The 144,179-nt window shown below is 35.5% G+C and overlaps 4 protein-coding genes and 9 non-coding genes across 17 annotated transcripts; 4 read left to right on the top strand and 9 right to left on the bottom strand.

Annotated features, from left to right (window-relative positions):
* Nucleotides 1-588: 588 nt before the first annotated feature.
* Nucleotides 589-661, bottom strand: Trnaw-cca (transfer RNA tryptophan (anticodon CCA)). The gene has a single exon. It is a non-coding gene; the product is annotated as a tRNA-Trp (tRNA).
* Nucleotides 662-2,236: 1,575 nt separating this feature from the next.
* Nucleotides 2,237-2,309, bottom strand: Trnaw-cca (transfer RNA tryptophan (anticodon CCA)). Its single transcript has one exon. It is a non-coding gene; the product is annotated as a tRNA-Trp (tRNA).
* Nucleotides 2,310-3,884: 1,575 nt separating this feature from the next.
* On the bottom strand, nt 3,885-3,957 carry Trnaw-cca (transfer RNA tryptophan (anticodon CCA)). Its single transcript has one exon. It is a non-coding gene; the product is annotated as a tRNA-Trp (tRNA).
* Nucleotides 3,958-7,176: 3,219 nt separating this feature from the next.
* Trnaw-cca (transfer RNA tryptophan (anticodon CCA)) lies at nt 7,177-7,249 on the bottom strand. Its single transcript has one exon. It is a non-coding gene; the product is annotated as a tRNA-Trp (tRNA).
* Nucleotides 7,250-10,464: 3,215 nt separating this feature from the next.
* On the bottom strand, nt 10,465-10,537 carry Trnaw-cca (transfer RNA tryptophan (anticodon CCA)). The gene has a single exon. It is a non-coding gene; the product is annotated as a tRNA-Trp (tRNA).
* Nucleotides 10,538-12,109: 1,572 nt separating this feature from the next.
* Nucleotides 12,110-12,182, bottom strand: Trnaw-cca (transfer RNA tryptophan (anticodon CCA)). Its single transcript has one exon. It is a non-coding gene; the product is annotated as a tRNA-Trp (tRNA).
* Nucleotides 12,183-13,748: 1,566 nt separating this feature from the next.
* Nucleotides 13,749-13,821, bottom strand: Trnaw-cca (transfer RNA tryptophan (anticodon CCA)). Its single transcript has one exon. It is a non-coding gene; the product is annotated as a tRNA-Trp (tRNA).
* Nucleotides 13,822-15,384: 1,563 nt separating this feature from the next.
* Trnaw-cca (transfer RNA tryptophan (anticodon CCA)) lies at nt 15,385-15,457 on the bottom strand. The gene has a single exon. It is a non-coding gene; the product is annotated as a tRNA-Trp (tRNA).
* A 1,573-nt stretch (nt 15,458-17,030) lies between these two features.
* On the bottom strand, nt 17,031-17,103 carry Trnaw-cca (transfer RNA tryptophan (anticodon CCA)). Its single transcript has one exon. It is a non-coding gene; the product is annotated as a tRNA-Trp (tRNA).
* Nucleotides 17,104-26,502: 9,399 nt separating this feature from the next.
* On the top strand, nt 26,503-31,611 carry LOC137410009 (protein PRRC2B-like). The gene is made up of 7 exons (XM_068095638.1): nt 26,503-26,544; nt 27,432-27,596; nt 27,686-27,799; nt 27,882-27,988; nt 28,430-28,721; nt 29,727-29,860; nt 31,426-31,611. The coding sequence occupies exons 2-7, from the start codon at nt 27,485-27,487 to the stop codon at nt 31,609-31,611; spliced, it is 945 nt and encodes a 314-aa protein (XP_067951739.1). The 5' UTR covers nt 26,503-26,544; nt 27,432-27,484.
* Nucleotides 31,612-35,806: 4,195 nt separating this feature from the next.
* LOC137410008 (uncharacterized protein DDB_G0284459-like) lies at nt 35,807-44,000 on the top strand. The gene is made up of 8 exons (XM_068095637.1): nt 35,807-35,959; nt 37,834-37,929; nt 39,084-39,246; nt 40,169-40,258; nt 41,442-41,675; nt 42,826-42,982; nt 43,576-43,722; nt 43,973-44,000. The coding sequence occupies exons 1-8, from the start codon at nt 35,807-35,809 to the stop codon at nt 43,998-44,000; spliced, it is 1,068 nt and encodes a 355-aa protein (XP_067951738.1).
* A 3,644-nt stretch (nt 44,001-47,644) lies between these two features.
* On the top strand, nt 47,645-79,735 carry LOC137410007 (pneumococcal serine-rich repeat protein-like). The gene is made up of 28 exons (XM_068095636.1): nt 47,645-47,863; nt 50,034-50,192; nt 51,411-51,732; nt 52,254-52,425; nt 52,893-53,134; nt 54,153-54,297; nt 55,565-55,806; nt 57,390-57,529; nt 57,619-57,760; nt 58,164-58,315; nt 58,760-58,883; nt 60,357-60,503; nt 60,840-61,009; nt 63,816-63,990; nt 65,307-65,519; nt 66,378-66,652; nt 66,783-66,911; nt 67,645-67,860; nt 68,824-68,997; nt 70,821-71,024; nt 72,500-72,614; nt 72,855-72,999; nt 74,010-74,367; nt 75,385-75,645; nt 76,020-76,231; nt 76,378-76,517; nt 78,341-78,483; nt 78,705-79,735. Exons 1-28 carry the CDS (start codon nt 47,645-47,647, stop codon nt 78,804-78,806), a joined length of 5,238 nt encoding a protein of 1,745 aa, XP_067951737.1. The 3' UTR covers nt 78,807-79,735.
* A 2,488-nt stretch (nt 79,736-82,223) lies between these two features.
* LOC137409997 (endophilin-B1-like) lies at nt 82,224-114,553 on the top strand. 5 transcript variants are annotated; one of them, XM_068095626.1, is made up of 12 exons: nt 82,224-82,489; nt 82,586-82,727; nt 83,731-83,874; nt 89,379-89,420; nt 92,434-92,567; nt 97,738-97,830; nt 99,718-99,744; nt 102,723-102,737; nt 105,415-105,487; nt 107,491-107,608; nt 110,589-110,772; nt 114,257-114,553. In XM_068095626.1, exons 1-12 carry the CDS (start codon nt 82,433-82,435, stop codon nt 114,359-114,361), a joined length of 1,134 nt encoding a protein of 377 aa, XP_067951727.1. In that variant the 5' UTR covers nt 82,224-82,432; the 3' UTR covers nt 114,362-114,553. The 5 variants fall into 5 exon arrangements, with proteins under 5 accessions (XP_067951727.1, XP_067951725.1, XP_067951726.1 ...); XM_068095624.1 differs by lacking the exon at nt 110,589-110,772 and adding an exon at nt 111,322-111,526 and having other exon boundaries at nt 114,257-114,526; XM_068095625.1 differs by lacking the exons at nt 102,723-102,737; nt 110,589-110,772 and adding an exon at nt 111,322-111,526 and having other exon boundaries at nt 114,257-114,524.
* The last annotated feature ends 29,626 nt before the right edge of the window (nt 114,554-144,179 follow it).

Raw genomic sequence — 144,179 nt, 5'->3', positions numbered from 1 at the left:
GTGTATGACATTTTATCTCGTAACTTTGGTCTGTATAAATACTCTGGGTTTTTCCAATAATCTAATCAGAGCGCAAGTTGAGTTCGTTTTAATCTGCAGTTCCTCTAGATATTCTGTGTTTTGAACAAAGTACAAGCTTTTTATGTGACCGCATTGACTTGTAATTTTTACATTTATATTATATCCAAAAACATTGTCTTTAAAATAAGTACCCATTACATAACTTTATTTGCTAGATTTTCAAAGATATAATTTTATTGAAATGGTTCTCTAATAATTAAAAATAAAACGGCGTAGAGTGTACTTATAAATAGTGCCCTATTCATCTTACTTCAACTGAAGACTTTATTATTGATGGACATCTCGTTAAAAAATGACGTTCAAAAACATGTATACCATTTTTATGTATCGATTTTTACTGTTAAAAATATTTGACAACGAGTCGGGCGTCTCTGAATTCACCAATCTTACACTCTCAGGTAAATAGCTGTATCTATTGCAAACCCAGCTTTGCTTTACTTTTGTTTGTATTCTCATTTACGAAATAAGTCAAAATTAGTTCATTTCAGTTGGATGTCAAAAAAATAATGACCCTGACGTGACTTGAACACGCAACCTTCTGATCTGGAGTCAGACGCGCTACCAATTGCACCACAGAATCAAGATACAGGTGTATTAGCCAGATGACGGAACGAAATATATTCCACTTTTAGTCATAAAAATAAAAACACAAAACAATGGACTACATTTGGGTTAAGATAACGATAAAAATATAACACTTGACTTAACAGATGCTTTTAATATAGCTAATAGTTGTGTCAAAATAGATAAATGACTACAATAAGTCTGAACTCTTACACAAAATGTGAATAGAGCTACACGTTTGTAGAGAGTGTTGAGTGAAGTTTTGGGAACATTACTTTTCAAGTATAATAAACTAAAATATTAATGATTATTCATAGCTTTATTTTTTCACATATGATTGCCATAGATGGACTTCATTTTGTTTATGGTTCAACTTGTTCTAAACAGCACTGCCTGGTGTAAATAAAGTTGATATCTAATTGTCTATCTATCTCTACAAAATATAAACCTATCAATGATGTTCGTTAGCATCTCTTAACACTCTCAAATATCCTTGAAGTATTTTGTGTATGTATGTGTATATGGATATGTATGTGTATCCCTGAAATATATATGTATATTCTTGATGTATGTATGGGTATGTATGTATATCCTTGATGTATGTATATGTATGCATTTCTTTGATGTATTTATAGGTATATATATATCTTTGATGTATATGTATGTATATCCTTAATATCTTTGTGTAAGTGTATGCATATTGTTGATGAATCTATACACATGTATATGTAGCTTTAGTTTATAGTTGTAAATGTATGTATATGCGTGATGTATTTTTGTATAAGTATATAATGTATATCCTTGATGTATTTATGTATATGTACATCGGTATATTATTGATGATGAACAGATCTTGGATGTTTTGAATCTTCAAGAGTTCACATTAGTGAAGACTTCAGTAAAGACTATAGCTACAATTCATACATAATCTAACACTCTTAAATTTCCTAAAATTAAATGTTGGATCTCTGTTTGATTCAACCAAGTGGCTTTAGGGCTCTGTGTATGACATTTTATCTCGTAACTTTGGTCTGTATAAATATTCTGGGTTTTTTCCAATAATCTAATCAGAGCGCAAGTTGAGTTCGTTTTAATCTGCAGTTCCTCTAAATATTCTGTGTTTTGAACAAAGTACAAGCCTTTTTATGTGACCACATTGACTTGTAATTTTTACAGTTATATTATCTCGAAAAACATTGTCTTTAAAATAAGTACCCATTACATAACTTTATTTGCTAGATTTTCAAAGATATAATTTTATTGAATACGTTCTCTCATAATTAAAAATAAAACGGCGTAGAGTGTACTTATAAATAGTGTCCTATTTATCTCACTTCAACTGAAGACTTTATTATTGATGGACATCTCGTTAAAAAATGACGTTCAAAAACATGTATACCATTTTTATGTATCGATTTTTACTGTTAAAAATATTTGACAACGAGTCGGGCGTCTCTGAATTCACCAATCTTACACTCTCAGGTAAATAGCTGTATCTATTGCAAACCCAGCTTTGCTTTACTTTTGTTTGTATTCTCATTTACGAAATAAGTCAAAATTAGTTCATTTCAGTTGGATGTCAAAAAAATAATGACCCTGACGTGACTTGAACACGCAACCTTCTGATCTGGAGTCAGACGCGCTACCAATTGCACCACAGAATCAAGATACAGGTGTATTAGCCAGATGACGGAACGAAATATATTCCACTTTTAGTCATAAAAATAAAAACACAAAACAATGGACTACATTTGGGTTAAGATAACGATAAAAATATAACACTTGACTTAACAGATGCTTTTAATATAGCTAATAGTTGTGTCAAAATAGATAAATGACTACAATAAGTCTGAACTCTTACACAAAATGTGAATAGAGCTACACGTTTGTAGAGAGTGTTGAGTGAAGTTTTGGGAACATTACTTTTCAAGTATAATAAACTAAAATATTAATGATTATTCATAGCTTTATTTTTTCACATATGATTGCCATAGATGGACTTCATTTTGTTTATGGTTCAACTTGTTCTAAACAGCACTGCCTGGTGTAAATAAAGTTGATATCTAATTGTCTATCTATCTCTACAAAATATAAACCTATCAATGATGTTCGTTAGCATCTCTTAACACTCTCAAATATCCTTGAAGTATTTTGTGTATGTATGTGTATATGGATATGTATGTGTATCCCTGAAATATATATGTATATTCTTGATGTATGTATGGGTATGTATGTATATCCTTGATGTATGTATATGTATGCATTTCTTTGATGTATTTATAGGTATATATATATCTTTGATGTATATGTATGTATATCCTTAATATCTTTGTGTAAGTGTATGCATATTGTTGATGAATCTATACACATGTATATGTAGCTTTAGTTTATAGTTGTAAATGTATGTATATGCGTGATGTATTTTTGTATAAGTATATAATGTATATCCTTGATGTATTTATGTATATGTACATCGGTATATTATTGATGATGAACAGATCTTGGATGTTTTGAATCTTCAAGAGTTCACATTAGTGAAGACTTCAGTAAAGACTATAGCTACAATTCATACATAATCTAACACTCTTAAATTTCCTAAAATTAAATGTTGGATCTCTGTTTGATTCAACCAAGTGGCTTTAGGGCTCTGTGTATGACATTTTATCTCGTAACTTTGGTCTGTATAAATATTCTGGGTTTTTTCCAATAATCTAATCAGAGCGCAAGTTGAGTTCGTTTTAATCTGCAGTTCCTCTAAATATTCTGTGTTTTGAACAAAGTACAAGCCTTTTTATGTGACCACATTGACTTGTAATTTTTACAGTTATATTATCTCGAAAAACATTGTCTTTAAAATAAGTACCCATTACATAACTTTATTTGCTAGATTTTCAAAGATATAATTTTATTGAATACGTTCTCTCATAATTAAAAATAAAACGGCGTAGAGTGTACTTATAAATAGTGTCCTATTTATCTCACTTCAACTGAAGACTTTAATATTGATGGACATCTCGTTTAAAAATGACGTTCATAAACATGTATACCATTTTTATGTATCGATTTTTACTGTTAAAAATATTTGACAACGAGTCGGGCGTCTCTGAATTCACCAATCTTACACTCTCGGGTAAATAGCTGTATCTATTGCAAACCCAGCTTTGCTTTACTTTTGTTTGTATTCTCATTTACGAAATAAGTCAAAATTAGTTCATTTGAGTTGGTTGTCAAAAAAATAATGACCCTGACGTGACTTGAACACGCAACCTTCTGATCTGGAGTCAGACGCGCTACCAATTGCGCCACAGAATCAAGATACAGGTGAATTAGCCAGATGATGGAACGAAATATATTCCACTTTTTGTAATAAAAATAAAAACACAAAACAATGGACTACATTAGGGTTAAGATAAAGATAGAAATATAACACTTGACTTAAGAGATGCTTTTAATATAGCTGATAGTTGTGTCAAAATAGATAAATGACTACAATAAGTCTGAACTCTTACACAAAATGTGAATAGAGCTACACGTTTGTAGAGAGTGTTGAGTGAAGTTTTGGGAACATTACTTTTCAAGTATAATAAACTAAAATATTAATGATTATTCATAGCTTTATTTTCTCACATATGATTGCCATAGATGGACTTCATTTTGTTTATGGTTCAATTTGTTCTAAACAGCACTGCCTGGTGTAAATAAAGTTGATATCTAATTGTCTATCTATCTATACAAAATATAAACCTATCAATGATGTTCGTTAGCATCTCTTAACACTCTCAAATATCCTTGAAGTACCTATGTGTATGTATGTGTATATGGATATGTATGTGTATCCCTGAAATGTATATGTATATTCTTGATGTATGTATGGGTATGTATGTATATCCTTGATGTATGTATATGTATGCATATCCTTGAGGTATTTATAGGTATGTATGTCTTTGATGTATATGTATGTAAATCCTTAATATCTTTGTGTAAGTGTATGCATATTGTTGATGAATCTATACACATGTATATGTAGCTTTAGTTTATAGTTGTAAATGTATGTATATGCGTGATGTATTTTTGTATAAGTATATAATGTATAGTCTTGATGTATTTATGTATATGTACATCGGTATATTATTGATGATAATGAACAGATCTGGGATGTTTTGAATCTTCAAGAGTTCACATTAGTGAAGACTTCAGTAAAGACTATAGCTACAATTCAAACATAATCTGAAACTCTTAAACTTCCTAAAATTAAATGTTGGATCTCTGTTTAATTCAAGCAAGTGGCTTTAAGGCTCTGTACATGACACTTGATCTCATAACTTTTGTCTGTAAAAATATTTTGGTTTTTCCAAATAATCTATTCAGCGCACAAGTCAATTTCGTTTAAATTTGCAGTTCCTCTAGATATTCTGTTTTTTGAACAAAGTACAAGCTTTTTATGTGACCACATTGAATTGTATTTCTTGCATTTATATCATCTCTAAAGACATTGTCTTTAAAATAAGTACCCATTACATAACTTTATTTGCTAGATTTTCAAAGATATAATTTTATTGAAATGGTTCTCTAATAATTAAAAATAAAACGGCGGAGAGTGTACTTATAAATAGTGCCCTATTCATCTTACTTCAACTGAAGACTTTATTATTGATGGACATCTCGTTTAAAAATGACGTTCATAAGCATGTATACCAGTTTTATGTATCGATTTTTACTGTTAAAAGTATTTGAAAACGAGTCGGATGTCTCTGAATTCACCGATCTTACACTCTCAGGTAAATAGCTGTATCTATTGCAAACCCAGCTTTGCTTTACCTTTGTTTGTATTCTTATTTACGAAATAAGTTAAAATTAGTTCATTTTAGTTGGATGTCAAAAAACTAATGACCCTGACGTGACTTGAACACGCAACCTTCTGATCTGGAGTCAGGCGCTACCAATTGCGCCACAGAATCAAGATACAGGTGAATTAGCCAGATGACGGAACGAAATATATTCCACTTCTAGTCATAAAAATAAAAACACAAAACAATGGACTACATTTAGGTTATGATAAAGATAGAAATATAACACTTGACTTAAGAGATGTTTTTAATATAGCTGATAGTTGTGTCAAAATAGATAAAAAACTACAATAGGTCTGAACTCTTACACTAAATGTGAATAGAGCTACACGTTTGTAGAGAGTGTTGAGTGAAGTTTTGTGAACATTACTTTTCAGGTATAATAAACTAAAATATTAATGATTATTCATAGCTTTATTTTCTCACATATGATTGCCATAGATGGACTTCATTTTGTTTATGGTTCAATTTGTTCTAAACAGCACTGCCTGGTGTAAATAAAGTTGATATCTAATTGTCTATCTATCTATACAAAATATAAACCTGTCGATGATGTTGGTTGGCATCTCTTAACACTCTCAAATATCCTTGAAGTACCTATGTGTATGTATGTGTATATGGATATGTATGTGTATCCCTGAAATATATATGTATATCCTTGATGTATGTATGGGTATGTATGTATATCCTTGATGTATGTATACGTATGCATTTCTTTGATGTATTTATAGGTATATATATCTTTGATGTATATGTATGTATATCCTTAATATCTTTGTGTAAGTGTATGCATATTGTTGATGAATCTATACACATGTATATGTAGCTTTAGTTTATAGTTGTAAATGTATGTATATGCGTGATGTATTTTTTATAAGTATATAATGTATATCCTTGATGTATTTATGTATATGTACATCGGTATATTATTGATGATGAACAGATCTTGGATGTTTTGAATCTTCAAGAGTTCACATTAGTGAAGACTTCAGTAAAGACTATAGCTACAATTCATACATAATCTAACACTCTTAAATTTCCTAAAATTAAATGTTGGATCTCTGTTTGATTCAACCAAGTGGCTTTAGGGCTCTGTGTATGACATTTTATCTCGTAACTTTGGTCTGTATAAATATTCTGGGTTTTTTCCAATAATCTAATCAGAGCGCAAGTTGAGTTCGTTTTAATCTGCAGTTCCTCTAAATATTCTGTGTTTTGAACAAAGTACAAGCCTTTTTATGTGACCACATTGACTTGTAATTTTTACAGTTATATTATCTCGAAAAACATTGTCTTTAAAATAAGTACCCATTACATAACTTTATTTGCTAGATTTTCAAAGATATAATTTTATTGAATACGTTCTCTCATAATTAAAAATAAAACGGCGTAGAGTGTACTTATAAATAGTGTCCTATTTATCTCACTTCAACTGAAGACTTTAATATTGATGGACATCTCGTTTAAAAATGACGTTCATAAACATGTATACCATTTTTATGTATCGATTTTTACTGTTAAAAATATTTGACAACGAGTCGGGCGTCTCTGAATTCACCAATCTTACACTCTCGGGTAAATAGCTGTATCTATTGCAAACCCAGCTTTGCTTTACTTTTGTTTGTATTCTCATTTACGAAATAAGTCAAAATTAGTTCATTTGAGTTGGATGTCAAAAAAATAATGACCCCGACGTGACTTGAACACGCAACCTTCTGATCTGGAGTCAGACGCGCTACCAATTGCACCACAGAATCAAGATACAGGTGTATTAGCCAGATGACGGAACCAAATATATTCCACTTTTAGTCATAAAAATAAAAACACAAAACAATGGACTACATTTGGGTTAAGATAACGATAAAAATATAACACTTGACTTAAGAGATGCTTTTAATATAGCTGATAGTTGTGTCAAAATAGATAAATGACTACAATAAGTCTGAACTCTTACACAAAATGTGAATAGAGCTACACGTTTGTAGAGAGTGTTGAGTGAAGTTTTGGGAACATTACTTTTCAAGTATAATAAACTAAAATATTAATGATTATTCATAGCTTTATTTTTTCACATATGATTGCCATAGATGGACTTCATTTTGTTTATGGTTCAACTTGTTCTAAACAGCACTGCCTGGTGTAAATAAAGTTGATATCTAATTGTCTATCTATCTATACAAAATATAAACCTATCAATGATGTTCGTTAGCATCTCTTAACACTCTCAAATATCCTTGAAGTACCTATGTGTATGTATGTGTATATGGATATGTATGTGTATCCCTGAAATATATATGTATATTCTTGATGTATGTATGGGTATGTATGTATATCCTTGATGTATGTATACGTATGCATTTCTTTGATGTATTTATAGGTATATATATCTTTGATGTATATGTATGTATATCCTTAATATCTTTGTGTAAGTGTATGCATATTGTTGATGAATCTATACACATGTATATGTAGCTTTAGTTTATAGTTGTAAATGTATGTATATGCGTGATGTATTTTTGTATAAGTATATAATGTATATCCTTGATGTATTTATGTATATGTACATCGGTATATTATTGATGATGAACAGATCTTGGATGTTTTGAATCTTCAAGAGTTCACATTAGTGAAGACTTCAGTAAAGACTATAGCTACAATTCATACATAATCTAACACTCTTAAACTTCCTAAAATTAAATGTTGGATCTCTGTTTAATTCAAGCAAGTGGCTTTAAGGCTCTGTGTATGACACTTTATCTCGTAATTTTGGTCTGTATTAATACTCTGGTTTTTCCAATAATCTAATCAGAGCGCAAGTTGAGTTCGTTTTAATCTGCAGTTCCTCTAGATATTCTCTGTTTTAAACAAAGTACAAGCCTTTTTATGTGACCACATTGACTTGTAATTTTTACATTTATATTATATCCAATGACATTGTCTTTAAAATAAGTACCCATTACATAACTTTATTTGCTAGTTTTTCAAATATATCTTTTTATTGAAGTTGTTCTCTCATATTTATAAAGAAAACGGCGTAGAGTGTACTTATAAATAGTGTCCTATTTATCTTACTTCAACTGAAGACTTTAATATTGATGGACAATTCATTTAAAAATGACGTTCATAAACATGTATACCAGTTTTATGTATCGATTTTTACTGTTAAAAGTATTTGAAAACGAGTCGGATGTCTCTGAATTCACCGATCTTACACTCTCAGGTAAATAGCTGTATCTATTGCAAACCCAGCTTTGCTTTACCTTTGTTTGTATTCTTATTTACGAAATAAGTTAAAATTAGTTCCTTTTAGTTGGATGTCAAAAAACTAATGACCCTGACGTGACTTGAACACGCAACCTTCTGATCTGGAGTCAGGCGCTACCAATTGCGCCACAGAATCAAGATACAGGTGAATTAGCCAGATGACGGAACGAAATATATTCCACTTCTAGTCATAAAAATAAAAACACAAAACAATGGACTACATTTAGGTTATGATAAAGATAGAAATATAACACTTGACTTAAGAGATGCTTTTAATATAGCTGATAGTTGTGTCAAAATAGATAAAAAACTACAATAGGTCTGAACTCTTACACTAAATGTGAATAGAGCTACACGTTTGTAGAGAGTGTTGAGTGAAGTTTTGTGAACATTACTTTTCAGGTATAATAAACTAAAATATTAATGATTATTCATAGCTTTATTTTCTCACATATGATTGCCATAGATGGACTTCATTTTGTTTATGGTTCAATTTGTTCTAAACAGCACTGCCTGGTGTAAATAAAGTTGATATCTAATTGTCTATCTATCTATACAAAATATAAACCTGTCGATGATGTTCGTTGGCATCTCTTAACACTCTCAAATATCCTTGAAGTACCTATGTGTATGTATGTGTATATGGATATGTATGTGTATCCCTGAAGTATATATGTATATCCTTGATGTATGTATGGGTATGTATGTATATCTTTGATGTATGTATACGTATGCATTTCTTTGATGTATTTATAGGTATATATATCTTTGATGTATATGTATGTATATCCTTAATATCTTTGTGTAAGTGTATGCATATTGTTGATGAATCTATACACATGTATATGTAGCTTTAGTTTATAGTTGTAAATGTATGTATATGCGTGATGTATTTTTTATAAGTATATAATGTATATCCTTGATGTATTTATGTATATGTACATCGGTATATTATTGATGATGAACAGATCTTGGATGTTTTGAATCTTCAAGAGTTCACATTAGTGAAGACTTCAGTAAAGACTATAGCTACAATTCATACATAATCTAACACTCTTAAATTTCCTAAAATTAAATGTTGGATCTCTGTTTGATTCAACCAAGTGGCTTTAGGGCTCTGTGTATGACATTTTATCTCGTAACTTTGGTCTGTATAAATACTCTGGGTTTTTCCAATAATCTAATCAGAGCGCAAGTTGAGTTCGTTTTAATCTGCAGTTCCTCTAAATATTCTGTGTTTTGAACAAAGTACAAGCCTTTTTATGTGACCACATTGACTTGTAATGTTTACATTTATATTATATCCAAAGACATTGTCTTTAAAATAAGTACCCATTACATAACTTTATTTGCTAGATTTTCAAAGATATAATTTTATTGAATATGTTCTCTCATAATTAAAAATAAAACGGCGTAGAGTGTACTTACAAATAGTGTCCTATTTATCTCACTTCAACTGAAGACTTTAATATTGATGGACATCTCGTTTAAAAATGACGTTCATAAACATGTATACCATTTTTATGTATCGATTTTTACTGTTAAAAATATTTGACAACGAGTCGGGCGTCTCTGAATTCACCAATCTTACACTCTCGGGTAAATAGCTGTATCTATTGCAAACCCAGCTTTGCTTTACTTTTGTTTGTATTCTCATTTACGAAATAAGTCAAAATTAGTTCATTTGAGTTGGATGTCAAAAAAATAATGACCCCGACGTGACTTGAACACGCAACCTTCTGATCTGGAGTCAGACGCGCTACCAATTGCACCACAGAATCAAGATACAGGTGTATTAGCCAGATGACGGAACCAAATATATTCCACTTTTAGTCATAAAAATAAAAACACAAAACAATGGACTACATTTATTTTATGATAAAGATAGAAATATAACACTTGACTTAAGAGATGCTTTTAATATAGCTGATAGTTGTGTCAAAATAGATAAATGACTACAATAAGTCTGAACTCTTACACAAAATGTGAATAGAGCTACACGTTTGTAAAGAGTGTTGATTGAAGTTTTGGGAACATTACTTTTCAAGTATAATAAACTAAAATATTAATGATTATTCATAGCTTTATTTTTTCACATATGATTGCCATAGATGGACTTCATTTTGTTTATGGTTCAACTTGTTCTAAACAGCACTGCCTGGTGTAAATAAAGTTGATATCTAATTGTCTATCTATCTATACAAAATATAAACTTATCAATGATGTTCGTTAGCATCTCTTAACACTCTCAAATATCCTTGAAGTACCTATGTGTATGTATGTGTATATGGATATGTATGTGTATCCCTGAAGTATATATGTATATCCTTGATGTATGTATGGGTATGTATGTATATCTTTGATGTATGTATACGTATGCATTTCTTTGATGTATTTATAGGTATATATATCTTTGATGTATATGTATGTATATCCTTAATATCTTTGTGTAAGTGTATGCATATTGTTGATGAATCTATACACATGTATATGTAGCTTTAGTTTATAGTTGTAAATGTATGTATATGCGTGATGTATTTTTTATAAGTATATAATGTATATCCTTGATGTATTTATGTATATGTACATCGGTATATTATTGATGATGAACAGATCTTGGATGTTTTGAATCTTCAAGAGTTCACATTAGTGAAGACTTCAGTAAAGACTATAGCTACAATTCATACATAATCTAACACTCTTAAATTTCCTAAAATTAAATTTTGGATCTCTGTTTGATTCAACCAAGTGGCTTTAGGGCTCTGTGTATGACATTTTATCTCGTAACTTTTGTCTGTATAAATACTCTGGGTTTTTCCAATAATCTAATCAGAGCACAAGTTGAGTTCGTTTTAATCTGCAGTTCCTCTAAATATTCTGTGTTTTGAACAAAGTACAAGCCTTTTTATGTGACCACATTGACTTGTAATGTTTACATTTATATTATATCCAAAGACATTGTCTTTAAAATAAGTACCCATTACATAACTTTATTTGCTAGATTTTCAAAGATATAATTTTATTGAATACGTTCTCTCATAATTAAAAATAAAACGGCGTAGAGTGTACTTATAAATAGTGTCCTATTTATCTCACTTCAACTGAAGACTTTAATATTGATGGACATCTCGTTTAAAAATGACGTTCATAAACATGTATACCATTTTTATGTATCGATTTTTACTGTTAAAAATATTTGACAACGAGTCGGGCGTCTCTGAATTCACCAATCTTACACTCTCGGGTAAATAGCTGTATCTATTGCAAACCCAGCTTTGCTTTACTTTTGTTTGTATTCTCATTTACGAAATAAGTCAAAATTAGTTCATTTGAGTTGGATGTCAAAAAAATAATGACCCTGACGTGACTTGAACACGCAACCTTCTGATCTGGAGTCAGACGCGCTACCAATTGCACCACAGAATCAAGATACAGGTGTATTAGCCAGATGACGGAACGAAATATATTCCACTTTTAGTCATAAAAACCCAAAACTATGGACTACATTTGGGTTAAGATAAAGATAGAAATATAACACTTGACTTAAGAGATGCTTTTAATATAGCTGATAGTTGTGTCAAAATAGATAAATGACTACAATAGGTCTGAACTCTTACACAAAATGTGAATAGAGCTACACGTTTGTAGAGAGTGTTGAGTGAAGTTTTGTGAACATTACTTTTCAGGTATAATAAACTAAAATATTAATGATTACTCATAGCGTTATTTTCTCACATATGATTGCCATAGATGGACTTCATTTTGTTTATGGTTCAATTTGTTCTAAACAGCACTGCCTGATGTAAATAAAATTGATATCTAATTGTCTATCTATCTATACAAAATATAAACCTATCAATGATGTTCGTTAGCATCTCTTAACACTCTCAAATATCCTTGAAGTACCTTGTGTATGTATGTGTATATGGATATGTAGGTGTATCCCTGAAGTATATATGTATATTCTTGATGTATGTATGGGTATGTATGTATATCCTTGATGTATGTATATGTATGCATATCCTTAATGTATTTATAGGTATGTATATCTTTGATGTATATGTATGTATGTCCTTAATGTCTTTGCGTAAGTGTATGCATATTGTTGATGAATCTATACACATGTATATGTAGCTTTAGTTTATAGTTGTAAATGTATGTATATGCGTGATGTATTTTTGTATAAGTATATAATGTATATCCTTGATGTATTTATGTATATGTACATCGGTATATTCTTGATGATGAACAGATCTGGGATGTTTTGAATCTTCAAGAGTTCACATTAGTGAAGACTTCAGTAAAGACTATAGCTACAATTCAAACATAATCTGACACTCTTAAACCTCCTAAAATTAAATGTTGGATCTCTGTTTAATTCAAGCAAGTGGCTTTAAGGCTCTGTGTATGACATTTTATCTCGTAATTCTTGTCTGTATAAATACTCTGGTTTTTTCCAATAATCTAATCAGAGCGCAAGTTGAGTTCGTTTTAATCTGCAGTTCCTCTAAATATTCTGTGTTTTGAACAAAGTACAAGCCTTTTTATGTGACCACATTGACTTGTAATTTTTACATTTATATCATCTCTAAAGACATTGTCTTTAAAATAAGTACCCATTACATAACTTTATTTGCTAGATTTTCAAAGATATAATTTTATTGAATACGTTCTCTAATAATTAAAAATAAAACGGCGTAGAGTGTACTTATAAATAGTGTCCTATTTATCTCACTTCAACTGAAGACTTTAATATTGATGGACATCTCGTTTAAAAATGACGTTCATAAACATGTATACCATTTTTATGTATCGATTTTTACTGTTAAAAATATTTGACAACGAGTCGGATGTCTCTGAATTGACCAATCCTACACCCTCAGGTAAATAGCTGTATCTATTGCAAACCCAGCTTTGCTTTACTTTTGTTTGTATTCTCATTTACGAATTAAGTCAAAATTAGTTCATTTCAGTTGGATGTCAAAAAAATAATGACCCTGACGTGACTTGAACACGCAACCTTCTGATCTGGAGTCAGACGCGCTACCAATTGCACCACAGAATCAAGATACAGGTGTATTAGCCAGATGACGGAACGAAATATATTCCACTTTTAGTCATAAAAACACAAAACAATGGACTACATTTGGGTTAAGATAAAGATAGAAATATAACACTTGACTTAAGAGATGCTTTTAATATAGCTGATAGTTGTGTCAAAATAGATAAATGACTACAATAGGTCTGGACTCTTACACAAAATGTGAATAGAGCTACACGTTTGTAGAGAGTGTTGAGTGAAGTTTTGTGAACATTACTTTTCAGGTATAATAAACTAAAATATTAATGATTATTCATAGCTTTATTTTCTCACATATGATTGCCATAGATGGACTTCATTTTGTTTATGGTTTAACTTGTTCTAAACAACACTGCCTGGTGTAAATAAAGTTGATATCTAATTGTCTATCTATCTATACAAAATATAAACCTATCAATGATGTTCGTTAGCATCTCTTAACACTCTCAAATATCCTTGAAGTACCTTGTGTATGTATGTGTATATGGATATGTAGGTGTATCCCTGAAGTATATATGTATATCCTTGATGTATGTATGGGTATGTATGTATATCCTTGATGTATGTATAGCTATGCATATCCTTGATGTATTTATAGGTATGTATATCTTTGATGTATATGTATGTATGTCCTTAATGTCTTTGCGTAAGTGTATGCATATTCTTGATGAATCTATACACATGTATATGTAGCTTTAGTTTATAGTTGTAAATGTATGTATATGCGTGATGTATTTTTTATAAGTATATAATTTATATCCTTGATGTATTTATGTATATGTACATCGGTATATTATTGATGATGAACAGATCTTGGATGTTTTGAATCTTCAAGAGTTCACATTAGTGAAGACTTCAGTAAAGACTATAGCTACAATTCAAACATAATCTGACACACTTAAACTTCCTAAAATTAAATGTTGGATCTCTGTTTAATTCAAGCAAGTGGCTTTAAGGCTCTGTGTATGACATTTTATCTCGTAACTTTGGTCTGTATAAATACTCTGGGTTTTTCCAATAATCTAATCAGAGCGCAAGTTGAGTTCGTTTTAATCTGCAGTTCCTCTAGATATTCTGTGTTTTGAACAAAGTACAAGCTTTTTATGTGACCGCATTGACTTGTAATTTTTACATTTATATTATATCCAAAAAAATTGTCTTTAAAATAAGTACCCATTACATAACTTTATTTGCTAGATTTTCTAAGATATAATTTTATTGAATACGTTCTCTAATAATTAAAATAAAACGGCATAGAGTGTACTTATAAATAGTGCCCTATTCATCTTACTTCAACTGAAGACTTTATTATTGATGGACATCTCGTTAAAAAATGACGTTCAAAAACATGTATACCATTTTTATGTATCGATTTTCACTGTTAAAAATATTTGACAACCAGTCGGGCGTCTCTGAATTCACCAATCTTACACTCTCAGGTAAATAGCTGTATCTATTGCAAACCCAGCTTTGCTTTACTTTTGTTTGTATTCTCATTTACGAAATAAGTCAAAATTAGTTCATTTGAGTTGGATGTCAAAAAATTAATGACCCTGACGTGACTTGAACACGCAACCTTCTGATCTGGAGTCAGACGCGCTACCAATTGCGCCACAGAATCAAGATACAGGTGAATTAGCCAGATGATGGAACGAAATATATTCCACTTTTTGTAATAAAAATAAAAACACAAAACAATGGACTACATTAGGGTTATGATAAAGATAGAAATATAACACTTGACTTAAGAGATGCTTTTAATATAGCTGATAGTAGTGTCAAAATAGATAAATGACTACAATAGGTCTGTACTCATACACAAAATGTGAATAGAGCTACACGTTTGTAGAGAGTGTTGAGTGAAGTTTTGTGAACATAAGTTTTCAGATATAATAAACTAAAATATTAATGATTATTCATCGCTTTATTTTCACATATGCTTGCCATAGATGGACTTCATTTTGTTTATGGCTCAATTTGTTCTAAACAGCACTGCCTCGTGTAAATAAAGTTGATATTTAATTGTCTATCCATCTATACAAAATATAAACCTATCAATGATGTTCGTTAGCATCTCTTAACACTCTCAAATATCCTTGAAGTACCTATGTGTATGTATGTGTATATGGATATGTATGTGTATCCCTGAAGTATATATGTATATCCTTGATGTATGTATGGGTATGTATGTATATCCTTGATGTATGTATATATATGCATATCCTTGATGTATTTATAGGTTTGTATATCTTTTATGTATATGTATGTAAATCCTTAATGTCTTTGTGTAAATGTATGCATATTGTTGATGAATCTATACACATGTATATGTAGCTTTAGTTTATAGTTGTAAATGTATGTATATGCGTGATGTATTTTTGTATAAGTATATAATGTATAGTCTTGATGTATTTATGTATATGTACATCGGTATATTATTGATGATAATGAACAGATCTGGGATGTTTTGAATCTTCAAGAGTTCACATTAGTGAAGACTTCAGTAAAGACTGTAGCTACAATTCAAACATAATCTGAAACTCTTAAACTTCCTAAAATTAAATGTTGGATCTCTGTTTAATTCAAGCAAGTGGCTTTAAGGCTCTGTATATGACACTTGATCTCATAACTTTTGTCTGTAAAAATATTTTGGTTTTTCCAAATTATCTATTCAGCGCACAAGTCGAGTTTGTTTAAATTTGCAGTTCCTCTAGATATTCTGTTTTTTGAACAAAGTACAAGCTTTTTATGTGACCACATTGAATTGTATTTCTTGCATTTATATCATCTCTAAAGACATTGTCTTTAAAATAAGTACCCATTACATAACTTTATTTGCTGGATTTTCAAAGATATAATTTTATTGAATACGTTCTCTCATAATTAAAAATAAAACGGCGTAGAGTGTACTTACAAATAGTGTCCTATTTATCTCACTTCAACTGAAGACTTTAATATTGATGGACATCTCGTTTAAAAATGACGTTCATAAGCATGTATATCATTTTCATATATTGATTTTTACTGTTAAAAATATTTGACAACGAGTCGGATGTCTCTGAATTCACCAATTTTACACTCTCAGGTAAATAGCTGTATCTATTGCAAACCCAGCTTTGTTTTACTTTTGTTTGTATTCTCATTTACGAAATAAGTCAAAATTAGTTCATTTTAGTTGGATGTCAAAAAAGTAATGACCCTGTCGTGACTTGAACACGCAACCTTCTGATCTGGAGTCAGACGCGCTACCAATTGCGCCACAGAATCAAGATACAGGTGAATTAGCCAGATGACGGAACGAAATATATTCCACTTTTAGTCATAAAAATAAAAACACAAAACATCGGACTACATTTAGGTTATGATAAAGATAGAAATATAACACTTGACTTAAGAGATGCTTTTAATATAGCTGATAGCTGTGTCAAAATAGATAAATGACTACAATAAGTCTGAACTCTTACACAAAATGTGAATAGAGCTACACGTTTGTAGAGAGTGTTGAGTGAAGTTTTGGGAACATTACTTTTCAAGTATAATAAACTAAAATATTAATGATTATTCATACCTTTATTTTTTCACATATGATTGCCATAGATGGACTTCATTTTGTTTATGGTTCAACTTGTTCTAAACAGCACTGCCTGGTGTAAATAAAGTTGATATCTAATTCTCTATCTATCTATACAAAATATAAACTTATCAATGATGTTCGTTAGCATCTCTTAACACTCTCAAATATCCTTGAAGTACCTATGTGTATGTATGTGTATATGGATATGTATGTGTATCCCGGAAGTATATATGTATATCCTTGATGTATGTATGGGTATGTATGTATATCCTTGATGTATGTATACGTATGCATTTCTTTGATGTATTTATAGGTATATATATCTTTGATGTATATGTATGTATATCCTTAATATCTTTGTGTAAGTGTATGCATATTGTTGATGAATCTATACACATGTATATGTAGCTTTAGTTTATAGTTGTAAATGTATGTATATGCGTGATGTATTTTTTATGAGTATATAATGTATATCCTTGATGTATTTATGTATATGTACATCGGTATATTATTGATGATGAACAGATCTTGGATGTTTTGAATCTTCAAGAGTTCACAATAGTGAAGACTTCAGTAAAGACTATAGCTACAATTCATACATAATCTAACACTCTTAAATTTCCTAAAATTAAATGTTGGATCTCTGTTTGATTCAACCAAGTGGCTTTAGGGCTCTGTGTATGACATTTTATCTCGTAACTTTGGTCTGTATAAATACTCTGGGTTTTTCCAATAATCTAATCAGAGCACAAGTTGAGTTCGTTTTAATCTGCAGTTCCTCTAGATATTCTCTGTTTTGAACAAAGTACAAGCCTTTTTATGTGACCACATTGACTTGTAATTTTTACATTTATATTATATCCAAAGACATTGTCTTTAAAATAAGTACCCATTACATAACTTTATTTGCTAGATTTTCAAAGATATTATTTTATTGAAAGTTTTCTCTCATATTTTAAAAATAAAACAACATAGAGTGTACTTATAAATAGAGTCCTATTTATCTTACTTCATCTGAAGACTTTAATATTGATGGACATCTCGTTTAAAAATGACGTTCATAAGCATGTATATCATTTTCATATATCGATTTTTACTGTTAAAAATATGTTACAACATGTCGGGTGTCTCTGAATTCACCAATCCTACACCCTCAGGTAAATAGCTGTATCTATTGCAAACCCAGCTTTGCTTTACTTTTGTTTGTATTCTCATTTACGAAATAAATCAAAATTAGTTCATTTTAGTTAGATGTCAAAAAAATAATGACCCGGGCATGAACACACAACCTTCTGATCTGGAGTCAGACGTGCTACCAATTGCGCCACAGAATCAAGATACAGGTGAATTAGCCAGATGACGGAACGAATTATATTCCATTTTCAGTCATAAAAATAAAAACACAAAACAATGAACTACATTTGGGTTAAGATAAAGATAGAAATATAACACTTGACTTAAGAGATGCTTTTAATATAGCTGATAGTTGTGTCTAAATAGGTAAATGACTACAATAGGTCTGAACTCTTACACAAAAGGTGAATAGAGCTACATGTTTGTAGATAGCATTGACTGAAGTTTTGTGAACATAACTTTTCAGATATAATAAACTAAAATATTAATGATTATTCATCGCATTATTTTCTCACATATGATTGCCATAGATGGACTTCATTTTGTTTATGGTTTAATTTGTTCTAAACAGCACTGCCTGGTGTAAATAAAGTTGATATCTAATTGTCTATCTATACAAAATATAAACCTATCAATGATGTTCGTTAGCATCTCTTAACACTCTCAAATATCGTTGAAGTACCTATGTGTTTGCATGTGTATATGGATACGTATGTGTATCCCTGAAGTATATATGTATATCCTTGATGTATGTATGGGTATATATGTATATCCTTTATGTATGTATATGTATGCATTTCCTTGATGTATTTATAGGTATGTATATCTTTGATGTATATGTATGTGAATCCTCGATGTCTTTGTGTCAATGTATGCATATTGTTGATGAATCTATACACATGTATATGTAGCTTTAATTTTTCGTTGTAAATGTATGTATATGCTTGATGTATTTTTGTATAAGTATATAATGTATACCCTTGATGTATTTATGTATATGTACATCGGTATAATCTTGATGATGATGAACTGATCTGGGATGTTTTGCATCTTCAAGAGTTCGCATTAGTGAAGACTTCAGTAAAGACTATAGCTACAATTCAAACATCATCTGACACTCTTAAACTTCCTAAAATTAAATGTTGGATCTCTGTTTAATTCAAGCAAGTGGCTTTAAGGCTCTGTGTATGACATTTTATCTCGTAACTTTGGTCTGTATAAATACTTTGGTTTTTCCCAATATTCTCATCAGAGCACAAGTTGAGTTCGTTTTAATCTGCAGTTCCTTTAGATATTTTGTGTTTTGAACAAAGTACAAGCTTTTTATGTGACCACTTTGACTTGTATTTCTTACATTTATTTTATCTCCCAAGACATTGTTTTTAAAATAAGTACACATTACATAGCTTTATTTGCTAGTTTTTCAAAGATATCTTGTTATTGAAATTGTCCTCTCATTTTTTAAAAATAAAAAAGCATAGAGTTTAAATATAAATAGAGTCCTATTTATCTTTCTTCAACTGAAGACTTTAATACTGATGGATTTCTCATTTACAAATGCCGTCCATAAACATGTACATCACTTTTCTGTATTGATTTTTTCCTGTTTAAATTCTTTGACAATAACAAGTCGGGAGTCTCTGAAAAGTTAATTAGCCAGATGACGGAGCGAATTGTATTCCATTTTTAATCATAGTAATAAAAACACAAAAGAACAGACTAAAATTGGGTTAAGATAAAGATAAAAATATAACACTTGACTTAAGAAACGCTCTTAATGCAGCAGATAGTTGTGTACAAATAGGTAAATGACAACAATAGGTCTGAACTCTTACACAAAATGTGAATAGAGCTACACATTTGTAGAGAGTGTTGAGTGAAGTTTTGTGAGCATAATTTCCTACACGTTTGTAGGAAGTGTAAGTGAAGTTATTTCAATATAATTTTTATAGGTCCAGTAAACTAAACAATTTTTCATTTTCAAATTTTAAGCGATCTTTGACCTTAGAGTTGTGTAAAGAAGACAACTCCCAATGAGTATTCATCGCTTTTTGTTCTCACATATCATTTCCGTAGATGGATTTATTTTTCTTATGGCATAATTTGCTCTGACCAGCGCTCCTTGGTGTAATTAAAGTTAATATATATCTGTCCATAGTAGACGCTCCTATATTGTAAATAATCCATTTCAAGAACGTTTACATTTTAGGGAATTTACATTATGAGTAAAATCCGCGTAAACTGCCTAATCCGTTCCAAGATTTTTTCAAGTTTCCCTTTTTGGCCATGCAAATAGAAAAAACTTAACATTACATTTTAATTGGCGAGCTGTACCATAATTGCTGAATTATTAATTAACACTGACAACTCTTTCCTTTTCATGATCAATCTCACTGGTTTTTTAGACCATGGCTGCAGCAAATGTACAAGTTGATTTTTGTCGTTCCTTTACAACGAATTGCTTATCTTTTTAAACAGAAACTTTATTTTGCAAATTAAAGCTGATCACAAATATTTTGTACGTCTAAGCAAGACGACAAAATAAAGCAAGGCGACAAACTCTTTTTACTATCGGTATGTGTAAAAAGCAGTTCTACCTGTTCATCGTCTATCACTATCCAGTCATCATGGTTAGTATAAAAATAACTTTCAACGGAATTCTAACTCGTGATATTTAGATTAGTAGACCAACACTGTAACACCTGCATCAATCGAATGCCTCTGTATTTATGAACGATTGCGCAGCGATCCTGTTCGCCTTTTAGTTGACACCTTTAACTATCTATTACGACGAACTAGAATGTTGCAAAAATTATGTATAATAGTTATATAACGCTAAACACACGGCGTTTTTTCTTCCGCAAGTGCAGCTAATTAGAGTCACATTCAAATCAATTTTGAAAACTTCCCTGACTTAACACTTTACGTTATTTGGAAGTTTTCACGCTGTAGGAAACAAAAACTTCACATAAAAAACTTTTTATGTTATCTAGAATTTACGTTATAGAAGTTATAATTTATAAGAGCGTCTACTGTATCTATCTATACCAACTATGAACTTTCTGATGGTTATTTTTATCAGCATCAATTGGGATAAGTATTTGAAGACTCTGTAGATGATACATTCGTTCCTGTTTCTGATCAACTCTTGCTCTAACATGATAAAATAACAATTTGCCAGTTTATGGACATAACAGTTTTATGGACACAAATAATACTCGATATTAACCACTAGCTGTCAATAATTTCAGCTAGCTGTCAGCAGATTTAGAATGTATTCATGACTAGTCAATCTTCAGTAGACCAATAAAATTTAATTGAATACTGTATAGAAAATTATTATGCAGATCATGTGACTGGGTGAATATAACCGCTACAGTTTGTTAATAGTGCCAGTTAAGAACTTGTAGCAGTATTCAATGGCAAGTTGGTATCTTTTCAGCAGTAAAAACTTAAGAATGTGTGAGTATAACAACAGAAAACTGTGACGCAGGGCAAATTGCAACTATGGCACACCTACCTCCATTTTGCCGCGATCCTTCAACACCATGCCATTACATTTTCACAGCGCAATAGCTACAACCTCATGGAAATACAGCAGTCGCTACTGACAAACGACTGTCACTGTCACTCGCTGTTACACAGATGTCCCTGTCTGCCAAGTCTACAGCGCCGGTTTTTTATCAGCAAAAGAGAAAGGCACATAATCAACTTCGTAGCAAAATTTATAAATTCATGGCTATCTTTCACCAGTTTTCACTCAATCACTGATTTCAGAAACACTTGACAACAAGTCAGGTGTCAGCTTTCTCAACTTTTGTTCAAAAATTCTTGTTTACCAAGATGGCCAAAAATAGCTCTTTACTATTTGATTTCAAAAAGAATAATGACCCTTACATGACTTGAACACGCAACCTTCTGATCTGGGGTCGGACGCGCTACCAATTGGCCACAGAGCCACATGGTGAGACATCAGCCGGTGGAGACAGCGAGCTGTATTACTCATGTTTAATTATTTAATTTACTAAATGTGTCGCAGAGTCAACATGCAGGCAAATTAGACAGTTAGAGGGAGAGTTAAATATTTCAACGATAGGCAACAATAATAAAAAACACAAAATAACATGCAACCTGTACAAACTGGTTACTCTTAGACAAAAGATAATAGAACATTCTCCCTATAATGACAATGACATAACCAACATGACTCAATTTTAATCTGTATCAGTATGCACCTGGTATTTTACCATAGTTCCTCAGCTACTCAGTAAGCTAAAGATGGGACTATGTAACTTGACTTTATAGATCACCAGAAAGCATCCATTATTTGAAGTTGTTCTCTCATACTTGAAAAAAATAGAAGTGTGTGATACAAAAGAAATGTTAGGGACTTGACTTCAAGTAAAGACTTTATGTCATGCCTTAGATGGGTAGCAATTTATCAACAGATTCTACCTACATGTATCATGACACTGCTAGGTTTTATTATATGCTTCTCTTTTGAATGTGGTTCTTTACCAGATTTGTCAGCCACCCTCCTTCATTGTGTAGACTCATTACATGTGCATGTGTGCATCTAGTATTATATTGTTTATATTCTCTTCAACTCTTTTCTGAAAGATGAATAAGACGTTCAATTTTGTTCTCTCCATCTAATAACGACTAACATTAAACCTGGTGAAACTCGGGATTTTTTCACTAAATTGTAAAGAATGTCACAACTTATAATCTTATGTTATAAACTTTGAACATTACTTTCTGTCAATGCTTATAACCTTGGTTTCATGGTCTATAACTATATCTTCGTGGTCTAAATTTCCTGATTTGCAAGAAAGTTGAAATTAATTATAAAAAAGGCTGCTGGTGTGAATCGAAACAACATCCAATCTCAAACTGTTCTCTGCAGCCGAGTATGCCTCAAGTTGTTGAAGTTTTTTTGCCACTGAATTCAGACATAACCAGATCAAAGAGCCCTTGCTCCTTAAAACTCATACAGCCTTTGCAACCTCTGCAACCTCTGTAACCCAGTTTTCAAGGAATTGCTTACTACCACTTATAAATTAAGATAACTTTTTTTCCATACTAAGTCAATTTTCAAAACTTCAAATACATAATATAATATATATATTATAATATATATTATATGTATATTATATATAATAAATAATATATTGTATTGTTTATTATATAATGTATAATATATAATAAATAATATATTATATATTTATTATATATATAATATATCATATATTATATACATAGTATATAATATAAAATATTATATATCATAGGTTATTGAGATGTCATTATACATTATATATATAATATATAATGACATCCCAATTAGAATCAGACACTTTCACTGCACATATATGGGAACGCCATTTGACTCCAGTATATAGAGAATACCCTCTTGTTGCCATTAGTAGTTGTCATATGAAAGAGTGTTGATTAGTATCACGCAATGGCAATAGTAATATTCTAATAGAATAATTTTGTTGCAAGTCGTATATAACTTTTTTACTTTAACAGTAAAGAAGTTATATAAGGTCCTTGCATCATGTTACATAAGAACTTCCATATACGAGAAAGTGTCAAATCAGTGCAAGTATTCAAATTCAATTTGATTACCAGGCGACCCATAGTTAGCCTTAAATGTTTCGTTTTCTGTTTGTCCCTGCTCCTTGAGAAAGATCATGAATCTTTTAACCCAACCTCTTAAACTCCAGTTTTGGCCAGACGAACAGACAGATAGACACTGAGCTTATTATAATAAAGATATTTGTTTTACTTTATTATAGGCCTAGGCAATAATTTTCTTTTTTATTTGTAGCACTGACCTTGAGCTTGTAGCGGAGAGAAAAATTAAAAAAGAACTAAATTAAATCTTATGAAAGTTACATGACCTTAACCCAAGCTTGCAGAACCAATAAATTTCAGTACAATGGTGTTGTAATTCTGTTTCAAGTTTTGTTGGTTATGGTGCAATCTAAGTTGGCGACATGTTTATGCTTTATAGCTTGAAGTGTATGTACGGTATATGTTTAACATGAGGATGAAATTTTCTTAAACCAAACCACTGTTTTTCCTACTCATGTTTATTTTACAAGTTAAAAAACTGTGTGGTTTAAATATAACTCATAATGGTTAGCATACAATAAATTTTTTCTTTCAACGGCGAGATAGAGCATCCATCATATATTCTTTTCTTTTTCTATCAGTCAAAGCGACTAAAACTGTATATGGTTATGTTTGATATCTAATCAGCTTGACCACAAGTAGTCGTCTGCCATGAGTTTGTATTGATCTGCTTCTATTTTACATTCTTCATCGTTTCATCTTTATATCAGAGTCTAGGACTTCCTTAATTTTGCTAACCATCAATAGTAGTTGCGAGTATAATAGTTGACCGGTCTTGTTCTATTCTGTGTACATAGTTTGTCAATCTCAGGCTTTTGTATAATAATTTCAGCCATTAGATTCAGTGATTTCCAATTGTTCACATCTTTTCCTAGCATTCTTTTCTTAGGGTACTGGAAAGGAAGCAACCCAATGGGAACGTTGTTAACCGACGCAATGTTCGAGCTGGTATTAGAGATTGTTACATTTGTCATTTATTCTATAGAGCTGCATTCAAATGTTTAAGCAATTCCTAGCTTTTGCTAGACCTGATTCACCCTCTTGACAGGAAGGAAATGGTAGCGCTTTTACTGATGCTGTTTTTGGTTCTGTAAGGGTGTCCGGCTAACCCTCTATTGGTGTATATTGGTGTAGGTGTCCGAGTGTCGATATACCAAGCTTGATATCACGAGTTTTAGTTTCGTCGAAAGCAATCTTATCCTTCATCCTAACCTCGAACCCTGATGACGGACGGTCAGACAGACACCCGCTCCTAATATGTGTAGTAAAGCCATATTTTTGTTGTACTTTTAGGTACATGAAATAGGCTAACATCTATTAATAAGAACTATGGCAGACAATCTTTTAAATATAACGCTATCAAGATTATGAAAGAAGAGGTATTAGATCCTGTGAATGAGCTGTCATTTGATATTGATTAACTGGCCATACTGTGACTACTGACCATTCTATATTTTATTTACTAACACTGGTATACTAACAACATTGAATTAAAATTATTAAAAACCATCGGTTGTCACTTTACAACCATAGCTGACATAAGAATAGTAGAGTATTGTGTCACCCGCGTTAAAATTTTTTTAAAAATGACCATACTAATAATTACTAACTTGGAATCTAAATACTCAATCAACTCAGCTTGCATATATATATATATATACACTATATATATATACTCAGTTCAATCAACGATCTTATTATCCTCTTATAGAAATCATATTATTGTAGCCACTATCAATTTTATTCTCAATTATCATATTATACCACATTATATTAGCTTTAATTTTTAATTATGAGGTCAACAGAACACTATTTTCTCATGAAAACCTCAATAAATAATATTCACAAACAAACCCTCCCCCTTTGTATGGAAATCATATCTATCATATGTTGTATAAAACCAACTAATGGACTGTCGACAATGTATATCGATCGGTATTGTATGCATATATCTTTTACATGTATTATATGCAACAAAGGTCGGTTTCCTCAGTCCTAGATTCTTAACCAACTAAGACACGAGCTTTTAGATGGGAGTTGTTTACCCGATAGTCAGATAACCTTTTCCGCGTAAACATTGTCGGCATTCCTATACATAGCCGGTTATCCTCATCATTAGGCTGTGCGCCTGCTAATTGGTTATTGTTAAATCGCCGTTCGATAATTGCAATGAGAAAAATTAGGGCTTCGGAAAGCGCTAAGAATTGTGGGTATCACAGAGAAGCTTGGAAGCGGCGGAGTAAAGTTTTTAGTTGGAGACCAATACATATCTGGTCCAATCTTTTCACTCACGGTCGAATATTTGTTCTCTTAGAGGGAATATTTTACAGGCTTCTATCTAGCCCACTGAACGGTCCTTCGTAAGTTACAAGCCAATATCTTAACACATACGCTTTTAGTTTTATAATTCATTCCTTGGGCTTCGCTACAATTATTTGGTTTACGCTATATTAGTCGCTATTATGTTGCTAAAAGCCAAGTTGTAGTTGCTTTTGCTTATTAGCAATTTCTTTTACAAAGCTAACAATGGTTTAAGACGACTGATTTTTTCATAATTATCGCTTCGTAATACCCTCCAGTCTAGACGTATACCGATTTATATCTTTGCATTTAGGAAATTGTTAATAACAAAGAGTTATTTTTGCTACATATGATCGAACATCCATACGTTTAAAACTCAAGTCCGTTTAAATTGGAAGGACCTGACTATTATTGCATACTGGGTGAAGTAGGCCGAACTATTATTCATCTATCCTTTCGGTTTCCTTTTGTAGTTTTATGATTCTGTTTTGTTCGCGTGTGCGGTTTTGGTGTAGTATTTATTTCCGAGTTTTGTTAGTCGCAGATAGTCGCTTTTTAGTGTAGATATAAATATATGCAATATATTTAATAGAATTTGCATTTCTTATGTCATCCATCTGTTCTCGTAGTTCACATTTAGTAAATTCTTTCACTGCCATAGTATTTCAGAAAAGATAACCGAATGGGCTGCTATTTAGGTCAGTCACTTTAAAAAAGTCCAGCATAAGTAATGTTAAATAGACAGGGTATTCTGTGCTTAGGATGTCTAGTTATCTGAGATGTTTGTAAACTTCCTATTTAAACTATTAGGTTTAATTGTTGTGCAAAGATGTGCATACCTAGTTTGTAAATATTACTTCTATCACTCAGGTTTACTTATATAATGCTACTTTTTACTAATTTACTAAATTGGATAAGTTAATAATTTTACTAACCAATGCTTCAGTGACACCGTTCCGAGGGTACTAACAACAGCTAACTTATGAAGTCGTTGGCATCATGTCCTCCTCTGGTTTGAGTGGTCAGAACAGAAGTGACAAGAAGAAGTTCCAATCGATAAATATAAATAGTGTTTACAAGGGAAAAGGTGCAGAAGCTCAAAAATCATCAGGTTAGTCAGTTTGGTCTTTTTTGTTTGCCGTGGTGAAAAACTGTGAAGTGAATTGCAGCTTTTGAACTTGGTAACTTGGAATATTTTAGTTCAAAGGCAACATGGTCTCCAATCTCTCGGTAAAGTTGCAGCTGTCAGGCGTATGCCACCACCTATTCACCTTCCTAGCTTAAAATCTGAAAACAGTGGTAACGACCCAACAGGTAGGTGGTCTTATACTGATGATTACCTAGTTTGGTGTGTGTTTGGAATAGCACATCACTGTCTTCTGCGTTCGTGTTACAGTTAGCTTAGTACCAAGTGGACCGGCTAGTACAGGATGGGGCACAGGGAAAACATCGACAGGGAGCGACAGTCAGCAGCAGTCTGGGCAGCCGTCGCGACAGCAGCAGGTATTTCTGTTTGTTCAATCACATCTATACTTATCTGGGGAGTGTTCAAGTTTTTGCATTGAGTTTGGCTTTTTTGTTATCTTATTATTAAATATTGTTTACTAACTTCTTGAAGTTCAATTGTATTCGTATGTATACATGTTGAACTTGCTCAAGTGCTGTTTATTATTTTTCCAGTCACAAATAGCTCAATTGCAAAAAGTAACATTATTTGTTTACACATTACCTTTTATAAGCTGTTGAAAATTGTGACAGTAGAAATGTATGAGGTACCAGTTAAAATTTATTTAGACTTTGTCTTTTCCTTGTCAAGTGTACAAGTCAAATAGTTATATTTTCTTATAGGCAATATTTTCAAAAAGATTCAAAGTAATGTTTTCATTTGTTTCCTTGTGGCGGAAATCTAAATTATGACACATTCAGTGATTCAATATGTTGTAGAACTCGATGCTCGCCTCAGGGACAGCGAAGAGTGGTGCGACGAGGTCGGACACGGGTCCTGTGACGAGTGGTGGGAGCGGAGTGGGGACCGTCTCCCAGACTCAGCCGAAGACCTGGAGCAGCGTGACAGGAAGGGGTACGACTTCATTCGATCAGGAGAGACCGCCACCTCCTGTCAAGGGCAAGGAGAGCGTCCGATTTGCAAGGGAGTTTCCTTCCCTGGAGGGTGGGACAGCGAGTGGTGCTGGTGGCAAGCCTGGGACAGGCACATCCTTAGACCTCCGGCCTCAGAGTGGGTGTAACACATTATTAGTCCAAAAACTATAACCCCATGTATTTAATAAGCTACAAAGTTCAGATCATGATACTTAGCATATGCCACATTGTCATTCCTTCCATTATTATGTTGCATAATAATTGAAGCAGGCACTCTTTTGGAGCAGGCACTAGTTGCCACAGAGTCCGTATGAAAATTCCTTTTCGAGAACATTTGGTTAGTGTTGGAGTAATTGTACCATCAGTGGGTCGTCTCATGTGTTCAGTAAAGGTCAGTTTTCTCAATTTCTGCCTGCCACTTTGGTGGGAATCTTAGTCAAGAGTCTGAATTTCTAGTTTTAGCGATAAACGATACAAATAATATCACAGCGTTACGAAGTAACCAGACTTCATGCTTTCTCCTTGATATTGTTCACACACACTTTCATTAATAATGTCTCGTGCCTTGTAACATTTTCCTAATTATGGCACAGTCAGAGGTCTGGCAGTTGACACTATGCCAAAGTAGTCATTATAACAATGTTATACATGGTCGCTGGTGCTCCTCAAACTGGCATTTTCATTTATTAATATTCACTTATGTTTCTGGGAGCACATCATGTCTTTGTATCGTCTCTTGCATTTTTTCATGTCCCACATGCAGTATTTTAGTAACAAGCAAATGGCCTTGCAATAGGATGCGATGCCAATCTTGTTTAATCTGTGATGGACTATTGTTTGTTTATTGAAATTGCATCGTTCTTTGCTAATGTGAGATGATAAAGGTAGTAAGTTGGTAAGTTTTGTATGGGTTGGTAAAGCTAGTAAGTTTTTGCACACATAGCTAAAGTGGATTATGGATTCAGGTAATAATCTGGCCATATTTAGCTATATAAAGAGTTTTTTGTTGTTCATGATGTTAGTCCTGGAGTTAAGATGTAGCGCACTACTAATAGTCGAAATATCTTTGTTACACCGATTTCTTTGATTCAATTAAATCTGAAAGTTTTAACTTGCGATAATAAAAGTTTACATAACACAGATGTGGGGAGCTGGAGGGATGGGGGTGGAAAAAATATAACGTCCGACCCCCAAACTGGCAACGACGAGAATCGGACAGGCGGTGTGGTGGCTGACCAGAGACCTCATGACAGCGATGACGAAGACATGGACAGCGTAAGTACTGTTTAGTTTGTTCTGAAATGTATCTGTTAGATTCTTACATCTGGTATAGATGGATGGTTTTTAAGGCTTTTTGTTGAATGGATTGCGGTTAAAAATATCACATGGAATTATGCAGATAATGTGCCAAAATAACTCAAAATCAATAGTAACCTTGCAGAAAAAAATGTTGTTTTTAAATGGACCAACAAATATCATTACTTGGCTGAATTTTTCTGAGTGTCGGTCACATTTTTGGTTGGACGCTAAAGTCGTCTAATGAGGCAGCTTAGTGAACAGCCTATTTTTTGCTCTCTATAAACATGTTAAACTACGAGGCTGTAGAATAAGACTCTATTGACTGTAAATATGAGTTATACGATGATTGCGTAGAGACGACTTGACAGCTGTTGCACAAATTGGAACAAAGTTGAGTTGCAAAATTGTTTTTTATAATTTTTGTATTTTATATAATGAAATCATTTCGCATGTTGAGGCAAATATTTCTTGAAATTTGACTCCATATGTAGAGGAGAAGGTAAGTCATCTTGCGTAAATGGACCAATTTTCAAAGATTCAATTGCACTTTAAGTGGCAAATTAATTACCCATTAAAAGAATTCACTAGAACTGCGTGAAATTAATTGATATGTTGTCTACAAACAAGTCACAATAGCTTGCAGTACTGTGAGTGATATTTGCTTGAACCTAGCCTGAACTTTGAGGCCAGGCCTCAAAATTGCCCTGTCGCAATAGCATTTGTCTCTCATGGAGTAGAACATTGAAGATGAACAAAACTTTAGTGGATTTTATCAGAAAGTATCAGCATTTTTCTAAAACGCACGATTTTATCACAAGCTAGCATTGTTATCGCTCATTTTTCTCTGCGTTCACCCTAATAAACATCCTGTAACAAACTACAAGCAATGTTAAATAGCTTATCTCCCTTTCAGCAAAGATATTATTTTGTAGGCTGAATTTAGAGAATAATGGGTTTTAAGACACCTATAATTCTAGATCAGACTAAACATCCCAACTTCCGTCCCTAAAAAGCTAGATTGTGGCACATATTTATGGGCGGGGCTTGTTGTGTCGATCGTGTCGTTTGCGACACTCATATTGAATCGCTATAAAAAACTTTAAAAACAAAAATAACTTTAGAAGTTAGTGGACCGATCTTTATTTTGAGTACAAAATCAGGATCAGCGTGTCTGATTTACTATGAACAAATAATAAAGGCTGTTTGTGGCAGTTATTGTTTGAATGCAATAGCCGATATGAGTTATCTGAGTTATGTACTAGTGACATTATTTCGCACATATTTTTCTTGTAAGCCATTCAACCGCGATCAAGTTTTGTCAATTTTAATCTTGAAACATCGTGGCAGTCAGATCACATCAAACATGAAAGACAATCGCAATTAAAAAAAACCAATACTTTCTGATAAAATTTACTAAAATATTATGTGTTCATCTATAAAAGTAGCATCAATATTATTCATATGTTGCGGTATCACTCCTGTACCGGCTTCCCTTAATTAATCCAATCCTCTTGACACCAGATTTTGGCTGTTTGTTACAGTACAGGAGCTCGAGTTATAACGGCAGAATGTACAACCAAAAGACTCAGAACAGTGCCTCAACAGAGGACAGGTTGTTCAAGCGTCCTACAATAGTAAAAGATAAAGATATAGAAGACCTTGGGCACAAAGCTGCCAGTCAAGCTGTCAATGAAGAGTCCAGTGAGTTTATCTTTGATCTGCTTTAGCGGTCAGGCAGTTTCTCTTCATCTTGGAAGTTGTAATTACATGGTGACTGAAGTTTCGCTTTCTGACTCTGGAGACGATCATATCACTGCATTGTTAATTGGAGGTCTCACGCCACAAGTCTAATAATACACATCTTCCTCTTGCTCTATTGTTAGGATTGGTCACAGACCAGTACGGTACCAGGTACGGTAGGTACGGACTTTAACGTGCTATCACGTTTCAAAACAATAACCAAATTGCTTGAGTACGTCTGAGAAAAAAATTGATTCCGATCTACGGCGGTTTCGGGATGGCGGCTGTTAATTAACTGTTTGTTTTTGAGCTTTTAAGACCTTGTAATCACATTTCCACATATTTTGCACCTACAATGTAGCAGAGTAAGACATGGTGAATCTTTTGATACCAAATAACTGTAATGTGAATTTTGTTGCAAGTCAACCTTGAAAGTATAAAAGAAAAAGTAAGATATATTGATGAATGATGACAAAATAGCCTAGCCTAGTTTTTACCATCTTGAAATTTGTCAAATGGCAAATTTGTTCATGACGAGTTTTCTGGAACAAATTATCGTTAGACGTTATTTCTTTGTACATTTGTATTACTATATCGGTACTCTGTTGTACCATTCTATTGCATCTCTGATTTTAAAGAGGTAGACGCACGGCCCCCAACCTAAACCGTCGCTGCCATAGCAACTGAAGTAAACAAAGCAGTAGAGCTTGTGCTTAATGATTTCAATCACTCTCAAATTAGTTTAGCCAGCTGCGACCGAAGCTTGTGTTTGATAGGACAATATATTATTAACATTTGCTGTAGGCATTTTATTTCATCACATAATAGCAAATTCATTGCAATCCAGAATGTCACAATATATTCACATTACCATTAGACAGATCTTAGCTAGAATGCCATTAATTTTTTTGGTTCAGTTCAGGCCCACACAGCAGCATTTGGCAAATATAACTTCAGCTAATAAATACTCACTTCTGAGAGAGCGGTTGGTGTTTGGTCACCACATTATTTGCTCCTGTTTTTCTTGAATGCTATTGTGTTTTAAGATGTCTTCAGTTTAAAACATATTTGGCTTTTTTTGAGGTAGCTGAATTATTTCTCAGAGTATCGACAAGCAAAACCACTGTTATTCGTTCTCACAGACGCCTTGTTCAGAACCCAGATTGTTCAGTTCTCATGTGGCCAAATTCTTTTTACTTTGTTACTGTTGGTGGTTTGTTATGTGGTTGCTTTCAATTTTCTTACCAGTCAAAAAATAGAAAATGTTTTTTTTAAATAGTGTAAGCAATCAACTCTCATTTAGTACCCTGTGTATCAATAGATCTCTTGGTTTAAATGGTAGGATATTGCGGGGAAAAGCAATATCCCTGAAATTGCCCTTTCAGGAATATGTGACTCATTTGATAAGCCCACTATCCATAACATGTGGACACAATTCCAATAGAGCACTTTTAGTGCGCGCTGTACTTGTTTGGTATAAAGCAAGCATTTAATTAGTGTAGCCTACAAACATTAAACTATTTCTACAACTATCTAGTCATGGCTTTCAATACTGCTTCGTTGTTGCTTTCTTCTACCCAATCAATGCCAAACCCGTGGTAATTTTCCTATAATCGTGAAGGCTTCACCGGTACCTTGTCAGACGTTTTCTCCAGAAGCAGCTTGATTAACAATAGATTACTTGTTTTGTAATGCCTCAGTTAGTATGGAAACATGGTTCACAATTAGCATTTTAGCACATGAGATTTGGTATTGTTGTTCAGGTTGGGCAAATGCCCCTGATGATATTGACTACTCAGTCAAACTCGTCTTTTCTGACGACGAGGACCAGGCGTCAGGTCCACCAAGCAAATCATCTGGTACAGAGAGAAAGCCACCTTCTCCTAATACACACCCCTCAGACAGACCGAGACAGGACAGTTCTCCAGACAAATCTAATCAATCAACAGAGCATAGATCTGGCACAGGCTATAGACCAGGAGGTGATCGTGGACGCTCAGTAAGTACACCATCTTCTTTTATTTCTCACTTATACTAGATTTTCAAAACACTTTTTATACATGGAGATTACCTATTTATCTATCAGTTGCGCTTATCATTGTTTTTGCCACGTGTTGTAAGTGTTTTGATTTGATATCATCTGTACAAAGTACACCACTCTTGATCATGAATGACCAGGAGAGGATGTTTTTCAATTATTTTTATTACGGAGACGGATTAGCTGTCAGTTACCAATTTTCATAACACCTTCCATACTTTCCTATACCTTTGTCCAATATCTTCCATACTTTGAGATTACCCATTCTTCTAAAAACATTTAGCTTGTATATTTTTCAGTTGCATTTATCATTGTTTTTAGCGTAGCCCAGTTTTTAGCTACCAATTCGTCATATTTTAATTGTTTTGAATCAAGGCTAAAGTCTAAACATTCTTGATATCATTTGTGCAACGTACATCGCTCTTGGTCTTGAGTGACACAAGATTATTTTTTGTTTCATTTCTATTAGCTAGAAGGCATTCCAATAAAACCTCTATTTGAGTCATGGTGCTGTATTTTTAAAACCCTTATAGTGGCATTGTATTAGAGGTGACGTTCAAATAAAATATTTTTGGCTAGCTGGTCAGAATTTTGGAAAAAGCAATTTAACCCTTTTACTGGCAAAGCGATGCTAATGGCTCCCATATTTTGCACTCTGCTTCCGGCGGAGTGACATTAATGCCGTCAGTCTCGGTATGTTTGCTAAACCATTTTTCATTTACATCGAAGGATAAGACTGAGTTAAACGAAGAACTGCTATTAACCATATGCAGTGATTAAATATTTATTAATTTCTGCTGTATTTTTTAACCTTTCTCTTATAGTGACGTTTTATTAGAGGTGGCATTCAAATAGAGGGTTAACGCTAACTTGTCAGTCGCATGGTTTTCAATGTACAGACTGAAATTTTTTTTTACTCAGCTATTATAATAGGTGAATGCTTTTAAAACCGCCTCGTTTAACCTGTTACAATTTCAATGTGTACTCCAATGTTGTTGCAACCAATCGAAAAACACCAAACACCACCTAGTCTAATTACAGATCCAAGATTTCCTCTTCGTAATGCTCTGCATAATTTTGACTGTTACACTTGCAGAATATGTACCAACTTCCAATTCATTGTTAGAGCTGATACTGACCTAGTGATCGTTCAGATTAGGTCCAGAAACTCCAATAAATATGTGAAAGTTTGCTAGCAAGCCTTATCTTTCATCTCTTACATACATTACATTTGAATGGATAATCTTACAAGATGTGCAATGCAAATAAGTTGTTTAAAAAGTATTGGTGTATATACATGTACTGTATATATATACTGTATATATATACTGTATATATATACTGTATATTTATACTATCCGTACAGGCGAACGAAAGTTGTGCTTATATGATGGGCACTGCAATGTATTGAGTAACACAACCATAGGCAATGTCTTTGAGCAGTCATATACTCTGCTGATTCAAGGAAGGTTCAGTTACTAGTATTTGGTGTCTTTTTATAGCGAGAGGCATGGGCACCCCATCCTCATTCATATTCTGGTTATCCACCTCAAGATCGCATGATGCCAAGAAATCCTTATGACATGTGGCAGCGGGGTCAACCCACTGGAGGCAAGCCAGCACCCCCTAACATGCCCCCAGGAGGTGAGCACTTGGTTCAGAATTATCTTTAAAATAACTTTGCTCATCGATCATTCGACAGAAGATTCAGGCGGTAGTCGTTGGTTTTTTTTGTCAAAAGATTTTTTCCAACTGGAAAGCATTGCAGGCGATATCTCCTTAATCATGTTAAGTATGTCCTATATGTCACTTTGCGGAGAAAATATTTTGCTAGTAAATTGATGGACAATTTCATTGTTGCACTACATAGCTTCTCTGATCCTCAGAAGCTGTCAAATGTACAATGTCATAGTTCATTGGGTGGAAGCAGTTTTGAATGGTTGGAATATTACTGCGCAAAGGTGATGTGTGCTTTACTGTCGATGTCTTTTATTTAAGAGCCAGTCGGCGATCATTCTTGATATTCGGAAAGTTAACATTAAAAATGCACGTTCGGATGTTCTTCACACGGCAAACTGTTGTCCTCCTCAGTAGTAGCTAAAGTTGAACTCATGATTTGTCTGTTAGGGCCATATGGCTACAGAATGCCCTATCCCGGTCCAGGAGGGATGGGTCGTCCTCCACCTGCCCTTCACAGTCCGACGGATGAGGATGAACAGTGGAGCAGGAAACAGAAGAACACGAATAAAGAGGTGAATGCTGCATTGGAGAGAGCCATGAGCAAGAGAGGCGAGGAGGTGAGTTACATTTGATATTATTAAGACCTTGTAATTGTAAGCCATTTATTAGGTGTGGCTCTTTATACAGTCAAACATGGATAACTCAAACTTCAGTTCAAGTTATCAGAGCACTGTCACAAGTCCATGTATTTATATATTTATTAGTAGATATATGTACATATATAAACTATAATATAAATCAAAAGCATAAATGGCTTTTTTCAAATTAAATGCATCTAATGTAAAGTTTAAAAAATGTTTATTAAAAAGTATAGAGATTTTTCTATCACTTGAGATTGGTTTGTTGTTTGAGGTGATGTTATTGCCGGGACGTTTTTTATATTAAAATCGGCAAAACTTAATCGCTGTTGAAATGCTCACAAGAAAATACTTTTTTCTCTGAGCGTTTTAACCAAAATCAATTTGCCAATCTTTTTTTTAAGTTAATGCGAAGGTTACCTCACTTTTCCTTGCTTCCGAAGGGCCATCGCTAAGCAGATGTTTGGTAAAAATCAAATTTCACCAAACCTTTAGAAAAGTCATTGACAAAAATATCTTGCCTTTGATGGTAATAACGAAGCCTATGAACTACGAAAAGTTAAGGTTTACCTCTATGGCTTGGAATAAAGTGATTTTCTAAAGCGATAACAACTGTTTCGGTAGCCGTTGGGCAAAAAAACTGTTCGAGTTAACAGGGTTGAGGTCGCGTTATCTAAAGCAATTTATCATTACGTGGGAGCGGACCAAAAAAACCATTCGAGTTAACCATGTGCTCGAGCTCTCCGAGGGCGAGTTATCCATGTTTGACTGTATTTTGTACTGTTATTACGGTTTAGTATGATTATGTATTGATTCACGGATGATTATATTTGCCTTCGGGATGTCCTGTTCTCATCTATAAATGTTATGTTGTTTATTGCTAGGAAGCTAGGATAACCCATTTTTTCTGTTATCTGTTCATTCTGGCGTTTTAGTGAATACTTGCAAAACTGTTTTTAATATTGGATACGACATAATCTTCTGTAACTACAATGTATAATCTTGAAGCTTTCTTGTTAGAAATTGATTAACAGTTTACCACATGAGTCTAAAATAGCCAATGATAACCTCTATAGTACTATTTGAAGTTTGTGCAATCATAGAATCGCATGTACCAGTGTATCATATTTTTGTTTATTAAATAATGGATACATCCGTTTCAAATTGTATTACTTACCTGCATCCAGATTCATGCTTTATTACATACCTGCATCCAGATCCATGCTGTATTACATACCTGCATCCAGATCCATGCTGTATTACATACCTGCATCTAGATCCATGCTGTATTACATACCTGCATCCAGATCCATGCTGTATTACATACCTGCATCCAGGTCCATGCTGTATTACATACCTGCATCCAGATCCATGCTGTATTACATACCTGCATCTAGATCCATGCTGTATTACATACCTGCATCTAGATCCATGCTGTATTACATACCTGCATCCAGGTCCATGCTGTATTACATACCTGCATCCAGATCCATGCTGTATTACATACATGCATCCAGATCCATGCTGTATTACATACCTGCATCCAGATCCATGCTGTATTACATACCTGCATCCAGATCCATGCTGTATTACATACCTGCATCCAGATCCATGCTGTATTACATACCTGCATCCAGATCCATGCTGTATTACATACCTGCTTCCAGATCCATGCTGTATTACATACCTGCTTCCAGATCCATGCTGTATTACATACCTGCATCTAGATCGATGCTGTATTAGCAGGCTTTGGGGTTAGTTGAAGCTCACTCAGGAGAGAGAGAGTTGGCAAGTTTTCCCTTGCAAGCGTTCGCTAGGTTTCAAATTTAGAACACTTTTTCTTCAAATTATAGTCGGAGGAGCAGAGACGAAGCAGAAGCGCCAGTGAGAGCAGCTCTAGCGACCAGGTGTCAAGGTCACATGGCAGCAACAAGGATAAGAGGTCGCAGGTAAGTTTCGCTGACATCTGTACCATTGTATTACCGATCTGAGGACACCCGCCCTCCTTCTACAGCTTGATGCGAATCATTGGGGTTTCATATAAGCCTAATGAGTGTCAATCTGGATTTATATATTAGTCAACATCTTAAATGTATCTTTGTAGTTTTTCGTGATGTTTCATTAAGACGTGATAGCATATGAGTTTTTGTTTATGCCGATTCCTAAAATGGTTGAACTTATTGCAGTTGGCAACAGATCTAGCATAATTAGCAATACCGACAAACCATTACTTACAAGTACCTTATGTAAAAAGCTAATAATTTCAGGCAAATAATTGCTTCTGCACTTTTCCATTAGATACTCTCTCAATGCCACTTTCAATTAGGATTTTGGAAGCTGCTTGAAGCATAAAATTTTTTAAGGAAATATAATAGGATGGAGAGAAAATTAAAAGCAAAACGTAAAAAAATCTTTTCGCTGAATTGGTTACTTTACTAGTGAAAGTTGGATAAGTCGAGTCGCATATCTCCTTTACCATGTGTAGAGAGCAGAAGTGAAGTAACAATAACATCTATTTATAGTGGTCACGTGTTTAAGGTGTTTTTATGATCTTTGACGGACTTTAATATGTTGAAACTTTGTACCGTACTTTTTTGACTCTGAGCCGCTGCTTTTTATGATGTTTTGAGTCATGCAGCTTAGACAAGGGTGCGGATATTCTGTGGTTTTTCTTTCACCGCTAGGGTGCATTAACTGGAATCTCCGATTAGTTCGCCTCTAGCAGTGAAAGAAAACACGAAACAATGCCTTAACGGTACTGTTCCGTTAGGCACTGGGTTAAAAAGCGTCGGTTAATACGGAACAGTGTCTAATGGCACTGTTACGTATTAAACAGCAAAGTTGCTGCTGTGTTAAAAATCACCGTTCTGAGTTCTGCGGCCTACACAAAGGTGCGGCCTATGTATTTTTTTATTATCGTTTTTGAAAATAAAGCAGATGCGGCTTATATAAGGGTGCGGTTAATAGTCCGAAAAGTACGTTATGTTAGAGTAAACATATGCATAGGTTTGACTCTATAGGGCAACTATAATGTAAGAGATTTTTAGCCTTAGCTTTTTATGTTCATATATACATCTGTGTATTTGTGCTTGCTATCTTAAAGCAGGTGCCTCCACGGTTCCAACAACAGAGGAGCAGGGAGAGGTCTCCAGAAAGAGGAGGAAGAGATGATGGGGGAGCATACTACCCCGCACATCCACAGCACAAGCAAGGACAACAACCTCCATGGGGAATGGGCTGGGCAAATCCTCCGTGGATGGGAGGCAGTAAGAATTTACCTGCTCATATCATATTTAGTGCCAACTGTTGTGTTCACATTTAGAGAAGGCAATTTCAAGTGGCTCTACACTTTGCATGGGCTTGATGTATTTGCTGTCAGAGTTATCTTTAGTTGCGTCATCAAAAGGCAGCGTTATTACTCGTTTAAACATGAACTCACCCAAAGTTGTAGATTTTATCAGAAAGCATCAATATTTTTCTATCATTTGCAGCTGTTTTTGCTGCTTGAGATTTTTTGACTACAAGGGTGTCTCAAGATGAAAATCGATAAAACGTGATCACAGTTAAACCACTCAGATCAAGCAAAAGTGTGATTATGGCTTCAATAGTTGCAAAGAGACCGACAGCCGATATAGTCAATATCAACTATGTATAGCAACGATCGTAGCTAGTGAGGGCATTTCACAACGCCTTTTTTCTGAGCGTTTCAACTGCGATCAAGTTTTGTTTATTTGAAACTTGATACATCCTGGCATTCAGATCACATAAATCATCGCAAACAAATGATAAAAAAATGCCGATACTTTCTGATGAAATTTATTAAAGTATTGTGTATATTCATCTTTAAACGTTTTGGATAATAAATCTGGCAAAATATGATACGGAGAGGGACAGTTTGCAATGAGACAATGTTGGCATATGTGTTACTTGTCTTAATTTCTGTTCGCTGTTATTAGCAGTTATACCACCATGAAGGGAAAGTTCACAAAGATAATGCCTGTATATTGTTGCATCTCACCGCAAGTTGTTATGGACATTGGCACTCGTTGATATGTTTAATTTTTATGGTAACTCAGTGAGAGCGAGTATTATAGTTGGGAACTGTCTAAGCCCTAAAGCATCCATCTCAGTGTATGCCCTATAAACCCTTTTATAATTGTCCTCAGCTGGCTCTTGCATGTGTTGCAGTGCCCATGCCTCCTCGGCCTAGGAACAACAGTAGGAGCTCAGATGATGATAGAAGGACTCCCGATCAACCTAACTATAAACAACTCTATGGTTGGTTCACTTTAAAACCTATCTTAGCCCATTAACTTCAGTGCCTTCACCAAAATGTCACACTGTTGAATCTCAGCGTACAAAGATAATTGTTCCATGGTTAGCTTTGTCTGTCCTAACTGTTGCGTGCAGGTTAGGCTGAAGGCCTAGCGTTGCATCAGTAATAAAAAGATTTAGCGCAGAAAACGTATTTTTAATCAACATGCAACATTTACCCTTTTATCTTTTAAATGAAGGTGTTTTGTTTATTTATGTGTACTGTGTTTATTTCTGTGTAATTCATACTGTACCAGCTACAGTGCCTACTACAGATCTATATTGATTGCAATAGTCTTGAAGGGCATACGAATTTAAGCATTTTTCTTCTTGTATGGGCACATTTTTCATCTGGTATGGCTTCACGCATAACGCTAGCTGCAGTGTTGAGCATGAAGCCATGGAAGATTAACATGTGTAATAAGTATATGCCCAATTTATTCCATAGTGTAGCTAGTTGGACAGCGTTGTCTTAATAAATCCCTGTCGGCAGAACTGTAATTTGTTAGGTCAAATCCAGGGTGCAGTGAATTTTTCATTCTAGCAACTTTATCTCTGTAACATGAAAAAAAACTATATATTCTGGATTTCATTTAGTTTTTTGCATAGCTCAAAAATTTTTGATTAACATTTGAAGTAATTTTACAAAACAATGACATCAATGCTTTACATAAACCTTTGTCAATATCTAAAAGAGCAAAGTTATAATTGTTGGTTCTTCTCTAGATACATGGGAATAGACGCTTAGGCTTGATGGTGTGGAAGTGGTGATAAAATTTTACTGAACAACTCTTGCTAAGTTTTACATACCGCTTGCTATTGTTAACACCTCTATTCACTTAGATCTACAAAACAATAATATTTTCAGAAATTTCGCATTTCTCATTTTGAACATCACTTTAGGTTGTAATCAAATATTTGATTAAATCTTACAATGATTTGTGAGAACCTTTTGTGTGTTGGTCATGAGTCGATGGTTGACAGCATTTCTAGTTCTGTAATCTCTCAAATCTGTGGAGCCAATTCTTGCAGTCTGGTTTTTAGCCATGTTACTGCTGAGTTGAACTGTTACTATTTTGACAAAGTTAATGGCTTTTGTACACCTTGATTGAACTGTTCAGTCAGCCGACTTGCTTGTTGCTTGCAGAGATGCAGATGACTCACTGGATGCATATGATGTCAGAGTATGCCAAGGCTAATCCAGATGTACCACTGCCTCCTGTTCCTCCATTCGTTCCCATGCCACCTCGAGGTGGTCCCGGAATGATGCCTCCACCTCCGGAGTCCAACCGTATGATTGAGCGGAAGCCTTCATCGGACAGCCATTCAGATCGAGACAGTCAGCCTCCGACCAAAAATACTGACCACGAGCCTATCACGCGTAAGCTAGCTGTCTTTTCATTTTTAATTTTTCATATCATTCAGATGCTGCCTCTTGAAGGGTACACTTTTATGAGGTCCCTTGAGTATTAAACTGTTGAAAAATGTCCAACCACGCTTCCACACTTGATTACATTTGGTTTAAGATAAACATTGATGGCGATTTGCCATGGCTATTGGAAAAGGTTTGTCCCTTTGTCCTGCAGTGGCATATAATGATACGTTACTCAAACTTTTCCAAGGTTACCGTAAAACCTTTATATGAACAACTTGGTGCTCTTCAGTTTCATTTATAACATCGTTACTCATTGTGAATCAGTCAATAGCCATAAATTATGCTCTTGAATGAATATGTAAGCTGAATTTTGACCATTTGTTTTCATCTTTGGTATAAGATAACAATCTGTACAGATATGATCACACCACATACATTTTTATTTCTTATTTCACAATGCGTACAAGACGACTTTGGTAACAACAAATTTATCTGTATGAATTATATAACCAAGAAGTCATCTCACGAAGTCTGGTGATATGTAATCTAATCATTTTTGTCACATTGGTTCAAGAAACTGCACCTAGTCCGATTTGAGTAAATCCTACACATTATTTGATAAGGATATTCTGAATATTGACAAGATTTTGAATCTAGTGGTATATAATCTATGTTTGTTTACTAGTTACAAAGTCAAGAACAACAAATTAAAAATAATTTTGAGAAATTTGGTCAGTGAACAAAGGGGGTCGAGGTTATTATGCACATCATAGTAAGTCAACTAAGAATCATTTATATCTTAAGTTGTCGAGTTGAAAGTACCTCGATGGGAGTAGGCTAAGCACTTGACCTGTAAAGCCTTCTTTAAGTTTTTAAAGCCAGTCAAGTCATTTTGAGTTCCTCGAACTTTTCCTACTTGCATATTTTTTTATGTTTAATAGAAGTTTTTATACCAGAGCTACTCCAAATTGACAAATGGTGGGCCTCAAGCGTGGGTTTCAAGGAAGTTGCAAATATTGAAAATAAAAAAATAATTTTCTATATAGATGAAACAGCAGGTTTTTTGGTTCTTCTGAATGGCTCTCATGACTATTTTTTATTATTATTTGAATTCCTATAGCTGCTGACATGTAGTTGGTAATATCTTTCATCTTAGATGTAAAGTCAGTAGACAAACTCCCTTCTGACAGTAAAGTGCAAGCCGATCCTTTTGAAGACCCTCCAGTCAGTAAGCCATCATCTGCTGACGATACGCAAAAGCTATCTTCCTCAACGAGCAGAGATGAATCCAAGTCAACACACCGCTCGTACAGGTGGGCCTTCAGTTATCATGTTTACTTAAATGTGGTTTTTGTTATAATATTACATGCAGAGTGAATTTTCATTAGAGTTTCTATTCTATTATTAGATTATATTCTATCTCATTAGGTGGAGTTTCTATTATTAATCTCATTTGAAAGGTCATACTTGTACTGTACAAAGCTGTTTGTGAACACACATGAAGCAGTTATTCATCTATCAGAGAGTAAAATCGTAAGTTTGCTGTTGCTTTGGACAGTGACGTGTGGTGTATCTATTGAAACAGTAGCTGGTATTAACACCAATGCATTGTTTATGCTTTTTAATTGTATGCCCAACTACTGAATGTATGTTTGTATCCTTATGGGTTTTTCGTACGGTTGAAATCCTGTCGTGGATGTTTCATCTTTCCCTTTTCTGAAAGGCTTTATGCGATTTTTTGTTGTTGCCTCTGCGAGTTTTGTGAAAAGATTTTGCACCATTCGGGCACACCTGGCTGGTATCTAGAGATGTCTACCGTTATTGTTGTTCCTAATGAATTCCGCACATCCTAAAAACTTGGCTTTCTGTAAACTGTCGCGCCAACTCTGTATTTTCTATGTGCCAGGGGAGAGAGACGAGAGGAGAGAGACAGGAGAGATGATAGAGAGAGGAAGGATGACCGAAGGCATTTGAAGACCGATGGGAAGTTCTCGAGGCACGATGGTCAAAAGCCCCCTAGACGCACTAAGTCTAGAGAAGAATCAGATAGCAAGTTAGTATTTCTAGTATATTTTAGTATTTCTAGTATATTTTTCTTACTATTGTAACCGAGTTAAGGTGCTTCTTTTGTGCTTATACTTTGATGAATAATTGGTGCAACGTGGAGATGCGTGTGTCAGTCTCTTTCATATCCAGCGATATGTATATTTAGCATTGCTTTATTACATAGGATGAATAATGGATATATTTAAACAGCTCTGTTTGTTACCAGGATTCTATTTGTATTGACATATCGCCTGTAGGGATGAGCTTCAGTGGGAGTTTAAGTAATTTAAATCAAAATTCGAACCTCGTAGTGGTGGTAGTTGGTAAAGTTTCAATTCACAACTGTCCTGGTTCCCAAAATGTTGCTTATTTGCTTAAAAGGAGTTGCAAGCAGCTCGGCCACGTGTCATAATTTCTTACTCTAGAAAATAAGTATATATTACTCTATAAGTAATAATTTCATTTTAAACTGAAATGCTTTTTGAATTATGACATACTAGAATCATAGAACAAAGAAAGGCAACAGTTCATCTATACAATCAAATAAAAAGTTTGTCATATAGCTTTTAAAGTACCTTTCTCTGTTAATAAAATGTGTATTAGATATGGCGTTAGGTTGAAGGGGTTGGCAATTGAAGGTTGACTTGCAACAAAGTTCACATTAGTGCTGCATGATAAACCGATATCATTCGATGTGATGATATATTTCAGTGGATGATTTTACATTTTGTCAGTTTTCAAATCTATGAATATCGAAACCGATATTTTATTAAAATATCCGACGGGATTTAATTTGCAAAACTGGAGTTGTCTACTTCACTTATTGAAAGAGGGGACAATTCCTGTTTTTAACCAATATTGACCAATATCCTTTCATATCGTTTATGTTAAAGCCTAACACTATATATCGATAGAAGACAACTTCAATGTTCGATATTTTTCGATGTTCGATATTTTTCGATATTCGATATATTTAGAGACCAAATAATCGAATGTACATGCAAAGATATCGTGCAGCACTAGTTCACATTACAGTTATTTGGTATCAAAAGATTCACCATGTTTTACTCTGCTGTGTTGTATGTGCAAAATATTTGGAAATGTGATTACTAGCTCTTAAAAGCTCAAAAGCGAACAATTAATCGCCGCCATCACGAAACTGCCGTAGATTGTACTCAATTTATTTCTCTGACGTAGTCGAACGATTTGGTTATTGTTTTGGCACATAATGTTAACACGTGAATTGAAAGGACAATAAAAGGCTCTATATAAAACTTCTCCGAGCACTAGTTTATGACAAACACTTCAGGTTTTACAGAAGAGCCCTTACCAATTATGGATGCTCGTTACTTTACAGTTTTGTCTCGGTTTGGACTAATGGTCTAATCGTAATCTGATCATGTGACCCATACTTCTTGCCAAATGGCGCGAACAATTTCTGCATCGTTTTCCGTTTATCACATGAGACCAACAGGCTCGTCATGTTTATCAGAGGATGATATGCACTCCTTCGAGCTAATGTTAAAAATTAAACGAATTTTCACAGTAGGTTTTAAGATTTCAGTGCTCAAACTGACAGCATTACAATGATGATCAAATAGACGCGTAACGACGATAGGCATGGTTTTATTGAATGCGTGAAGTATATTTGTGAAAATATTTCGACGAATGAGGTTGCATGAAAGTGTAAACAGAAGCTATCTTGTTCAATAAAGCTATGGCCCATTTGAGTCGTTTTGGAAAGGGATTCTAATCTATGCCAGTTTCGTGATGGCGGCGATTAACTGTTCATTTTTGAACTTTTAAAAGCTTGTAATCACATTCCCACATATTTTGCACATACAACACAACAGAGTGAGACATAGTGAATCTTTTGATACCAAATAACTGTAATGTGAATTTCGTTGCAAGTCAATCTTTAAACGAAGGGTTTTCCACAACACATTATTTCTCTTTTACTAAGGTTAAAAATAAGCATGTTAGTGTATCTTAACTCATGTAAGTGTTCTTATTAACAATGCATTTGTGTCAGATCATAAATAGGAAAAAAATTCATTGAATTTTTAATGGTAGGAAAATCCTTTGAGGTAGTCAATTTGATTAGTTGTGCCCATAGAGTTATCTCCCCCTAGAGTGATAACCGTGCCTTCAACAACACCAGAGTTTCCGGCACCAACAAGGAGTGTTTAGGCCACGCCCCTTTTTTGTGCTAGTCAATCGTAGTGATTGACTTGCTTGCTTGAGGGACTTGAATTGCTTTAAATAATAAGCATATATTATAGTAATAAACTATAATCATCATTTCTTTAATATGAGCAATAATTACTATATTAACTGTGGAAATCCATGATCCTTGTTTAACCATTCTCATGGCTGATGTTATTAATCTAGTCATTCACTACGATTGACTAGCACAAAAAAGGGGCGTTGCCTAAACGCTCCTTGTTGGCACCGGAAACGCTCGTGTTGTTATCACTTTAGGGGGAGATAACTCTATGGTTGCGCCCATTAAAATTATTAACCCTGTAGAACCCAGCCATAGAACAGATGATAGGAAAAATACCTCCAACAGTTTCCTGTGCAAGAAGAACATCTAGAACACAATTCAATTGGATCTTTTTTTTAAATATATTTTTAGGGAAGTTTCAACATGTTGCACATGCGCAACATTGGGTGGCAGATGACATCAGACATGTAACATTGCACACAAAACAATTTTTTCCAACAGACATTCACAATTTTAAAGATAGTTTATTATTTATACAATGAGACTTACACCATTAGCACACAAAAAATTAGTAAGTAGTATCCAAGACCAGCATTAGAAGATAATGGGCTATATTTTGCGTGCAAAATCTCGATAAAGTCATCACTATATGTGATACTCTGTGAAACAGTTACGGCCCTCCGTGAAGCAAAGCCGAACATCGCATTTCACACAAATTGTTGTTGTGAAAACTGACAAATGTCTTCGCCTTTGGTTGCCTCGGCTACTACTACTACTGGCCATAGTTGTTTTGTATAACATGAATAAAAAAAATTGAACACAACAATAGGCTCCACAATCATTGTATCAGCTCAAGCTACAAGTAGCATGAGTAGCCTATGAGAAATACTATGATAAACCACACCACCACAGATACAGTAGTAGAAAATGATAGGTATATTATTATAATTATAGTATCCTGTTGGTTGGTAGGCCTGGTATAGTTGGTAGGGCCATAGTAAGGTGGGCCTGCATTGTAGTTTGTACATAGCAATAAGGCCACCAGTATTACTGCTGAAGATCATAATTAGCCGCAGTTTATACTAGGCCAATTAGTAATGACAATAACTAACAATTACATAACCAAACTAATTATTCAAAAAAAACACAATAACCAATGAAAAGTATTAACAGTGCCCAGTGTAGCATATATGCTACACACCTCAATTGATGCCTGAAAAGTCATCATGTTTGGATATTACCCACTTCCCAACACATCAAAATGAATCAGAAATATATTATTTTCATAAAAAAAGTAAATGTATAAGCAAACTTACCTTCTTTTATGTAGAAATAAGAATAGGGAAATAACCAAGATACTAGTTGAACATTCTTGGGGCAGTCATTACAGGAAATGGAAGTCACATGACCAAACTAGTCACATGATAGCAAATCTGCCATTTCATGTAGCATATATGCAACATTGGGTATTGGTCATGACTTTCAAAACTATGTCTTTTTCTAAATTATAGGAATTATGACCAGTCAAAGTACATGTAGCATATACGCTGTAGTTTTACAGGGTTAACATGGTTATTTGAAAATATTCTACATAGTCTAGTTACCAATTGTGTTCACAAAGCCTAGTTGCTTGTTGAACACAATCGGTACCATATTACTTGTTTTAAACTTTATTGAAGTCATATTGTCTGTTAGGGAGGGAATGGGAGGTGGAGAGGCACGGAAGAGACGATCAGACATGACAGCTCCTCCTCCTGTCGTAAAGGAGAGTCTGAGAGGAGATAACGATCGGCAAAGGCAGATGGTGACCCTACGGAGGAACAGTAAGAAGGATGAGAGCAAGGGCAAAGCACCTGAAAGCACATCCACCTCTACGTCTGTTGTCACAGCCCATCCCACAGATAAATCTCAAGATAAAAAGGTTAGTGGCTACTTCCTTCTTCGCCTATTGTCTGAAGGCCAATCTCGGCATGTAAGGCAGGTGTCTTTTCACACAGAAGCTTAAGTATCATTGTTTTTGCACTTGATAAGTACCCCTTTTGTTTGCTTGGTATTTCTTCTATTTTGTGATTTGCAAATAGTTTCATCCTATACTCTCAAAGAACAGAAATAAATGTAACGAGATAATCTAGCAGCATCAAACCATCGTATCACATTGGCCTAAAGACCAACATTTACAACGAATCATTCAAGATTGCCTTGAATAGTTTGTTGTAAATTTTTTAGGTCATCCTTCCACCCATCAACTATGCGACTCGCTTAATTTTCCTGCTTGTCATGCGTCCTAAAATTTGTGAGTGATGAAATAGCATTGAGAAAGACTCGATAATGGTATTACTGAGTCAGTATAAAAAGCGAAGGCTACGATTTAACCTGTCACTTTTACAACAAATCTATGCTTCACCCATTTCAATTTGCTCACCCCCTTTTGTTTGCTTGGTATTTCTTCTATTTTGTGATTTGCAAATAGTTTCATCCTATACTCTCAAAGAACAGAAATAAATGTAACGAGATAATCTAGCAGCATCAAACCATCGTATCACATTGGCCTAAAGACCAACATTTACAACGAATCATTCAAGATTGCCTTGAATAGTTTGTTGTAAATTTTTTAGGTCATCCTTCCACCCATCAACTATGCGACTCGCTTAATTTTCCTGCTTGTCATGCGTCCTAAAATTTGTGAGTGATGAAATAGCATTGAGAAAGACTCGATAATGGTATTACTGAGTCAGTATAAAAAGCGAAGGCTACGATTTAACCTGTCACTTTTACAACAAATCTATGCTTCACCCATTTCAATTCTTAAAAATTCATGTTTTACAAAATGCGCTTTTTCGGGTTGTCAACATTTAATTACGGGATGGTATAGCGAGGTAGCTAAGTATTGTGTATAAAGTAGACGCTCCTGCAACGTAAATTCCAGATAACGTAAAGAATTTATGTGAAGTTTTTGCTTCGTAATATAAAAAATTCCATGTAATGGAAAGTGTCAAGTCGAGGGAGTTTTCAAATTTGATTTGAATGGAATCTCGTCGCACTTGCAAAAGAAAAACGGCGTGTGTATACCGTTAAGCCTAATATATATACAACTTCCGTCACATTCTAGTTTTGTCGTGATAGATCTTCAGAATGTCAACAAAACAGAGAATAGGGTAGTTGCACCATTGTTCATAAATACTTGAAGGCGATTAGTGCAGGTGTTACAGCATCGGTCTACTAATCTGAATGTTAGGAGATGAAGTATTTTTTATCTTGACCTTGACCTCTGGATACAGATAGACGAACTAGTAGTATCGTTTTTTTACTATAGAAAAAAAATTGTTTTGTGGACATCAAATAATTGTTATTAGTTTTACTTAGCAAAATAGACTTTGTTATCTAGAAACCATAAGCAAATCTTTGTAAATGAGTTGAAGATATGCACTCCCCATCAACTTGTTGTAAAATTACCACAATCATGGTCTATAAAACCAGTGAAGTTGATCATCAAAAGGAGAAAAGTTGTTGATGCAAACAAAGAATACTGCAATTATGGTACAACTAACAAATTACTTATTACAAAGTACTTATTAATTACTTAATAAAATTAGTTTTTCCTTTTTGCATGACGAAAGGGTGAGTTTGAAAAAGATCTTGGAATTAATTAGGCAATTTGCATGCGTTTTACTGTTCATATAACGTAAACGTTCCTGGAACGGATTATTTACGTTGTAGGAGTGTCTACTGTAGTGTTATTATTTTATCCGCTACCTCTCCATTTTTACAAATAATTTACGTTTGTGTGTTAAAATTAGTTATAAACCGCTACTTGAATGACCTTGAACTTGAACGACACTAAAATAATTTAACGATTCTTGTTGAAACCCAAGTTATGAAAACATTCAAGCCTAATTTTATGAAGAATCCAAAGTTCCAGCATTGATCGTTTAGAGAAATTTCATTGAAAATGAGTCCAACATTGCTACATGTAGACTAACCATCTCTTTTGTATACGCATATTTTGGTTATGTAGCATGACTAATTGTGTGTGATTGTCCAGCCTCTGTTGGCTGTGTCTTAGTGCATGCTGCTGTCTGTATGCGTTGTAGTCCGTTAAACCCGAGTCTCAGGCCCCGCCAACTGAGTCTAACAAGACTTCTCTACCTCCACCCAAGCAATCTGCTTGGGGCCCTACACCCGTCCCTCAGGCTATCTCTATAGGTGTAGAAGAAGCCAAGAGTAAATCTGTCTCATCACAAAAGTCAGAGGTGAGGGTTGTCCTGCTACATTCTGTTTTTATCCACTGCCAGTTCCTTTCTCCAGTGAGGTTTTCTCTTGCGCATATAAGATCACTTTTATCGTGTGCTTCCTGTTGGTCCCACTCCACCTCTCTTTTCACACATATCTCTAGTCATCCATTACACTTTGCATTCCGTTCACTCGCTCATGTTTCAATTTTACTTCGTCAGTGTCCTAATATATAAAGAAGGTTTATTACGGCCATCTTCTTTCTATCTTTCTATAGACTTCTGTTTCTTCACCAGACTTTGAAAATTGCTTATAATCTATTCTTTATTAGATATAAGCAATAGCATCTTGAGTATTTTCCATCACTATTATTTTTACAATTGGTAATAACGGGTTTTAGTGTTATTTCCATTATATTAAAGGCCCAAAGTATGTGCAGTGTTATGTGTATTATTGAGCACATTGAATGTTCTGCATCAAATGTAGTTATACTCTAAAAATGTGTTACATATTCAAAAATGAGAAATTATCAACTCTTTCTTGCAATTCATAAAAATGTTTGATGGAAAAGTTCTCTGCCAAAAGGCTCAATGTACCTTAGAGCGTTGAAAGTGCGTGGTTTTATTATGTTTGGTTTTTAGATTGCGAAATGTTTCGGTTCGCAATGAGAGCCACAACTAAATGCTAGTTGAAAAATATAGTGTAAAATATTTAAAATGAGCCTGTTGCCTCCCTTTTTTATTGAACATTCTTAGTGCATAGAGCAGTTGATCCAGAATATCAAATGTGGTGATATTATATCACACATCACCGACACTGTCCTTAACAAAGCTTAGGATTTGTGGGTAGTCTTGATAATGTCTGTCATACAGTCGTAGTGAGCACGAAATTAGTGTTGAAAATGGTAGTGCATTACTAATGATGCTGCAGTTACCTTCTGCAGCTTTTGATGTATGATGAACAAAGTACACATTTTTGTATAAGAATCTCAGGTTTTATCTTTGAAAATCATTCATAGGAAATGAGATTGCCATCATTTTCCAACTGCTCTGCAGCATATGGTGACAAAAGATTTCTGTAGCATGCTAGACTATGTGAGAGTGGTTAATTTTTCATTTATGCATGTTAGTGAAACCGTTTATTTTAATTAGCATATCCTTTTTAGTTTTTGCTATGAATTATCCGTTATGTGTGTTTGTTGTTTAATGATCACGCATGAATAGGGATATAATTTGTAGCAAAAGGAGAATCTACCCCCAGCTCTTGATGAGACAGTCAAAGATGAGAGAACAAAGGATGAGAGGGCTAAGGACAGTCCCGATGTTGACAAGCCACCGGTGAAACGCTACAAGGAGGAGCAGAGCAGGTCTTCCCATAGTCGGAATGGGAGAGGTACTTTCACTCAATACCCAATGGATCGAGGTGGTAGGAGAGGAGGTCCTCGTTCTAGGGAGTTTGTGAGAGGTGGGGGCTCCATCGGTCGTGGCTCGAGTGCAAGAGGAGGATACAGCGTAGGAAGAGGTGCAAGGTCTCTCTCTGGTCGAACCTCCCGAGGCAGAAGTGAGTAAACCTTTCCAAATCTCTCATCGATTACATTGCACCCTCGCCATATGATTTTAGTCCGTTTCGGGGTTGGCATTGTATAGCAAAAATGTCATGAAGGGGTATGGAAACCCATAGTAATTATATAATCCAAATATCCCCTGATGAAAGTCATCAAAATTTACATATAGGTACTGAACATATTAAAAATTAATGAGAAAATTATATGTTAACCTTACTAACTACAGTAACTTTAGATTATAAAAGTTTTGATATTAGTGTGTATAAGATTATAAAAATGTGGATATTAGTGTACATTAGATTATAAAAATGTGGATATTAGTGTACATTAGATTATTAAGGTGTGGATATTAGTGTACATTGGAATATAAAGGTGTGGATGCAATATGTTGATGTCGGGTATTCGCCTGATTTTTGTGTCTCAATTGTTATATCTGCAAGACCACATGGAAGGTTGTTTTTTGCTGTTGGCGTCACTGCTGAACTGTCTCTAATGTTGGCGTTCGTCTTCCTATCAGCAGGTGGCTATGAGGGCAGAAACATGAGCCGTGACTTTAGGGAAGGCTATTCGGCTGAAGATTGGGAGAATGAGAGGCAGTTACCTGTACCTAGAAGGGAAATGAAGAGTAAAACCGCGGCTACTCCTGTACCTGTTGAGGGAGGGAAATCTTCTAATGAACCTGAACAAAGGTGAGGTCATGAGGTTATTTACAGGCGTCGCTGTCTGAGTGTCTAAAAAAATACGGTAAATCAATTTCTCATTTTGTGATATAATCTAAGCTATCCAAAAGCTTGTTCCCTTTCGGGAATTAACATCTACTTTTCTAATTTTGATCTTTACTAAAATAGTAGCCGTATCCGTAGCTGTGTAAAGTCATGCTAATAGTGTTAGGACAAATGATTGCCTCGAATGAGGATCGAACTCAAATATTCTTCCCAGCTAAGCATGCTACCTTCTCAATCACCTTACTACATTCCAGAATAATTGTGCACATAATTGTTACCCGATTATCTCTCAAGGCCCATGAGACTTCCTTGGTAATAGCAATCAATTGAGAGGTGAGATTGGTATGTAGGCTGCCTAACCTGCAGTAAACCATATCAACTTGTTCAAAGTGCTTTAGGGTGTATTGTCACACCGTTGTATTCCGCTGCAGCGGTAACCAAGTTGCCACTAAAGCAGCCGATGCAAAGGTACAAGATGGCAAGAAGCCAGATATGATAAAAGTGGAAATAACTCCATTGGTTAGCGAGGCGCCGCCTCCCAAAGAGAACATCTGGGACAAGCGGAAGCAGGAGTTCACCATGAGAGAAACGCCCTCACCTCCAACAAATGTGCAAGGAACTGAAGCTGAGGTGTCCGCAGTTAAAGATGCAGAGTCTACAACTAAAGATACCGGTGCGTTGTTTTGTTTGCTCGTTTGTGAGTGGTGGTGATGTTATGTTGTATTGGTTTGGTGTTGGTTATTTCACAGCTATTGTTTTGTGTCTCCCTGACCTTTTAGTTCACGAGTTTATGTAAACCCAATGAGTATGGTTTTTGTGTATGTTGTTGCTCTTTTTAGTTGCTAGATAATTGGCTAGACGGGATTTATTTCATTCAGTGGTTTGCTATATCTGTTACGATTCTGAAGTACATAAAATACTTGTGTTGGTACATAGCCAAACACGCTCAACTACCTAGTCATACATGCATACCGACTCTAAATTTCTATGTGTAGATGAAATATGTATATCTTGTGGTGAAAATGTACTAATGAGCTTTAGAATGTCATGAAAATCTAAACTCATAAACTGCTGCAACGAATACAGTAGATGCTTCTGCAACGTATATAACCTGTTCTAAGAATGGTTATATGAACAGTAAACTACATGTACGTATAATAATAGCCAAATCTGTTCCAAGATCTTCCCAAATTCACCCTTTCGATCCTTTAAAAAGGAAAAACTAAACTCAGCTTTCTAATTTAAAGATTCCACAGTAACTAAAGTATTATTGGTTTGTATCGACAAGATTTATTTTTTTCTTATCTACGCTTATTTAAAATCCATAATTATGGTGATTTGAATGTCAATTTTAATCGATTTTTCACTTGTTTCAGTAAATCAACATCTAATGCTGCAAAGAAAATATTATTTTTGTCTAAAACAAAAATATCTTGCTGTAATGAGCGCGATGTCCGTTAGTCCGAATACATAGTACGTAATTTACGCCCAACAATTTTCAGGTTATGGGAGTGTCTAATGTATTGGTTCTTCTGTGTCTTTATTTTAATATTTGCTAATATTAATAATTGAATAATTTTGCAACCTTCTGCTGTACAGACTACTGAAAGGTTACATTTCCTAATTATCTGTGATTTGCCAAGATAGCAGTCATGTCTGTTTAGTTATCACATGGTTTGCTGATTTTTTAGAACCAGGTGATGGCAAAATGCATGGTAGAAGAGAAGAGCAGTCTTCTAGGCGAGGCAGGGGTCGAACGCGTCCCACTAGAGATACCTATGTGGCACCAGGTGCTAGGGCGCGAACAGGTCCTCACCACAATAGGCAATCTTCCCGGTAAGTAGACCATAATCGATGAATTATTTGAGCCTATTTAAAATCTTTCTGTTCTGTTAGCAGGAATAAGAGGTGTCCACTTGTCATAACTGATGAGATCATTCAGTTTTTCACGAGTGTCTGGCCAGTCCTCTTTGTCTGTGACAATAGAAAATGCTGTAAACCTGTGTTTGTTGTGAATTTGTCTGCTGTTGTGAATTTATGGTGGCTCGGCATTATACATATGATAATTTTTAAAAATGTTTAAGTTTGCCATGTGGATCTCATGAAAAATTAAAATTCAGTATTGATTAAAGGTTGACTTGCAACAAAATTCACATAACTTGTCTTACAACATTCACATTCACTGTCTTACTCTGTTGTGTTGTAGGTGCCAAATATGTGGAAATGTGATTACAAGCTCTTAAAAGCTCAACGAAAAGCCGCCGTAGATTGGAATCTGTTTATTTCTCTGACGAAGTGATTACATTTGGTTATTGTCTTGTCACGTGATGTTCTCACGTGAATTAAAAGGCCAATAAAAAGCTCAATATAAAACTTATCGTAGCACTAGTTTATGACAGACACTTCGGGTTTTACCGAAGACCCCGTATCAAATCTAGATGCTCGCTACTTGACAGTTTTGTTTCGGCTTAATCTAATGGTCAAGTCGTAATCTGCTCATGTGACCCAATACTTCGCAAATAATTTCTGCAACACTTTTAGATTATCACAGGTGACCAACAGGCTTGTCATGATTATCAGACAATGATATGTACTCCTTCGAGCTAAGGTTAAAAAATTAAATGAATTTTTACGGTAAGTTATAAGATATCAGTGCTAAAAGTGACAGCATTATAATGATGATAAAACAGACGCGTAAGAACAATAGACATGGTTTTATTGAATGCGTGAAATATATTTGTGAAAATATTTCGACGAATGAGGTTGCGTGAAAGTGTAAACAGAAACCATCTTGTAACAACTACGTCCCATTTGAGCCGGTTTGAAAAGAGAATCCAAACTGCGGCGGTCTAGTGTGGCTGCAATTAACTGTTCGTTTTTTAGCTTTTAAGAGCTTGTAATCAGATTCCCACATATTTTACACCTACAACACAGCGGAGTAAGACACAGGAAATTCTTTGATACCAAATAACTGTAATGTGAATTTTGTTTCTTAACTTTGAAGGGTCCTCTTAATCAACCGTATGATTAGCATCCAAATCTGTTCAGATAAAAACGTGTAAAAAAGATTTCAAGTTTGTGTTAATGGTTTTACAACTTTTAGAAATGACTACTACCAGTGTGATGACAGCTATGACGATGGCAGTCAAAGGTACAATAGTCGTGGAAGGGGGAGAAGCAGGGGTGGATTTGGTAGTAGCTCGAGGGGTCGACACGGTGACTCCAGAAATGGCCGCAGAGGAAGCAGGGAGGATGCTGACAATGGCCCGACTATCGATCAGTGGAATGGTCCTCCAGATGAGACCGCTAGAGATTTCTCTGCCCCTCCAACTAGTCGAGGTAGAGGTATGTGAGGCTTACTAAAATTCACATTGTACTGAAATGTACATTCTGTTTCTCACCTCTATGAGAAAAGCCGAAACCACTACATAGCAAATACAGACGGTTCCCTACTTACGAACATTCGAGTTACGAACAACGGTACATACGAACAGGTCTGGGCGTAGGCACTACTCACAAGCACCACCCAGCATCCACCTTTCTCTGCCCAGTTCGTTGCAGTGCATAGGTGCGTGAACGTATCTCCAGTGCGCAAAGAACTTTTTTATTTTTACTGTACGTATTGTAAAGGGATTTGCCGGCCTTTACTTGGCACAATCTAGACTAATAAATAAAGAGAAGAGAGTGCGTGTAGTTTTATTCAGCTTTTAATTAGCGAAGGAATTTTCACTAGCCGAGGAGCGTGCGGCTATCTGCTCTGTTCAACTGAATGAGCGCACTCCTTTACATACAATAATATCAACGGTTTTGGCAAACGGTAAGAACACCGGCTAATAAGGTGAATAAATAGGACCGCTAGCGCGTTGGTATGACAACAATATAAGTGACGCTAAGTGATAGTGTTATGACGGTATATCAGATATAACAATAGCATAACGAGTGAAACAACGATATAATAAACGGACAACACATACAAAAAATAAGTATTAATCATAGTTTCTTTGGCGTTGAAATGAAGTATACAAAATATTTGTATACAAACATCTGCTCCAACATATGTTTTCCGCAAATATCATTACAGATTAACTTTGCAAGTTGAGGTTTTACCATATTTTGGACATACTGATCTGGAATTTCTCTTATACGAGATCACGTCGATTAATAGCAAAATCTTGGGTTGGAAGTACTGTAGATAGTTTTGTTGAGTAATGGGGATAGTCATTTGCATGGGGATAGGATTTGCATGTCACACGCTTGTATTTCTATATAATTAGTATCATTAACTGAATAGTTTTCATAAATTTTTTCTGTAAGTAGACTATAAATAGATAATACTTCCAAAGTGAATGTTAGCATGGACAAAACAATAACACCACATAACATGGTTAAGTTTGAAGATTCAAATGTCATATATTAACTGTAGTGAAGACAGTTGCAATATTTTTTAAACGTTTTCAGCTGGCATGATTATCTAACTTTTCATCTTGATTGTCTACACTTGGTGAAATTGATGAGGTGAATAACTGTTAGTTTATCCATTGATCAACCGTTGTTGGCATGACACTTGCAACTGTCCGAAACTGACAAAGGGAGTTTTTCAGTCATTTCTTTTGCATTTATTCCTGTAAACTAGCAGGTTTTATGCCCAAACTAATTATTCATTTGGGGAAAAGGTCGTCTGATAGGAACGATGATAAAATCAACTCCGATTTCCATATGATGTGATTTGATCTAAATTAACCAAATTACATCTCGCAACAATATTCAGCTTTTCATTTAGTGCTAAAGTAATTGCATTCGTTAAATTTGTTGAGCTGTAGTAGGGAAACAGTAGGATTTTCTTTTGACGCTTTTTGATACACTATACTATAGAACAGTACTATTTTGGTGTCATAACAACTAGTAAACTCTTGACAATTTACTTTCAGGTAGAGGCAGGGGTGGACGATATTCAACGCGGGGTGGTTCCACTCGTGGAGGTCGAGGCAGGCCTCATGTTATATTGCCAAGCGCTGCCAGTCCGAGCAAACGTCGACAGGACAGTACCAACACTGACAACGACCCACAGGTTAGTCTCCTTTCCCAGTCATTGCTACAGTCTGATTTAGTTTTGGTAGGCAAAGTGCAGGTAGATGAGAGTGGTTGTTGTTGTTGCAGGAAGAGTGGGAGACTGCCTCGGAGAGTAGTGACCATTTGAAGGACTCTGTTGGTCTCTCCCAGTCGAATAGCTCTAAGCCTAACAAGGTCTCTGAGAGACGGGAGGACACAGTATCAACAGGGCCGTATTCGCGATCAAATGGTACATATCCTGTGCTGTTGTGTCATTTTGAAAACTTATGTTGCGCTTTTACAGTTATACTTGTTAAATGGATTTAGATTTTTCAAAGCAGTTGAAACGTTAAAGGAAAGACTTTCCTAAGAAATTGATAGTTTAACGCACTTTGAGTTACAATGCTGTCAAAGCTTGTTCATACCCCGATAGAATGATGAGCTGTCATTATTGTCAGCTCCTAGCCAGATGCTTACATCTACTTGTGAAAATTTTTAAAGCAATCCTCGTTATCTATAGCCATTCTATTCTACACACTTGTTATGACCTGTCAAGTAAATAGATTGCTAATCTAGTCCTCCATTTAATTCATAGATTCAAATTCCGGCTGCAAACAGTTCTCAGATATAGCTCTTTTTGTCTCTGTGTATAGGTTCCTCCACTCTCCGAGGTGGTGCTAGAGCCAGTGGAGAAAGAGGTAGGGGCAGGGGTGAAAGGAGCAGAGGCAGAGGGGATAGAGGCAGGGGAGCATACAGGTCAAATAGAGAAGACAGGTATAACAAGGAGAAATCTCCCGAGGGAAAGGTTAGTACTGTAATACGTAATCAAAAGTATATTCTTAATGAAGTGATAAATTTAAGATTTGGCATAATTTATGCATTGATATTAATTTAAAGCCATTTAGCCTCAGTGATGCAATTCTCCAAGCTGCTCTGGTCCTTTTTACCAGCGCACAACAAGTGATGAGTCATGCTCTCTTGTACCTTGCAACTCCTTTACCTAAGGAGTTGCATATGCATCACCTGCATCTTAGACACCATGTTTTGTTTCTACATCTATGCTCACTGACAGCGACTAGATAAGTTATACTTATATACTTGTATCAACCATCGTTGCAAAATGCAATAAATCTGGAAATCATTCTAGAACAAAGTGAGATAGCACTCTGCACAGAAATACATGAACTACAACTCATACTCAGCTTGCTTTTGGTCGCTGTAGTGTGTTACATTCTCTGATATGTTACAGACAGCCCCCACTTCATCACGAGGCCGGGGAAGCAAAACCTTAAACGGTGGCAAAGCAACAGGTTCTACGAATGGGACAGTCTACAAGGTTGACAACTTTACTTTTGATGATCCGTCAGCTGTAGGTAAGTCATTCTGTCTGTTGTATTTGACATGCTCGTTGTGTGCGACTTTCCAAAGAATCTTAATGACTCCAAAAGTTACTTATTGATATGTTTTCAAATTACCTCATAGTTTGTTAGTATTTGGCATTGATTGTTACCATCTCTGCTTTTGCTCACATAGATAGAGGGTATCTCTGAAAGGTGTCATTCATGTTAAAATGCAGAACTGTCCAGTTACAACTATTCACATTAGTTGATTTTCCATCATTTCGAAGTTTTTTTGAACTTTGTCTAACTAGCATTATGGAAATCTTGGTGGGTAAATAGAATTTATTTTATTGTAATGAAAGGTGTAATTTATTTTGTATTTGATAATAGTGGATGTAACATAAATTTAAAAGTTATGCAGCAAATTGTATTTACTGACGTCCATTCAGTCACTGTGTAGTGTAAAAGTAACGAGTATTGACAATACAGTAGATGCTTCTACAACATAAATAATCCGTTCCAGGAACATTTATGTTTTAAGGATTTTACATTATGTGAACAGTAAAATTCTTGTAAATTGCATGATCTGTGCTAAGGTCTTTTCAAACTCACCCATTTGGCCATTAAAAAAACTAGACCCAACTTTTTAATTTTTTGTATCATAACTGCAGTACAATTGGTTTGCATTGACATCATCCCTTTTCTTTTGTTCAACTTCCCTAATTTTATTGACCACGATTGTGGTAGCTTTACAATGGGTTGGTGTACAGTAAAACTACAAGTCTTTTATGCGTCTACAATAGAGCAAAACACCCATTCATAAAATACCCATTCATCGTCTATCGTTATGCAGAGGTTAAGATAAAAAATAACTTTCGACGATAGATACTCCAACGTCGGATATTCAGATTGGTAGACCGATGCTGCAACACCTGCACAACATTTGGTCGTCTTTAAGTATTTATGAACAATTGTGCAGCTACTCTATTCTCCGTTTTGTCGACAAATCTGATAATCCATCACGACAAGCTAGAATGTCACGGAAATTGTATACATAATATATATTAAAGCTATACGCATGTCATTTTTTCTTTTGCCAGGGCGGCGAGATTGGTTACCATTCAAATCGAATTTGAAAACTCGCCCAACTTGATACTCATGTTATATGGAATTTTCTACATAGTACAGAGCGAAAACTACACCAACTATTTATGCTATCTGAAGTTTACGTTATACAAGCATTCACTGTACTTAAGACTCGGTATCTGTTCTTGACATTCGCGGTTCGAGTATTAATCCCATACAAGTTCTACATCTGAGGACTATCTGGCTTTCGATAATTGTCCCAGCCTTTCAGTAACAAAATTTTGTACACTAGACAGACAGTTCTTACAAAACCCCAGTATCCCAGAGTTTGACATCATGAAGACAGTGCTGACAGGTTACTGCTATGTGCTGCTAATAGGGCTATTGCTATTGTTGTTTACTCGTATATTCTTTGTCTAGCCTCGGCTCTTTCAAACAAGAACTCTGAGTTGAGTGATGTATCTAAACCCCTCTCGAACAAGGAGAAGACCAGTAAATCTGTTTCAAAGGAGACTAGTCATCCGGTAGCAGACCCTTTAGACGGTATCGACCTCAACAATTATGCAGGCATGTAGCTAGTCTTATGCTGTAGTATGCCAGCATTTCACCTGCAATCATCTTTGAATTTAGATTGGAAATTACCTAATTACCTAAAGTACATACCGAAGCAGCTTTTTAGATTTTATAATCTTGGTCATGACAAGCTCATTTTAACTTTTCAACCGCACCAACTAGTGTGTTGTCTGGCCTTGTAGAATTCATGATGCCAAGACTCAACTGTTAGCATTTGACTTAGTTACTGGCGCTTGCTAGTCTTGTTTTCAAGTTTTGTTGTACCGTGATATTCGTCATTCCCACCCGGATGAGTATTGTATGGTTGACAAAATTACTCCTTTTCCTCAGGGGTGGTGATCATCGATGAGATGGCGGGTAACAAGGAGGATTCAGACGGTTGGCAGGATGAGGATGGCTTTCAGGAAGTTGTCTCGCGCAAAACCCGCAAGGAGAAGCAAAGACAAGAAGAGGCTGCTGCCAAGGCAGCAATCGCTAATGAGCAGGCCAAGAAAAAGCAGGTGATAGAATGGTCCAACAAAGGTTATTCCTGTACAGGCTTGTATAGTTCTGGGCAGCAAATGGATTGTTAAAAACGTTCAGGTTTTTTATTGTGCATAGCCAGAAATCATGCTTTTGCTGTTCATGAAATGCTTCTGTCTGTATCCATTGTTTTTTCATTACGTTATCAATTCGTTTGCACATGTGCTCGTTCGGGAAAACGTCGCCATATTTGGAGACAAACGATTGCCATTCTCGTTCACTTTACGTTATTTAATAGTATTTTTGGTGTTGTTTTAATGCTATCACAGGATTCTCTGGAAAAAAGAGTTCAGCGCTGCTATAAAAAATTGATTGCAGAAGCTGCGTGTTTTGAATGGTAAGTTGTCTACAAAGATGGCGGACCACGACAGAATAACCTCACGAAAAAAAACGAAGGATTGGATCTTTTGCAGACTATTTATTAACAGAATACTGTAAATGATTAACCATTACAGGACATTTCTGAATCGGATATGGGTCATGAAGATCATTTCAAAACCACTGCAGATGTTGTAAAACCATTGCAGATGTTTGAACAAAGGTTTCAGATAAAATATTTGGTTTGTTGTCTGATATTTTATTTACTAGAAATTCCACTGTCATACAGCCCATGACCAAAGAGATATTGGAAAAAAAGAAAGGGTATTGATGGTTGAGAAATGTAATATTAGCAGTCAAATGGCACTGCAGTACAATAGGATAACTGCAATGGTAGCTGTAATGTACTGGGTGTGGGTGTTATTATATAGAAAAATAGCAATAATGAAAGGAAAAGATTATATGTTTATATCTCTCCCCCTGCAATAGGAGAAATGCGATATTGGCCAATATTAGAAGTAAAATGCACTGATATTATTAGAATAACCAATATTATTAATATAGTAATAACATAAAACCAATACACAATTTTGTTTACATTTAAAAACGTCATAGTTTTTATAATCTCATAATCTTAAAATCTCATAAGAATCATTAGAAAAAAAATATCGTCATTTCCTTTACTTACACTGCGTTGAACATCAGTTAAAATACCGAAGTACTCAAGAGTCTAAAATGTCAGTTACTTTGAAATCGGCAAAAATGAAATGATTTCAGTACTCTTATGTTAATTACAGAAACCTCCGACAATGCTATAGACTGGTGAAATATGCACGTTATTTTTTCGTGAAATGTGCACGACTTTATCGTTCTATTCTCTGTCGCTCGGCGTTTCAATTTCCGGTCTTAACTTTTATTAAACCAAGCTTTTCAAGCGTTTTGTGGTGATTTTCGTCCAAATTAATCTGTCTATTTGTGTATAATCCGATCAGATGGGTTAGTTTTAGGAATTTGCGGTAACCTTTCAAAGGCTTGGTAACATATTTAAATAGGTTTATATGCGTTTTGTATCATTATTATACTTAAACAACTTTACTGAAAAATAGTTAAATTTGTTGATAGGATTTCGTTGCAAAGGTTTGGTGATGGCCGTTAACGGATAATTTTTCGGGAGTTGTGTGCACATGTGCATTTATCATAAATCTCCCAATCGATCGCTTCGCTCTTGTTTGGTGGTGGGAACATTTATGGCTTACTTTTGTTCTCCTTTAAGCAGGCTTGATGAAATCTGCTGAGATTCATTTAATCCTTGTTGGTTGATCCTTGTGGAGGCCTGGCTTGCGCCAGGCGTGAAACAACGGTCTAATCGCCATGAGAAATTTTAAGTCACAAATCGTCTAGTTATAATACACTCAACTCCCAGAGTTTAGAGTTCACTTTTTAAACTTAATATCTTCGAAATGACATGTATATAACATTGTTAGTCCCTTTTGGTTAAAATTATTAACTTTACTGAATTATATATACATAATTAGCTATATGATGGATAATTTTCGGTACATATTTTGTTGGCCTTTAATTAAGATTTTTAAAAAAATCTCTATTCAATTGAGGTTTGGGTAAAAATCTGTCTTATGATTGCTAATTTTCATACATCTTGATACTACTATAGCTTGTCCACATAATTTGTTTATCACAGCCGAACTGTCATTGCAGGTGTCTAGACAAATTACGCCTGTCTAGCAAAAATGCAGTTTTAGGAATTTATCTTTAACAGAATCTATTTTTTAAAACCGTCAAATAATCAAAAAAATAGCAATGTAAATACTTTGAACTAAAATGAACCAACAAAGTTTTTAATCTTCATTACGCTTTATTTAATGTTTAGCAGTAAACTTAATTGTAGCCTAATTTCCTATAGCAAATATCTAGACACTCATTGCTATTAAACTTGTCAGACAGTTTGAATGCAATATAAAACAGAACTGGAGTTGTAAACATTTCTGTTTTCTTAACAGTGAAATTGCTAGTAATTTTTCATAAAGAGGATTCATTATTTTCGTTGGTTAGCAGTTTTAGGCTACAATGTTATTTTGTTTTATAATAGTCAATCCATTACAGCATGCAAAAAATGAATTGCATAGTATGCAAAAATGTGTGATGTCATCACTGTGTGGTAAAGAAACCTTTCAAGTTGAATGTGATGAAAAGCTATCAACTCACTTTTTTCAAAAAAGAGTCTGGTAGTAGATGTGCGATATTGCTGATTACATAATGGTCACTCCATTTTCAAACCTCACCTTACCATCAGCACTTGCAAGTTCACTTCTAGTCGTAGCGCATGAAAAGCCAAATTGATGGTATCTGTACGACAGCATGACCTTGATATAAACTTGCCGCTATCATCATGGATGACCAGGCGTGGTTAGCAGTTTTTCTTCTGAACCTAACATTCTTCTTGGGCAGGAGAAGAAAAAGGCTGTCTCCCTCCGATCAACCTCTCCTCTGCGAGGTGCCAGAAAGAACAAGCTCCCTCCTCGTTTCAGAAAGCAGCACTTTGAAGAAGAGAAGCCAAAGGTAGAAAACTTCAAGATCGACCAATGGGAGACGAACACCAGCGCTCCAGCGGTCAGCAGAGCCTGTATGTAATACTAGTCTATATTATTGTTTATGCTTTCTTTACTATTTTATTTGATAATGTGAGAGAGAGAGAGTAGCATCTACACATTTATGTTACGTGACTTGTTTAAAGTCTTGACATAAGTTAAATGTCTTTGACATGTAACACACTTTTAGAGATGGCTATTGATTCACAAAGGCTGTATGATATGTTTTGTTCAATAATCAAGCATGTTAACTTTTAATAGCATTAGAAAACATATTTTTATCAATTAAACGTTTACAATTGGAATGGCAAAAAACATGGTGAATAGACAATGTACAATTGTCTTTTTGATAGCATGCCAGAAGGGAACTTATTATGCTAATAGCGCTTGTACACATAGCCATTTTTATATGTACATGAATACATGTGCCAAACATCATGTATGGGGCTAAACTCTGTGGTAAAGTGACATGTTCTATATACTATTAACCCTTTCACTGCATTTGCAAGTAGTCATGGCAGTTACAAGATGGTGACATACCGATATTATCTACTATTAAGCGAGTCGAGGGAAATATAAGACCTTTCTTCATCAGATATTTGTCATATGATGAGTGCATATTAAATCTATGCAAAATCCATGATCGACTGCCATGGATGCATTTTTTGCGAAATCTACAGTGGTTGCGTAGTAACTGAATACTATTGGTTTCGTGACAACAAAACCAACGATCTTTGGTACTTCTTAAGCATTGGCATTAATGTCCGAATGATTCTCTAAAAAGTAGCCTATCTCTATGAAGCAAATTATAATCTTCAATCAGAAAATTCGAAGCCAAAAAAGAAATTTTTTTTTGAAAATTGGAATTTTAGTTGTAATATGGCTTATGTAAGCACTTCCTGTGTTAAAAAAGATACTTCTGGTTGATGACATTATAGCCGATTCCGATTCAAACTTTGGTGAATACTCAGACAATGAAAGGACTGCACTGACTCCGATGGTTGTGAAAGTAAGTGTTGTAAGAGTAAGGAACATTGTAGATAATCGTAATAGCTTCGTAGCGATCGTAGCTTCCCATAGATTTAGCAATGCATATAATATAGATACATTGCATTTTTTGCATAGCTCTGTTCATTAAGGCGTTGGCAACTGAAAATCTGTAACAAAAATTTGTTAGTGTTTGAAATTGAAAAAGGGTGTAAACATAACATGCAGCAAAGTCGGCAATTTTTAGTAAAGTGGCTGGCAGTAGGTCGAAAGCTAAATTTGTACATGTATGACAGTGAAAGGGTTAATTAGGGAAGCATTTTTGTCTTTGACAGTTGTTATAATTTGATCCTCTGACATGCAGGTGTAGGTGAGCCACCCGTACAGATAGGTAGTTGGGACCAGCGCATGGCAACAGTGGCTGCAGTTTCAGACCCAATCACAACTACCAGTACAAGCACGATTGTGAGCAGTAGCTCTTCTCAGCCAATCACTACCTCGGCCATTGTAGGCGATAACAATCTCCTTGTCGGACAACCCACTCCGGCCGATAAGAGTGGCGAACAGCATGACAGCGGTAGCTATGCTCTTTGATGTCTCAATAATATAGGATATATGAGATCGTGTATATATGTCAAAGCCATCATTTTGACAAGCTGCCTTAATAGCTGAAGGCTAAAGCCTGGTTCCCATATCGCTTGCTAGACTCCGGCGGTAACATGCGCAGTAAAACGCTTGCGACATGTTGGGATATGTTCACATAAAGCCACATCGTTAATAATATCGTAAACATAATTGCGTAATCAAATAAAATGTTCGCTCGCCACGCCGTTCCTATAATGGTGACCTTTACCCATACAGTGCATTTCGGGAATGTTTTGCCTGCGGCCGTTTGTGAAATTTGAAAAGCGCTAAACTATTGCGTTGCTGCCGGCAACCACCGGCGGTCCTCGTCGCATACGTTCCCATTTCATCGCTAATAGCTTGCGGTGTGTCGCCGGTGCTTTGCGACGTATATGGGAACCCGGCTTTATGTACCAGGATTTTGCTTCTCGCAATTTGTATTCTAAACATGTTAAAAATCACCGCATTTGTTGAGGTACTGGGGTTTTTGTAGCTTTACAGATTGGAACAAAGCTTGAAGGCTAGTGTTTGGTTGGTCCAAGTTGCCCTATAGTAAAACCACCAGAAACGAAGCTGATACAATGAGTCAGTGGTAAATGTGCCAGTGCATGATCTAGTGTGAATGTGAGCGCACAAGTCTCTGGATATCGGAACAGCTACATGAAAATTCTATTGTTTAAATATGCTAAAATTTAGAATGTGCTGTACACATCAGAGAGTATTGCCTTTTTTTAGATTAGATTAGAAATCTCTTACGTTACGCGTATTTGTTTTTTAAATCTATAATATTAGATTTGCCCATGTTGTTTAGGTATTGATGTTGGAAATGAAAAGGACACGAGTAGCGTGCGAAGTTCGCCAGATGCCGGCTCTTTGCCGATGAGGCAGCCACTTGTCTCTTCCCAGCTTAGCCCTTTTTCCTCCGTCCTCCCTCCAACCCAGCATGAATCAAGCAAGCCAAGCAGTCGCGGGCACGCGCCCTCTCTTAGCTCCGCAGCGCCAGTTGGTGTTGAGCTTGATTTCAAGTTTGACCCCACATTGGCTGAACAACACAACAACAATTCTGCATCTGTCGACCTGGATCATGTACGCAGTTAACATTTCGTCTGCCACTTTTGTGTCTTCGTTGCTGTACAGGCTCTTTCCGTGTTTCTGAATTTTTGCTGCTTTTCTTCCCTCATCAAAATGATTATTCATGTTACTTGTCTTGCCTTAGCTGAGGTCGATGAAAAGCATCTGGGGACAAAACTCGGAGGAACCAGCCTCAAATCAAGCCAATAATATATTCAGGAGTAACCAGCCATCTGAATCCGCTGCCTATCAGTCGACTGAGGTGTACGAACAGGTATCTTGTCGCTATTGTTGACACATTGATCTCTCCTGACACTAGCGCCATACCTTGGGATATTCGTGCTCTCTATCTTTATAAATATGAATTACTCAGTTCTTTAGGGTTGTCCGTTATTTAAAATGGAAAAATTTGGCACTATTTCCTTCTCAGTTTGATTTGCTTCAAATTAAATATTTGTTTTGGTTGTGTTTATTGTGTTCAAGACTACGGCTTGCATTTAGGATTTAAAGATGAGCTTAGACAAAATTTTATTAGGTTTTATCTGAAAGTATCAATATTTTTTATCATTTTAATTGTTTTTAATGGTGATCTGACTGCAAGGATGTTTCAAGATTATAATCGACAAAACTTAATCTCGGTTAAACCACTCGGGGAAAAAAACATGCAAAATGATGTCACTAATTGCTATTGTTGCGCTCGTCGATATCAGCTATTGCATTTACGCTGCAGCGTTATGTGTCTATTTTTTCAACTCTTTGCAGACGTCGTAATTGCACTTTTGCTTGATCTGAGTGTCTTAACCGCGATCATGCTTTGAGGATTTTAATCTTAAATCATCCTGGCTGTCAGGTCACATCAAACATCGAAAACAATCACAGATGATTAAAAAAAATACTGGTGTTTTTTAATTCAATTTTTTTGCAAGTTTATCTTCAAATAGCTATATAATTAATGGATTCACCAATTACCTTTTGTTAATAGGTAGCCTGCCAATTGTTGTTCATAGGTGGACATAGCTGCAGCTGTTGATGCGTTCCAGTCATCAACAGATGGCTTCTCCGCTACTGCCGAGGGCTTTAGAACTGATGGGTTTACGGATGCGACTTCTTACATGCCAAGCAATAGCCAATCCAACAACAACTTATTCGTCAGTCCAACAGGAAAGGATCAATCTAATGCGGCAGTGATCGGCGGCGCTATGCAACAGCCATCACCATCTGCAGTACGTAACTTGTATAGCATCTAGTTTATGTCGTTGCCACCGCCGGTGAAAGAAGTCATATCATTTGTGCGTCGCATTGGCTGTGGATGAATGTACGATGGGCTTCATTTTCGCAGTAAAATTTAATGCACTTAATTGGCTGAATTGTCGATTCTCAAAGTATAAAATTCTGACATAACTTCATGTTTTATCTACATGTAAATTTGCTTATTTGACGATGACGGATAAAGCTCATCAAAAACAACCTTCTACATGCTTCCATGTTATAAATATGCGAAGGCTTGTCATTTCAACTGGAATTGTTGATGTAACCTCTGAGTATAATTCTTCAACGAGTATGTCATAAAACGTAATTTCTTTTATCACTTGGTTAAATCATGAACGTACGTTCTTTCTTTTGTTGCTGTATAAATTTGAGCATTAAGTCTGGATCTATTAAATCCTTGAGAGTAAATGTCATGTAGATGTAGTGACACAAATGCTATTGACATCACAAATTGTTGGAGGTTCATGATAGCGGGTTAATATTTTGATGGGGCTTCACCAAAGATAGGTGTGAATTTATTAAGAACGTTGGGCAATTTTGGTTGATTCATCTATTTTTCTGTGCTACGATTTTAAGTACTTCAATGTTTATGGGGTATAGCAAGTGTCTGTGCTGGACTTCTCATATCTTCAATGTGTATGGGGTATAGCAAGTGTCTGTGCTGGACTTCTCATATCTTCAATGTGTATGGGGTATAGCAAGTGTCTGTACTGGACTTCTCATATCCTACTGTAATGGCTGATTTACGTCATTAAGGATCAGTTTTCTCGATTTGTTTAACCAATGTATAGCCTCTGATTATTTGTCTAGTTTTTCACTCACTAACATGTATAGTTTGAAAAAAAATAATTAGAGAGAGTATAAAAAGAGCTATACTTGCAGAGATAGTTTTTATATAAATTACATACTGTTTGCAGTCTGCCCTAAGGAGTCCACAGTCAGCAGGAAATGGCAATGGTGCAGGGGGTGTGGCTACTACCGCTTCTAGTTCAAGTCACTCCGTGCTTGATGGGAGTGCATCCGCTTTCACTCCGAGTTATCGTTACAAAGCTGGAGAAAGGAGCAGTGTTTCAGCGCTTCCAGGATCACAAGTTAGTTTCTTCTCCTTTGTCGCTCAATTTACATGGGAAGTTGCTCAAAAACAGATTTTTTGGTCCGTTCCAGAAATTGTGCATATTTACTAAGTTTAATTACCAATTAAGAAGTTAAGGATTTTTCTTATGAAGGGTCAAATTGGTGGGTTTGGGAAGATCTTGAAACAGAATAGGCAATTTACATGTATTTTACGCTTTGTGTAAAATTAAATCCATATAAAGTAAACATTCTCGGAATGTATTATTTATGTTTCAGCAGCGTTTACTGTAATGGCTCTATATTATAGCTGGCTGGTCACTGGCATGATGTATGTTTATATATATTACTTTATTTGTATTATTGAATTACTTGGTGTAATTAATGTAGCAGTTCTAGTGCTGAGTTGAAATCAGTTTTTCAGCTTCTTTTGGCAATTGGATTACTTCAAAGCAGAATAAAGGGGTGGTCACACGAGCGCCGAACCGAACTAAATGACGCAAAACGACGTCGCTTTCAGCTCTAAAAAGTTCGGCCGTGGACATTTCTGGCCGAAACGAACCTTTTTGGTCCTGCTCGAAATTTCGTGCCGAACCCTTGCTCTTATTGGCTGGTTAGAATTCTAGCGAGCACGCGTCACATTTCTACTTACGTTCGCGTGAGTAATGTTAAAAAAGAAATGGGACGATACTTTTATTTCGTTAAATAACCCACATGAAGCAATTTACGACAAGGTTCACCCGGACTTATGATTGTGTTGCATAAATGTAAGATATTGCACTTAAGTTTTGCATAAATGTAAGAGAATTGTGATTTTCTTTCGCGTAGGATATAAGTAATGTGTCATATTCATCCTGATGAAGTATCGTTGACTGATTTATTTATGTAAAACCACAGTACTATGATAAAGACTGTTTTTGTTTGTTATGTACTCAGCATAGAAAAACATTCATATGTTAATAAAAAAAATATAATTATGTTGATGGGAAGGGTTGGCAAAATCTTTGTATCGAGTGATTTATTTTGAGCAGCTGAACGATCTTCTGATAAATCGGCTGTGTAATGATAATTTATAATTGTTCCTCAAAGTCTTTTTCTTTACAATAGAAATATTTAACTCAAATACATAAAAACTACTAATGAAACCGTGTCCTGTCTCTATACATATGGTATCTAGGAAGCGAATATACTTCGGTGGCCATGTGCCACGAACTGAACCAGCCTCCGAACCGATCCTACGTCGGTTCGGTGCTCGTGTGACCACGCCTTAAGAGGGCCAAACGATTAATATAGCAAACAGATAAATCGTTTATGCCGAGCACTTCTATTCAATTTCAAATATTTGCGGAACATTTTATTAATTGAAACTGCTTGTGTGGTTATAACTAAATATTTACTAAAAAATAGAAAAAGTTATGATACCAAGTAATGTTTCTAGTCACACCAATTGGTCGTCACATGTAAATCAAATAGATTTCTTGTTATTAATGTGGTTTTATTCATTTATTGCTTACATTGTTTATAATATGACAACATGGAGTTCAATATGGAGTCCACTTGCCGCAGTATGATTGGCTGTTGGAAGTAATACCTGGTGTCATGATGATGCATGATTGATGATTTTATAAGCTGTTGATGATTGCTACAGAGATTTCTTATGGCTATTTCCAAGCCGAACTTTAATTCCTAGATTATCTTGAATGCTTGAAAGCATCACAAGCTCTGAAGACGTTGCATCGCCAGCTCTTTTATGTTTCTGGTTCTAGTGTACGTTTTTGTACGAATCACTTCTATAGTAGGGTTATAGTTGCGTAACGATTTATCCCACCCATAATATTTGCAGTCTGCACACAGCTACACAAGTTTTATGAACCCAATGGCCAACCAGCCCGGTCAGTCAAGTCAGGCAGGCCAGGATTACCCGGTATACCGAAGTCAGTCTGTTCCCCAGTCAGGCCTCTCTCAGGGTGGACAGCAAGGAAGTCTGACTCCAGGCCTACAGCAGCAACAGGCTATCTTTTCTCAGCAGCAGCCATCATTTCAACCGGTCAGTTCTTATTCCTTCTCACCAATCTTTTGATTTATGGATAGCAATGAGATTTGTGATATTCTATGTTAAATGTTCATTTTATGTCATCGCATGTTCATCATATGCTCGACACACTTCTGTAATTCGTAGTTTTGAATTGCCATTAAATAGAGGTTTGTTGTGAATTCATCTCTACCTAGGTAGGCCAGCATTCTTTCTGAAAAAGATTCGACCGATTGCATGCTGTTTGATAAAACCTAAGATATGGCTATAATCGTGGTGTAGCAGGTAATGTAATGGCTTTTATAGGCGGTGCTTGTTAACATGACATTCAAAAGCTGCCAATAAAATGTATTTTTTAGCATACAGCGCAAATTGGCACATAGAGCTTTTGAAGATTTGTGTTGGTTGATCTAGTGAAGACAATTTTATTTCAACTCCTTGAAGGAACTGTTTTTATTTCAACCCCTCGAAGGAACTGTTTTTTTGTGAAGCATTCCAGAACGAACTCAATTTACGCAATTTCATGAATTTTGCATAGTAAAAAATTATAAGGACGTGAAACTCTTGCTTTGTTAGTAATGTAGAACTAGTTTTGTTTTAGTTTGAGATATCTTGGGGTATTTTTAATTTATATTAGGAATTGGCAATGGCTTACGGTAGGTTCATTTTCAATAATTATAAATTCGGAGAAATCTAATGCATAGCCCACTAATTTAAAAACACTACTTTCGAGTTATCAATAGTTAGTCCATTAAGTGGTCAATTTTATTGTACAGAATTGCTAAGATGTTCAAGACAGGAATATTTAATGCGCCGTAGGTATCCCATCTCAGTGTTCTTAGCAGGCTTGGTACAATGATATATTTGGCACATATGATGCCGTCACGCTATCGTTGGATCGTTGATTGTCTATTAGCCATTCTGAGATGGTTTCTTACAAAGGATGCAACTATCTCCGGTGAACATAAAAACCCAGCTAAAAACAATTCGCACTACTAGAGATTTTGTAAAATAATCCATGGATAACAAAAAGTCCTCAAGATATTAAAAGAACACCTGGTGTGAGTACAACATACAGGTAGTACGCTGCTCACCTGTTGGTGTCTATATGAACAATAACCACATCATCTGCACCAAAGACTTGTTTTTCCTTCTGCCAATCGCGATGGTCCGATGGAGGTATTCATTTAAATACTAATGCTTGTGAATAAGAATTGGAGATCAACGCTCACTTATCAAAGACACGAGTGTTAAACCACGTATCATCTTGTATAAGTTCTGTTGCTCATAAGTTCATCAAAATTCCTCCAGTTGTGGGCTGGAAAACTAGTAGTTTGTAGGAGACTAGAAGTGCTGTAGTAGGCTAGCAAGCCTACTGCAACAGATGCGCGTTTCAGCGTTGGTTTCTCCTTTGTTATTTCAACTCGTTTAACAGATTTGTGAAAAAATTACATTTCTTTGCTCATCAGTTTGACAACGTTCTGTTGCAGAATGTGGCAGCAGTCAACAGCCAGGCTTTTCAGCCAGCACTCCTCGTCGGTACATCCAGCGTTACATCTCCCCTCATGAAGCAGACAACAGCCACCGCCTTCAGCCAGCCCAAGTGTAAGCAAGTTTGTCTACTGCTTGTTAACTATAACATTTGTTTTGATTAAGTACATTCTTGGGGGCATTTTTTCTTGCGCACTACTAAAAGAATTCAGAGATACATGAAGCTGTTCACGAGATTCGAAAATTATTTGTAGCTTTCGTGATCATTGGCTGTTAATATGACTTATTAGTTGAGCCGATCAGCTGCCTCGATATCTTATATATCATCACCGGAGATCATTCGTTCGCTTGTAGTAGGTCAGTTTGACAGTTCGAGTAACACCACCACTCCTCAGCCCCACCAGTCGATGCCATACCCGCAAGCGTATGAAATGCAAGGAATTATTGGAGGGCAACCCACCTACAGGATAGCTTCAGCACCAACTCCTGCTCAGTTGACGTAAGTTTCGAAGCCTCTCGCGGGTGAGCAGTTAGTTCCTCTAGTGAGCAGTTAGCTCCTCTTGATTTCATGCTCAGTCTGTCAGTTCTCATGTTGGGGGAATATGTCAGAGTGTGCTCTTCCAAGTCTGTAACCTGAACCTGCTATGGGTCCTTGCTCTACAGTTGTCATACACATTTAAAGTGGTTCAGGATCTGCTACTTGGTACCAGCAACACACACACCACACACACACCACACACACCACACACACCACACACACCACACACACTATAGCTGTGCGATATACATGTATATTCATACATATATGCGTGCGTATATACATGTTTTTGTGTAGATCTATGGTGTTTGTGGTATCTAAATGTGTGGTATATATGGTAGGTAAACCATATATACATGTAGACTAGTGCTTGGGCACAGGTAATCAAACTCGTTGAACTCTCGGGTTTATCTTCTCTCGAGTCTCGGGTAATAGAGATTTTGAGCATATCGATCTTGCGGGTTCGGGTTTTGATTTGCGAGTTCGGGTTTTGATTTGCGAGTTCGGGTTTTGGTACGGATCCGTCGAGTAGGATGGACAAAAACTCGGTCTATTGTGCCCTAAGCTCTAAACACTGTTTAATAACCCGTCTATTAACCCTTTAAACCCTGGCCTTTTTTCAATGCGTGTCAGTAACCCTGGGCAATCTGTCCAATGATCCGAAGTTTTTCAACTTTCATTATATATATCTGAACGTACTCATAATACAATGATATTTGATAAAACACTAGTAAAAAAAGTCGGGCAACCCACAGCAAATGTCATCAAACAGAAAAAAACAGTACTTTACCATTATTCGGGCTAAAATTATAAAAGATTGTACGATTTTGCAAAAACTCATCAAAACATTTACAATAGCATCATATCAATTGAGAGCACATGTTCATCATTATTTTATGACTCAAAATATACTAGAAACTAATTGTAATTAGTATTATAAAGTTCTTTATTATGTTATCTCTTTGTTGTAGTCAGCCCCCTTCTTCCTATTTCACGCCCCAAAGTAACATGAACTTCTATGGCACTTCTAGTAGTGGGCTCCACGCATCTTCTGGTGGTTCAAACTATGCCATTGGCCACAATCAACTTCCTGCCGCTCTGATGCCCAACACCGGCATCGTTCTGGGTGTTACTCCGAACTCTGGCTGGAGCCAGCAGACTTCACAGCCTCAGATGAAGGCTTATAAAGCTACTGGCGCCTCTGCAGTTCAACTGGCAGCAGGTGTGCAGGTACCTGGTCTGGCCAATCAGATGAAAGGACAGCAGCAGCTTGTCGTTAGTCAGCAGGCTGTAGCTGCAGCTACTAGAACATCTCAGCCTAACTTCCAGGTGAGATTCTGGGTCTCGTCAACTGAGGTTGACATGCTTACGTCTTCAAAACTGGTGATCGTTCATGTCTTCTTTCATCATCTAAACAGCGCTGCTTGTCATCATGATAAGCGTTTTTATAGCTAGTTTTATATATTGGTTGTCCTTTAGGTTTCTGGCTGTGATGCATATCCTGTATTGGCCATTTCAGGTACTCGATCGCTTATCATTTTTATGGTGTAATAATATACAGTGAAGTCTCGACATGTGTAGTTCATTTGTTTTAATGTTTTGTATGCTCTGCGGCTGCACATTGACAGTACAACTCTGTATATTGCTATCAACGTTATGGAAAGTGGTTATGTTGTATTTTTTATATCAAAGTCGAGTTGTTTTCCAAAAAATTTCGCAAACAATGTTGTGTGATGTAAAACTTGCCCGCGTGTATTTATTACCTAATCTGAACAAGAAACCAAGTGTCAATATACTAATGCTGAATGAACTCTGTGCCAGGGGTTATCAAGTTGAATAGTTTTAGTTTTTTGTTGAACAACATGCGCTATTTTTAACCGGTTCGTAAATGTAATGGTTTCAAAATGCTGGCATGTTTCTCAAACGCGCTCGAGCATCTGTTAACAAAATAAAATATTTGATTATGCTGAGCAAAGATTCTATCGTATAGTATAACCTTTTAATGACACTCTATTATGAGATATTTTGAGATGAACCAGGATAAGATTATTTGATTTGTCGTTTAAATAACATGCTAATAACTTTTTTCGTAAATCTTTTTATTGTTCTTATTATTCCTGTAATTTGTTATTCAGTATTTTATTGTTACTATCTTTGTGCTAGGTTACTTGCTGTTAACTTGAGACTAATTAACAGTTGGTTATTTGTTAATATGGCAAATTTGCTCTTGGTTCAAGTAGCCAATCACCAAAGTAGGTCCAATGTCCGCAGTTACATAGGATAAGCGTTGCTATTTTTATCTTTGGTCAATCCTAGTTCTAAAGAGTAGTTTGGTTATGCTTGCAGCTGACAGCTGGTGGAAACACATTCACCTCTGGGCAGCAGACAGCTAGTGCTGCCGAGTATGTTGGCACACAACAGCACAATCTCTCAAATAACCAAGCTAAGTGGGTCGGCGCTGGCAATCAACCGCAGGAAAAATCTCTTATGGCTGGAGCAGGTCCTGTACTTACAGCCAGTCAGATCCCACCATCCTCTAAGATGCCTGGCGCTAGTATGATTCCAGCACCGAATGCCATTCCGCAACAAATCCAGCAAATACAAAAGGTTCAATTCAACGATAATATAGTATCGTTTTGTGGAATATCTAGTCAATGCCATTGTCTCTGATGTGTTTTTGTGTTGTGCAAGTTTCATGAATCGATTTTTAAAAATTTGTTTTCAAGAGGATAAGGAAATAAATTTCAAGTGATTAATCTTAGGTAATGAGGCAGAATCTGGCTACTGCTGCCGATAAGTGACAACACGTGAAACACCGGCTGTGGAAGTTGAATATTAGAATTATTTCTCCTTGTGCAAAGTTAACTAGGCAACATTTCTTGTTGAAATATAGCCTTGTAATTATGATCAATTAGATTCCTTGCAGGTTTTCTATGAAGTGTTTCCTTGATAGTTCTGTATATTCTTTTCAATTGTGGTAGGCCGGAAACAGCAAGGGAGGCTATCCTGGTGGTCAAGTGCCAGGCCCGAGGCAGGCATTCTCTTCACCTCGCTGCAACATCAACCAGAATCCACAGATTCTGGGAGTGATGGGGCAGCAGCAGGCACACAGGCATGCTAGTAATCAGTCGAGGGTTCCGTACCCTGGTAATACCGGTATGGCCAGGCCCAATGTCGCCCACACTGGTGCAAGGTATGATGCGTTATTTCATTATTCATGTAAGAAGCTAGACAACAGTGCAGTATCTTTTCTGTACATGGGCGAATGTGGTGACCACATTAGTCATCCTTGACCAGTGTGGCAAATTTCATATCAACCAAAATTTTGATATGATATAGGTTTCCAGCTCCAATTCAGAGGCCTGCATCCCTTTGCCGACCCACCAATCGGTCTTCTAAAACACCGCCCACGCCAGGAACTGTTAACCCTAAGGGGACGGGAGCTGTTGGCAAGTCTGGTCCTTCAGGAGAATCAAAGTGTGAGTAGACAATTTTTTCCCATGTGCTCCCAGGATTCCCGGAACGTAGACCACATAGTGTTACGTACCATTATTATCAATGACATCGGAGCTCGTCGTAAATGAAGGTCATTTGTTGAGTGTCAATAAAATCTCTTATTATTGGATTATTGTTTAGGAGCTGGCCTAAAGCTCACATTCAAAAATTTAGGTCTCGAGGTTCTAAATAAACAAAAAACTGAACAAACGGCAACTAATTATTATTATACCAAGCTTGTAGTGGCATTCACTGTAGTCACTGGAGTTGTCGCTTCTATAACGTACACCTGTTTCACTTAATATTAAGAATTCATGTAAAATTTTTGCTTCATACTATGTAAACAATTCTATATAACGGAAAGTGTCAAGTCGGTCCGAGTTCTCAAATTTGATTTGTCTAACGAGAATCTTATAAGTAGCCTTAATAATGTCACTTTCTCTTTTCTCGCTTAAGAGAAAAAGCAACGGATGCAGGAATCTCTATTATATGTACTAGTACCCTAGTAGTCTAGTTCACCATGATGGATCATCAGGTGTGTTGATAAAGCACAGATAATAAGTAGCTGCATAACTAATCGGCAATATTTCAAGGTGAGCGATTGGTAAATGCGTTGCGTTAGTGTGTCGATCTACCAAGCTGGATGTCACGAGTTGGAATTTCGTCTAAAACCATATCTTATTTTAACTGTTAACCCTGCTGACGATTAGACGGAGAGGCAGGCAAACACAGCTCATATTATAGTGAAGATATATTTTTGTTTCATTTTATTTTAAGACATCTTTTTTTCACAATAGACCTTTCTTTCTAAAAAAAAAATGGGTGTATATGAACATAGGTGTTCGTTCCCCATCGTAAAATTTCTGTAATCATAGACTACAAACCGGGTGAATGTGTTAAAAAGGAGACAAGTTGTCTATGCAACCAATAAGACTCCAGTTGCTGCAGTCATTAAAATAGAAAATGTTGTGTAGTTTTTTCCTTTCTGATGGGAAGATGTTAAAACGGATCAGACAATTTACATTTCACTGCTCATATAACATGGAACTCCTAGAACGTAATTACTTTCAGCAGCTAACGAAGTGGTTAGTTGCACCTGACAAGGTGGTGCAGTTTTTATTAGGTGGTGCGGAATGCAGCCTGTTCGCCCTTTTTATTAGGCAATTATTAATGGACGACTTAGTACAGACCTGAGCTTATTTCTGTAAAATGCCGTGAAAAAACTGCCATTCGTCGACATCCCTATACAAAGAAATGCAAATACAGAAAAATAACTTTAAACACTGGTAAAGCTTAGTTGAGATGGTTCTGGTGGTGATAGTGAAAGCTCTTGCTCGGCCCGGAAACATATTAAACACATATTTAAACTATAAGAAATATATTAATCTGAAGGATCTTAAGTTCCCCGAGCTTTTCTGGATTGTTCTCCGTTTGAATGGCCGACAACAGCACCGGTATTCGCTGACACTTGCCAGAGAGTGAAACTTGCACCTATTGTTTTGCTTCTCCAATTCGTATGCAAGTCTCAGGGAGAAATCAATTTTTGTGGGGGTCACTGCTTTGCTTCATTCTGGTAAAAATGGCTTCAATGGTAGATCTTCGATACACTTGTTTTTGATCCATTAAATATGCTTTTAAATGCAGATATTATGAGTGGAATCTCTGATTTCTGGTGCCTGCTGTTTGTTGCATTTCTGATTTATCTACAATGCATTTTTGTACTAGAGTAAATGGCACTCTTGTATTATGATCAAGCATTCTCTCATGCTTGTAACCATTAATATATGCTAATTTGTTTGGATTGCAGATGTGTCGGTTGAACAGAGGAACCAGGAGAGAATGAATACGATCAACATGACAAAGAACTTTTGTAACCCTGGAAAACCTAATCCCAGCAAACCTCCTGCCGAATCTGAGAGCCCCAACGCTTCACCGGCAGCTGGTGATCAGGTGGGTGTTGATGTACAGCTGGCAGATCGCTTACAACGCTTACCATTGGATATGTCAAATTGGCTTTTTTGTTTCATCGTCTCTAGTCTATCCAGCTAACCGAACGAGTATCTTTACTTCATCACAATGAGCTAAGAACATGTCTTATGCCCAAGGTCAAATCAATTTTTTTCGTGGTCATAGTATCATTTCAAAGTTTGTTACTGTATGTTTTGATTTAGGCATCTCCTCCCGCTGCTCCACCTTCTTCTCCACCTGCTACATCGCAGGCAGCTGAGTCAGAGAGCGCATCTGCACCAGCTGTCAGCAAAGATGAACAATAATAACCACTCGATTCGTCGCACCTATCTCTACTTCCCTGATATACTCTACAGAATGGGATCCAAGCATGTGTATATATTAAGTGTCGTCTGGTTTCATGTCTCCAGTGCCTCCTTGGAGTTGAGTATGAGATGCACAGAATCGCCAAGAATATTGATTTACTGTTCGATAAGTGACATTTGTAGCAAGTTTGTTGTCTCAGCCTTGCTTTCCCTCCCCACAAGAAGCACAAGGTGACGGTCAATGATTACATTGGCCCAGTTTGATTCGCAGTTGTCCACTCAGAACAAGGTCTCACAACTCCCAAGTACGCATCATTTGAGTCTGTCAAGGATTGTTGATGACGTTGTCGTGGGTAATCATTTCTTTGAAAACTATATCACAATATTTAATGTGTGTAAATGTATTAGAAACGTGTTTTTCCAGTTTTTCTGACTAAACAGCCAATCGATGTACAGAATCTGCCAGCATGTTAGGGTCAGCAATGTGCAGAGAGTATGACCTGATGCACGGCCACCAAGCATTATTCATAGTGGGTACTGGCATCCACTGACGCACCTCAGCTGTGCCGACACTGCATCTTGTAAATAGAATAGGTCCTTGCATGATGAGGTCTTCAAATGTGGTTCGTCTCTCAAATCAGTCCAGCAATGTTAGGGCTAAATCGTGCTCGCTATTTTCAGTTACTTGGCAGAAGCTTGTGTTGGTTGCGCTTTACATTTCACGTTTCCTTTTACCAAATGCTATGTGTACTGTATAATGCATATTCGGTTGATTTTTTATGTTTATTCGGCCAATTTGTTACAGTTAAAAGGTAACACTTTGATATTGTGCATCATTGGTTTCAGCTTTTGTAGATAGTGGACCTTCTGCAGTGGATAGAGGTCGGTTGATCTCTCCCATCTTGTTACTGTTTAACACAAAATATACAATCGTGAATGATTTAAACATGGTTGCTCACTGTTGCTCTGATACCTGATTGTCAGGTGACTTCATTATTGCTCGTGAGGAGAAACCAGTTACACTTGAGAAATTTTAGATTGATGTGCTAAATTGTGCTTAATATTGCGCTGCAAGTCGCTACCCTGATGTTGGTTTTATTAAAAACTAAGCTAATGTAACTTTTATAGCTCATTAGACTGCTCTCCAGACAAATAATTGCTATTAAAGAAAGGTTCCATCTTGAATCTGTCATATACACTATAACCTTTCCATACGATCTTCATTTCAAGATCACATTTACACATCCTGTGTGTGAGCAAATATTCATTATAAAAATGTCAAACCACAACTGCACAGTTACGCATTTGAGTTTTTGTACATTGTTACAGTTTCTGATCTCCAAAATTTATACAGACGTTTTCATTCTCGGCAACTATGAATAGATACATAATTCTCATTTACATGGCTGGAATAATATTAACCAATGCGCAGTGCTTTCCTCAGTATCGGTTTCAGCAACAAAAGTGCAATGTTAGCGGATTCAGGGTTGATATTTTAATGGCTAGAAAACAGAAAGAAGTATGCAAATTTGTGGGATTCTGCCAACTTTCCAGCATCGCAAAAGCATACAGCATATGAGCGCGGCATACGGTGCACATGAAGTGTCAGCATCGGGTTAATGAGAGGGAGACTTGCAAAGACATTCTGATCAATACGGTAATAAGTGCAGGAGTTGTCCAACCATAATATCAACTAGGTTTGAGTTAATTATACATACATGTATATGGTATGTTGGTGCTACATGGGAGTTGTCAGAACAATACTTGAAAAAGGAATAGAACATACAATAGAAAATACATTAGATTGATATATATCATTGATATCATACAAAAATTGAACATATTCCTTCAGTTACCAACAGATATTTAGAGAAACAAAATTGTTTACATTAACAAGTTTAAATGAACAATTATGATAGATCCCATCCATATGGCAAAATTTACAACTTACTACGGCATAGCGCCATTCAATCTACATAAAAAAATAACCAACCACAAGCAAGAACGGCATAGCATTTATACTCAATATATTGTAGCTACAATATATTGAGTATAAACCCTACATAGAATCAGTTAGGCCTATCTCTATCCGAGTCATTTTTCTCCGAGCAAGCAAACCATTAACTAGAGAACCACACAGTGCTTAGTATAGAAAGCATATTGCTACTTTTTTTAAACGATTCAAAGACTGTCATTATTTTGACAGGTATAGAAACTCATGGTAACTTTCATGGTATAGAAACTGACAAACACTAGTGTTAGCTGTTGCTATAAGATCTCTAAATATTAGACTTACTATTGAAGCGCTACTGCCCTGTCAGCAATGATACAAAACCCCCATATGTGGGGGTTTATATCATTGCTGTCGAGGGGGGTTTTTATATCTTACTGTGATAGCAATGATATAAAACTCCGCACATATGGAGAGGGTTTATATCATTTCTGTCACAGTAAGATAAATTCGGATGTATTAGTTGAGGCCAATGTATAGTTTTGAAGAAACATTGGTTGGCTTACAAGCTCATCACTGCCTAGTAGCAACAGTTTAATTTATGGGAAAACACATTTTCTGATATCAAATGCCAAATTTACGTCAAGGTTCACTGCATCAGCTTGTTTTTTAACTAGCAGTTTGCTCATATCTCAGCTGGTATAACCTGTATCATTTGTTGTTTGCACAAGCAAGAAGGCCATTAGTTTTACCAGACTGTCTGGCCAGGTGACTATGATTGGTTTGCTATTTCAGCTACAGACAAAGTGACATATCCTCTATTAGTTTCCTTAACAAAAGATCGGATAGCAAATAGTTACTAACTAGAAGAGATAACATTCACTTTGCGTTATATAAAGTTATGTAAATGACTTAAATTACCTACAAAAACTCCTATCTTTTGTGTAATGTTAAATGAAATGTCAAACGTAAAAGCATAGGACCAACCAGGTAATTTAGTATACATTTGGATAAATGGATTTACTATAAATTTGGATAAGTGACAGACGCTGCCCACCGTCAAGATTACATTGATAATTATGTAGATGTTGAACTGTTAGTTGTTACACATCTTGCAAGTTCTAACATGTTGTAACATGATATAGTAAATGAAGCCGGCTGCCATGGCAAACAAACAAGGGAGCAAATAATTTATCCCGTTACCAGCAAAGTGATAAATCTCCATAAATATGCCGTCGAAGCGAGCTTTGTAGTAAAGACATGTAGTTGTCTTCTCTGAACATAATACATGTCCTTTCCAGGTGTAGAAGAGTTTTAGCTCAAATCCTATATTCTTCCGGAATATTCGGAGAAAAATAGCAACTCGGTCTACACGTGACGTTAGACTTGTTTCTTAGTGTTTGCTACAGCAATTCATTAACCTCGATAGCGATTGTGTACAAGTTTATGATTCTTGGTTACTGCTTCCGATCGATCGGTCTAGATTGTCTCTCGAAGCCCTACCTATTCAACCGAGCCAACTAAATTGTTATATTAATTTTAAACACGTCGCCTGAATGCTTGTTGTAAATATTCTGGTGTTCAAAGCAAATGTGACAAAAGACAATTTTTAGTATCGATATACACCTAGAAATTGTTTACATATTGGTTGTACGTTTCGCTGTTGTCGTCCGATATGGATCTTAAAAAGTTTGCAGGAGGAGCTTCGACGTTGTTTAATCGGGCTGTTCAGGTAGTTTCTTGTAAATTATACTATGCAATCTTTGGTGGTGAAGCTTTATTATATTAAGGAAATGCTAGCATGACTGTAGTTTTTCATATTTTGTAGTACACGGGTGAGAAACTGGGCACCGCCGAGCAAACCGAACTTGATGCTCACTTTGAGCAGTTAGTCATTCGGTCAGAGCGGACTCGTCACTATACAGAACGTTTGCTTAAGTTCACTGAAACCATGTTGTGTCCTGATCCAAGTAAGAACCACAAGTTCTGCATATATTGTTGTTGCATATATATTCTCAGCTAGTTATGCAGACCACGCACTTACGTCAAATTTATTATTATTTGATCATTTATGGTGCAAGTTTTTTGTAAGGACAAAATTGCCTTCAATACGCTGCCGACTCAAACCCAAACTAGGCTTTTTCTGACCAGTGCAATTAGAAAGTAGAGTTACATCGTAATCGTGACAAATATCTAGCAGAGTTTTAGCAGTTATTTAGGCTGTTGATAGACTTAAATATATGACATAATATTCGAAAAAGTGGTTTTACATAAATATACAAAGCCCTAGTAAATAATGCTTCTGAATGCACAATTTGATTTAGCTGCTGTGACTTGTTGAACTGACATGATATATATTTCTATAATTATAGCTGTATTATATAATTATAGCTGTAACAACATTGTAATTTTTGTTTACCATAAAAGTTGCACTTGATAATAAATCTTACTTGTTGTGACAAACGTGCAATGATACCAACTGCTTGCTAGTCAAAATTGTTATATAATTAAAACAATTAGGGAAAAATAAAATCAATTAAAAATTATTGCACCAGAACTCTCCAGCTTCAACTAATAGATCAACATTTTCATTCCATTAGTAGTTGAAAAGTTTAGTTGCCATTATAGACCAAGTCTTTGTACTAATAAAACTAAACATAATGTATATGATTACAAGTTCCTCAAATAAGGTGCATCAAAAAGTTGTTAACTTTTTTTGTGCAGACAGAATTGAATTGCTTTACTAGCTTCTTTAACTTTTGTTGGCCAGTGAAACAAAAGAGACGTGTAGTAGTAAACTAGCTTAGACTCATCTCTTCAATTCTGCTGCCTTCTGACTAACTGTTAACATGCATATTGTCATGCAGGTTGGTGAACCATCTCATAACAACATAGTTGACACTCCGCTTCTTAATGAAATGGAGTGTGTAAGTATGCTCTTCGCTTGTCTCTGTGAATTTTGTTTCCTTGCAGCCGTCAGAGCAGAGAATTATTTTTACAACAAATTGGAAAAGAGTGGCTATGAAAACAAGAAGAAAGAGAAACTCACGAATGCTACTCTGCTCGGAGGAGTTATGTTGGAGGCGAGTGCTGCCTATGGCCCTGGTTCTGAGTACGGTAGGTTGACTTTTGTGCGCGGTTCAACTGTTGACTTTAGAGTGTCAATCCTTTTTTAAGCAATTCCATTTCTAATAATTTTTAGCAAAATTTGAAAAAAATTTTGAGGAAGATGTTGACAATTTTAGTATAGATTTTTTCTTTTTTAATAGTAACACAGCGTTTTTTGATGTATAGAACTTCAAACCTTTAAGTAGAGAGGTTTTAATTCTTCATTACATGTTGAGCTATAGTAATCCTTCAATTTTCTCGGTTAATCTGGTTAATCTGGCGACTTTGTGATGTGAATCTGGACCAGCTCTCCCTGTGATGAGTGTAAATCCGCCAAATAGAAACTAATAGACTCATATATATTAATTTCACTTTTTCATTAATGGTAAGGATTTTCCTTTTTTTCTTAGACTGATTTAACAAATTTGAGGTTCAATTGTGTTCAAGAGGCGTGATGAAGGGTGTCACAAACACTTTGCACTTTTATACTTAACAAGAAAAACAATGACCATTGACTCTATCGTAATGATGCTAACGTAGTGCGTTCATTGGACCAGAGTATGAGAGATATTTATGTATTTTTGTTGTTTACATTTTATTTTTTCAATACCTGTAACTCTTTCACTACCGTAAGCCAATGTATCGACTTTTGCGGTAGTATAAGTACAGACCGTAAGCCGATATATCGGCTTATCAATAGGGTTTTACTTTTCTTTTCATTACGAAGCCTACACATTAGCTTAACTGATAAAATTTTGTTTCCAACGAAACAACCTTGTTGCCAATTATGCGAAACCAATTGAAAATCCTTTTTTAAGCAATTCCATTTCTAATAATTTTTAGAAAATGAGATAAAAAATGAACAGTTATTCGCAGCCACACAAGACCGCCGTAGTTTGGATTCTCTTTCCAAAATGGCTCAAATGTGACGTAGCTGTTAGAGATGGTTTTTGTTTACACTTTCATGCAACCTTATTCATCGAAATATTTTCACAAATATACTTCACGTATTCAATAAAACCATATATATTGTTCTTACGCGTCTGTTTTATTGTCATCGTAATGCTGTCACTTTTAGCTGTGATATCCTATAACTTACCGTAAAAATTCGTTTAATTTTTTAGCCTTGGCTTGAAGGAGAACATATCATTGTCTGATAATCATGACGGGCCTGTTGGTCACTTGTGATAATCAAAAAGTGCTGCAGAAATTATTTGCGAAGTATTGGGTCACATGATCAGATTATGACTTGCTGATTAGACCAAACCGAAAAAAAATGTAAAGTAGCGAGCATCTATATTTGATACGGGGTCTTCGGTAAAACCCGAAGTGTTTGTCATAAACTAGTGCTACGATAAGTTTTATATTGAGCTTTGTATTGGCTTTTCAATTCACGTGAGAACATATGTGACAAGACAATAACCAAATTTCGTGATTACGTCATCGAAATAAAGAGATTCCAATCTACAGTGGCTTTTTGTTTTTTAGCTTTTAAGAGCTTGTAATCACATTTCCACATACTTTGCACCTACAACACAACAGAGAAAGACATGGTGAATCTTTTGATACCAAATAACTGTAATGTGAATTTTGTTGCAAGTCAACCTTTAAGTTTTAAAGCTTTATCAGGGATGACCGATTAAGATCAAATGATTTAAATCATTCTAAAAAATCATGTTTGATTTATTTTCTTCAGAACTCTCCCGTCTCAAAGGCTGACCCTCAAAAAATGGGACTTATAGAGAGGTTACTGTGAATATGAATTGCACAACTTACAAAATTAAAATAAAAGTAACTTTTAATAAATTTAAGTGATGCAAAGTTGTTTTTTTATGTTGCGAATGTTTTCATGTGGCATACTTCAACAAAATCTGTTATAAATAAAAAAAATCGAATTTTTAGATTAAAAAAAATCATGATTTTTTCAAACCATGGGCTTTATAGAAATACCTAGTCTTCTGATATTTTTGTTTCAAGTTTCTTTGCATTACCAAGTGTGCATTTAATAACAACCATCATAGTTGCTACATATTTCTCTAGCCAGCTAGTAGTACCAGCATGCTTGTTAATAATTTGCCCAAAGAATAAATATATCGCCTGAGATGTAATCAGGTGATCCCTACCTCAATGGACGGTCTGCTCATAATTATTAAACCTTCATCACGTGGTAGCATTAATCAGCTGTCACGGTATAGTGGTTAGCACTCATGACTGCCAAGCAGTAGGTCAGGTGTGCAAATCTCCCTAAGGGAACAGGAAGAGTGTTTCCTGTATGCTAAAATACATGGCCAAGTAGCTATAACAGCTCAATAGGGTGTTCTCGGTGTCTAACTAAAGCTGAGCAATGCCCTGCATGGTTGGTGCAACCCCAATCCTTTACTGAAACTCCACTTTGAAATCCATCCAATAGAAAACTAACAGGCTGAAACTCTAACCTGATAGTTTTCTCTAGGTTGCCTGAGATTTATGCAAGATGGCTGAAAGGTCCGGATGGCTAAGGCTGAAAGGATGTTTGATGGCTAAAGGTCCGGCCACACGTAACGAATTTTTCGTTCAATCTGACCGAATTCACGAATTTCACAGAATTCACAGATTTATTCGGCCGAATATCACAGAATCGTCTGAGCTGTGCATGCACACCGAATTCGTCAACGAAACGCTTTTAATTGGCTAACCAATTTTTTTAGCGAGCACGACTCTAGTAGCTTTGACAAGTGGTATAGTCCAAGACATGTACGACGACACGCAGTAAAATTATCACCGCGATATGACTTTATACATATGATGCAACTGCCTATATGCGCTAGAGATGGCGACTGTTTTTGCGACGGAGCGTTTGCTGCATAAAAAGAAATTATTATTATTGAAAAAGAAATAATTCATAGCTTCTAAAACATCTAAAAGAAAATTCTGGATACACGATGAGAAGTTCTTGCCATGGTGAACCAACGAGGGAGAACCAACAATAGCGCATATAGGCCGTTGCATCGTATGTATCAAGTCATATCGCGGTGATACTTTTATTATGTGTCGTCGTACGGGTCTTGGACTATACCACTTGTCAAAGCTACTAGAACAGTGCTCGCTAAAAAAATTGGTTAGTCAATTAAAAGCGTTTCTTTGACGAATTCGGTGTGCATGCACAGCTCAGACGATTCTGTGATATTCGGCCGAATAATCTGTGAAATTCGTGAATTCGGTCAGATTGAACGAATAATTCGTTACGTGTGGCCGGACCTTTACTGATCGTTATGCTAGTAGATATTTTCTTTTACATGAAATAAGCTGTGTTTATTCAGGCTGTAAACGTATTGTATTTTCACTAGTTACATCGATAAACTTATCATTTTTTATTTATAAATGTCTAAACACCATTAATCAATGAGACTGAAGTCATGTAAACCATAAGAACATCCTCCAACATACTCCAGCACCTGCATGCTCCAAAACTGCAATAAAAATAAACCTTTACTGCTGAATTAGCGTTTATTACTTGGCAGAGGCTCTCACAATATATAATATCTGAGCATTTCCCTGAGGATGGAGTATGTCTGCTTAGTCTACTGCAAGCAGAGACTGTGCGGGCTTTTTGAGAGCCATTATTTCACAAACAATGGCTACGTTATGTTGGCCAGACATGTTTGAGTCCAGTCGAAAGGTAATCTCAATGACTGGAGACATACCCAGTTGCAGAGAGCTGTTTAAGGTTGGATGCCATTCCTGTCACCACCAACAGCCTTTTCTGAGAATCAAACACCAACTTGTTGTTCGCAGGTCTGACATTCTTGACCAGTACACCACCGCTGTTCCCATATTTGGCTCTTGCCTGCTTTGTCTACATAGATGGGTTGGTTACCTGAGCCAATCAGACTAATTTTGTACTAATTGTACAAAATTTCAATTAGTTTTGTGCTAATTCAGACACTAATGTCATCGTATTCGGCTCATGCCACAGATGATCAGATGATCTATTGTACGAATATTTGCTGATTTACAGATCTACATAGTCAAATTGTTGACTTTGGTGCTCTGAAATAATCTGTATATTTCCGTATCAAAGTTACATCGCTATTAGATTTAAAAGAAAAATAGTAAAGAGTTAGACAAATAATTGACAAATTTTTGTAGCGTTTAGCTGACAAATCTTGCTAACAAGTTTTTAAATTTGTACCAAAGAGATCCATAAAAAAGTCGAAAAGTTTCTCCGATGTTATCAAGATTTACTATTTTGTCTTTGCTTCGTCTAGCAGTCCTGTTTGAATGCAAAATAAAGTGACAAGTTATGTGATGTGTTGTGATGAGATGTGATGAGTTATCTTGGTGCTTGGAGTATTTTTTTAATTACTCGTATCTCATTGGCTTGATCATTTTTTGAGAAAGTTAAGTTTTGCACATCAGAAAGCTAATGGAAATGATAATATATTATATATTACTTTATTGGCAATAATTTTGTTTCAAGTAGAAATGTTTCTGAAAGCCATACAACAATAATAAAACAAAAAAAGGGCAAGAATTGGCCACTAAAATGAAATAAATGGTTTGACAAATAATATTTGAAGTACCTTTCTCTGCTATGAGAACGGATATTAGGTGGAACATTAATAATAGATAGAATAATACATAAAATAGAAGCTAATAATAACCGAAAATATGATTAATACATAAAAAATATAAGGTAATACAGAAAAGAATTGCTGCGATTGCCTCCTGTCATCTTCATTGGCTGAGGTATAACCAGTTTGGGTGTTCTTGAGAAAATAATTAAGCTACATATAAAACGTTGTCAAATAATGTGGCGTTAGCCACATTCATCTGTCATCTTGGCTAATGGAAGCAATGTTTCTGCTGTCAATACAATCATCATCACAATGACACTTTTGTCTGTTTGGCCATTATTGAAGCTATTTAATTCAGGCCATTATGGTGAGCTCGGAGCTGTACCCAAGTCATTAACTTATTAGCATGTGTGCTAAAGCTTTTTATCTATGCTTAGGGTGTAACCAACAGTCATAAAACAGAAACAAGTTCTGGACAGTCTGTGAAGTTAGTATAACTTGCAAAATCTTCAATGTTTCCAATATTAAAATAGCCCATTTCCTAAAAACTTACATGGGTACAGCAGTTTTTTTAGCTGTCTCTTTTGTAACTTGTAAAGTTATTAATGTTTTCATTATTAAAATAGCCCATTTCCTAGAATTTTAGCTACCATGGTTCTTTCAGCTGCATATTTTGTAACTTGTAAGATCTTCGATGTTTTTAAGGTAGAACTAGCCAAATGGTCCAAAAACTTAGCTGGGTACAACAATTTTCTTAGCTGTTTCTTTTGTAACTTGTAAAATCTCTGTTTCCAATTTATTAAAATAGCCTATTTCCTAAAAAATTTAGCGACATTGATTCTTACAGTTACTTATTTTGTAACCTCTAAGACCTTCAATGTTTCCAAGGTAAAAATATCTTAATTTCCTAAAAACCTACCTAAGTACAACAGTTGTATCAGCTGCTTATTTTGTCAGGGCCGAACTCGATGGTATCGCGAGTGAATGAGCTGGCACTGGGTATGTTTCTACTGCGGGCACCGAGTCATTTATGTTGTGAAGTCAAGTGACTTGTCTGATTTGTGTCTATTATATCGCTATACTCTCAATACTCACAGCAGCTTTCCATGCTTTAATAATACCACCCAATACTTCTAGTAATTGTCAAGCGCACGTAGTACGACTTCTCGCATCACTGTTTATAGTTGCAGCTAACTTTCCCAGTTTGTGGTTGTTCAGGTTATCTATTGTTTCTCTGACAAACGCATAGGTTTCTTGCTATAGTTTGTGGCGTTGTAGCATTCTCATTGGATTTTCTCACACCTAAAAATGCAGGAGATGTCTATATTTTGATCGATATGTGTGTAATATACGATAACAATGCTGTTTGTCTAATATTGTTCGCTTGACCTTGTGACTACGCTTCCACCTTTTACCTTTTTAGTCTTGAGCTTTATGTAATTGTGTTTAGCTTTACTCCTTGAAATACGCGTATTCTGATGCTACAGTTATTTTACATGGTTGTGGTGAGCTACTTGCAAGAACCTGTTTATGAAAGATGTACTTGCACAAAATTTTAGTAGATTTTATCATAAAGTTTCGGTATTTTTCTATAATTGGAGATCGTTTTTAATGTTTGAGACTATTTCATTACCAGGATGTTTTAAGATTAAAATCGATACAAATCAATCATGACTAAAATGTTCAGATTAAGCGAAAGTGTGATTATGATGTCTGTAGTTGCAAAGAGACTAACAGAATAGAGACGTGTAATGCTAAAATTTGAGCCTAATAGATTATATCAACTATGTCAATGATAACGGCTCGTGACGTCATTTCGCGTGTATTTTTCTTTTTAGTATTTTGACCGCGATCAAGTTTTAATAATCACAGTGTTAATAATCACAGTGTTAATAATCAAAGTGTTAATAATCAAAGTGTTAATAATCAAAGTGTTAATAATCAAAGTGTTAATAATCAAAATGTTAATAATCAAAGTGTTAATAATCAAAGTGTTAATAATCAAAGTGTTAATAATCAAAGTGTTAATAATCAAAGTGTTAATAATCAAAGTGTTAATAATCAAAGTGTTAATAATCAAAGTGTTAATAATCAAAGTGTTAATAATCAAAGTGTTAATAATCAAAGTGTTAATAATCAAAGTGTTAATAATCAAAGTATTAATAATCAAAGTGTTAATAATCAAAGTGTTAATAATCAAAGTGTTAATAATCAAAGTGTTAATAATCAAAGTATTAATAATCAAAGTGTTAATAATCAAAGTGTTAATAATCACAGTGTTAATAATCAAAGTGTTAATAATCAAAGTGTTAATAATCAAAGTGTTAATAATCAAAATGTTACTAATCAAAGTGTTAATAATCAAAGTGTTAATAATCAAAGTGTTAATAATCAAAGTGTTAATAATCAAAGTGTTAATAATCAAAGTGTTAATAATCAAAGTGTTAATAATCAAAGTGTTAATAATCAAAGTGTTAATAATCAAAGTGTTAATAATCAAAGTATTAATAATCAAAGTGTTAATAATCAAAGTGTTAATAATCAAAGTGTTAATAATCAAAGTGTTAATAATCAAAGTGTTAATAATCAAAGTGTTAATAATCAAAGTGTTAATAATCAAAGTGTTAATAATCAAAGTGTTAATAATCAAAGTGTTAATAATCAAAGTGTTAATAATCAAAGTGTTAATAATCAAAGTGTTAATAATCAAAGTGTTAATACTCAAAGTGTTATTACTCAAAGTGTTAATACTCAAAGTGTTAATAATCAAAGTGTTAATAATCAAAGTGTTAATAATCAAAGTGTTAATAATCAAAGTGTTAATAATCAAAGTGTTAATAATCAAAGTGTTAATACTCAAAGTGTTAATTCTCAAAGTGTTAATACTCAGTGTTAATAATCAATACTCAATAATCAAATACAGCAAATTGAGCAATATAAATGAAATTGAGCAAATACAAAATAAATAAAGGCGCATAACACTGCAACTCAAACGTGACAGTTGAGGTCATAATGAGATGGGACAGGAAACACAATGACTGACATCATTTTTGGACATATTTTTCTTATAAAGGTTTTAAACGTGATCAAGTTTTGTCGATTTTAATCTTGAAAGACAGTCTGGCAGTCTCAACACCTCAAACAGCCACAATGATTGCAAATGATAGAAAAATGCTGATACTTTTTGATTAATCTAATATAATTTTGTGTAAGTTTATGTTTAAAATATCGCTTATAGATTTAAGCTTGCTTATATACAGTGATCCTTCACTAGCGCTGACAGAAAAAAGTGAAGCCAACCCATCAGTTTGTGTTACGAGTAGATCATTCGTAGTTTATTTGTTGTGGACTACTTAAGTAAAATGTAGTCTGCCATCACAATATTTGGTTCAACTTATTGTTATTTCGGAAATGAGTGTTCTAGACTGGTTTCTTTGTCTATCTTTCCAATAGCCTGGAATCTATGGAAAACGGTTTTGGACTTCTAAATGATTCTTATGAATAATCATTTATTATGTAAGAGCTATCATTCTTGTTCGTTCTCATACTCAAGTTCTTAGTCTAAAAGTTTTTTAGGCTATTAGCTAGCTTACATTTTACTAGGTCAGACTGTTAGAATATATCGTAAAACCTCTATTTGAACCCCATTGCGCTCTATTTTTCAACTTTTGCTATAGTGGTGGCCAAATAGAGGTGGCATTCAAATAAAGGGTAGCGTTTTATTTTTCAACCCTTCTTCCATAATAGTGACGGTCAAATAGAGGTGGCGTTCAAATAAAGGTAGCATTCGATTAAGGGTGGCATTCAATTAGAGGTTGTACTGTATGTTGACTTGGTCTCCCTCTATGTCACACTTGATGGCGAGTGTAAGATAAATGACAGTCATGAAAGATGTGGCGCTAAGTAGGGAGGGATCACTGTAATCATGTGTCATATAATCATCAATACCTTGTTTATAATAGACTATGTTCTAATAAGCATGAAATGACGACCTCCTGTATTACCACTGTAGGAAACTCTCTACTAAAAGTTGGTCAGACGGAACAGAAGTTGGGGGATGCGGAGAAGACATTCGTGAATAAGACCAGCCAGGATTTTCTTGTGCCCCTTCGAGCGTTCTTGGAGAATGACATAAAGAACATTGCAGTAAGTAATATCTCGCTTTGTTTTCATTGTAGTTCAAACAAGAAGATACGCTAATGTGAGGATTCCCTCAATTGGCCTTGCAGGGATAATACCTGATTTGGTCATTGGCCTTGCGCGGATACGTGTGATAAAACCTGATTTCTGAACGGTTTGCTATTGATCATAGGTTGCCTTAAGAAAATATATATTAGATGCTCCTATAACGTATAAGGGCAAGGCCAAGCATGGTGTCACATACAAAGGCAATTTTTTTTCTGCCTTTTGCAACCATAATTTCCAGTTAATTAGTGAGTAAACATGTTCAGACATGTGGAAACACAAAAGTTTTCATAATGAAATCTTCTCTCATGAAAATATTGGGCATACAAGTAGGATTTTACTGTATGGTGTGTGACGCGCGGGACAATTGATCATATCCTCTCAAACTTTGCAATTCATTCTGAAATAAATTTTGGTTTCATTTTATAATCAATACAAGGGTGGATTTTCTAGCCCAGGTGTTTTTTCCGAGCAAATGCAAATTTCTCCTTATAATTCAGGCGAGCAAAAATTAGTTTGTCCCGCGCGTCACAATTTTAGTGCATTTAGTTGCAGCCTGTTCTCCCTAAGCTATCTGAGATGAAAACTTCTTATCTACAATTCGATTTTAGGCTGCTATAGCTTAGCCAAAGTCGCCAATTTGCTGAAAATACTGCAAGTTTCTGTTTTATAGGTACATGGAAGTATTTGTGACGCGCGGGACATTTTTAATAATATGGTGATGTCTGCCTTTGTTTGGGAGTTTTTTTTGATACCCTGGCATGGGAAAGTAATGCTAGATACTCTAAGTTTATAATCCAGTTTTTTTGAGAAAAATAATGAATTAGAATTATTTTATGTTTTGTCACTCAGAATCTGGAGCGTGTCAATATTAGCCTACACTTCTGATACACACACCTAGTGTGCAAATCACGAGGTAATCTTTGAACCAAATGTATATTTTTAAAGCACGGTCACAAAAATTCTCTTTCACTCACGCATTGAATTTTCAGTCAGTAGAGAAAGTAGGTTTCCCTTCTAGATATGGTAAGACTTTTTTCTGAACTGGCATGTATTCTAATGACGGCCAAACTGCTGTTAACATCATGCCACACTTCCTGTCCACAAGCAACGAAAGCTTCGGAAACACCTGCTGAACTATACGTTGAGTAACATCTTTGAGATTTTCAGTGAGGAATATCTAGATGTCAAGGTGAGCCCTAGTAAATTTTAAAAGTTGGGCCCAGTAAATTGCAAGCCAGTTTCTAGACATGATCAAATTGTCTGTGCTTGCAAATACTGCGAAAATGCGGAATTAGCTCTACTGGGACTGCGGCAGACCAGTGTCTGTTCTTTGGAAATGCCTACTACTGTTCACGAGCTACTGAAAAGAACTGTGTGTAACATGGAAAATGAATCATGTGTAAAGAGGGAATGTGACTCTTGTGGCGCCAATCCAATCAATAGTTTGGTTGTTAGCGCTAAAGAACATTTGAATTTCTATCAGTGGAGAGATGGTGAAAACGGCTTCCTAAACCAGCTCGAAGGTCTGATGCCATCGTCTGACTTGCTTGTGCTGCTGAAATACCAACAGAAATCACTTTCCCTTCATATGTACACTTCCAACCGTCAACACAAACCAATCAGTTATCTCAAACAGAAATTGAAAAATGGGGAAGTGATCATTCACAAAGATTTCAGTGAGAACTTCAACTGTAAGCAAGAAACCGAAATCCAAAGCACCTACTAAACTACAATAGGGGTGACAGTATTCACTGTCATGATTTATTATAAGCTGATAGAGTCCTAGCCCAAAAATGCTGTGCAATAGCTAGTGATAGCCTAGAACACACTAAGGATGTTGTTTACACGTTCCATAGAGAACTTGTGAAATTTCTGAAAGCAGAAAATATTAATTGGCAACATATTCATTATGTAAGTGATGGATTAGCTTCGCAAATCAAAAATCGGCTCACAGTTCAAAACTTGATTGGCCATAAGGAAGAAATGGGTATGCCAGCTGACTGGAGTTTTTTTGAGACATCGCATGGCAAAGGTACAGTAGATGGTATTGGGGAAAGCATCAAACCACATGTTCTAATGACAGTATATCGAGGATGGTTTGTCGTAAACTCGGCAAAGTCATTTGCAGAAGCTGCAACAATAATAACTTCAAATCAGTGAAACCAATGATGATTTTATACATCTCAGAAAATATGATCACTAAAACAGCAAGGAACTGCAAAGAACGCTGGTCCACTGCACCTCCAATTCATGGCATTCGATCTTGCCATCACACAGCAATTAAAGAAGATGGTGATGTTACTCTGATTGAATGGTGTTCTTCCACTTGGCAGCCAGTTCCATTCACACCGAGCAGCAAACCTAATCAAAAGGTGACCACAGGAGATACTTCACAAACATTGACTCAGTTCTTACCACAAACGCTGGTCGCAGTGGCCTATGCCTCCGGAGTCAGCATTGGAGAAATTCTCACAGGGGAAGCTAATGAAGGTAGCTACACTATAAAGTACATACACCGTGCATGCAAGCCGTTCAAGTGGCCAAACCTCGACGACATAAGAACCACCCACAGAAATTTTCTTCTTAAAGTATTTCCAGTTATTGTACCAGCAGCAACTACCAGGTCACTGAAACACTTTGTACTAGAAAATAAGGCAATCATAATAGCAGAATATTTTTTTAAGAAAAAATAGTCTACTGCATGAAAGTCTGACAATCTTCAAGTTATATGTGTTTTATGTTTAGATAAAATAAATACCATATGTAGCAATTTTAAACTATTGGTTGGTTTAGCACGAGTATATTCAATGTTACAACTGCAACTCATAACAATTTGTGGTATAACAACTACAAAACATAGAAGAATGCTTAATTTTTCATAGTTGTTATTTTTGTCCCGCGCGTCACAGTCCCGCGCGTCACAGGTGGTAGTCTTCTTTCAAACCTTACAGAATCATTTAACTTTGGCCTGAAAACAAAATGGTATGTGTTCCTAATAAAAAGACAATAGAGCTTTGATCCTGTCAAATAATAATGTTGTGAGTCCAAAATTTCAGAAGATTTTTCCAATTGAACAAAGAGTAGTTTTTCATGCCAAATTATGGTCCCGCGCGTCACAACAGCTTTAATGGTTCATAATTTGCTAATGCAATGCATGACAAAGATGAAATCTCATTCAGTGATAGTTGATGTCAAGTGCTTTCTTAAACAGTATGAATGACACCAGAATTTCGCATTTGAGCTGAGAAGTATGCGAGGAAGCGTTCAAATGTCCCGCGCGTCACAATCCCGCCAAAAACGGCCTTACCCATAACGTATTTTTTATGTGTATGTAAAAGATTTATGTGAAGTTTTTGCTTCTTACTACGAAAAAAATTCCATATAACATAAAGTGTCAACTCGGGCGAGTTTTCAAAATGGATTTGAATGCTGGTTTACTTTGCCGCGCTTGCGGAAGAAAAAGCGCTGCGTGTTCGCAACATTTTAGTTCGTCGTAATAGATCGTTAAATGTGTCGACAAAAAGGTGAATGGAGTAGCTGTGCAATTGTTCATAAATACAAAGGCTATCGATTGGTGAAGGTGTTACAGCGTCGGTCTACCAGTCTTAATGTCACGAGTTGGAGAATCATCGAAAATTATCTTGATTCTAACCTTGACCCCTGGATAGTGATAGACGACGAACAGGTAGAACTGCTTTTTATAGTAAATTTTTTTGTTGTTTTGCTCTATTTTAGACGTACAAAATATTTGTTATTAGTTTTACTTTGCAGAATAAACTTGGCTGTTTAGAAAAATAAGTAAATCGCTGTAAATGAACGTCAAAAATGTGCAGTCCCTGTCAACTTGTTGTAAATGGTCTATAAAACCAGTGAGATTGATCATGAAAAAAGAAGTTTTTGATGCAAACCAATAATTCTGCAGTTACGGTGCAGTCCACAAATTAGAAGAGTCGAGTAATTTTTTTCTTTTTTGCATGGCCAAAGGGGTGAGTTTGAAAAGCTCCTGGAACGGATTAGACAATTCCATGTATTTTACTGTTCTTATAACATACATTCCTTATAGCGTAAACGTTCCTGGAACGGATTATTTACGTTGTAGGAGCGTCTACTGTAGTAGAAACAGCTTTGTTATGTTACTATGATAAAGCGAGTTAGCCTTTTTGCTAACATTTACAATTAGAGAAATGTAATTGAAGAGCCCTGTGCTAAAAGTTCTCAAGTCACAAAATGGCCTACTGCAGAAAAGCAATGTTAAAGTTAGAAACTTGTCGTGAAATCAGAGAAAGGTCGATAGGCACCCTTTACCTGCGTTATCAGGCTTATAACTGTCACTATATTCACATTGTAAGTTCCTTAAATCTCTTTGTACTATTGGATTGCAAAAAGCTGAGACGTTTCTATGGACTTGAGTTTTTCAAATGATTAACACACTTAATTCATGTATGATGACAATGAGAATGATTAGGTGAACAGTAGATGTAAAGAACAGCATTGTCAGACTAAAAGCCTGTATGATAAAACATTCCCATTCTAGCCCATTCAGATGAGTTACTAGCCCTTTTTAGCACTAAAAGTTAGGAGTTCAGGAATAGCAGCTTCATCTACTTGCTCAGCCATTGGTGAATACTCTGAACAAAGCTGTGTGATCACATGACCCAATAGCCTCAATCTGATTGGCTGCTCATGTACTTAGAGTACTTTTAGTGCATCAGTATAGTAAATTTGGTTTACCTTTGCAATTTATACAAGATTTATTTACTTTTTCATGCTTATTTTTGGTGCTGTTAAATTTAGGTGTGTATGCTTCAACATTCTACAGTGAAATCTGCAGTTGGCCAAAATTAGGGCCTAAGTTCTTTTAGCACTAGGCTTTTCAATTGTCAAAGGTTCCATGTATTTCATATGAATCTTTTACAATTTTATTAGTGGCTAGGGACTTGTAAAATTTTCATAACAGACGTAACAATGATGATAATAGTGGATACTCCATTATTGGACCTGCTTGTCTCGTTTGACTGTTACATTGATTGTGAGATTGATATTAGCATCTTATGATGTCCTGTTGCCATGATTACTCGCATATGATTTTTAATCCTTGAAAATGCTCACGCTGTTATGTTATGTGTAGCGAGAAAGGAAGGCTCTTGAGATGAAAAGGTTAGACTTGGATGCAGCTAAAGGGAAGATGAAGAAAGCGAAAAATGAGAAAGCCAAGTCTGAGGTCAGTAACTTGGAGATGGAAGTTCATAGGGTTGAGTCTAGTTTAGTTCAGGTTCAGTTAACTTGGAGATGGAAGTTCATAGGGTTGAGTCTTGTTTAGTTCAGGTTCAGTTAACTTGGAGATCGAAGTTCCTAGGGTTGAGTCTAGTTTAGTTCAGATTCAGTTAACTTGGAGATGGAAGTTCGTAGGGTTGAGTTTAGTTTAGTTCAGATTCAGTTAACTTGGAGATGGAAGTTCGTAGGGTTGAGTCTAGTTTAGTTCAGATTCAGTTAACTTGGAGATGGAAGTTCATAGGGTTGAGTCTTGTTTAGTTCAGGTTCAGTTAACTTGGAGATCGAAGTTCCTAGGGTTGAGTCTAGTTTAGTTCAGATTCAGTTAACTTGGAGATGGAAGTTCGTAGGGTTGAGTTTAGTTTAGTTCAGATTCAGTTAACTTGGAGATGGAAGTTCGTAGGGTTGAGTCTAGTTTAGTTCAGATTCAGTTAACTTGGAGATGGAAGTTCGTAGGGTTGAGTTTAGTTTAGTTCAGATTCAGTTAACTTGGAGATGGAAGTTCCTAGGGTTGAGTCTAGTTTAGTTCAGGTTCAGTTAACTTGGAGATGGAAGTTCGTAGGGTTGAGTTTAGTTTAGTTCAGGTTCAGTTAACTTGGAGATGGAAGTTCTTAGGGTTGAGTTTAGTTTAGTTCAGATTCAGTTAACTTGGAGATGGAAGTTCGTAGGGTTGAGTCTAGTTTAGTTCAGATTCAGTTAACTTGGAGATGGAAGTTCGTAGGGTTGAGTCTAGTTTAGTTCAGATTCAGTTAACTTGGAGATGGAAGTTCGTAGGGTTGAGTCTAGTTTAGTTCAGGTTCAGTTAACTTGGAAATGGAAGTTCGTAGGGTTGAGTTTAGTTTAGTTCAGGTTCAGTTAACTTGGAGATGGAAGTTCGTAGGGTTGAGTTTAGTTTAGTTCAGATTCAGTTAACTTGGAGATGGAAGTTCGTAGGGTTGAGTCTAGTTTAGTTCAGATTCAGTTAACTTGGAGATGGAAGTTCGTAGGGTTGAGTCTAGTTTAGTTCAGGTTCAGTTAACTTGGAAATGGAAGTTCGTAGGGTTGAGTCTAGTTTAGTTCAGGTTCAGTTAACTTGGAAATGGAAGTTCGTAGGGTTGAGTTTAGTTTAGTTCAGGTTCAGTTAACTTGGAGATGGAAGTTCGTAGGGTTGAGTTTAGTTTAGTTCAGATTCAGTTAACTTGGAGATGGAAGTTCGTAGGGTTGAGTCTAGTTTAGTTCAGATTCAGTTAACTTGGAGATGGAAGTTCGTAGGGTTGAGTCTAGTTTAGTTCAGGTTCAGTTAACTTGGAAATGGAAGTTCGTAGGGTTGAGTCTTGTTTAGTTCAGATTCAGTTAACTTGAAAATGGAAGTTTCTAGGGTTGAGTTTAGTTCAGATTCAGTTAACTTGAAAACCGAAGTTTTTAGGGTTGAGTCTAGTTTAGTTCAGATTCAGGGAACTTAGAGATGAAAGTTCTTAGGGTTGTATAGTCTTTGTATAAATCAGTCTGAGAATTAATTCTCTTAGGTTGCCAGGGGTATTGAAAGATTATCATCCACATTTGTATTAGGCTTAAATGCCTTATACCTGATATATCGTGAATCACTTCATTTTGAGTATAACGAAGCTCTTGAGGTTTCATTATGTAGTACGTCTGATCTGCCATACGTCAACAGTATATTTGACTGAAGTTGCCTGCAGAAGCACTGTCCGTCTGTGTTACTTTAGAGCCGAACAGTATCATAGCTGAAACTTAAGATTCCAGAATATCAAATTCTGTAGTTTGCATTCTTTCAATAGACATTTAATACTGTCTGTTTGATGCTCTTAGTATCTGTATGTACATGTGTATGTTATAGTCCAAGATGTCCCCCGTGCAACTAGAGGTATGATTTATCTTGTATTGGTTCATCTCACCATGGTTTTGTGTGGGTACCCTCGTCTTGCAATCGGTTTTGCTTATCGTAAGCTTGTGTAACTAGGGTAAATGATATGTGTAAGTACTATATAGTTCTCTGCTGCACTCGCCTCTTCTTCTATCAGGGCCAAACATTAGTGAGTAGCACGCCTAAAACCAGTAGACAAGTTTAAGTTTTCGTCTGCCTGCTTTTCATCAGCTAGACTGGCTTACTAGCTGCTAGGTTCTCCTGGCCTGCTTCTTATCACCACAAGTTGTGCTCAAGTCTGGTTGACTAGGCGCAGGGAATTGTAACCGTGGTGGTGGTATATTATATTCTAAAATAATTTAATTTCTATATTAATAATATCATGTTAAGGCTTTCTTGTATTGTTTCACATACTAAAGCAAAATGTGATAGTACTAGTAACAGTGATAATATCAATAATACCACTAACAATATAATTATAAAATATAAGTAATAAACACAAAAAGTTAACAATAATAACAACAAGATTAACAATTAAAATGATCGTTATAAGCCCGTGAATACAATGAAACTCAACGTACACCTGCGTTTGGAAAATTATGAGAAAAATCACTGTAGCATTAAGTTACATAAAAATTGTATGAGCAAATTATTATAAAATTGCTAGTTGGTTTATTTATGTTGCTCATGAACCAAACTAATGCGCTTTGATAGCATTTCGCAACGTAAGACTGGTGCTCAAAGTTGCTGGGTAATGTGGCAGATTAAATCATGATCGCAGCTTGTTACAGTGTAGTCAGCCACCAGAATTGTCACATCTAAGTTTCTATATAGCAATCCTTCGTTTTTTGGTGACGTCATTTTATCGTTGTCGGCCATCTTTATGGACAACTTTTATCGTTAAGAACACGAAGCTTCTGCAATTAATCATTGCAACAATGCTTTTGTTTGCAAATTTTTTTATTTTAGTATCAAAACAACACCGAAAAATACTATTAATCAAGAGAATGATGATCGTTTTCTACAAAGATGGCGGCTTTTTCATGGACGAAAAAGCCGCCACGTCACGTGATGTTTTCGGCTTTTTGACGTCATCACCCTTCGTGATGTCATCACAGGGTGATGACGTCAAAAAACGATGGAAAGTGTGGTGACATCTGGGTGTGCCAGTGCCTAAGTGCTATGCTGGGCTGACTAAAAATCATGTTTGTCTTAGGGCGCGATAGAAAAGCGTAAGGCGATAGATGCAACGCTTTGTGTGAAGGTTCTATCTTTAAGGAAACCAAGATCTATGCAATGTGCACAAGTGCAACGCCATTGGTCGCTGAGGCCGTTTTCTCGGGGCAAAGATAAAACATGGGTGTTTCGCTTCCAAACAGTGACACTGAATTACGACAGAATGAGAGTGACACTGCTGTTTGCATGATGTCATTGCATTGCCATGTGGGACATGTGTCATATGGGGGTGGGCCATATGGAGGTGTGTCATATGTGGGGTGTATCATATGGGGGGGGGGTCATATGAGGGGAGAGGGGTGTGTAATATATGGGGTTTATGGAAACTTGTTGATAGAAACAGAGATAGTATTGCAGATAATATGTCACGCTGTGAAGTTATCATTCCTTGAATGTCATCAACTGCCGCATTTGATTTATTTTCAGTTGCAATTAGAAAAGATATAAGTATAAGTCGACAAAAGGGCCCACTGGATGGAATAATAAGTTTACCTGTTATTTCATTAAAAATGTCATGAGGTCAACCAATTGAAAATGAAAAGTTGCAAATTTAAATGTTTTTAAAGTATAAATTTTCGATTGCGGTCTTTAGATTTGAAATAGAAAATAAGCTATTTGTTCTTATCCACTTTTGCGTTACTCTTTGTATATGTGAAGAATACTCTTTATTACTCTGTAAATGCTGTTTTTGTAATTGCATTGAAATAGTTTACCGTGTAGAATTGAATAGAAACCAAATTCTTTTTTTGTCCTAACCAAGCTAGGGAAATTGTAAAAGCCTTATTACAAAGTTGATGCTGTCCACCCTTTATGCAAGTAAGACTCTTCAATTTTCGTTTGGCCTTGTAATCATCACATCGCTTGTCCTTGCAAAGTAAATTCTTAAATCAAGTCCATGTCCTTGGAAAGTGAACTCTCCAATCATGTGAGCTGAAGGCTAAATTGAAAACTCATTTCTCACACAAACTTAATCATTTCGTTTCTTTCATTTTCTGGTCTCCTTAGCCCAGATTTTGAGTTCTTTAGAAATGTTAACGGTTCTGTTAAACTAGCAGTAGGCCTGGCTATGCCTGGGATTTATTTCATGTTCAATTAGATGTCAGCAGGTGGTTTTTTAAGATTCCAATAATAAGATCGCTAAAGTTGTAAAAAATGTGAGAAACTATAAAATTATTCACTCGTTTGTTATAATTAACAATCATGCCGTTGTTCTAGGAACCAGATGGAGTTTTGAAACCTAATATTTTTAGCAACATGGCTGAAGTCTCAACGCGTGTTCGTGTTAAGCTCGGATGAAATTGACTAAATAATGTGGAAATATTTTGTGGAAAACACTAATTAATATTATTAATATAAATATTTTATTTCCATCCTTATTACGTATATCATGCTGAAAGCCACTGTTTAAGCTGCATATTTTTTGAAAATTTTAAACATATGCGACAAAACAAATACTCAGTGCTAATAAAATAAATTTGATTAATTATTCCTTTGGCTTTTTGTTATAATAAATATTTTATTTCACATTCTTAATGGATATTGCTCTATGAATATAGCAGTTCTGCATCATATATAGATGTATAAACGCATTTTTCCTGTAAATGCCATTTTCAATATATTCCAGCATGAGTCGCTGGGTGCGAAGGTTTACCTGTTTCCGGTTCACATAAAATGTACCGTCAGTGTTGTTAATGGTCTAGTTCTGATCTTTAAGATCTGCAACTTCTCACCTTCTGTTTCAGGAGTCAGTTCACAAGGTTAGGTATATTAGTATCATTTGTTCTTCTCGCTTTCTTCAAAGACACACAATTTTGCTTGGCTTTGCTATGTTGTCATGACAACCGCTTTTTATGTTTTTATATATTCTATTATTCTATGTTTGTATATTCTATTGTCCTTCGGTTTCGCTGCATCAGTTTCCATTATTTTTCTCAGTTGCAGTGATGTAAGGCTCAATGAGATCTGATGAACGACTTGCATCTTTTTATTTGTTATCAACTAAGAATCTTTACTATAAATAAGAGCCATGTCTGTCTGTACGTCTGTTTGAAACCAAGCTGAAAGTGTTAGGAAAAAAGATTGAACCTCACTGGATCTGAACCTAGATATTCAGCTACTTTCATGCTACCATCTGAGCCACTCGACTACCTTAAGGCCGGTTCACACTATATCGCCGTATCTCGGCGTTTCCCTTTCGGCGTTCATCGCCGATTATGTGAACCGTGAATTGATGGCATCGACGAAGCATCGCGGACACGTCGGGAAAGTTTGCAGCTGTCAAACTTTCCCGATAGTTCGCGGAGCATCGACGACAGCACGTGTAATGTGAACCATTTCGGCGAAGACAATTCGCGATCGCATATAGCGTGGTTTCTGTTTATGATAGTTGCTGCAGGACTGTATTACACTCGTTGGACTAGCAGGAACCAGAGACACACGACAACATTTTTATACTGACTCGTTTTGTTTATGAAAAGTTTATGAAAATATTCTCGTAAGGCCTATGTATATTTACTCACCGAAAAAAACATTTCACAGTTCTCATTGCGCAATGTATAATAGAGTGTGTTAAATTGTCCTTCTTTACTTCTTCTCTTCTAGGCTGGACGCACCCACCATCTTCTTTTATGCCTCTTTCAGGTTTAAAGCTTTGCTGCTGCTGTTGTCTAAGTCGGTTGCTTCGTCTGAGCAATGCTAAGACAAGTACTTTTCTTTGTTTTAATTTTCTATTCATCTTCAACAAAAGTGATCACTCGATGCGCGTGGTACTAGCTTTTGCTACTAAACCGAAACGCGAATGTTTACGCGCGTCTCAATAGTCCGTTATTAATTAGGCCACGCCCATCGCTGACGCTCCAGTGACCGCGTTATATATGAGAACGTAATGTCGACGACTGTTCCCTGATACAAACGCGGATGGCTTTGTGCTAGTGTGATTATTGTCATCATCGACAATCACCGAAGTATTGTTGCATCAACGCCGAGATACGGCGACATAGTGTGAACCAGCCTTTACTGTGTTGCGGAATAATTGTGCGCATAGTTATTACACATGATGATCTATCACGGCTCACGGTACAGCCAGCGTACTTGTGAGTTTGGAAGTAGGAAATAGAGATTAGATTAATTCCGGCATTGATTCGCACCAGATCACACTTTATGGGTCGCTTTCTCTTACTAACGAATGACGTGGTTTTAGGGCAGACAATTTTTAATTGTGTTTACCAGCACTTGCAGTTTGTCAACGGGCTAGTTGTTAGATTTGCGACTCTTTGTGGATAGTTGGTAGCTTTCTATATAAGTTTGATGTTGTACATTGTTGTCATCTTTCTTCCAACGATTTGTTGTACCTGTTGAGAGAATTTTAGGTTTTTGTTACTAATTTGGTAGAGTATAAACAAGTGGTATGTTGTCTCTTCGAGCTTTCCGAATTGTTACTTCCTACTTTGAAATACAATAATTATTTAAAATTTAACATTCCTACTTTGAAATACACTAATTATTTTAGCAGCTTGCCTAGTTATGTATTTTTTGTTTTATTTCTAAGTTTTAAATAGTAGTGCTTATAACTTTTTTAAATGTGTATTAGCAATACTAACAATGTTCTATCCTACTCCCTATTAAATGATGTATTACATCAAATATATACCTACTGAAACTTTATTAACAGATTGGTAAAACATAAGTTATTAGACTTGGGGACACACAATATATGCAAACTTTTACAATTTTTTAAAAGAAACATAAAAACACATTAATTTTCGCATAAAAATACTAAAATGTTGTCATACTATTTAACAAACCTCTAGGGATTATTAATCAGAAAAGGCTAAAATACGGTGTTTACTAAATTGAATAAAATCCAAATGGTCCCACTGTCAGCAGACAACAGTTGTCTGATTGCTGATAGGTTAAAAAGTATGAACATATGACTATAACTAGTCTTTGTGAAACTGTTCGCTTTCAAATTAATCGTAACAAAAAAATTTATTACTGTTAGACACGCTCAAAAATTTGTGTCTTACTATTAAGCTTACGATGAGGGGTTGATTTTGATATCCCTTACTAGGGCTGATAGTAATTAAGAGGTTTGATTGATAACAACCTTTGGGATGAGACCAGTGCTAGCTTTCTGCTTGACAAGAATATTGTTTCAGTAAAAAGGTAAAACAGTGACAGTAAAAACTGTCGCAGTATAATAAATTTTTTAAGTGGCAATACTCGCGCTATTTTTAATCAAGTGGCCTTAAGGTGTTTTTTGGATTTTATTCACGTAGAGAGTACACGATTGTGTACGCGATTTCGGATTCTCATTGAGTACGCCTCAAAATTTAAAGACATACGACTACATACATTTATGTAAACACATAATCTTTTTTGAGAATTTTAGAATTATCTGCACTTCGCTAGTATCCTTCCTCGTTACTTTTGCAGGCAGAAGCAGAGGTCAAGCAGGCTCAGCTGGAGTTTGATAGACAGACAGAGACTACTAAGTTGTTACTAGAAGGTACTACAAGCTCCTTTCTAGATGGTCCCTTGTTAGTGGGAGGTCCGACTAATAGCAAACCTTATCACCTGATGTGTCACAATAATCATTAGAACTTGACACTTCAACTCTTCTCTTTACTAATGAAGTTTGACACGTTATAACTGGTTATAACAATGATTATGACTAATTCAGCGAACAAATATAATATGATTCAACATCGTTTTTTATTTTTTATTGATGTTTCACCTGGGCTAATAATATCGACAGCAAGCTTCGTATATTGATGAGTTTTTGTCATTTAATGCTTGTTAATAAATAACAATAATTAGCCTAACACAAAGAGAAACAGGAAAATGCAAAATATTTTTAAATAATTTTTCTAATGTCAATAATTTCATGACCAATCGTAAAAAATTTCATAAGTTCTTATGAAGCAGTCGAGAAACAGGATTGGTTTCTTTGCTTGGGATGCCAGGATGTTTCAATATTAAAATCGACAAATCTTGATCACGATTAAAACCTTTATAAGAAAAATATGTCCAAAAATGATGTCAGTCATTGTGTTTCCTGTCCCATCTCATTATGACCTCAACTGTCACGTTTGAGTTCCAGTGTTATGCGCCTTTATTTATTTTGTTTATTTTATTTATTTTGTATTTGTTCAATTTAATTTATATTGCTCAATTTGCTGTATTTGATTATTAATACGTATTATTAGTATTATTATTATTAGTAGTAGTATTAACACGAAACCTTAAATATAGCTTCAGATGCATTTCTATAGATATTTCAAATAATTTAAAAAATAATTTAAGTTGGTTAGAAGTTGTTGGGCTTTTTCTTCCAAATTGTAAACATATAAGTACCTGAAGCCTATGAGACCGTCGATTTATCACTTAAAAACAATGAACATGCATGAACACAGTTATTCTGAGCGTTTTAATCACAATCAAGTTTTATCGTTTTTAATTTGGGAACATCCTGGCAGTCAGATCACCTCAAGCATCGAAAACAATGGCAAATGTTTAAAAAATATCGATACTTTTTGGTAAAATCTACTAAAATTTTGTGCAAGTTAATATTCGAGGTCTGGTTCACATTATATCACTGTATGTCACACAGTATGTCACAGTATCGCTGTATGCTGGGCCTTGTTGCCGAGCAACAGTAAACAAAACTGTGCTTCCATCTTTGACAACGGATTTACACCGAAGTTATTGCTTGGAGCTCAACAAATATGTATATCACTTGCATTAGTAACGACGCTAGTCCCTGGTTCAAACTAGGTCACCATATGCTGGTGTTAATCGCACAATACTTTGGTGATCGTCTGTAATAACAAGTTTCACATCACAAACCCATCTATGTTTACATCAGCAAATAGTCTGTGGCATACTGTTCTCATTATATAGTGTGGTCATGAAAACGATGAAATGTATATAATTCGCAAACGTTCGAAAAATACTGAAACTCTGAAAGGAAATATAGACCAAGCAATCTGCGATAGCCAAGCACCATTGCCAATGTAGTGCACATTGCACCGGCTGTCATGTATGTTCATTGAACTATCGGGAAAGTTTGGCAGCTGCAATCTTTCCCGACATATTCGCTTTGCCTTGGTGATGCCAGCAGTTCACAGTGTACATAATTGACAAATAAATCACTGATAAATGATAAATATAAATAAAATAAATAAATAATATAAAATAATAATAAAATAAATAACTAAGTAGATAAATAAGATAAATGATAAATAAATCACTCCCCGAAATATAGTATGAACTAGTTTTTAACGAAAAGTTTTGTGCTCGTTTCTTTGATAAGCAAGTGCTACTGACCTCTCAATCAGCTGCCAGGAAGGCAGTTTTTTGTGTGAAGCATTATTACGTTGTTTGACCACAAAGGTACCAGAGAGTAAAGAAAGCTCTGGATATGTTGATAGAGTAAAACGTTTGTATTTCTGTTGAGCCCACATTGCCTCAGGCGTAGAACTCAATGTCATGTTTCATTACTTGTTACAGGAATTAGCACAACTCATGCTCACCACACCAAGTGCTTGAATGAATTTGTGGAAGCACAGGCTTCCTACTATGCCAGCTGCCACCAATATATGCAGGACCTTCAGCGAGAGCTCGGCAGGTAAACGTTTTGATTAATACATTTCTATGACCTTTTCTATAAAATGTCTGCCTGTGATCTTGCGATCTTGTCTATCAGAGCATGTTTGTTGTTTTATGTATCTTTATTTATACAGTCAAACATCAACATATGAACTTACTTGATTCATATCTCAAAACCGTCTTATTTTGGAACAGATGTTATTTTACGAATACATTAAGTCCTGTAAAATACAATATAGAGCTCAAAATGTTTGAAATAATTATATACACCACTGAAACAGCCATCTTGGAAATCCATGTCAAACTTAAATTCTATCCAAGAACTAAATTCAGTAATAAACGGTAAATACCATAGCAACAGGTAAAATACCATAGCGACAGGTAAAATACCATAGCAACAGGTAAAATACCATAGCAACAGGTAAAATACCATAGCGACAGGTAAAATACCATAGCAACAGGTAAAATACCATGGCAACAGGTAAAATACCATGGCAACAGGTAAAATACCATGGCAACAGGTAAACAGAAGTTTGTATTCAGCAATGCGTAGATTAGGATGTTGAGTGACAGAAATTTGCAGAGTAACTTGCCCTTACTTACATGGCCATAATCTAAATTAACTAAATTTATATACTTTTTTAAATTTTGCATTTTATTTTCAATTTCTAACAGCTATTTTTTTATCTACAAAATTGCAATGTTAGCAATTTTCAGTCGTTATGTGTTAGAAATTACCTTAAAAGGGTTCAAACCCAAATATTTGCTTCAACCTTACTGTTAAAAATGATCATACACTTAAATGTGATCATTTGTTGATGTTTGACTGTCTCTTGAAGCCGCTTAACCCTTTCACTGCCAGCCATGTCACCCATGTACAAATTTAGCTTTCGGCCTACTGTCAGCCATTTTACTGAAAATTGCTGATTTTGTTGCATGATATGTAAAAACTTTTAAAATTTCAAACCCTATCTACAATATTTTTGTTATATATTTCATGTTGCTAACATGTTAACAAACAGAGCTATGCAAAAAATTCAATGTATTTGTTATGTGCATTGCCAAAGCTATGTGACCGCTACGAAGCTATAACGATCCTCTACAATGTCCCTTGCTTATACAGGACTATTACTTTCACCACCATCAGAGTCAGCACTGCTACTTTCATTATCTGAGTATAGATAATTAATTATGCATTGGCTATAATGTTAGCAACAAAAGCTATCCGTTTTTTAACACGGGAGGTACTTGCGGAAGTCATATTACAACTTTAAAATTTGATCATCAGAAAAGAAAGTGTTCATTATGTCTGGGAATTTCCTGATCAAAGATTATAATTTGCTTCGCAACTATTGACTAATTTTTCAGAGAAATGTTTGAACACACTCTCAACACCTTAAAAATAATAATGATCATTGGTTATGTTGTCACGAATCATTAATATTCAGTTACTACGCAATCTACGTAAATTTTTGCAAAATTTACTACGTAAATTTTGCAAAGATGCGTCTATGGCAGTCGATCATAGATTTCGCATAAATTCGCGTAGGGCAGTGAAAGGGTTAATGAAAGTTGTGACAATTTACTTGTTATTTTGTTAACTTATGTTAGTTGTTTATTTTGTTTGCACAATTCCATTTAGTTTTTAAATTTTCCAAGAATCCCAAAATTGTTTATAATCATACTTTATGGTTTATAATGAACTGTTTATTTTAGTTGTCTCGTGTTTTCCAAATTTTTTGCCTGCTAAATATTTGTTTGCGTTACGAGAATGTGTTTGTACGAGAAAGCACCAAGCATTGAAACCACCATCAAGCTTTGTCAATTCTAATTTTGAATCATTCTAACAGATCACCTAAAACATCAAAAGCCATCGCAAATGATAAAAAATACCCAATACTTTCTGATAAAATCTACTAAAATTTTGTGCAAGTGCAACTTTGATACGAACCGGCTAGATCTTTTTGTTCTTGAGGTTGAGGCATTTTGAGATGTTTTTGCACGTTTTGCATATTTTTTGCTTGTTGAAACATCATTGGATCCGCAATAAAGTTTAGATTTATAGATTTTTTTAGAAATATAGTCTAGGATCAGATAGCATCATTAGTTTTCAAATATTAGGGACCAAAGAATAAAGAATGCTTGAGACAGTTCAGATAAGTTTGTGTTGTTCTACTGATTAAGCTTTGTGGTCTCTTGCGCAGTAAGATGAATATTGTTTTGCACAGTAAGTCTTGTTGTCTTTCTTTCCGGCTGTAAAGTTCTCTAACTCTTTCGCTACCATGAGCAGCGCAGCACTGCTTGGCAAAGCGTTTGCATAGGAGTAGTAGCAGGCGTTTAGTAGGCTTTTGGACAAATTGTTTCTGGTTATTGATGAGTTAATTAATTAGCCTATTGTAACTGTACTTAAATGAAAAGAAAAGATTATCTGCATACATTGAGCCAATAAAAATATGTTAGCTTGGTGTAGTTTCGCTTAGCAAAATTTTTTAATGAATTTTCTTAGCAAATCGCTAGATGTGTCAGACGCATTACAGCTACAAATGTTTACTAATTTTAGATCAATGAACTGTGGAGGATTTTTATTGAACAGTAGTACTACCTAGAGTGATTATTTTCATCTTTATCAGTAATGATAATGCTATAAGCTGCAATAATATTGATAAATCGTCCGACTCGGACATGCCAACGGTGATAGCGAGAATGGCTGAAAAGTGTACCAGCTCATTCTGGCAAACATTGCGGTATTTGTTATGGCATCAGCAGATGTAGAGTTTCATGCTGATTGATTTGGTATCAAGCATTTTTTATAGACCGTGTGATTCAAAAGTTATGATAATTTATACACGACCTTGTCAAATATTAGGTTTTACCGAATATTTAAATTATGCCACAGTTAAGGAATTAATTTGGTAGCGAAAGAGTTCAGGTGTCATTTACTTGTACTTGAGATATTGCCTCGTAATCTTTCCGCTAGCTGCACTATCGTGTCTTGACAGTTACACGGACTTGAATCCTCATGTGGCAGCATTTTATAGAGATACAAGCAGTCCTTCCGCTACCCTTAGCGCTCAGCCTAGCCATAAGTTATCAACGCAAGCTGAAGGCAGCAAGGGGCGGGCTAAGGTCTTGTACGATTATTTTGCCTCCGATGACAATGAACTGTCACTAATTTCTGATGAGGTAAAAGCCGCTGACTAGTCTGCCCCATTTTTATAGCGCGCTTTGTAACTCTGATGGGTAGTCTTCTAGCTGTCCCCTCTTGTAGCTAAAGTTTAGTTTTTCTAAAGCACTGGTGCCTGAAAAGTTAACATTTTGATAGGTTAATGCAAGAAAGCGTTCTGATTTGCCAATTATATTTTTGAACAGTTAATTTTAATGGCTCTCAGGTATTTTCTGGAGGGGAAGTGATCAAAGCTGATCACAGAAGACCACCCAGTAAGGCTAACTCTTTCCGTTCCTATGCACTATGTTTCCATGATGCGAAAACTGGTTAAAATGGAATAACTGGTTTGTGCTGCATCTTCTTTCACGGCATGCGCAAGTGCCATTTTCATCCTTAGCAAACATAAAACATTCGATAAAAATTTGCGATTAACTAGACTCGCTTGATTTGCTGATTTTTTCCATTTTATCCTGCGGATGGTCCAAACTTGCGAATTATCCGCGTCATGGAAACATAGTGATAGAGGACGTGTAATACACCATCCTTATCCTGTGATCGTTTTACAGTAACAATGCTAGCATTGTCGGTGGTGGCACTGGTCCTCGAGAAACCAGCACTTTTGCTAGTCCCGCACTTCTAACCCACACCAAACCTACCCCAGCAAAAGGAGGCTTTGCCTCTCTTAGAGATGAGCCTGTCACTCAGAGGGCCAAAGTTCTCTATGACTATGAAGCTAGTAAATCTGAAGAACTCAGTCTCTCTGCTGATCAGGTGATCTGAGGCTAAATTGATCTGTACTGTTGGTTGGGTGCTAGAGCTTTTTTGAATTTGAGTTTTTCCATGCGGTGGATGAAGCAGTGAATGTTGGTTTATTTTGATAGATTAGTGTATTCTTTTATTATTTCTTGTTTGATCTTGGTATAATGAGAATTTAAAATTGGTTAACTAATATGTTTAGCCAATTAAAACAAAGGTGACATAAAAGTACATTCCAAAATCTGTGAAAACATAGATTATGAGGTCTGATCCAAAAGTTCCCGGAATGGAGTTGTATACTCGTGCATATTCACACGATGGAAAAACCCATTGCAGGGTTGGCTGGGAAACACCTCTGGAGTGTTGTCACAAAATTTCAGGTTGCTATGACAATGCATGCTCATGTGAGCTAACGATATGTCAAGGTCTGTCCGGTGCTTCCGTCTTTTTTTTAACAAATTTATCGTCATGCCTAATCAATCGGAACAGCGTATTTGCATTAAATTTTGTGAAAAATTAGGGAAAACAAGTACTCAGACAGTTGAAATGTTAACTATTGCTTTTGAAGATGCTGGTCTATAAAAAACAAAGTTTTCAGTGGTACAAACGTTTTTGTGAAGGTAAAGACAGCACTGAAGATGATGCGAGGTCTGGCAGACCAGCGTCGGCAAGAACCTGCTCGTAAATTGACAGTGTGAGGTCACTAGTCATGCCAGGTCGACGTTTAACCCTTAGAGATATCTTGAGAGACTGGACTTAATTTTGGAACTGTTCAAAAAATGTTAACTGACAATTTAAACAATTTTTAACAAATTAAACAAGTCGCAGCAAAGTTCGTGCCAAGCTTGCTGACTGATGACCAAAACGAGCTCAGGATGCACGCTTGCAACGATTTTAAGGAAGCTTTCAAGAATGATCAAAACTTTATTTTAAAGGTCGTAATATCCTTGTTTTTCCTAGTTTCACACAAAATTTAATGCAAATGCGCTGTTCTGGTTTATTAGACCTGACGATAAATTTTCTTTTAAAAAGACGGAAGCACCAGACAGACCTTGACATATCGTTAGCTCACATGAGAACGCATTGTCATAGCAACCTGAAATTTTGTGACAACACTCCAGAGGTGTTTCCCAGTCAACCCTGCAATGGGTTTTTCCATCGTGTGAATATGCACGAGTATACAACTCCATTCCGGGAACTTTTGGATCAGACCTCGTATGTGAGTGATAACTTTTGTCAGCGCATAAATTTATCAACTAGAGAGAGTTTGTCATCTATTGATTTGATACTGGTGTAGGTTTGGCAGCTGTCACCTTCTTTTCAAACTGCACATTTCTCTGTGGTCATGCTTCCTGTTATACTTCTTTCCACTGATTTTACTGCTGTGTAGTTGGTATATAGCAAATGCCTGACCTATTCTGCTTCTACCTTCTTTATGCAATTACTATTTGTTTCTGCTTTAGATTAGTTGTGCCACTCCGACAATCACCTTTTCATAAAGAGTTGTCTTCACTTTCTCTGTAATATCCGCCTTTTGTGTTGTCAGCCCCTCCCCGTTGCAATTGTTTTTTACTAACAGTTTAATGTCTCCTTGATTTCATTATGGATTTTATGGAGATTTCGAGGAGTAATTCTCTCCTGATTCAATATTTAATATTAAAGTTCTGAAATGAGTAACTAGTTAGTTACATACAAAACACAGACTCCATCATTCTCCTTGAAAAACTCCCAGGCATGTGAGATATCTTATCTAACAAAATCATGAAACCTTGAATATTCAGGTGTTATTCTAATAAAAACTGTTGAAATCACGAACTAGATATGGACTAAGAACCATTAGTCAGTAACAGATATGCTAGGTGAGAGCTATATCAAACACTTGTATCAAACTCTGATCAACTCTTTCACTACCTCGCTAAATTCGCTATTCTTACCAAATTAATTCTAACCGATTTTTGAAAAATCGATATACCGCTAGTATTTATGAAATATCTCGGAAATAAATGCAGATATTTTTTCACTGTAGAATGCATCTTATTCAGAACAAAATTATTTACGAGATAAATAGAAAATTGTTTAGTGAATCTCACTCTCGCAAAATTTCTGACGCTTCCTTTGCATTGAAAGAACGTGTTGTGTTTGTTATTGCCATGAGGATAACGATCTGGTTTTCCCGTTTTGAAAAATGATTAGAAATGGAATTGTGTAGCAAAAAAATTTGATATTGTAGCACGTGATTGGCAACAAGGTGGTTTTATTGGAGACAAAGTTTAATTGGCCTAGCTAATGTGAAGGTTTCGTAATGAAAAGAAAAGTGAAACCCTATTGATAAGCCGATACATCGGCCTGCGGTCTGTACTTCTATTAGCACGAAAGCCGATACGTTGGCTTACGGTAGCGAAAGAGTTGATGTTTTCACTTCTCACATTGCTCTAACGGATTTTTTTTATTTATTTAGGTTTGTGCATTGAAAATGTTCTGATATATTTTTACAAGTATTTTTTCCTGTTTTGATGTAGTCTGCTCGTTTATAGAAAAAGATGGAAGCATCGTAACATGTGCCTTTCTGCTCTTGACCTTTGCACTCATTTTGATCATACTTGCTGGCTATGTTTATTGTTTAACTGGGCAAACAAAGTAAAAGCATAAACACCGCTAATTTGGTTACAGTTGGAGGGGCTTCTTTACACCCCCCACATTGTCGTCCCTTTTTTAAAATGTTGAGATGTATGATGATATTTTTAGATTATAACTGTCTGGTCCACGGATGACTCTGATTGGGTGATGGCAGAACGAGGAGGCCAACAAGGTCGTGTCCCCATGACCTATATTGAAATCATCAAGCAATAAAACATTCAGCGTATTCTTCATTTCCATTTTGATGTTTTTCTGTCTCGTTACGTTGTCTGTGTCTGTCATATACTATTATTTTATTTACTGTCTCTGTCAACAGTTATATTAACATCTGTTAAGATAACTGTTAACAGATATAACAACCTACTAGTTAACACTGAGTATGTAGTGGAAGGCATTAGATTCAGGCACAGAGCCATCTCTTCATCGTATTACCAGTATTAACTTTATACCATTTCATTCAGAGTAGTCCAACTTGTGCTTATTTTCATAGCTACGTGTGCTTTAGTTGAGCTGGAATTCTCATGGGAGTCGGATAACTCCCACTATATTATCATGCTTGGGTTTTGTTGTATATTTTTTCTATGTCTACGAATAGTTCATTGAGTATTTATAACATAATTATTATATTCAACTTGTCAATTAAGAAAAGTAAGTCATATCTAAACTATGTCAAACAGGAAGTAACTATTGGTTGTTGACTGAGATCATCTTGCGCTTGAAATTTGACATTCCACCATTATTGTGTAGAGCAAGAATTACCAAACGTCTTTGTGAAGGTCCTTGGTGGGAATGTCTGAAAACTTCAACAGTGGAAACAAGCTGGCAACTATCTACTTTCATGTTGAGCAATAATTTGGGTATTTTTATCTAAAATCATATATTTCTACACGCCAAGTTTTTTTTTTAATTAGAGAAACATTACAGAATCAAAACCAAAATTAAAAACTAAAAGGACACAACAAAGAAAAGCATAGCACGAGCAATTTTTGAAAATTTTATTTCAGAGCCCATGAAAAGTTTAAAAAGAGCCTCAATAGGCGTACATTTTGTCATATATAGTACAACATAATATGCTTTGCATAATCTTTTACATCATCTTAAAATTGAGGGCATCGGAATGGCTTATTTTCACAAAGAAGTAAATGAATATGAGGTGTCTTATTGTGCTAAGAGATTATACATTAGTATTTGCTTTTTGGAGTTAATAGCCCACGGATCAACAGACTTGTAGCAAGTACGCTACGTTAAATTTCATGTTCTGACCAGCAAACTTGCTGCCTTTACAATTATATATACAATATATTTAATGCATGCATTGTATATATCAAGTTCTGCCACTACGCTGCCTGGAAGAACTTCATATATACAATGCATGAATTCCATGCATGCATTGAATACGTATATCATGTTTTGCCCCTATGCACTCACTGCTCCTGCTACTATATACAATGATCCTGCTACTCTTCGATGTAACAGGAACTTCTCTGCTCAACGCATAGCAGGCCTAAACTGAACATCTACAGTATTTATGAACAATATCAAAGCTCTGTTATACTGGCATGCCAGTATAACAGTATGACAGCCTGCATACTTAACTATGAACATTGGTTTTTCGTTCTGCATTGTAGCTCTTAGGGTATGAAAATAAGTTCAACATTGTGATGTTGCAACTCATGTGTTGTCAATGAAGAAAGCCCATCTAGCCACTTTCAAATAATTTTTTCTCAAATTTACAAGAGAAAAGAGTAGCAGTGATACTGGAACGTCATTGTGACCCAGACTCGTTGACTTGGCAGTAATCTATGAGGGCAATAGTGACTTATCTAGCGCTTTTCCACAGATTGGGAACTTCAACAATTTCTGAAGGTTACTCTTAGAATCCATTTGTAAAAATGATATTGTTTGTGATTTGACCAGAAACTGCATGTGTGACATTACCACTGCCACCCCTTGAACTATGCATAAAGTTATTTAGAAACATGAACATGTGACAATGAACATGACTGTATAATGTTCATTGTCACATGTGTGTTTTGATGGCGTTAGCACAACCATAAAAAGCCAGAGACTTAGTACATAGGCAAAAAAAACAAAGCTATAGGCTTGAATTGGAGTAAATTTAGGCTAAACCCTATCACTAATCCATCAAAATGACAATATACATGTAATATATATTGTATTATCATTTTGATAATATACATGATAGAATGTGCATACATATATATGTACATTATAACATATATAATATAATGTACATATATAAATATATAATCCAGATCTGTCGGTTTGTAGGGATTTTAGAAAACCCATCATATTGGGCCTTTTTAAGGTCTATTAAATTACCATATATATGTATAATAAAATACCCACTATTCAATGTTTATTAATCATATATACATACAATATCGATGTGGCTAATGAGAATAGACTATTTGGTATTACATTAAATATATATATATATATATATTGTAATTACCATTCATGTACAAATATAGGTATCTACAAGAGGTAAATACTGGCTAGTATCTGTATCTATACTGGCTCTCCCCTCTTCTTCTCCCTCTCTCTATTTCCTTTTCATTCTCTCCCTATCCCTCTCTTTCTCCTTTTCCCTCTTTCTCTCTCTAGCTCTCTCTCTTTCTCCCTCGCCCTCCCTCTCTCTCTTCAAGCACTTCAAGTTTTCAATGTGTATAATGTGGCAATGAACATTTGCTTAAAACTTTTAGTGTGTTGTGATGGCGTAAACACAACCACAAAATTCCAGAGACTAGGTACATAAGCAAAAAGCCAAAACAAAACTAAAAGGCTATAGGCCTGAACTGCAGTAAATTCTGGCTAAACCCGATCCATCATTCATCAAAATAATAACATAATACTACATGATATTATGTAGATATATGAATGCATACATAAAGGTTGACTTGCAAAATGCAATCTTTCTATAGTAAAGAATGGTAACCTGTTAGTCTAGTGTGCCATAAGAGACTGTCTGGTGTGCCATAAGAGACTGTCTGGTGTGCCATAAGAGACTGTCTAGTGTGCCATAAGAGACTGTCTAGTGTGCCATAAGAGACTGTCTGGTGTGCCATAAGAGACTGTCTGGTGTACCATAAGAGACTGTCTGGTGTGCCATAAGAGACTGTCCGGTGTGCCATAAGAGACTGTCCGGTGTGCCATAAGAGACTGTCTGGTGTGCCATAAGAGACTGTCTAGTGTGCCATAAGAAACTGTCTAGTGTGCCATAAGAGACTGTCTGGTGTGCCATAAGAGACTGTCTGGTGTGCCATAAGAGACTGTCTGGTGTGCCATAAGAGACTGTCCGGTGTGCCATAAGAGACTGTCCGGTGTGCCATAAAAGACTGTCTGGTGTGCCATAAGAGACTGTCCGGTGTGCCATAAGAGACTGTCCGGTGTGCCATAAAAGACTGTCTGGTGTGCCATAAGAGACTGTCTAGTGTGCCATAAGAGACTGTCTGGTGTGCCATAAGAGACTGTCTGGTGTGCCATAAGAGACTGTCCGGTGTGCCATAAGAGACTGTCCGGTGTGCCATAAGAGACTGTCCGGTGTGCCATAAAAGACTGTCCGGTGTGCCATAAGAGACTGTCCGGTGTGCCATAAAAGACTGTCTGCTGTGCCATAAGAGACTGTCTGGTGTGCCATAAGAGACTGTCCGGTGTGCCATAAGAGACTGTCCGGTGTGCCATAAGAGACTGTCTAGTGTGCCATAAGAGACTGTCTGGTGAGCCATAAGAGACTGTCTAGTGTACCATAAGAGACTGTCTGGTGTGCCATAAGAGACTGTCTGGTGTGCCATAAGAGACTGTCTGGTGTGCCATAAGAGACTGTCTGGTGAGCCATAAGAGACTGTCTAGTGTACCATAAGAGACTGTCTGGTGTGCCATAAGAGACTGTCTGGTGTGCCATAAGAGACTGTCTGGTGTGCCATAAGAGACTGTCTGGTGTGCCATAAGAGACTGTCTGGTGTGCCATAAGAGACTGTCTGGTGTGCCATAAGAGACTGTCCGGTGTGCCATAAGAGACTGTCCGGTGTGCCATAAGAGACTGTCCGGTGTGCCATAAAAGACTGTCCGGTGTGCCATAAGAGACTGTCCGGTGTGCCATAAAAGACTGTCTGCTGTGCCATAAGAGACTGTCTGGTGTGCCATAAGAGACTGTCCGGTGTGCCATAAGAGACTGTCCGGTGTGCCATAAGAGACTGTCTAGTGTGCCATAAGAGACTGTCTGGTGAGCCATAAGAGACTGTCTAGTGTACCATAAGAGACTGTCTGGTGTGCCATAAGAGACTGTCTGGTGTGCCATAAGAGACTGTCTGGTGTGCCATAAGAGACTGTCTGGTGTGCCATAAGAGACTGTCTGGTGTGCCATAAGAGACTGTCTGGTGTGCCATAAGAGACTGTCTGGTGTGCCATAAGAGACTGTCTGGTGTGCCAATGAAGCACTGAGAATAAGTATGCACACAACTATTCGAATACACCTGAAAGTGGTTGATTGGTGTGGATGATGTGGCCTGCTAAGCTGAATATTGTAAGTTTGAATTTCTTCACGATCATTCCTCTTCGTTTCTGATTGTTGCTTTGGACTGATGCGACTCTTATTATAGTCAAATGTGATGTTTTATAGTACTAGGTGAATGACCAGCGTTGCACCGTTTTTGTACGTAAAAATTATTTTTTATCAACATATACAGCACTCATCATTGCAACTTATAGCATATATAGCATAGCATTAGCATTATAATATATTATACTAGAAATTCCACTGTCATACAGCCCACGACCAAAGAGATGGCCATAGATATTGGCAAAAAAATAAAGGGTACTGATGGTTGAGAAATGCAATATTAGCAATCAAATGGCTCTGCAGTGCAATAGGATAACTGCAATGGTAGCTGTAATGTACTGGGTGTGGGTGTTATTATATACAACAATAAGCAATAATGAATGGAAAAGATGTTTATATTTTCCCCCTGCAACAGGAGAAATGCAATATTGGCCAATATTAGAAGTAAAATGCACTGATATTCTTAGAATAATCAATTTTATTAATATAGTAATAATAATAGAAAACCAATACACAATTTTGTTTACATTTCAAAACGTCATAGGTAGCAATATCGAGAAGTTGTAGCATTTATATAGGTTTTTAGAAAATTTATTTAAAAAGTGTTTGGTCATGACAAACAACAACAATGAAAGGAAAATATTACACGTTTATATCTCTCCCTTGCAATAGGAGAAATGCAATGTTGGCCAATATTATAAGTAAAATGCACTGATATTATTAAAATAACCAATATTGTTAATATAGTAATACAGCAATAATAGAAAACCTATGAGCGTTCATGCGTCTCGAAGATTTCTGCAAACTGCAGCAAAATAAAAGCTGTTATAAAAGTGTTATAAAGCTGTAGGCCTAATTTACTGTAATGTATGTAATTCAGCAAAAATAAAGAAATATGTTTATTATAACTCTGAAATGCAAAATTAGAAGTAAAATGGCAAGCTACTGTGTACTATACACAGTTTGAAAGTTGGTTGGTTGAATGTAGAATGGTTTTGATAAGCGATCTTTAACAGAAAGCTGGTAGGAGCATTCACGCGTATAAAAATGTAGCAAAATAAAAAATGTTCTCATCATGAAGGGGCGTTGTAGTTCGGCCCTAGCTGGTAGGTAAGTTGTAAAGAATTTCGGCTAACATTTTAAATAATGAAACCTTCGGTGATTGGACAAAAAACATAGGCTGATAAACGGTGTACCACAATTTCGTACCTGTAAATCGGTCTACGCCTCAAACGGTCTACGTTTATTACAAAAACCTTCGAATAAATTCGGTTACAAGTAAACAGCACCATAGACTGATGAAATGAACACGGTTTTCTCGTGAAATACGCACTACTAAATAGTTCTACAATCGGTCGCACGGCTTTATTGGCGTTTCAATTTTCGGTCTTAACTTTTAATAAACCGAGCTTTTCAAGCTTTTTGTGGCAATTTTCGTTCAAATAAATCTGTCTATTTGTGTATAATCCGATCAGATTGGTAAGTTTAAAGATAATACCGACAATTTACAAAGACTTGGTAACATATTTAAATAGGTTTGAATGTGTTTTGTATCGTTATTATACTTTAACGACTTTACATTCCGATGCTTAAATTTCTTGATGAAATTTCTAGCCAAGGGTTCGTCTCATTGTTGATGGATAATTTTCGTAAGTTGTGTGCACATGCATTTATCATAAAAACTTCCACACATCGCTCCGCTCGTTTGCTCGTGGGATTAGCATTAGCATATAGTATGCTAATGCTATAATAGTATAGTAGTATATTAGTATAATTATTAGATAATAGTATAGTAGTATCGCTGTGTCTCTATCGATGCGCTCAAAGTCGCATTTCTCAAAGTCTGTCGTCGTCGGAAATCCAGCTATTGATCTTAATATCTTAATAAACATTCCGTACCAAAGAGGATTTGATCTCGGACCAAGCTGTTTACCAGTGTGACGCCTTGCCCACTAGACTACGGAAGTCAAGTTGCTAGCCAGCCAATATAAGTCATTATATGATAGCAAAACCTAACTGCTTTGCGTATTACGCAGGTCATAGCAAAACGTCACGAGAAGCTGTTCGCTCACATTTTTAGACTGGCTAATAGCGAAACTCTCACTACTTCTCATTGCTAAAGGTTGACTTGCAACAAAATTCACATTACAGTTATTTATATGGAAAGATTTACCATGTCTTACTCTGTTGTGTTGTAGGTGCAAAATATGTGGAAAGGTGATTACAAGCTCTTAAAAGATAAAAAATGAACAGAAAATCGCAACCCCACAAGACCGCCATAGTTTGGATTCCCTTTCCAAAACGGCTCAAATGTGATGTAGTTGTGAGAGATGGTTTCTGTTTACGCTTTAATGCAGTCTTATACGCCGAAATATTTTCACAAATATACTTAACGCATTCAATAAAACTATGTCTATTGTTCTTACGCGTCAGTTTTATCGTCATCGTAATGCTGTCACTTTTAGCAGTGATATCTTATAACTTCCCGTAAAAATTCATTTAATTTTTTAACCCTACCTCGAAGGAGTACATATCATTGTCTGATAATCATGACGAGCCTGTTGGTCACCTGTGATAATCGAAAAGCGCTGCAAAAATTACTTGCGAAGTATTGGGTCACATGATCAGATTACGACTTGCCAATTAGACCAGGCCGAAACAAAACTGTAAAGTAGCGAGCATCTATATTTTATACGGGGTCTTCGGTAAATCCTGAAATGTTTGTCATAAACTTGTGAGGGGGTGCTGTCCTCACACTTATGGGTTCGGCGTGAAACAAGACGTTCACTCTAAGCATTAAGCGAGATATTATATTTGAGTCAGATACAGTGTGTACATAGCAATCACTTGTAAAATAACTGCTGATATAAAGCTAAAAACCGTTCTTATATACAAAAACTGTGACAGCATGATTGACATCAAAGTATAAACATTGCCAAACACAACTTGGTATATGTGGCGCACAACATTAGACAAAATATACATTGTATGTTTTAGACACTGATGGCACGACAAAAGTTTACCGCAGAATATATCATTAGGTATGATGAAATGTATCAAGAATAAATCTTGAAGGCAGAGACAAGATGAGATATTTGGCTTTAGACATTGTTCATAGTAATTAGTGTCAGCAATGACTGTCAGTATAAATAAAACAGTAAACATTGCATAGTTTGTGTAAATGAGTGTAGTTCTTGGAATGTTACCGCGATGTTATTATAATAAGATAACGCATGTCGTATAAGGCTGACATATTCAGGTCAACTCTGGCGGTCTTCTTTGCTGAGATATAATATCTTACAAACTAGTACTACAATAAGTTTTATATTGAGCTTTGTATTGGCCGTTCAATTCCCGTGAGAACATATGTGACAAGACGATAACCAAATTTCATGGTTACATCATCGAAATAAAGAGATTCTAATCTACGGCAGCTTTTCATTTTTGAGCTTTTAAGAGCTTGTAATCACATTTCCACATATTTGGCATTTACAACACAACAAAGTAAGACATGGTGAATCTGTAATCTAACTGTAATGTGAATTTTGTTGCAAGTCAACCTTTAAATAAGACAAAAAACTTTTCTCATGATATGTAGTTTGAAAGTTAGAATGGCAAATGTGGTAATATGTTAAATACAAATCAATTTTCTGTCCAAATACTCTTCTATTACACGGGCAACGCCAGGTGGCACAGCTAGTATTTTGGGAAAGTCTGGGCACAACCTGTCCGCAAAATCGGAATTTCCAAGTTCAATTCCTGTGCGGAGTGGTGTTTTTTCTATTAACTTATTCAATCGCTGTAACTGAACATATAATAAACAAACACTTGGATTCATATATATGTATATAGATTTAAAAATCATTAACTATGTAACATTTAAAAGAATGTTTAGAATGTAGAATATGTTTTAAAAAATACCATGGAGTTGGATGTTGGGCAGGAACCTGTGCATTCGAGCATCTTATCTGGAATTTCTAGCACATTTCTTCAGTTTTCTCATGGCTGGAAGGAAAAAGGTGTTGACTGTGTAATAATATTTACGGACAGAGGAGATAATTACCAAAAATTTCACTGGACTACAAATAACATGAAAAAGACATTTACTGTTGTTACAAGCAAACACCAAGTAGTTTTCCATGGACACACAACTAATGTAACAACATTAGAAAAGTTAGTCATATACTTTAAATATAAAAGAATGGCTGCAATAAAAGTGAACAAGAACAGTGTCCGATACCGTTTGGATCCTGGAAAACTAAAGTGTTCATTAGTACAGACACATAGCCCCAACTCATTGAAGAATCGAATAATTTTTATTGATGCTTTTGGAGTAGAGAGAGAACTAGCGACCATTACGAGGAGTCAATCAGCCGACTCCTTTCAGATTTGTTTTTCTCTACGACACAAAATGGATGATCTTACTAACTTGCTAATAGTAATATTAGCATTGAAAGCTCTAGCGTCCAAATACCATAGAGTGAGCAAGTGTCACAAAAGATTGATAAAAGACTCAAATAGCCTTAGGTCTTCATCAACTAGAGTACCTTCTTTTACTGGCCCTCCCGCCTACACGCTACCCCTGCCTCCCTCTAGCTGGATAGAGGAACTGAGACAAAACAAGGGGTGCTGTAAACATTGTAAATTACACACAACTGCCTCCAATACTAGAGCATGACTAATATGTTTTTGTACATTCGCACACAAAGATATTCAGAGAAAATTATTTAAATGTGCGTGGTCAAAGATTAGTATGAAGTAATCTCTTCTTTTTTGAATTTCTTGTAAAAATGTTGCTGTTACTGCAAGAGCTATATTAATGCATTACTAAGTCATCCTAAACATTAATATATAATATATATATTATTTTATACACTAAATATTAATGCTTCGAAAATAACTTATACTTTCATATAGAGGGTATACTTGATAAAGGTAAAAGCACAAGTTTGAAGTTTTAATGAACTTTTTGGTGTGCTAGTGAAAAGGCCTGTAGTCATACATATAGACATATGAGCTAAATGGGTTCTGGGACTGAGCTCGTATGTCAATTTACTCGTGTCTCAAGGCGCTATTTCTTTTATAAAATAATTAAATGCAAATTAATCCGTTACCATGCTATGACAAAACCACATAAAATAGGATATTACGGATGAAAAAAATGTGTTTCAACTGTCATAATTCAGTACCTACACTAACAAAGTAACAGACACCTATTTGGTTATTAAATTCTGCAATAAAATGTAACATTACTATGCACACTACTGTTATGTAATAAAATGCAACCATATTATGTACTGTACTGAATGAAGTTTTTTACTTTTCAGACAGGCATAGTGCCTAATCGTGGTGTGATAGATTTGACAGCAACGTATAAAAGGGATGGTTTTTATTCTATTCCTAACAACAGATTGTAAATGTTGATGAATGCTGATCAATTTAATAAGATACAGAGAAAAATTGAGTAATGGTTCATCAAAATTATGGTAGATGATACGACAATATAATCATATAACACAATAATTTAATAAAATAATATAACGAGTAGGAATTATAATATAATGAATGGTAATAGGCAGCAAGGCCTTCATTTCTTGATGTAATCTACAAATATTGAACAGTTAACAGTGGTTAATTAAGGTTGCATCCAACAGAATTGTTATACTCGTGTTATAGGTAATAAATACTATATTTGCAGAAAGTTTAGCATGTCAGTCTGGTGGTAAGAATAATTATATTTTATTAAACACAAAGCATCACTTATATATTGATGGTGGTATAGCAGGAAGTATTTATAAATAGTGAGGTGACATCATCGAGTAGTAAACAACGAATCATTTGCATAGGGAATGTATGCTGACAAGATAAATAAACAGCACATAAAATTATTCAGTGTTATTGTTATTGTTATGACAACCCTACAAGAATAAACAATAATGCAGATGTAATGGACATTTTCTTTGCAGTTTTAAGGTCAACGAAATAATTGTACACACACACATTCCAAGCATCAGTCATACTCAATTGGCAAATTCATACAAGACTTAACAGTAAAACTCTAATTATCTGTCCATACAGACGAGGAAGATTCTTGTTACTATCAGCGTAGTTTGAGCGAGGATGAGTATTTCTGTGCTGAAGTATCCCTCTGTCCTGTCCACAATATGGGAAGGTGTGCTTTTTTATAGTATGGCAAAGATTAAGCCTTTAGCTGGTATTGTAAACTATGAGGTGACTAACGAATAGCAAGATACTTATGCACATCAAGCTTACGTAGCGGATTACAGAACGCCTGCGCATAGTTCAAGAATTATTCTTAATGACATCCATTACAGCAGATAAACAATAGAAAAAAAGTAAAATAAAATCTGAGCAGAAAAAACAACATTTGTTATGACTAAAATTTTAGAAAATGTCTTGCATATAAAAACTGTCTACATATTTATAATAAATTATAAATAATAATATATTATTGTATTAATTTATAGTAATACATGTATATATAAATGTTTACTATGCGGCTATGATGATCAGTCTGATGAATAAGCACTCCTGCTTTGCGTCTGCAACTTTTACGTTTTCCGATGGCCTTCATTGGGTTACATAGAACATTACACTGTAAGTCTTGTCATTAAAGCGTGAATCCAAAGCGCACAGCCTTCTGATATGAGCTGCTAATGATAACAACGAGCTGTTCAGCAGTAAAAATAAAATAGCTTGAGTCCTTTTTTCAATTACTGCATGACATTTGACCATCTCTCTTTTATCTACAGAAAATCAGCGATAAGAACTTTCCATCATTTTCCTTTCCTCTATCAAGAATATTTAGCTGAACAATTTTTATAATTTTTCAAAATAAGAGCAGATAACATTGCAGGTTGGTATTTGAAAATATTTATGAGGAAATTTGGTCAAATGCCAGATTTTATCACCATTACAAGGTTAAACAAATATCAGAGCTGCTAGTTTTTTGAACGAGACTATCTAAAATTTGTTTGTTCAAATTTTTTATTCATGAAAAAAAAATCATGCGTAAGTAGGTTTTAAACAGATGGCTTCTAAAAACAGCTAACTTTGGCAAGAACTTTTTGAATTTGAATTTGTATTCTTTCTTCCAAAGATATAGACATATGATATTCAATGTCAATGCTGAACAACTGATTTGAGATTATTGTCCTTTTATTAATTGGTTTACGTAATGCTCATAACCTTCTATAGATATTAAAAATATTAACAAATATAAATATGTATTATGAATAATAGTACTATTAGCTAGTTAATACTAATAATATGAATATGGTAGTAAATATCTAATCTTATTAACTCATTAATAATATTAGCTAGTTAGTGTTAAATATTAACTACAAGTTGATTATACTACTAAAATATTTTAGTTTTTAGTCAATGAATATGGTTTCAACCGTCCATATCAAGTTCTGTATGAGAGTTTACAGGTTTTACATTATAGTTTATCATAGATGTCTCTATGCTGTCTAAATAGTTATTTTTTGTCCTACTGAAAATTTTAATAGTTTCTTCTCACAGCCAGGGTTTACGGTGTACGAAAAAAGACCAAGCTAGTAGGTTATCTAGCCTTTATGTTCATTTTTATGCAGATAATTAAGCTATTCATTTAATATTAATAATTATTGATAATATTAATAATATCAATATAATTATTAACATTATTAGTAATATTAAAAATGATTCAATATATTTAACTAAGTAACTGTTAACTTAATGTTAACAGTCAATGTTAACTGCAAGTTAATAATTCTGCTTAATGATATTTTATTCTTTAAACAATGTCTACAATGACAGTAATAGTTATAATAAATTATAAATAATAATGCATTATTGTATTAGTTTATAATAATATATATAAATATATGAATTATAACATATAACATAAATGTTTGAGAAGTATTTGTGCTTGCATGAATCTAAAGGAGAATTGTCAACCTTGGTAAATGGTTACTTTTTGTCTATATTTTACTTTTATATTGATATTTATATTTTTATATTACATTTTAATTTTATATTTTACTTATATGGTTAATTTTTGTCAATATTACCTAATGAAGATTTTTATAGTTTCTCACAGCAGTAATATTAGAATAATATTTGCAATAGTAATAGTAATATTTAACATATTTAATTAATTAATTAGATAACTACAAGTTGATGTTTTTAATTCTTAGTTCACCAACTCGATGCATTTCAATTGTATATTCAATTGTATTCAGGCCTTGCATACAAATAATTATCATAGTTTATACACAAACGCTGCACTGCTGCCATACGCCAGGGCCAAACACTTACAATCAATCAACACACTTTAACATAAATAGTTATTTTCTGTCTGTATTATATGTATTAATCTCAAAACCAAAATATATGCTCTTAGCATAACGTTACAAAGAGATAAAATTGGCTATATAGGCACATGAGAAAATAATTGTTTCAAAAATAAAAAATAGAACTTGGCTTGTATCATGTCATAACCCAAAACATTTTTTACTCTTGGCTATTTAGCAGCAGCAAATTAATTGCCACTAAAATTTATAATAAAATAGTAAATAATAGTTAATAATGAAATAGCATGCAAAATAATGGACAAAAAAATCTCAAAGGTAAAGGATGAGCTGTAGCGAGAGATAGATTTGATTGTGAAAAAGTACTGTTTTGATAACCGGCTAAAGGCTTACTGTAAATCCCTACTTCCTGTTTATTAGTTCATTGTACTAGATAATTAGATAAATAATAATAAAACAAAAACGTTTTTGTACTATTAAATTAAGGGCCATTAATGTTCATCAGTAACCAACAGTTTATCACATCTGTGTTTGGCCACGAACTATATGGGAGGTCCTGTTCATCTAGCTAATAGCATAGCCAATCAAGTAGCCAATTACATTCAAGTACGAGAGCTATCCCGCCACGACATGACGTAAAGTGATTGTTATCAGTTACTGCTTAAATCAGCGAGGTTGGAGTGATGCCTAGCCCAGGGCTGATACTCTGAAAAAAACACACACCTGGATAGGCCCAGACTTGGATATTGTACCCCCAATCACCTGGTTGGTCAATTTGAATTTGGATATTGTACCCCCAATCACCTGGTTGGTCAATTTGAATTTGGATATTGTACCCCCAATCACCTGGTTGGTCAATTTGAATTTGGATATTGTACCCCCAATCACCTGGTTGATCAATTTTAAATACACCTCCTAAACACTGGGAGTTCCTTAGAGGGCGCCCAGGTTCCACGCCCTGCTAAACATCCAATATGATTCATGAATTAATAAAGAAAATAAAGCTACAAACAAAATTTTCAGTTTTATTTAAATACGTTTCAATTTCGGATTTTTTGTTTGTTTAGTAGGCTACTGCAAAAACGATCGTTTTTTCTTCTGCAAGCGGCTTATTTTTTGTTGCTAACAGAGACAAACATTGTAGCTTACTATTAGTGAAAAAATTAAACAAAAAAGGCAATTGGCTAACCATAAATCAATTTATATAAACCGTTTGTGTGGCGACATAATAGTTGCTCTGCCCACCAGCGTCAGTATCGCAAAACCACAAAATGTCGCTATGCCTGCTAAAGGGTTAATAAAACTGATTTCAAACAACCATCAGGTCATCATTTTCATTTACAAAGAAAAACATGATGAATATCAATGAAATAAATATCATATCATCCATTCTGAATATATTGCTAAAGGGTTGCTAAGATGATGCAGTGTCGACTGTCTCTTTTCCCTTCCTTTCCTGTTAGCAAGCAAGCAGCAGCAATCTGCTTTAAAATGAAGACTGGAATTTCGGTGCAATTTCTTGGTAATACTTTGGCTGAATAAAACCTTAATGAGCATGGGCCCTTTTACTGGCTTGCTTGTGGAAACACCCCCTAAAGTAGCAAATTCACTGACAGTGCCCCATGGTCTGAAAACCCCCCTAAAACGTGATTTTGGGCCGAACCTAATGGGCCTTTTAGGGGGGAGTATCAGCCCTGGGATGCCTAGACTTCTACGAGTGTGAAACATGGTATGTAGTCTGTTCGTCCCTGATCTTCTTATGGAGCAGACATGGCAAAAATGTAAGGCAGCTTTTTCAGACATTCCTTAGTAATTTACATATAGTATTTACTTTTACTTAACAACCTCACTCTATCTAGTTTTCAATCAGTTATGAAAAGTCTGTGCAACATCAAGTCATTATCGTGGGAAAGTCTGGGGCAGATGAGTCATTGAACAACTCACTAATTACTTGGCTTCATTAGTTGTTGCAAGACTCTACAGGCATCTACTTTTCATTGTCGTCTAACTTCAAACAGGCCTACGATGTTGGAGTAATTCAGTTTGAAAACAACAGCTACGTTGTTCTGCTACCAACCACTTAAAGGCAGTATCTAGAATGTGATGTGTTATCTATTATTTTATTGTGGCAGCCATGGTATTTTATACTACTTGTCTTTTGAGTTTGCTATGAAATGATTCTTACTTGAACATTTCATGTTTCAGCAACACGCATGCTTATATAAGTAAATTAGGTGTTTTAGTTATTTGATGTGTGTATATGCTCTTGTTGCTGGTGTAGCTCCCTACCTGTATCTCCCGTTTTGTGTATCATATGTATATCTTCTGGCCTTACTCCATTCTTTGTCAGTGTCTTGATATCTCCAAGCAACAGCATATTGTATGTATATCCATTGGTCTGACTCCATTCCCTGTCGGTATCTTGTTGTGGTGAAATTTCCATGTAACATCGTCTAGCTTGAAATACTGTTCAGGAGTGGCTTAGTTTGAAAACAGCAGCTCTGTTGTTCTGCATTCAACCACTTGGTGGTAATATGTCGGATTTGGTATTTTATTTATCCTTTTTTTTGGCAACAATGGTAATTTTTGCTACATGACTCGGAGTTTGCTATAAGATGACTATCATATCATAAAATTATCAATCGGCCACAAGGTAAAAACAATTTTCTTAACATTTTATTCAATATATTTTAGGCGTTTCTAGAGAATATGTGAATTTTTCTTAATCAAAATCTTGAATAAAATTTAGTACATTTTTCAAAAATGTTCCAAAGGTTGAAGGTTGTACTGTAGGCAGAATAGGTTGAAGCTGGTTTCACAAATACTTAAAGGTTGACTTGCAACAAAATTCACATTACAGTTATTTGGTATCAAAAGATTCACCATGTCTTACTCTGTTGTGTTGTAGGTGCCAAATAAGTGGAAATGTGATTACAAGCTGTTAAAAGCTCAAAAACAAAAAGGCCGTAGATTAGAATCTGTTTATTTTTCTGACGTAGTCATGACAGTTTGGTTATTGTCTTGTCACATGATGTTCTCACGTAAATAGAAAGGTCAATAAAAAGCTTAATATAGACTTACCGTAGCAGTAGTTTATGACAAACACTTCGGGTTTTACCGAAGACCCTGTATCAAGTATAGATGCTCGAAGACCCTGTATCAAGTATAGATGCTCGCTACATTACAGTTCCCTTTCGGCTTGATCTTATCGACAAGCCGTAATATGATCCTTGACCCAATACTTCACACATAATTTTGCAGCACTTTTCGATTATCACAGGTAACCAACAGGCTCGTCATGATTATCAGACAATTATATGTACTCCTTCGAGGTAAGGTTAAAAAATTAACTGATATTTTATGGTAAGTTATAAGATATCACTGCTAAAAGTGACAGCATTGCAATGATGATAAAACAAACGCGTAAGAACAATAGACATGGTTTTATTGAATGCATGAAGTATATTGGTGAAAATATTTCGAAGAATAAGGTTGCATGAAAGTGTAAACAGAAATCATCTACCACAACTGCCTCACATTTGAGCCGTTTTGAAAAGAGAATCCAAACTACGGCGGTCTCGTGTGGCTGCGATTAACTGTTCGTTTTTTGAGCTTTTAAAAGCTTGTAATCACATTTCCATATATTTTGCACCTACAACATAACAGAGTAAGACATGGTGAATCTTATGATACCAAATAACTGTAATGTGAATTTTTTTGCAAGTCAACCTTTAACTTTATTTACACTGCTTGCTCCCTCAAGTAGCACTAGACTTCATCATATAACTATACCCATTGCATACTTTTATTGGATATTCAATCATCTTTGCCATTTGATTAATGTTGCGCATAGTACTTCCTGTATCTAGAAAAATGGTTATGCAGATTTCATTCAATTTTGTTTTCGATCAATGGCACATGATATCTCCAAGTTGATTCCAGCAAATCTTTGAAGACGTGTGCTGTCATGATGGTTTGCCATTTGTACAATGCATAGCAAGTGTCACTTGAAACAAGTTGGTAGTTGTCAGTTTGCATCTGTCATTTGCCAAATAATTTTGAATGAGTCACCATCTTTGTTTGGATAACCTTACAGTGGTGCACAGTGCTTTTGTATTGGACAAGGTTGGGTTTGTCGAGGTGCAAAGTCAAGTCATATGGTTCATGGGTGGCCGTAGCATCAGGTAGTATGCGTGTTAATATGATAAGCAATCTAAAATTAGAAACCATGCGCACAAAATGGCCTACCATTGGAGCTTGAGCAACACCATGGTTAATAGTCAACAGACAGCTAAGGTCAGAACCTTTGACCTTGTTGCAGTAGTTTTACCACTGGAATGCTTATGTTGACCTCTGGTGTACGTGACTAAGATGAGGTGTCATGTCACTCATGCCTATTGATGCGCCTACATTGCTAGTGCTTCCTTCATATACACACCTACTTGCCTGCTGTTTGGGGTGAGCTACAGCTACTCTATCTTATCTTAATGTATCTAGTTAACCAAATGATATTATGTCATACGATTTTTCGATTTCACCTCAGCGTTTATAACTGGATTATTCTGCACAACCTCTCTACTAAAACTGTCTAAAACGCAGTACTCAATGGCAACTGCTTCCTGAGTCACCGTCTCTATACTTTCTATAGCCACAGAAGTCTCACTTACCTATGCAACTGTCTCAGAAACCAGAGACGCAGCTAGCTCTTCAACCATTGCTACCTTTGAATTACTGAACGATAGAGGTAATATTCTTACTTTTAGTGCCTGTTGCACGTTGCATACTTAAATATGGGCGACTTGCACTGCTTTTAGCTATGGTATTTTCCACCCAATATATTGTCATGTTGTCATATATAACTGTGCAATTTTCACATACCTTATGTAATGTTAGAATTTGGTTAATAGGGTGTGTACCTGGGGTGTTGGTACAACTGTCAAGGCATGTTGAAGGCATATGTAACCTGAGGTTTGAAGCTAGCTAGCTGAGGCTCAGGAGTCGGAGGTTGTGTGACATCTGTTGCATGCCTTTATTCACTATGTTTCCATGACTCCATGTGTGTTGTTTTAGGTGATGTGACTGCCAGAACTTTTTCAGATTAAAATTGGCAAAACCTAATCGCGGTTAAAACGCTCAGAAGACATTTTTTCTTCTGAGTGTTTTACTCGATCAATTTTGCCAATTTTAATCTTAAAACGTCTTGTCAGTCACATCACCTAAAACTGCAAACAAATCTCAGCCCAATAGAAAAATATCTATTCTTTCTGATAATTTTTAAAACTGGACGTAAGTAAACATTTATGACCAATGCAATAAAGCATGCTTTACATCTGATCAGTTGTTTCATTTAAAAAACTTATCGAGTTTAGTCTGTGACAAGGTATTTTTATGACAAAGATCAACAGTGTGACTTATTGTAGAAATAGATTTTAAACAGTTATTATAGTCCTTAAAAACTTGTTAGCCTTTTCTAACAAAATTGGCCCATCAATAGGTACGCCTTCACTACGCACTTGTCTAAACCAAGTCAATAATTCACCATCCAGATCATCGTGCGACGTTGAACGATCTCTTAGCCTTGATGAATTTTGGTCACATAACGATCTTATTCTTTCTTTTTGTTTAATCCATGTTGACACTGTACGTTTTGGAAGATTTTCTCTTTTTGATAATGCTAATAGCTTTTGTCCTGCTTCGATTTCCTCGAGTACTTTAAGTTTGTCAGAAAGTTTCCACGCTTTTCTTTGCTTGAGTGATGCCATCGTAAAGCGGATGTCTGTTGTAGCGGACGCCAAGCCACGAGCCTATTTGTGACATTTTATCTTTATGTATCCGCATATAATCACTGTTACAATATGTATTTTGCATGCTGTGTCTATCTTTATTAAATTTTTATCGCTAATACCTTCTAACGTTTATAGCTTGGCCGTAACTAAGCGAACGTCTTAGCGACCCTATTAATCATTTTTATACGATTTCTTTTTCGGTTCTATTATACGGTACAGGGGAAATTATACGTACACTATACGCGTATAAAAAGCGCTTTCGTTAAGAAAGCAGAGTAGTCTCAGCTGCGCGACTAATGGAAACTCCTTCGAAATAAATTGAACGAAAACCACATTTATAAATTCGGCAAAAAACGGTTCGAGTAAACGATGCCGAGGTCGAGTTATATAAAGCCATTTATCATTGCGTGGTAACGGACCAAGCAAATCCATTCGAGTTAACCATGTGTTCGATATATCCGAGGGCGAGTTATCCATGTTTCACTGTATATAATAAAAGTCTAAAAACTTCGGATCGCTGGACAGATTGCCCAGGGTTACTAACACGCAAACGTCCAGGGTTCAAAGGGTTAACGGGCGGGCGGGGTTACTAGACAGTGTTTAGAGCGCAGGGCGCAATAGACCGAGTTTTTGTCCACTTTACTCGACGGGTCCATGTAACAAAACCTGAACTCGCTAGTCAAAACCCAGCACTAATTTATGCCATTTCCATGATGCACTTAACTTGCGGATTGGCTCAAATTTGTGCATTAATAGCTTCACTGAAACATTAGCTTTGTTTCCATGATGCGCAGTACTGCGATGCAGCCCCCTCTGAAGTCGAGGGGATTGTACGTTTACATGCTGCGCAGTGGTTTTCAGCAAATTAGCCAGAGAAGAGAAATTGTATAAATCGAATCGCCTGATGGAGAAATAGAATCGATCACGGATACCGAACGTCAGAAACAGTCTTTTTATGCTTCTGTCGTCATTATACTTTCATTTACAATACACAATCACAAAGTTTTACAAACCATTACACAATTTTTACAAAGTAATATATTTTTAATAAGTATTTTTAAGTAATATATTATTTAAACGTTACTTTAGGACTTGCCACCTATTTTTCAAAAAGTGTTGGCATCGACAACAAAGTCTAGGAAAGTTATCACCTCATCCTCGTGGATACCTCATGCCAGTGCATCATCCTCGTAAATAATTAAATTTAAGTGAAAGAAGATCGCAAAAAAAAACAAGATTTGCTGGATAACTTTTGTACTAGTTTATGGTCCTCGATGAATCTGTCTCCACAGCAAGAGAGCTATGCGCAGCCACTGAGCAGTTGCTGTTTCCTTGCTGCGAATTTGCACTGGTTTCGCAGTGATTCCAGTGCGAAGACGCCGTTTCCATGATTCGGAGAGAGCGCAACTCCGAAGTACTGTGCCTCATGGAAACGTAGTGATAGTGAATATAGATAGTATGATAGTTTTGACATCTATCCGACAGCTTGACACTATAACATCATGGCTGGATGATAGATTTGAAGGAGTTTGGTTTGACATTGGTATGTTGCAATATTCGTTCTGCTCATATAGCTTCATGACCAGTCAATGCGTAGATACACTTATCTCACAATCTCTATCTCTCTCTGCCATGTCCTGTGAAGACGTAGATGATCATAGTTCTCACACTCTTCTTACAGCAATGGATTTTTTCGACAAGTTTTAATAGTTGAATGCCATTGCCTTCTGTTGGGTGTTCTTATTGAAGCCCATCTTTTGCTAGCTGGCCATTGGCTTGCATAAAGGTGCGTTTACACTGGCCGACACCGACACCGATTAGGTGCCAATACCCCCCTAGCTAGCTGATAATAAACAAGTTAGCCCGAATTGACAAAATTTTACAATTATTATTAAAGAACATTACAGCCCTAATGATCATGATCCAGTGTTCCAGCCACAAAACCTCTTCTGCTCCAATATAGTTAATCACTGAAACAAAATGACTTTGGTTATCCACTTATCAACATTATCTCACCCTGCTCGAATAGGTTGTTTTTCTCTTTGTCTTTTAACTTTTGAAAAATACCTCGTAGACATTTAATTTATTTCTCTCATATCCTAACAGTGACGACAGTTTTTTCAGGATGATTACACTCCCTGCCGCTAAACAAATATTTAGATGATTGGTACACGGCAAATGATGTTGAGCTGTTGAGCAACGAAACTGGCCAGCTCAGAGCCCTGACCTCAACCTGATTAAGATCATTTGGTAACAAATTAGTGATCATTTAGTCAAGGAAAGGCCAAGCACAAAAATTCAACTCATTGAGGGAGTCATCAAAGCCTGGAACTACACAGTGACCACGAAACAAATGGAAAAGCATGCCAAAACGATTTGACCTAGCTATCAAAGCAAACAGAGGCTCTATCAAATACTAACACTTTAAACACTCCAAATAGCTTTTTTCAAGGCCACTAAACCATACCAAGAGTCATAACGTTCACATTTTTACAAACTCTAAGATTAGCAAACTTTGGTGTAACCTATTATTCAGTTTCCGCTTTCATCCACCCCATGCAGATATTCTAGCCTAAAGGTTTTTGCCTAAACTTTCCTGTGTGATAGAAAAAAACAATTAATACTTATCAGTGAAAAGTTCATAAAATTCTGGTTCTGATGATATATAGTTTTGACAACTTTAAGGCAATCATGGAGCCACAACTCAAACTTAGAAGTCAAAATCACTCAATTTTTTGTGTTACAGACTTTTGTCAAGCACTGCAGGAGTGTCTACTGTAGTAGTGCCATATTAACCTATATTTAGTGATTGCTTACAGTTACCAGTATGCTCAATCTGGAAAACTAAGCACGAAGTTCAGTCATGCCTGCAAACATTTGATTGGTCAAACTGGTATCCTCCAATGAAATAACTTTTGGAAGCCATTTTGTTCCGTAAGGTCAGCACCTCCACTAGTTTTTGAAGTTTGTGAACTTACAAAGCTAATCAGCTCATTTGTGTGATTCTCTTAAAATCTAAGAGGAGCTCACGAAACAAAAATTTTGCTTATAAGTAGCTGCTTATGAAGATCCATGCGTGAGGTCAGCCATTGTTTTTCATCAAAGTGCAATAATCTCACTGGCAACCTAAGTTACTAAGCTATCTGTAAATATACAATTTTTTAAAAATGAAGCTGATTTACTTGTTTGGGTTGTGCCATGTGTGCTTTAATCTTTAGTGGTTTTCAGAAGAACTTGGTTCTAGTATTTAAGGTGAACTCGGATGCTGTGTTATGTCACCCTTTCTATTCCTTCACATGGCTTGAACACTAAGTCTTGGTTTTTGCTGATAGCAGGACTTGTGTATAGTCTGGTTAACACTGGCTGGTTGCTTATAAACAATATCACTGCAATCTCATCTACCCTAGTGGTAGTGAGAAATGGCTATTTGTGGGCTGACAAAGATTACCTTAAACTCTCCTGTATAACTAACCAACACCTGTGAACCTAATTCTTTTTTAATAGTTTGAGATGAAGCTTATACATTCAGTCTTAAAATGATACCTGTAAACTTCTCACTACGTCCAAAGTTAAGGTGCTGTCATTTTTGCATAAATTAGTTTTGTGTTAAGGTACTAAGTTTTGTGTTTCGTGCAATAAAAAGGTAGAAATATAACTATAAAAAAATTATGTAAATCGTCAATGAATAAATAAAAATAAATGATACAATTTGAATTAACTATAGAAATGTGCAAATGCTACGATGATTTATTCTACAAAAAGAGGCTAAGACATATCCAATACTCGTAATGATGTAATGACATCATTAGTGATGGCCACTGTCAGGCGACATTGCCAGCAATGGATACAATTTGTTGGATTGCTTTTCGTTACTAAAAAACTGGTTAAACCCGTTAAACAAAAACTTCATTTGGTAGTTTCCAAAACTAAGTTTATAACTATAAATTTAATTGCGGTGTCTTTTTTTGCCCTTCTCAATGACATAGATTACACAATGCGCTTGCTTATTTGGTACTTGTTTATAGGGAAATAATTCGCTGAAGATGTAACTCATTCCCCTCAAAAAACAACTTTTCAACTTTGGGGTGCAGCTGAAAATGGTGACGGCTTATACATAGTGACTTAAAATAAATAACTATTGACTGCCTCGTTGTACCTGATAAATGCTCTAAGCCTCTTCTTGGTTGAATAAATGGGCACACCTAAGCCAAGTTGTGGCTTATCTTATATATAAGACCATAATGGCAGTGCCATATCTGTCTCATTCTCAATGCTCAAACCACAAGCTTGTGACTGATTGATAGGTGATCAATCAGTCACAAGAATCACAATCAATCAATCAATCTGATCTTAAGAGAAGATCTCCTCTCATGTCGCAATTGACAGAAGTTTTAATTCCTGCCAAACATGTTATTACTCTAATTGTGATATGTTAGCTCTTTAGCTAAATTTTGACATAATTTTTCACCTTACTGTAAATTGTTCTCCAATCAGAGTAACATAGGAGTATTTATTCTATGATTTATTTAGGTAAATGTAAATTTAACAACTCAATCAATATTGTAAACCTACAATTGACACACATTGACAAACCACTCAAAATCATCTGCTTTGCAAATTTTTATCATTCCCTTGGAGTCTTGGAGTTGAAGCATGGTATGGTATATTGTTGTTCTCATGTCAAATTGGTGTGCCTAAATACCTGTATCAAAACAGTGCACTCATGTTTTCATGCTAGCACGATTAGAGTCTGTTTCTAACATTCCCTAAAGAAATCCAACTACTGTAACTACTTAAGCAATCGAACTACTGTAACTAAATTTAATATATATATTAAATTAATATTATATTAAATTAAATATATACTAAATTTAATAAACTATCTATTTTCAGATCACGCCATCTACCCAACAGAAGTCCTTCATCAAGTTTACTTTAATTGACTAAATCCATCTGTAGAGGTAAGTTTAGTCACATGTATAGTAAAAGCAACTTGGTTTGACATACTGACGCTTTGTAGATTCCGTAAACAAAACTGGTGAGCAATGATATAGAAAGGTCAGGCTTTTTTTGTCCATCTAGTCAATGTAGCTGGGTTATCGCAGTTGCTTTCTCAAGTCTTCATCTAATTATAATACCTGACCTGGTTTATGTGCTGATCAATCACCTGCACCATATCCTATCAAGAAATGTGACTAGCCAAGATTCAAAGGTACATTTGATGTATTAGTGATGGCAGAAGTTTTTGTTACATAAATATAGAAGTAACCTAGATTGCAACAATAATTAGGTTCATTTGATATCTAGACTCGTCACGGTTATCTAGACTTTGATAGTAAAAAGCGGCTGTTTGAAAGTTATGTAGACTTTTCCAATATTCTCTGCTTTATTGTATTTAATAAATATGGGCTAACCAAGCCTTGCACCATTTTGTTAAGGAATGTGACTATCAAATATTCAAAGTTACACTTGATTGATTAGTGATGCAATCAGTGTTTGCCACATAAATACAGAAGTTACCTAGTATACCAAATTGATCATGCTCATTTTTCATCTAGGCTTGTCATGGTTATGTAGACTCATCATGGTTCCCTGAACTCCTCATAGTTATCTAGACTCTTGATAGTAAAAAAGGGCTGGTTGAAAGTTCAATAAACAACCAGTAATATTTACTTTATTGTACTTTGTGTTGCTAATTGTCAATATGTACACATTTTTATAAAAAAATTGATGATTTTTACCAGGGGTGTTTGCATTGTATAATTACAATGGTCTCTAAACTCCTACATATGATTTTTTCACCATACGATGCCAACCCGGGAACGAATTAACATAGTATCTCGAGGGTGCACTGTATTTCATTACGATTAAAACATCAAATGAACAATGAACAGCTCATAGGTTTATTAAGAGCACAATCAGCCCAGTACGACACCACACAAGAATTAAAATATATTCAGTTGAACAACGTTGTAGCCACCTTGCATCAATTTAAAAAGGTTTAAGGCATGCAACCAGCATTGTTTTTTTTGTAGGAGGAAATTTGTGAAAGAGATCGCAATCTAACAAAACCAGAAGTTGTTTACATCGTTGTCTAGAAAACACTATAGTTACTTATATTTATTAAAAACTCTGAAGAAAGTGGTTATACATAATTTTATTGGCTGTTTGCAAGCATGCTTGCTTCACATTTTGGTGGTAAATTGACTAAGTGTGTTTGGGCACACTTAGTCAATTCATTTTATATATATCACTGAACATCAAAAAGTTCAGCGATATATATCTGCGCTATAAATTGCCTGCAATAATATCACTCGCTGGAGTTTGCCATGCATTATCTGGCTCTATTAATGGAGTTCTAGGCTTTGCAACAGAAAGTTTTTTTGTTCACTATCCATTCTAGCTCTTAAGCATAAGTTCATAGATATCACCAAGATATCACACTTACTCATCAAATGAGTAACCAAACCTTTTAACAGCAAAACTGCTTAAATTATAAATTTAAAGCCCAAAATATCAAGCAGGTAATTCAAGAAAAGTAGACAATTAGAATGTAGACAATTAGAAAGAATGCCAATTAAAATGAGTAAAGCTTGTGGAAAAATACAGTTATTTTTTTCAATGATCACGCGAGATGCTCATATCTTTCTTTGACTGCAATAACATTTTTGTTATCATACTTGCATTAAACTTGTCCAACACTATTGGCATTGGTAGAAAGCTACCTGTGCATTCACAACACAGACTTGCGATCTCTAAACTGTTTATTGCGTTATTATAAAATAACACACTTGTGATAGTGAACAATTCATTGGTATGTCATGGAATTATAATGTTCCTGCAACACAATGAAATATTCCAATATCTGCGCGTTAGAGTACCAGCCCTTTAAGAACATACGCTAATGTGACATTTGAGCAATTCCTTCTCATAACCAGACTTATTTGACCCCAATTTTTGCAATGAAGCCTTTTTTACATTTGAAAGGTCTTTACACACCCAAAACCTTTTGCTATGAGTGGTTTACATTGCGCAGTCATTTAAAAAAAATTTGATCCAGATTTTAGGTTTAACCATTGTTTGTGTCTGACATGACTAATATTTTTACAAGTTTTTAAAATCACACAAAACTTTAAAATTTAATCTTAATAACTGTGAATAAAATTTTTTTTCTTTATACTGACATTCTCTGTGTGTTGTCAGACTTCTTTTTACTAGTGTTCTACCAAACATCATTGTGATATGAACACACTTCGTTGTATTTAACAACATTTTATAAACTTTTGATCATTGGACTGATTGCCCAGGGTTACTGACACACGTTGACAAAGATGGCCAGTTTTCAAAGGTTAATAATTATTAGTGGTCAGTAAATGCTATGACACATATCGGGAATCCCTAATACCTGCTGCACCAGCTATATCAGCCAGCATCTGCCATTGTTAGAATACATACGCGCGTTGCAACTTTAGAGGACATAATTATTTGTTTGTTTCATTTTACATTAAATCACAACACTACAAAACAAAAAAAGTAAGGTGCAATGGGCCCCCATATGCGCAGTAGCATGGCTATTTGAGACGTTGAGCCCGAGTTATTTAGATAATAATTCATTTAGGTAATTGTAAATTTAGCAACTCCATAAGTAATGTAAACCTTCAATTGGCAAGCATTGACAAACCTATCATACACATCTGATTTTCAAGTTTTTATCACTCTCTTGGGGTCTTGGAGTTAAAGCATTGTATATTATTGTTCTCATGTCAGATTGTTGTGCTTATAGGCCTGCATCAACATAGTCACTCATGTTTTTTCATGTAAGCACGATAACTGTTTGTTTATAACATTTACTAAAGCAATTCAAACACTGTAACTGTGTATGCTAAATTTGATAAACTATGCATTTTCAGATCACTCCATCTAAACAACAAATGTCTTACATCAAGTTCACTTTGTTATGACTAAATCACATGTGTCAAACTCATGACTGCGGGCCACATCCGGCCCACCATGTAATCAGATCTGGCCCGTAAGATCATTTTACATTATTGTTATTCCGTGGCCCATCGATATGAAGCGCTGATGACATAATTCTGCACAGAACTACAGTTCCCATAATGCAACGCTTCAGCTGTCTTGCTGCGTACTTCTCGGGTCAATTTAACTCGAAACAAAAACTGCCACGAAGAGCTTTCATCATTATTTCATGGGTAAATCAGACATGCTGATTCCGGCTTTGTACTCAAATGTAAGATTGGTTCACTAACTTTCATAGTCATTTTTGTCTTTGAAGGCTTTTTACAGTGTTTCAATACCAGTGTCCCAAATGACACAACATTTCCCACCCATAAATATGTGACGTCGCCTAGTTTTTTAGGGACGAAAGTTGGGGATGTTTAGTCCGATCTAGAATTATAGAGATGGGTGTCTTAAAACCCGTTGTTCTCTAAATTCAGCCTTCAAAATGATCACAGTCTTTTCTGAAAGGTAGATAAGCTATTAAACATTGCTTGCAGGGTTGACTTGGTTTAAACTAATGGTTGAAACTGAGCGGTTCAAACCAGACGAAAAAACCCGTTTCATGGTGTTTTCATTGTTTTTTTGTTGTAAAAATTGTAACATTTTAAGCTCTTAGTGGTTCCTGTGTGGTAGAAATGCAATTCTATGTAATTATCAGCTGTGGAAGTTTATTTAGGACACAGTAGTAAAGTGATGGCAGAACTCAAGTTGAAACTACATGAATTCCTAGCACAGCCATGAATTTGTGAATTTAATTTTCAATTGCTTTTATCAAGTGATATGATGATCCCTTTAACGATGAACTATAAAAAAACATGTGGAATGTAATAATCCCATCATCATCTCTAACAATGAATTAAAAATTTCTCAAGTCTGTGAGAAAGGATTGCTTATAATTAGAAATTAAAAGAATAAGATCCTCTTGAGCAAAATATTTAGGTTTGCAAACTAATATTTCATTTATTGGGCGCAAGCCAAAGTAGTTGAATTGTTAGAATTTGGTTTATCAAGTTTTTTTGTGCTTTTAAATGTTAAAGTTGTGTCTTGAATTTTTAACATGCCTCGCAAACAGGATCCCGTTTGGCAGTTTTTCACTCGAACTGCAAAAGGCAAAGGTTTTACGGCAAAATGTAATAGGTGTGCTGTCGTAACGCAAGTTCACACAGATAGGCTTAAAGCTCACGCAGCAAAATGTCAAGCTGACAACACCAATTTAGACAGTGATGCTAGTATTCAGGTGATAGAAGTTGCGTCATCTGCCACTGCTCCAAACACTAGCGATGCATTTGCATTATGCCCTGATTTTCACTACTACACAACTAATCACTGGGATTAGAAATCCTACTTGTACATCAAGCTGTATGTAATATATTCATTTTATGTGATAAGATTTCTGCTCTGTATTTTTTCAATCATGTTTGACTCAAGATTCATTCTGAAATTTCCATGTTTTCTCTTTTTCTCATAATAACTCCCACAGTACCATCTTTAACAGATGATTCCACACTGTATGTTCAATACTCAATCATGTAGCTATAATAAGTGATGTCAATTAGAAACAATCGAGAAATAATAATTATCAGTTATTCAAACTAAATGTGATATGAACTTTTTAAAAACTTCAGAAAAGGTCAAGGCTGTTAGATCAAATTATTTCGTTATGTGCAAGTAGAACTTTTATATCTATATCCATTTAGGACAGTTTAACTTTCACGCTATTGTATACCGGTTAATGGTAAGACCGGCAGCCAAATTTGTTACAATGGTTATCTTCATCGCTGTAACGGTTTACAGTTTTAAAAGCTACATGCTACTGTATAGCAAATGTACTGCAGATTAGTTTTTAAAGAGTGGTGTACAGACGGTATTTTTAGCACTTTCGCTTTGCTTCTCTGTGCAGAATAGATTTTTTTCTTTGGTTGTAAAAGAGCTAATTTCTTACCTTGCAGACTAATTTTAGACTTCTTGCTATTAGAATTGCTAGCATAATCATTCAACTGTTGCTACTTACTTCTGCTGTATAGAAATAGTTCTACTAACTGCATCTAATATTAAACTGGTTTATTGCCATTTCAGGTTGGCTATCTGTGGTAATACGACTCATCACTTCTGTAAAGTTCGGTACTGACATTAGACTATTTTCTGTCAAACGTTGCATAGCTTTCAGGCAAACTTCCTAAAAAAGTAACAACCTGATATTTTGCAGCCACAGCTGCTTCTATGGCCACATGTTTATCTGTCATTTCTTTCATGCTATTTAGGTGTTGCGTAATTGATATTCCTTCAGCCATTTGTGCCCAGCAATACTGTTTCTTAAGGAAAAGCTTATTAGCTAATGTATCTCTTTCATAATGTTTACACAGCGCCTTCCAGGCCTCCATTCACTCTTTGTAAGTAGTGGTAAGTAGTGGTAGGTAGTGATTCCCGTTACAATAGATGCAAATGCTCGCTGCGACTCTTCATAAAATTTATTTTTAGTTCCTAAGGTATTGTTACCGTCTACGTAACACCGTAAACCCTTTGCTAATACTAAAACTTTACCTGAAATTTCCAAGTAGCCCAGTTTGAGCCATCCAGCTTATCAACGGTGTATTTCTCATCTCCAAATGCCATGATATAATCATAATAGTTATTAGGTAATCCATCTATGTATGTTATTTCCCAATCCAGAGCACTGGGCTCATACCTTGTTGTTTTGAGCAGAGAAAGGTTGTAAATAGATTCGTACATTTTGGACAACTGACATGCAAAGGTAAAGCAGAACATAAAAGCGACAGCAGATTAAGTAAATATTGAGTAAACATATGAAACAATGAAACATAGATAAACATTAGCTCAGAGCAAAAACTGCATCATTAGACTTACCTATAAAACTGACACAACGCTAGATATGGAAATAGATAAAAAGTCACATTACATTACAACAACTTTTTCCTGAATTGACTTAGTTTAAAATTATTGTATGAATTGAAAGTTGATTGGAAGTTACTAGCGCAGTTGGTGAATGCTCAGGCAATGAAGTAAACCAACTAGTCAAAAATAACAGAAACGACATTTTACCACAAATATTTCTTGAACCACCACACTTTTCATTGTTGTTACTTCGCTATTTCTTCACGTTTCTCTGACACAAGGTCTCCTGTTTTTGCCCCCATTGGGATGCGCCTTTGGTCCGGTTAAAACTTAGATTGTTGATTATAAACAACATACATTTTTTCTATCTTGACTAGCGGTAGTACAAATAGAAGTTAAAGAGATGAGTTAACTTGATAAGCTTTAATCAGCTTAGGATTACCTGATTGATCTTGACAACTCTTTTACAACTTAAA

Source organism: Watersipora subatra, unplaced genomic scaffold (assembly GCF_963576615.1).
Source record: "Watersipora subatra unplaced genomic scaffold, tzWatSuba1.1 SCAFFOLD_35, whole genome shotgun sequence".
NCBI lineage: Eukaryota > Metazoa > Bryozoa > Gymnolaemata > Cheilostomatida > Watersiporidae > Watersipora > Watersipora subatra.
This window is presented reverse-complemented; position numbering and strand designations above follow the sequence as displayed.

Excerpts from the sequence above, each read along its gene's own strand:
- LOC137410009 (XM_068095638.1), top strand. The coding sequence starts at position 27,485 with ATGTCCTCCTCTGGTTTGAGTGGTCAGAACAGAAGTGACAAGAAGAAG. Across the intron at positions 27,597-27,685 it reads AGAAGCTCAAAAATCATCAG|TTCAAAGGCAACATGGTCTC; the intron begins GTTAGTCAGTTT and ends GGAATATTTTAG. Across the intron at positions 27,800-27,881 it reads CAGTGGTAACGACCCAACAG|TTAGCTTAGTACCAAGTGGA; the intron begins GTAGGTGGTCTT and ends TTCGTGTTACAG.
- LOC137410008 (XM_068095637.1), top strand. The coding sequence starts at position 35,807 with ATGCCCTATCCCGGTCCAGGAGGGATGGGTCGTCCTCCACCTGCCCTT. Across the intron at positions 35,960-37,833 it reads TGAGCAAGAGAGGCGAGGAG|TCGGAGGAGCAGAGACGAAG; the intron begins GTGAGTTACATT and ends TTCAAATTATAG. Across the intron at positions 37,930-39,083 it reads ACAAGGATAAGAGGTCGCAG|CAGGTGCCTCCACGGTTCCA; the intron begins GTAAGTTTCGCT and ends GCTATCTTAAAG.
- LOC137410007 (XM_068095636.1), top strand. The coding sequence starts at position 47,645 with ATGGGAGGTGGAGAGGCACGGAAGAGACGATCAGACATGACAGCTCCT. Across the intron at positions 50,193-51,410 it reads TCTCATCACAAAAGTCAGAG|CAAAAGGAGAATCTACCCCC; the intron begins GTGAGGGTTGTC and ends TATAATTTGTAG. Across the intron at positions 66,653-66,782 it reads CATCTGTCGACCTGGATCAT|CTGAGGTCGATGAAAAGCAT; the intron begins GTACGCAGTTAA and ends GTCTTGCCTTAG.
- LOC137409997 (XM_068095624.1), top strand. The coding sequence starts at position 82,433 with ATGGATCTTAAAAAGTTTGCAGGAGGAGCTTCGACGTTGTTTAATCGG. Across the intron at positions 83,875-89,378 it reads TGGCCCTGGTTCTGAGTACG|GGCCGAACTCGATGGTATCG; the intron begins GTAGGTTGACTT and ends TTATTTTGTCAG. Across the intron at positions 111,527-114,256 it reads TCAGTCTCTCTGCTGATCAG|ATTATAACTGTCTGGTCCAC; the intron begins GTGATCTGAGGC and ends TGATATTTTTAG.